Genomic DNA, 133,133 nt, shown 5'->3' with positions numbered 1-133,133 from the left:
TTAGCAGTGCACACTGGCTGAGCTGCTAGTTAACCTTTAGCGCCTGGCCTCGCACATTGCATTTTAGTTGACAATACAATATGCATTTATGATCTGCACAGGTCACAGACGGAGCAATTTTTTGGGAAATTAATTTTAGTGATAAAAAAAAAAAAATCTGGAAAATTATTCTGTTTTTGTTTTTGCGTTGGTCGGTCAGCAATAGGTTTAATAGATGATATAGGAAAAAAAAAATGTTGTTTTATAAATGACTGGTCAGCACTGAAGGGGTTATCCGGAGCTTATGTATTGATAATCTATATCCTTAAATAAGAACTTGTATATCCTCGTAGATGGGTATTATATATAGCTAGAAAGCTGACGGTGTGATGAATTCAGCGCACTGTCAGCTTTGGCGGTATATACCGCTGTGCTGGAGATATCGGTGCCACTAGTTTCGGCACTGATATCCATATGCTGTCAGAAAGGCGGGCCTTATAGCCTACCATCATAGCTGGGCTGTCAGGTACGCCCCCCCTAAGGCCCCGTTCACACAGGGGGCGGTATGGTGCATTTTGGTCCCGAGAGTGACGTGGGAAGCCACGGCTTCCGACAGTCGCGGCTTCCCCCTCCGGAGTAGACTCAAATGAATGGCGGCGGACGCCGATGAGTTGTCCTTAGGACGCCGATGAGTTGAAATTGCGACATACCTCCCGCCAACCGGGACTGTTTTGTTAGGTCTGGGCCGCGCCGCGGGGCCCCGGGCGGTTGCCCGGGTCACCCGGCCCTGGATCCGCCCCTGCATCTGAAAGTGAAGGTACAGTCCTATGAAAAAGTTTGGGTACCCCTATTAATCTTAATCATTTTTAGTTCTAAATATTTTGGTATTTGCAACAGCCATTTCAGTTTGATATATCTAATAACTGATGGACACAGTAATATTTCAGGATTGAAATGAGGTTTATTGTACTAACAGAAAATGTGCAATATGCATTAAACCAAAATTTGACCGGTGCAAAAGTATGGGCACCTCAACAGAAAAGTGACATTAATATTTAGTAGATCCTCCTTTTGCAAAGATAACAGCCTCTAGTCGCTTCCTGTAGAATTTAATCAGTTCCTGGATCCTGGATAAAGGTATTTTGGACAAACAATTCAAGTTCAGCTAAGTTAGATGGTCGCCGAGCATGGACAGCCCGCTTCAAATCATCCCACAGATGTTCAATGATATTCAGGTCTGGGGACTGGGATGGCCATTCCAGAACATTGTAATTGTTCCTCTGCATGAATGCCTGAGTCGATTTGGAGCGGTGTTTTGGATCATTGCCTTGCGGAAATATCCATCCCCGGCGTAACTTCAACTTCGTCACTGATTCTTGAACATTATTCTCAAGAATCTGCTGATACTGAGTGGAATCCATGCGACCCTCAACTTTAACAAGATTCCCGATGCCGGCATTGGCCACACAGCCCCAAAGCATGATGGAACCTCCACCAAATTTTACAGTGGGTAGCGTGTTTTTCTTGGAATGCTGTTTCTTTTTGGACGCCATGCATAACGCCTTTTTTTATAACCAAACAACTCAATTTTTGTTTCCAAAATGAAGCTTCCTTGTCCAAATGTGCTTTTTCATACCTCAGGCAACTCTATTTGTGGCGTACGTGCAGAAACGGCTTCTTTCTCATCACTCTCCCATACAGCTTCTATTTGTGCAAAGTGCGCTGTATAGTTGACCGATGCACAGTGACACCATCTGCAGCAAGATGATGCTGCAGCTCTTTGGAGGTGGTCTGTGGATTGTCCTTGACTGTTCTCACCATTCTTCTTCTCTGCCTTTCTGATATTTTTCTTGGCCTGCCACTTCTGGGCTTAACAAGAACTGTCCCTGTGGTCTTCCATTTCCTTACTATGTTCCTCACAGTGGAAACTGACAGGTTAAATCTCTGAGACAACTTTTTGTATGCTTCCCCTGAACAACTATGTTGAACAATCTTTGTTTTCAGATCATTTGAGAGTTGTTTTGAGTAGCCCATGATGCCACTCTTCAGAGGAGATTCAAATAGGAGAACAACTTGCAATTGGCCACCTTAAATACCTTTTCTTATGATTGGATACATCTGGTTATGAAGGTCAAAGCTCACTGAGGTTACAAAACCAATTTTGTGCTTCAGTAAGTCAGTAAAAAGTAGTTAGGGGAATTCAAATCAATAAAATGATAAGGGTGCCCATACTTTCGCACCAGTCAAATTTTGGTTTAATGCATATTGCACATTTTCTGTTAGTACAATAAACCTCATTTCAATCCTGAAATATTACTGTGTCCATCAGTTATTAGATATATCAAACTGAAATGGCTGTTGCAAACACCAAAATATTTAGAACAAAAAATGATTAAGATTAATAGGGGTGCCCAAACTTTTTCATAGGACTGTATATCGGAGTCAAAACTAACTGCACCAATATCTCCAGCAGTACCTACATGTCTCGCTACGGTTTGCGTCAGCTTTCTAGCAGTATATAATACCACCCATCTCTGAGGACATCAAAAGACCTCTTTACGGCTGGGGCACCATGGGTCAAAAAGGCCGCAACTTGGCCGTGGCGTAAACGCAAATGGAAAAATCGCGTCGTTATATAGTACATGCAAAGTGGATGGGATTCCTGCGAATCCTATGCCCACATTGCAGTTAAAACTGCTGCACAGACACGCTGCAATTTTGGAAATCGCAGCATGTCAATTATATGTACGGAAACGCCGGCGGCTTTCCTGTAGATATAATTGTAACAGAATGCCCATGGAGGAAAACGCCACAAACTTTCTGTTAAAAGCGCTACGGGAAGAACCGCAATGCGTTCCTGCCACGGTTGTTCCCGTAGTGTTTTATCGTGGCGTGTCCGGCTCGTAGGGCCTTAACCTAAGGCCAAGGCCTCACTGGATGTTCTGCTGTAATAAAGTGCTGTGGGAAAAACTGCGACGGCAACACAGCGCTTTAAACAGAAAGTTTGTGGCGTTTTCCTCCGCGGACTTTCTATTGCAATTATACCTATGGGGAAACTGTCTGCGTTTCCATAGGTATAATTGACATACTGCGAAACTGCGCTGGTTTTGGAAATTGCGACATGTCTGCACAGCGGTTTTTACCTCAAAGTGGGCATGGGATTTGTTAGAATCCCATCCACTTTGCCCATACTGTAAAACGCCACGAGTTTTCTGCCACGGACAAATTGCGGCGTTTCCATCCCATGGTGCCCCGGCTTAAGGTTGAGACCCCACGTTGCGGAAAATGCAGCTTTTTTTGTTGTTGCAGATTTTGCTACAGTTTTTTGAGCCAAAGCCAGGAATGGCTAAGAAAGGAATGGGGAATATATAGGAAGCTCTTATAATTCTACCTTCTGCTCAATTCACTCCTGACATTGGCTCAAAAACCTGCAGCAAAATCTGCAACAAATAAAGTTGTGTTTCCGCAACGTGGGGCCTTAGCCGAAGGCTAGATTCACATGACCGAGTTTCAGTCATGAAACTTGGTTCATGTGGTTGTTGGATTTACCAGTCTTAACTTCATACTGGGAGAGGGAATCCCAGCATGAAGTTTAGGCCAATGAATCTAGCACGCAGACATTGAAAAAAAACCCTGAATGTTAAAAAAAAAAAAAACAGCAGAAACTGTTTTTTAACATCCATTTTATAATCGTTTGTCACATTTTTTTTCTTCATTTTTTGTCTATTTTAATAATCAATTGACATCTGGTTTTAACTCGCTATTTTTTAAAAAAATGGATTTCATGGGTCTTTTTTTTTTTTTTTTTTTTTTACCCCACCCACTGATCCGTTTTGCAAATGGGGTTTCTAAGCGGTTTCTAACACTGCCACATAGATTTCAATGGTGCAGCGTTGCAGTACCTACATGTCTCGCTACGGTTTGCGTGGCGAGTGAACAGCGCGGCTCGCGGTATGTAATCAATACCGTGAAGTATCCTGTCTTGCTATCTCGGTAATTGTGGGGGCCCGGGTGTCAGGCCTCTGCAGATCTAATATTGATGACATATCCTAAGGATAGGCCTCAAATGTTAGAAACCGGATAACCTCTTTAATGGCTTCTCACTCAGATGCAAATCCATTTTGACAGGCATAAGAATTGTACCCACAGACTGGTATTGGATCAGTCCAGTCATTAAAACAACCAAAAATAGGACATGTTATTCATGGTTTGTTAAAATATTTGGAACAATTGGGACAGATTTATTACAATTGGCATTATCAACGCCTGTCTTCATAGCCCCATCACAATGGAGGACAAGCCTAATAGATGATGAGGCAAACGCCTTCTCAGCCTTGAGGGAAATATAGGCCAGCTCATAGCTAGTGGATATCTCCTGTATAATTCATGCTAGAGTTCTTGGTGTGGAAATGCAGCCTCCTTTTTTGCAGATTTTGTTGCGTTTTTTTTTTAGCCAAAGCCAAAAATGGCTACAGCAGGAATGGAGAATATATAGGAAGTCCTTATACTTCTCCCTTCTGACTCAAAAATCTGCAACAAAAGAAGCTACGTTTCTGCACCGCGGGGCCTCAGCCTTAAATGGTAATAAATCTGGTGGGGCAAATGGACTGGCCTCCTACACAACCTCAATAGAGATGGGTGAACCAAATCATAATGAGTCAGGTTTGACCTGAATATTCCAATTTTTTTTTTTTACATTAAAAACTGAATAATTTGGGATACTCATCCAGTTTTGTTACCCTTCACACTTTACATTTTGTTTCTTTCATAGCCGATATGTGATGTCATTTACTGCCTTGTCCCACTCACCTCTATGGAATGCAGTTGTAATGACATAGCGCGGCCACTATGAATCAAACGGTGTGTGACGTAAACAGTGAAGGGGTTACAGCGTTTTCACAAGAGCTTGCAGTTCCTTCAAACAGCCGATCAGCATGGGTCCCTGGTATCAGACCCCCACTTATCTTTTACTGGTGACATATCCTGAGGACAGGTCATCAATATAAAAGAAAACAACATCCCCTTTTATATGTTCATATCATATGGTTGTCTTCAAATCAGCAACTTCAGTTCACTTTTCTTTCCATATATAAAACAATCTAGCCAAGGATCTGATCACTATGTATCACAACCATGTCACCATCTCACTATGCCTCATTCACAAGACTGTGTATCTTTATTTCAGATTTACTTTTGTCTTACCATATCCAGTGCCATTGCCTTCTGACTACCAGCCAGCGCGCTCCACTCCACCGACTACTAGACTAGATTGCCTTTTCTCCCATGTCCCCTGTCTTTCTCTTAGGTGCTACTAACTTTAATTCACGGACTTAAACCACCAAACACCACTATAAACCACAAGTCTAAATCCTTTAAATCCCGCAACCATCTGCTTTCACTCTCAACAACTCAAGGATCTCTTTCGAGCAATCCCTTTCTCTTGCTTGCTTTTTGCACTAAACCAATCCTAGTAACCTCATCCAAATGTAAAATAAGATTACTCCTATACTCATTCCATATCATGTTCCTTTAACCACTTAAACACTGGATTCATTTTTGTTTTGTTTTTCTTTCCCCTTCCTTCCAAAAGACATTTTTTGTTCCCAGGATACTTTTATATTTTTATAGCTGTGGTATTTTTTGACATAGCTATAATAATTGTGTTTCTTTATTTTAAACTTTTTTATTATGTAAAATGGGAAATGGAAGGTATTTTAAACTTTGAATTCTTTTCATTTTGTTTTTTTTTGTAATGCTTTTATAATGACACTTTGGCACTTAATGTTCAAATGTTCAATCGCTTATACAATGCACTGCAATACTTTAGTATATTGTGTTGCTATTCTGAATGCAGCAGCCAGGCTCTTCTATCAGTCTAGACGTTACAGCGATGCCTCTGGTCTGTGCCAGTCGCTACATTGGCTGCCTATTCATTATAGAATACAATATAAACCCTCATCCACAAGGCTCTCCATAATGCCGCACCTCCCTACATTTCTTCCCTCATCTCTGTCTACCGTCCAACCTGTGTTCTCCGCTCACTCAATGACCTAACACTTACATCCTCTATTATCAGAACCTCCCACGCTCGTATACAAGACTTCTCCCCAGCTGCACCACTTCTCTGGAATGCTCTACCCCGGACAATCAGATTAACTCCCAATTTCTCTTGTACCGGATTCCCCATTAGTGAGCGATCCGGCGACCGCACACGTGCCAGCTTAGAGGGGTAACATTATACTGTGTGGGCACTATTAAAAGGGGCAATTTATTGTGTGGGGGACAATAAAGGGGGTATTGCACTGTTGGGGCCAGTAAAGGGGATAATATACTGTGGGGTCAGTGTTATACTACGTGTGGGCCAAATAAGGGTAGCGGAGGGTTGTGGCCTACCCTATGGGAGGTACGTCACCTCAGGCAGAAAAGAGACTAAGTTTACCCTTGGACTGGACACACAGCTACGAAAACTATGGCTGTGTGAATGGGCCCATAGAAAGGAATGGGTTTGTACTCTTATCCGTCACTGCTGACCTGCGCTCGTGTGTATGGAGCCTCAGTTTTAGTAACAGGTAGATTAGGCGCCCTTGTGTATATATCTATATGTAACCATGTATGCCAAGCTTTATAACGTCAGAAAGAAATATCATTAAGAACAGGATATTCCAGATGTTCAGGTGTCACAGGTATATTTGAAGTCAAAAGTAAATGTGTAACTATGACAGCTATTACACTATGACATCTCATCAACTTCCATAGTTACTACAAGTGTGCATGTTCGTGTACAATCATATGCAAACATCCCTGTTCCATTCCTTCATCTACAGCCTGAATTGCTGTGACATTCAACCACTTACAGATCCATTACCAGTGCACAGGGAAAAATATCATATCCCAGGAGCGGCCTGCCCTTATGTCCCTATTGCGCATGCGCACAGTTTCATTTTGCAACGTCGCGAGAGGCTACCGTGCCATTGGCGATTTTTTTGCCGTGCACACAGTTATGGGTGTTCTACTGCCCCTATCTCTGCTAATAGACACGAAGCGTGTAATCTGATTTTGGAACTATGTTAAAAGTTGTTTCTATTACTATATTGATTTATAAATATGTTTATTAATCTGGCCCTCTAAAACCATTCCAATTTCTCACGTGGCCCCATGGGAAAATTAATGGCCTACCCCTAGTTTATGGTGCCTGCGGGTTTCTGCGGTAACCAATTTTTAAGTGGATTAGGTTTCCATTCTTTGGGTCCACAAGCAAACCTGAGAAATGGAGAGCCAAATGCTAGTGTGAACCTGTTTATACACCTAGACCTGTGACAATGACAAGGGGATGTCTAGCAACATAGACAAATATTCCTTATTGTAAGAGCAGTGAGGTTATGGAACCCACTGCCATAGGATGTTGTGTTGGTGGATACATTGTAAGGGCATGGATGTCTTTATCATATGGAAAAAAATATTACAGGTGATGGGTGTTAGGTTTTTGGTAAAGACAAGTTAATTCAGGGTTTTATAGTGATTGCTGGATTTTTTTTCCCTTGTCATGGGGCTATTGGCATCAGCTTTATGGTATTTTTGCCTTAGTCTGGATCAACACTGTAGGGTTATAGGTTGGACTGGATGAACTTGTGTCTTCATCCAACCTCATCTACTATGTTACAATGTTACAAGATTTGTAGCGTGCATTATCTTTGCCCATGTTGTGGACAACACAGACCTGGAGATCATTACAGACAATTGTCTCCAGTGGCCTCTCACAGGTTTACGGACTAACTACACTTACAGAAAAAAAATGTCCATTTGTTTTGTAATATTGACCTCATAGTCTGTAAATAGCTGAGAGTATTATTTAGCCAAGCAGGCAAGACGTCAAAAGGTTTGTGTTCTATTGCACATACTGTGAAGGGGGGGAGAGGCATCTGCTGCAGCCAGTTATCTTACCAGAGGACAAAGGATACTAAGGAGGAGAAAAAAGATGATCTCTTTGAACACAGGGAGAGGACTTCTTTGTCTATGTCTAATTTTTAATAGTAATATAGGACAAGATAGGCTAGAAGGAGAAAAAGGAGGAAATATCCGTTTTGTTTTTTTAACTTTTTTTGTGAGCTATTTATATTTAGCGTTCCTTTAAATACTTCTGGCTCCGGTGGTATTATATACTGCTAGAAAGCTGACAGCACACTGTATTCAGCACACTGTCAGCCTTGCCGGTAAGCACCCAGATGCCAGAGATATCGGTGCCGTTAGTTTCAGCAATGATCTTTCTCCACTGTCAGAAAAGTGGGCTTTACAGCTTAGCATCATTGCTGGGCATGTAGGAGCGCTCCCTTCCCCTGGCTGTACCCTTTAATGGCCTTGTACTGTTATGGGGGGTGTTCCTTACTGCCCTTCTGACAGTGCAGGGATACCAGAGACGAAACTAACGGCACCAATATCTCTAGCACCTGCAAAACTGAATTGTGTGCGCTGTCAGCTTTCTAGCGTTATATAATACCGCCGGTGTCAAAGGACATGAAGGATCCTATTTGATTAAATTAATTTTCCGACTTCCTATACAAAGCTTTTATTTGCAACTGGATACTTGTTACACATTAAATGCAAACTAAGTAAAAGTAAGAACATTTTATCATGCAGAACTATAAGCTAGGCTGTAAAGAGTATGAGAAAGGCAGTAAGGCCAATGTTTGCTTGTATTGGGATCTAGTGACGTACTAAAGTGATAAGAATCCGGTGAATAAACAGCGCTGGTTCTGGAGATTATGAAGGATTAAGTGTCCAATGATTAACCTGGCTAGTGAACCATACAGTCTTGCTTCATCTGTGAGTATAGCCATATTATTCCCATGTCCTCTGCCAGTACTGTAATACAATCTGGCCCCTGGCTAGACAGCTGAGGACTATGTAGAAGCTATTTGGTTGGACACTTCTAGTTGTCTATGAATGTACATGTGTCAGGGTGGATTCACACAAACCGTAATCTTAAACCACTAAGAAATTCACTGCACAATCTGCATGTCTAAGCGCCCTTGCACATGGAGTAAACACGCGCTCATTTTGGTAAAGAATACACGTGTAAAAATCAGACTCCCATTGACTTCAATGAAATTTTTTACATGTGTAAAAAAACGCGTCAAAAAATGCGCAAAAAAAAGTGCGGGTTTTTTTTGTGCACGTTATTTGGCACGTTTGGCGCCCTAAGGCCTGTTGCAGACGACCGAGCTGCAACCAGCCTGCTGTGAATTAAAAGAATGAGTTGCACATGGGGGACATGGGGATATCCCCGTGCATGGTCTTTCATTAAATGAATAGGAGCCACAGAAGCACAGGCTGCAATATAGGAGAGGAATAGGATCCATTCTATCTGATGCGGCCCGGATTGTCAGCTGGCACACGTGACCGTGAAAATCACGATTGTGTATATGGGCCCATAGAAAAGAATGGGTCAGTGTGCTATGCGTGAAATATACCGGATAGCACTTTGATCCACACCATGGTCGTCTGCAAGGGGCCTAAGGCTGCGTTGAAGTCTTTGTACGAAACGCTGCCGCAGATTCCACTTAAAATCGGACTTTTCTCTCCAATGGTCTCAGTATAAAACCAGCTGAAACCGGGCACAACCCATTATAGTCTATGGGGTCCACTGATTTCCACTGGTAACCGCATTTTAAGTGGACAGGGTCTCCATCTTTTGGGTTACCATGTGGACCCGAACAATGGAGACCCAAACTCCAGTGTGAATATATAGTTAAATGTGATAGTTAATTCAGATTTAGACCTTATTCACATTGACATCTGTAATCTGTGCTTATCACAGACAACACACCCGCCCTATTCATTTGCGGATGTTGTGCTGTCCGTGGTTTTTGTGCTGTCCGTGGTTTTCTTATTTTTTATTTTATTTTCTATATTTTCCATGTCTCCGGTACATTAAAAAAATGAGAGATATGCTTCGCCCTGATGACCGTCTTCACCGTCAGACTTGGCTGCTGTGGAACATGTTCTATTACTCCTCAGATTTTCGTTCCCTTTTTCCCTCCTCACCCTTGTGAGCCTACCTACTTTATACATTTTTTTTTCCTGTTATCTGCTTTTCTGGTTCTCGTATAGTTTTACCTAGTGCTCTAATATTGAAGATCACTGCTTTTTCTGTTTTGCTATTACAATTTGTTATGGCTTTTGTTACCCTCACTTCTTCAGTTACCTGATTAACTGTATTGCATTGTTCATTGTAACTCTGCTGCGTCAGAGTCCGCCTCCCCCTCTCCCTGTTCCTTTTCCCTGTTCCCCTATATACTTTTTCCCTTTTTCCTTCCCATTGTTTCCCCCGACTTTTCCCTCCCTTTCCTCCCTCCCCTTCCCTTTTGTTTAACCCTTGGAAAAATCTTTAATAAAATTTAATGTTGAAAAAAAAAAAAAAAGAGATACATGGATATCATCATATTTGTCTTTTTAATTTTTTTTAACAGATCCATAGAGTTGATGTGATGCATCAGCATGAGTTAAAACAAAAAAGACGGTTGGCAAAGGACATCTACCACGTATGCGTGGCAGTCCTTTGGCTATCTGCAGTGACAGCAGGTCACAGTTGTCTGACGTCTACACTAGGTAATAACATATGAGAAGCAGATGAAATTGTAAAGTGTATGTCTCATTCATCATCTAAGTCACAGCAGGATGATTGTGACAGTGAAATATCACTATGTTTAAAAAATTTCTACTCTGATTGCTAAGCCTAATAATAGACAGACACTTGCAAATTTTGTAGGGATTTTTATTGAAGCAGTCACCTCTTTTACATCACAGACAAGACAGCCAGTATCACAATAAAAGATAACACCTCTAAAGATAATCCCCATAGTGACTCATCATTGCCTCCACTACTAATTATAGATGATATCTGTGCTATATACTGTACATCTCTCTGCATAGAACATGTTTTGAATACTCTCCCATAGACCTTAGTATGTCAGCTCCAGTCTATTGCTGCCTATGGCCATGACTATGCTGTAAAGAATATCACTAAATGCTGATAACAGAGAAGAGGCAAGATGGCCGCCTGAAGCTCAGGTAAGATAATAATAATAATTTTTTCTTAAATAAATAAATAAATATGGCAATCCATTTGGCCAAACTGTGGTCTAGTCCAGAGAAGCCTTCTCCCATCCAGCTGATATTTTAGGGTGTGCCTATGTAGACTGTGTGCCCTCATTGGGTCCCTTATTTACAGTATCATGTACGCTACATTGGGAGATGTACATGAGAACGTTGCAGTGATTGCAGTCCTGTTGTGTTTGCTGTATGGACCGTACTTGATGTGGATACAAGTCCTGTATTTTTTACCATTCCATGGACATTACCGACCTCTGATGGTCAGGAGAAGGACACAAACCTATCTAACATTGCATGATGTTGTCTGGCTCACATGGTACCGCACTATTTTTTCCTGTATCGCACTCTTGTTACTTGTTATAATGACAGGTGCATCCTGCTGCATATTCTCACTTTACACACGTGTTACTTTTGTGTGTATTTTCTTCTAGGTGTTTGCTAGGTTAGACAGTCTAGTTGTGCATCACCTTCTATAGACCCTTTTACACATAGACTGATGTCTTGGCAAACGTAGGTTTATTCTGGATCGCTGCCACGTCTATACATGCCCTGGATAACCAGACAAAAGAGCCAAGACTTATTTTTCAGCTGTTATCATTGGTTCAAGGTACAGGCAGACAGTGTGGTAACTACATGCAGCCAAAGCCCTGTCCAATAGCTGCGCGGTTTTGCAGATAAAAGTAAGGTATAATGTAGCGTTAGTCTCACCTGCAAAATCGCACAGCAATTGTATGCCAAATTTTTTGTAACTAGAATTTGCAGTTATCCGCTCACTTACAATTGTGCAGGAGCCGCATGGTGACATGGCAAACTTTAGATGTGTTTATGGACTCAGCATCAAAATTACTTTTTTCTTCTTCCCAGCCTAAAGTCCCTTGCAGATGACTAGGTCAGTGTGCTGTAGTACATGGATCAGTATACGGGCCGACCAGGGGAGTAACTACCGGCGTAGCAGCGGTAGCAGCTGCCACAGGACCCGGGACATTAGGGGGCCCGGCGGCAGCAGCTACCACTGCGGAGTAACTCCAGCTGGTAACGGGCCCTATTTACTTACCGATCCTGGCTCCTGCTCACGGCCGCTGGCGCTTCTTCTTCTGCAGAGGCTGTGAGCAGGGGCTGGGATCGGTAAGTGAGGCCACGGGCCCGCAAACCCCACAAACATTATCATTATACTTAGAGGGGTCTTTTCAGATCCCCGGAGTATAATGATCAGAGGGCTAGGAGAGGTGAGGGAACATAAAAAACACTGTTACTTACCTCTCCTGGATCCGTCAGGCTTTCAGGCCTACATGTGTGACGTCACATGGGATGGGGTCCTTATGCGTTGAAACTAGGGTTGAGCGATCGTGTTCGGAAAAAATCGGATTCTGATCGGCGATCGAGAAAAATTCACGATCGCGATCGAAACCCGAACACGATCTTTTTAGGTAGGATCGAGATCGGTGATCATTTCCCACAATGCTTTGCTAGCTAGTCTCCCATTCATTCTAATGGGAGACTAGCTAACATCTCTAGTAGCTACTTACCTGAAGAGATGGCTGGTCTGGTGCCCGGTCTTCTCGTTCTTCTTCGCCTCGCTGTTCCCTGCCTCCCAGGTTAGGAGAGTGTGGGCGGGTACATGCTCATGTAGACAGGATTGAAGGAGTTGAATAAAATTAGAAAACCATGGCTACTTTTTTCTAGTAAGAGCACCAAACTGGTCTATAGGTTGTGTGTGGTACTGCAGTTACACTCAAAGGCTCTAAGGCTCAGTTCACATCTGCGCCTGGTCTCCCTACGGGCATTCCGTTCGTCTCTCCGCATTTTTTGCCCCCAAAAAATGAACGGAAACCACACGGGTCCCATTATAGTCTATGGGGTACGTGGATTTCCTAAGGTAACCACTTTTATATGCGGATTAGGTTTCCATTCAGGAGGTCCCCAAGCGGCGCCCTCGAACGGAAACCTGAACGCAAATGTGAACTAGGCCTGAGGCAGAGTTGCAGTAGAAAGTTCATAGCAGGAATAGATGTAATATTCAGGTTTTCTTTACTTGCTCTGGCGATTTATGCAAATTCGTGGCAAAAGAACATCTGTTCTGCAAAATGCAGCCATTGTGTCTTTGTTTTACTACCATGTGTGTAGACCTATAGCAAAACAGACACGCTCACATGAAGACTATGGCTATGGCTAGATGTAAGTGGAGATTTTTCACTGTTGAATCCGTGGCAAGTTTGCACGTCCTCCACAGGTTGAGAGCGCTGTAAATTGGATAGACCGCAGCAATTTTTTTCCCACTATCCACAAGAATGTACTGTAAATTGTCCACAATTGTTCCACCATGTCTGAACACGACTCAATGTTGTGATTTAAGCTCATAAAACTCACTTGTGTAGCCAAGCCCTTAGGTAATGTTCCCATATAATGGTATTGCTGTGTGCCAACATATTTAACTATTATATTTGTTGAGAAAAGTGACAAAAACCTCTGGCAGGAAGAGAGAGGAGATACAACAAAAGTATATATATATATATACAGTATAATAAGAATAATTAACAATTAAAAATAATTTCTCCAATTCCACCCATTTCTGAATTAGTTTTTTTTCCAGCTCCCCAATATACTGTACTGAATAATATATGATAGTATTATGAAAACAATTTGTCCCACAAACATTTAGCCCTAATATGGCTCTGCAAATGGAAAAATCAAAAAGTTGTAGGGTTTGGAAAGGGGAAGGGGGATAAATCAAAAATGAAACTTGAAATCCTATGTACACCTAGCGAATCCCATACACACTGTGCGGAAAAATACACGCAGCGGACATGCTGCGATTTTCCAAACTGTTGGGGTACTCCTTTCCAATATCTGCACGTTATGTCTATAATGATGGAATTCTTCAACATCATGTTACTACTGTTGTCTACGTTGCTGCTCCTGGTGGGAAAAAAAGACAAATGGACGCTGTTGTATGAGGTTTCTAAGAACTTACAAACAGGGACAGATCCAGGGCTAGGCGAGCTGGGCAACTGCCCGGGGCCCCGCGGCAGGGCCCGGACCTAACAAAACACAGCTCGGGTCGGTCGACAGGGCAATTGCCGAGGGCCCCAGCACTATTAGTATGGGGAAAGCATATGTGTGAAGCACACTGTGTACCTGCAGCATCGGCTAATAGAGAGCAGCCAGCGCAGGGAGCTGCAGCTATGGATAGAGGATGCTCCACTCAGCGCTCTCAGGACTCTCCTCCTCACCCCCCTTCTCTGGCTGCCCTCTGTCAACCAATGAGAGGGTGAGGAGAGCCCAGGAGGCAGAGCTTATCGCTATACAGAAGATGGACCCTGCCGTCCTGCATCCTGCACACATGAGAGGGAGAAGAGGAAGATTCAGCAAAGTGAAAGTAAAGAAAGAACACACAGGTACAGGCTGGAGGGGGGAGGGGGGTTACTATACCTATTACTGTCAGGCATTTGGAGTTATTCATTTAGTTTTAGTAACTCCATGTGCCTCATATTAATAGCAACTAACCCCATCATGTCCCTCACATTAACCCCCTGTGTACTTCACCATAAGGGTTACTGATGTGTGAGATATATGGGGGTACTAATCATGAAGATACTTCATTATTACCTCCATGTCTCTCACATATCCATACCTCCCAACCGTCCCGATTTCCGTGGGACAGTCACGATTTGGGTGACATGTCCCGCGGTCCTGGTTGGAGGGAGGTATGTCCCGATTTCAACTCAGATCTGCGTCCAGAGGATGCAGATCTGAGTTGAACACATATGCGGCTGAAGCAAGGAGCTGACACAGGTCAGCTCCTCGCTTCGCCGCTGCCCGCCTCTCTCCCTGACACATGCGGCTGAAGCTGCTCGCGTGCTCGCTTCGCCGCTGCGTGTCTCTCTCGCTGACACGTGAGGCTGAAGCGAGGAGCTGACTTGTGTCAGCTCCTCGCTTCGCCGCTGCCGCCGGCTCCTGGCTTGTAGACGCGATGTACAAGCCGGGAGCCGGCGGCAGCGGCGAAGCGAGGAGCTGACACAGGTCAGCTCCTCGCTTCAGCTGCATGTGTCAGCGAGAGAGAGACGCAGCGGCGAAGCGAGCACGCGAGCAGCTTCAGCCGCATGTGTCAGGGAGAGAGGCGGGCAGCGGCGAAGCGAGGAGCTGACCTGTGTCAGCTCCTTCCTTCAGCCGCATGTGTCAGTGAGAGAGGCGGGCAGAGAGCGGCGAGGGAGCGGAGGAGAAGGTAAGTTTAATGTGGAGGTGGAACGTGAATCTGGGGGCAGATGAAGGAGAGGACGGCATGACACTGGGGGCAGAGATGGAGAGGACGGCATGACACTGGGGGCAGAGATGGAGAGAACATGAATCTGGGGGCAGAGATGTAGGACATGAATCTGGGGGCAGAGATGTGGGGACATGAATCTGGGGGCAGATATGGAGGGACATGAATCTGGGGGCAGAGATGGAGTGGACATGAAACTGGGGGCAGAGATGGGGGACATGAATCTGGGGGCAGAGATGGAGAGGACATGAATCTGAGGGCAGAGATGGCGGACATGAATCTGGGGGCAGAGATGTGGGACATGAATCTGGGGGCAGAGATGGAGAGGACATGAATCTGGGGGCAGAGATGGAGGGACATGAATCTGGGGGCAGAGATGGAGGGACATGAATCTGGGGGCAGAGATGTGGGACATGAATCTGGGGCAGAGATGTGGGACATGAATCTGGGGCAGAGATGGAGAGGACATGAATCTGGGGGCAGAGATGGAGGGACATGAATCTGGGGGCAGAGATGTGGGGACATGAATCTGGGGGCAGAGATGGAGAGGACATGAATCTGAGGGCAGAGATGGGGGGACATGAATCTGGGGGCAGAGATGGGGGACATGAATCTGGGGGCAGAGATGGAGGGACATGAATCTGAGGGCAGAGATGTGGGACATGAATCTGGGGGCAGAGATGTGGGGACATGAATCTGGGGGCAGAGATGGAGAGGACATGAATCTGGGGGCAGAGATGGAGGGACATGAATCTGGGGGCAGAGATGGAGTGGACATGAAACTGGGGGCAGAGATGGGGGACATGAATCTGGGGGCAGAGATGGAGAGGACATGAATCTGAGGGCAGAGATGGGGGACATGAATCTGGGGGAAGAGATGGGAGACATGAATCTGGGGGCAGAGATGGAGAGGACATGAATCTGGGGGCAGAGATGGAGGGACATGAATCTGGAGGCAGAGATGGAGGGGGCATGAATCTGGGGGCAGAGATGTGGGGACATGAATCTGGGGGCAGAGATGGAGAGGACATGAATCTGGGGGCAGAAATGGAGGGACATGAAACTGGGGGCAGATGAAGGGTGTATATGAAACTGGGGGAGAGATAGAGGGGGGACATATAATTTACGGGTGACTGTAGGAGGATTATACTGTGTGCGGGCACATGAAAAATTAACGAGTGGGCGGAGTCAACACAAAAGTGGGCGGGGCTAAATTTGCGCCGCACATTTTGTCCCTCTTTCGGTTCTTCAAAACTTGGGAGGTATGCATATCAGTAACTCTTATGTGAGGCACACAGGGGGTTAATGTGAAGAACATGATGGGGTTAATTGCTATTAATATGAGGCACATGGAGTATCTAAGCTGTAATGCACATGACTGTACTTTTTATCCTCAATTGTGGATAAAAGTATGGACTATTATATTTCAATGGGCTCAGTACACATGGCCATTATTTTTGCGGTTGTGTGTTAGGGCCAAATTGAAGAGCTGCAAATTATGGAGCAGGTCCTATATGTATCCTATACCTAGACCAATTATGTCCTCAAAAATGGGTGGTATTACACAGGGGCGGATCCAGAGCCGGGCAACCGCCTGGGGCCCGGACCTAACAAAATGCTCCCGGTCGGCGGGAGGTATGTCCTACGGACGCCGATGAGCTGAATACATAGGCGTCTAAAGCAGGAGCTGTCAAAGTTCAGCTCCTGCTTTAATGCTGCGCTCCGGCATTTGTAGCCGTGATGTGATAACATCACATCACGCCTACAACTATGTGTATGAGTGAGACTGCGGAGAGAGCGGCGGGAGAGCGAGGGAAGGAGAGTGTGTTTTTATTTTGTGTTAAACATTAAGATGGAACATAATATAGGGGGCCCATGAAACTGGGGGCAGATGAAGGGGGAGGGGGGAGAACGGAATGTCACTGGAGCAGATGAAGGGGGGGGAACGGTATGACACTGGGGCAGATGAAGGGGGGGGGGGGGAACGGCATGACACTGGGGCAGATGAAGGGGGGAGAACAGCATGACACTGGGGCAGATGAAGGGGGGAGAACAGCATGACACTGGGGCAGATGAAGGGGGAGAGAACAGCATGACACTGGGGCAAATGAAGGGGGGGAATGGCATGACACTGCGGCAGATGAAGGGGGGAGAACAGCATGACACTGGGGCAGATGAAGGGGGAGAGAACAGCATGACACTGGGACAAAAGAAGGGGGGGGAGAACAGCATGACACAGGGCAGATGAAGGGGGGGGGTGAATGACATGAAACTGGGCAGAAACGGGGGGAAAAGAAACTGGGGGGACATGAAACTGGGGACAGAGATGGAGGGGGGGACATGAAACTAGGGGTAGATGAAGGGTGTATATGAAACTGGGGGAGAGATGGAGGGGGGACATCTAATTTACAGGTGACTGTAGGAGGATTATACTGTGTGGGAGCACATGAAAAATGAATGAGAATGGGCGGAGTCAACATAAAAGTGGGCGGAGCCAAGTTTGCTGCGGCGCACCGCACATTTTCTAATCTTCAAAAGGGACGTATGGGTTACAAGCACAAGGCTTGGTGGAGCTAATAGTACACAAATAAAGTCAGTTTTATAAGTTGGTCAGGCACAGCTGACTAGTTAAAAAAATGCCTCAAAAATAAATTTTTTGGCCTAATGTTTTAAAAAAATCCTGGAGGGGGGGGGGGGACCCCCAGACCCCCTGTTCCCCATTTGCCATTAGCAGAAAAAAGCGAGCTGCCCTTTCTTCAGGAGGCATCTGACTCGCAGCAGCACGCTCCTGACTAGGTTCATTTGGGCCTAATCCGAAGGGGAAAGCCGTGACGGGATGCCATGCACTGCACCGGCATCTCGTCGCGGCTGCCACGTCGGAATATGCACACACGGATTTGCATATGAACTAAGCCTTAGAGCAATGGTTCTCAACCTTTCTAATGCCGTGACCCTGCAATACAGTTCCTCATGTTGCAGTGACCCCAAACCAAAAAATAATTTTATTCCTCAGTACGGCCCCCCCACACAGTATCATCTGTGCCTCAGTACCCCCACTGTATTATATGCACCTCAGTAAGCCCCCTCCAATCCCACAGTATTATATGCTCATCAATACCCCTCCACTGTATTATATGCACCTCAGTACCCACCCACTGTATTATGCTCATCAGTATCCCCCCCACTGTATTATATGCTCATCAGTACCCCATCACTGTATTATATGCTCATCAATACCCCCCCCCCCCACACACACTGTATTATATACTCCTCAGTACCACCTCCCTCACTGTAGTATATTCTCCTCAGTACGATCACACACATACTCTATAATACTTACCCATGAAGAGCTGCCGCAGCGCATCCTCCTCCTTCAGACTGCAGGAGCGATGACGTCATTGCACCTGTGTGGGGGGCAGAGGTCACTCTCTGTAGTCAGTGTAGGCCATGGTCAGGAGGCCTAAACTTACAGCGTTTAGTTGTATGTGCAAATGCACACACAACTGAAAGCAGCGATCTGCTCACTAACAGGGAATCGGATTCCCCGTTACTGAGCAATCCAGGCCACGGCGAGAGAAGAGATGAGGGCGGTGAAATAGTCTTGTTTGGCGAGGTAAGGTGCAGAGCTATATGTTTTAAGCATAAATTTGAAGTGGAGGAAATCTGCAGGTGAACGCGATTTTCTCCAGAGACGTTCGGCACACCTAAAGCACCGCTGAAGAAAACGTGTCTGTGGCGTGTACCAGGGTTGCTGCCTCCTATGTGGAACGAGTGGAGGGGGGGGGGTCACCTCATCCAATGCATTTTAAGGGTTTAATTATAGTGACTGATGGCCAGTTTGGGACAGGAGATGAGGGACAGAGAGGACTGTAGAGTATCTGAGAGGTGCTGGGTGTTAATAGTACATAAATTCCTATATGTGTGTTGGTTTTCTAGCAGCTATTTTACCATGAAGGCCGGCTGCTGTACAAAGTCTCCTCTTAGTTGTTGTAGAGATGTGTCTGCTGCTAGAACTCTGTGTGGCATTGACCTGGTCTCTAATCTGAGCTGCTGTTAACCTGCGATTTCTGAGGCTGGTGACTCGGATGAACTGATTCTCCGCAGCAGAGGTGACTCCTGGTCTTCCTTTCCTGGGGTGGTCCTCATGTGAGCCAATTTCTTTGTAGAGCTTGATGGTTTTTGCAACTGCACTTGGGGACACTTTCAAAGTTTTCCCAATTTTTCGGACGGACTGACCTTCATTTCTTAAAGTAATGATGGCCACTCATTTTTGTTTACTTAGCTGCTTTTTTTTTGCCCTGATACAAATTCTAACAGTCTATTCAGTAAGACTATCAGCTGTGTATCCACCTGACTTCTGCACAACACAACTGATGGTCCCCATTTATAAGGCAAGAAGTCCCACTTATTAAACCTGACAGGGCACACCTGTGAAGTGAAAACCATTTCTGGTGACTACCTCTTGAAGCTCATCAAGAGAATGCCAAGAGTGTGCAAAGCAGGAATCAAAGCAAAAGGTGGCTACTCTGAAGAACCGAGAATCTAAGACAGATTTTCAGTTGTTTTACACTTTTTTGTTAAGTATATAATTCCACATGTGTTACTTCATTAGCAGTGGCGGATCCAGGCTTTGCGGGGCAATTGACTTTGGTGGGGCCCTACTTACCGGGGGGTCTGGGGATTTTTTGAAAAAATTTGCCCTAAAAATGTGTTTTTCAAATGCGATTCATATTTTCTGCCATTACATTCTGCCATTACAATAAATACAATGCAGTAATACTCACAGGAGACGTCTCCACACATTTCTCGTCTCTTCCCTTTGGACCGCCATGACCACTTCTTTCAGCTGTGACTTGACTCTGTAAAGTTTAAAACGTAGATATCTTTGACTTCTCTCTTCTCCACGCACCCAACCCCTGTGTATATATACCCCACAGCGGCCCCTGCAGCTTATATTATGCCCCACAGTGGCACAATAGACTGTGGGGCATAATAGAGGTTGCAGGGGGGACGCTATGGGGCATAATAGAGATTACATTGGCTACAGTGGACCCTTCAAGCTCTATTATTATGCTCAGGGGTCTTTTCAGACCCGAGTATACTAATCGGAGCCCCAGGGAGATGAGAGAACATAATAAACACTGTTACTCACCTCTCCGGGATCCAATGTTAAAGAGGACCTTTCCTGGGTTTGGGCAAAGGCAGTTCTATATACCACTGGAAAGCCGACAGTGCACTGAATTCAGCGCACTGTCGGCTTTCCAGCGGTATATAGAACTGCCTTTATCCAAACCCATGAAAGGTCCTCTTTAATCCTAGCAGGCTTTGGGCCTATATTGTACTGCTAGCACAGGCTTTGGGCCTATAAGTTAATATACCAGACCACGTGACGTCTGGGCATTACCATATAGGCCCGAAGCCAGCTAGGATTAACATCGGATCCCGGAGATGTAACATTGTTTATTATGTTCCCTCACCTCCCCTGGGGCTCCGATTATTATACTCGGGGGTCTGAAAAGACCTCTGAGTATAATAATAGTGGCAGTGGGATCGCAGCCTGGCCCGGGCCTATTCTCTGCCAGCCTCCGTGGCCTATAGTACAAGGGGAAGCGGGGGCGGCAATGATCAGGTCCGGGGAGGTTGGTAAATAGGCCGCTACCTGCTGGAGATACTCCAGCAGGTAGCGGCCTATTATAAAACAAAAAAAATGTTATTATACTTACTGATCGCGCTGCTGCTGCTCCTGCTGCCTTCGCGATCCTTCTCTCGGCAGACATCAGACGTCTACCTATCAGCATAGGCGGCGTGATGACGCCGCCTGCGCTGATACATAGATGTCTGAACCAAGAAAAAAAGAAAAAAAAAAAAAAAATCACCCGGGCAGCCTCCCCCATTAGAGGGGCAGCGCTGGGTCCAGGCTGCGCCTCTGGCCGCCCCTGATTCATAGTTTTGATGCCTTCAGTGTGAATCTACAACGTGTTTGAGGAGGACACAGTGACAGGGCTTGTAGGGAGCCTTGGTTACATTGCCCCAGAGGTAAGAAATATTCCTGTCTCATTGATGTAGATAGGAGGCCTGACTAATATCTGATACTTATGGCCTCCGGTCTACAACATCCTACATAACCCAAAAGAATCCTTATCTAGCCCATCACTACCCTAGACCAGTCCCATAGACTCTGTATGTGATCCCCTCACCAGTATATTCCACTGATCTCCTAACTACTGAGCGGTGAAGGATACAACCATTTGGTGGACTCGTTTTCCTTTGGCGTCATCTTATATCTGATGACTGTCGGTTTTGAGCTATTCTATGGGGACGACGGCTCAGTAGAAGAATATTGTCAGCCACTGGAGGAGGATGGGCCTGAATTTCCACCTGAAACAGTTTCATAGAAGGGGTGAGTAATGTTAGACGAAGGGGCATTGTAAGAAGGGACAGAACATATGAAGTGAACATACAAATTGTTCTATAACCTATTGTAATGATATTTATCCTTAATAATACATTATATCTAATGGTTACTCTCATTTTCCAGCTTTTCTGCAAAACTCCACGTGACCGACTGTCAATAGCATCGGCCATCAGATTCCACCCATTCTTCCACCCAATAAACTGGGACGATTTGGAGTCCGGCATTTCTCCCCCACCATTCCAATTGGACTTTGTATGTATAACACCCAGTGACAGTCATAGTGTTATTAGTCAGTTATACACTCACAAGATCTACCAAGATCCGCCACTTAACAACCATGTAGATTTGAGCAGCAATAATCCAGGGATTTAATCCGCTCGCCATATTTGGGGTCAGGAAGGAATTTTTTCCCTAAACTGAAGACAAAACAAAAACTAGTTCTCAAGGGGTATTTTTCGCCTTCCTCTGGATCAACATAGCAAGAAAATATTAGGTTGAATACTAAGGATCTCTTTCAACCATTCATGCTATGTAACCATCTACACAGCTCATCTACAACTGTGGAGGAAAGGACAAAAACTACCGGACGTGACTAAAAGAAGGATGTGGCTGCTCCTTCACCTATCAGATGTGGACTGAGAGATGGATGCGTCTTGCTCCTTCTCCTACTGGCCATGGACTGCTTGAAGGTAGCGTCTTGCGTCTTCTCCTACCAGCCATGGACCAGTGGAAGGTAGCGTCTTGTGCCTTCCCTTGCCATCCATGGACCATCAGAAAGTAGCAGCTTGCTCTTTCTTGTATTGGCCATGGAAGACTGGAAGGTAGCGTCTTGCGCCTTCTCCCACCAGCCATGGACCATCAGAAGGTTGCGTCTTGCGCCTTCTTGAACTGGCCATGGAAGTCTAGAAGGTAGCGTTTTGTGCCTTCTCCCAACATCCATGGACCATCGGAAGGTAGCGTCTTGCGCCTTCTTGTACCGGCCATGGAAAACTAGAAGGTAGCGTCTTGCGCCTTCTCCCAACAGCCATGGACTTCTGGAAGGTAGCGTCTTGCGCCTTCCCCTACCAGCCATGGACCAACGGAAGGTAGCGTCTTGCGCGTTCTTGTACTGGCCATGGACTACAACAAGCATACCACTTGCTTCTTCACCTAAATAAACATATAAAAATCTATGATGTGTTGACTGAATTATTTCTATATACAGAAAATAATACTTTAGGGGACTGATACTTCCCATTTGTTGTGATTCTTTAGATGGGGGAGGGGTAACTTCTTGTTACTGAAATACCCCTTTAATGTAATTGAGCTGGCCAATTTTCCACAATAATAAAAAAATAAAGGACCAGGGGCCTTTGTGCCTTTTAAACTATTGCTGCCGGCATAACTATGTCTCCGGATGTTGCACAGACAAAATTAACTCATTATCAACACACCTAAAAATGTCTGTAAACTCATAAGAGCCAAAGGAACATTAAAATAAAGGGAGGGAGTCTATGAGGACTTAAAAATATTACAGAAAACCCCTTTAATAACATGAAAGATTTAATAGACAAATAACCTGGGGATCTGATTGAAGGTTGGGGTCTACTTTGATCATGTGCTGTCTAAGAACCAAGTCATCAATGGGTTAATCAAAGGTGCCGAGGTTCCTTTGACTTTGGCTGTACAACAAGAGGTTGTTTCAAAAAACTGTTCACACTGAGTAAACGCTAGCTTATTTTGTAGAGGAAAATTACACTTGTAAATTTTGCTATCCCATTGACTTCAATGATATTTTTTTACACGTGTAAAAATACGCCTGTAAAAATACGCCTGTAAAATGTCATTGAAGTCAATGGAAGTCTCACACTGAGTAAACGCGCGTGTATTTTTGCAAAATACACGTGTAAAAATAAGACTCCCATTGACTTCAATGACATTTTACAGGCGTATTTTTACAGGCGTATTTCTACACGTGTAAAAAAATATCATTGAAGTCAATGGGATAGTAAAATTTACAAGTGTAATTTTACTCTACAAAATAAGCTAGCGTTTACTCAGCGTGAACTTAAGTCTTAGACCAGGGTTTCCTTAGATTCTGCACACTAGACTAGCAACTGGTAATTCAAGAACAGTTTGCCACCTGCCGGACCCTGACTGGCCTCTACCTGCCCATTTGCCACCTGCCAGTTTCCTGCATGCCCACGAACTGCCAATGCGCCACCGCTGGATCTCACCTGTTTACCTCCAGTGTTTTACCACCAGTCGGGCCTACCTAGTTTGCCATCGATCAGACAGTCCGTTTTCCTGGAGAGTGTTATATCGTCCATCAGTAAGATTTCTGAGTTTCCTACCCAAATAACATGTTATATGGATTTGGTACACCGTACAAAAATATATAGTGTATAATATATATATATATATATATATATATATATATATATATAAGCAGTACTCGCGACTTCGTCCACGGAACCCTGACCCCCTGCGCGACCCACCTGTAGCGCCGCACAGGCTTCTTCCTTTACCTTGTGTCCACAGCGGCTCCCTTTTCCTCATCTCCCCCCTGGTGCCCGCCAACCCCCTTTTTTCCTACCCCGTGCCCCTTTGCCCCCCTAGCCCCGTGTCCCCTTCCCCCCCAACCCCATGCTCCCTTCCCCCGTGTTAACTACCCCGTGCCCCGTTTTCCCACCACCCTATGCCCCCTTCCCTGTCTTACCTACACAGTGACCCCTTTCCCTCACCCCCCCCCCAGACCCTGTGTCACCTTTCCCCCCCCAACCTGTGCCCACGACCTCACCTAACCCCGGGTTCCCCATGCACCGATGTTACAGGGGCGCCTATGAGGGCCCCCCTCCCATGGCATGCCATGTGCCCCCATTCCATCTGTGGGCGCTGTGGCAGCCCTGTCCCCGTCCCCTTTCCAGGGGCCCCCGGGTTTACCTGCCCAGGCTCCCCCATTCCCGCGTCCCCCACTGGACTGGCAACCTCCTCACTCCCAACACCCCACCCCTCTCCCTTCTCAAAGTCCCCTAACGTTCGCCTGTCGTGACAACCCTTCTCCTGCGGCTGAATGACACTGTAGATAGCCCTGAGCAGACATCGGCGACATCCCCGACGGACATGCAGAGTCCAGAGGCCGCAGCCACCACGGGACAGCAGGCTGAACCGGTGCTCCAGACTGTGGCGCAGGCGACCCCCTGTCCGGCCGCGGCAGAGCACTGCGGTCCTGTGGTAAGCCCACACAGGTGGGGCAGCGTACGGACTTCTTGCTGCCCCAGAGTTCGGGGGCTGGTTCAGGACGCTCTGGACCTCTGAGAGCCGCCATGTTCTTGTGGACACTGGCCGGCCGATAGCTCCGCCCACATAGAAAAGCGGCACCCATCCAGGTGAGCTGCTGATGGGGCTGGGATGACGTCATCCCAGGTCCTACAGCGTCCCAGGTCCTGCAGCGAATTCAAAAGTGAAAAGCAACGGTCACGGGAGTGAATTGCGGTGGTGTACGGGAATTCCATGTAGCCTATCGTTCAGTCCAGGACCCAAGGTATGTATGTGCGCAATTTCAGCCAAATCCGTTCGCCCGTCTAGGTGTCATTGCGTCCCCTTTCCAACCCCCCTTGCCCCCCCTTGACCCCTTAGCACCCACCCCCGCAACCCCGGCCTCGGCCTCCTCCCCTGCCTGGGGTTAGGAGCTAGGCCCGAGGGGGCAATAGGGAGTTTGTGGCTTGCTATGCTGAAAAGTGTGTGGGATTGCAGAGCTGGTGGTATGAGTTGTGGATTTGTGGGGGTCCTGGCAAAAACGTATGTCTGCGATTGTGACGAAAAGTAGCCTATCGTTCAATCCTGCCTAGGAACTAATCGATTGAGCGGTTTTTGCGTGATTGAGGAACAAACATCCAAACATCCAAACACACAAACATCCAAACATTTATAATATTAGTAGGATATATATATATATAATATATACACACACATGGTTTATATGTGTAATATACAGTATATATACAGTATATAAGTGTTTTTCTGGCCCTCTGCTGGTACAATTGAAGAACTGCACATAAGACTAATCCTGATTACTTGGCATATTATAAAAGCAGGATATAATAGAGCAGATTTCCTAATCCTGTCCAGGGACAAAGCTCTAGGGGGTACAGAGATAGAAATTGCTACGGCCCGGTAGCCTCTCTACAACATAAGAAGATGCCTGTTTATAGATAATATATGATAAATGACTCTCCCAATGGTGGCTTGAAGTTACGCCTCTGATCCTGACTACTGTTTAGACAGAGTAAACTTATATAAAGCAGTCTAAGGCTGGATTCACACTTGCAGTGGAAACTCTGCAGCAGTATCCTCTTAAAATCAGTGGAGAGAAAAGTCCTGCAAGGGGGACTTTTTTTCTTTGTTGGTTTTGGTACAAAATTGGCGAAAATCGATGAGGGCAACATGGTGGCTCAGTGGTTAGTACTGCAGCTTTGCGGCGCTGGAGTCCTGGGTTTGAATCCCACCAGAAACACCATCTGTAAGGAGTTTGTATGTTCTCCCCGTGTTTGCGTGGATTTCCTCCCATTCTACAAAGACATACTGATAGGAAAAAAAATTGTACATAGTGATCCCTATATGGGGCTCACAATCTACATTAAAAAAAAAAAAATTGTCGAAAACCAGGCATAATCCTGGCAGACCTCATTATAGGCTATGTACTTCGCCACAACCTGGCCCGGTGGGGTATGGGGCCAATGGACAGCTGGAGATGGGCGGGGTCCGGGGCCACTATGATAGAAGTTGGGGAAAGCCTGGTTCCCCGACTGCTATACATACTATACATCACCAGGCCCCTTTCCAGGCCCCAGCAGTCACATGTGGTGTGGCGGCGTAATGACATAAGTGCACCCCACGTTACCGCTGACGCCAATCACAGGCTTCAGAAGTGACATCTGAAGATGACCGAAAATACTGAAGACAGCAGGACAAAGCGAGAATCTCCAGGAAAGGTAAGCCAAGGAGAATATAATTGTTTATTATTTTTAATTACCTTCCCTGGGCCTCCAATTATAATTATTATACTGTGGGATTTGAGAAGACCGAAGAGTATAATAATAGCACCGAAGTGGAGGGGACTGTTGGGAGCATATAATACTTTATGGGGGCCACTGTGGAGCATATAATACTGAGTGGGGGCCACTGTGGAGCATATAATACTGTATGGGGGCCACTGTGGAGCACATAATACTGAGTGGGGGCCACTGTGGAGCATATAATACTGAGTGGGGGACACTGTGGAGCACATAATACTGAGTGGGGGCCACTGTGGAGCATATAATACTGTATGGGGGCCACTGTGGAGCATATAATACTGGGTGGGGGCCACTGAGGAGTATATAATACTGAGTGGACGCCACTGCGGAGCATATAATACTGGGTGGGTGTTATGGTCTTGGGATCCTTGACCACGGACTGGCCCCTGACTGATAACTTCTCAGTACAGTACAGGAAAAACACACCAAAAGAAAACAAAATCGGAAGTATGAGCAGTTTGGACTTCTAGTGTGGATCCTCCTACACCCTGCCTCGCACAACTAGAAGTAGCCGTGGGCCCGACTAACTTGCCTGAATGGGCACGAGCACAGCCGGAGAAGTAGCTAACCTACCAAGGGAAATAGAGCCCCTGTCTAGCTTCACGTTTACGAAGGAGAGGCAGATACAGAACAAGCCCCCCACGGATGTCCAGACGCGGACTAACGGTGAACATGAGAACACAAAAGCATAGGAAGAGAATAAACGTGAAACACAGAATAACTGGACTAAGCAAGGGATAGGGAAAAACAGAACTTAGGATCACACACAAAAAAACCCTACCAAAATTCCAAACAGAAAAATACCTAGGGCTCGCTGCGCCCGGAACACTATGTCTGGATACAAGCTCAATACTTAGCGAACCAGTACTGTGTGAACAGGAGCAAGAAACTGGATGGGCCAGGATGCAGATGGCAGCAACTTCAGACAACAGACATTCACTGAGAACAGGAACAGAGGTTTAAGACTGGCATCAGGTAGCATGTACAACAGCCTTATATACTGAAGAGAAGGCCTCGCCCATGGCCTGTAAAGTATTCAGCACTGCAGAGAACTTAACCCCTTCAGAGGCCAAGACACACCAGGCACTGATCCACCAGGCCACTCACCACGTGAATCACGCCTGAGTGCCAGAGCAGACACTGCATGTCTGGTGTGAACATTCCCCTGCCATGCATCAGGTGATTCACGCGTTGAATGCCGTCCGGACACTCTGCGCCTGAACCTAACAGGCCGAGACTGCTGAGACCGGGTCATAACAGTGGGGGCCACTGCGGTGTATATATTACTGTATGGGGGCCACTGTGCAGCATATAATACTGGGTGGGGGCCACTGAGGAGTATATAATACTGAGTGGGCGCCACTGCGGAGCATATAATACTGGGTGGAGCATATAATACTGGGTAGAGACCACTGTGGGAAGCATATAATACTCGGTGGGAAGCATATAATACTCGGTGGGGAGCACTGCGGAGCATATAATACTGGGTGGGGCCACTGTGTGCAGCATATTATAGTGTGTGTGCTGCCACTGTGGAGCATATAATTCTGTATGGGGGCCACTGTAGAGCATATAATACTGTGTGGGGGCCTCTGTCGAGCATATAGTACTTTATTGGGGCCACTGTGAAGCATATTACACTGTGTGGGTCCCTGTAACTGTCACTATCAAGAATTTGCTGTAGGTAGGGGGCTCTGGACAGAAGTTTGCACCAGGGTACACAAGACTTTAGTTACACCACTGTAACCCACTACTAATTTTTAGCGCTGCATATTTATGGATCACCTCTTTCTAATACTGTATACTGCAGTGGATTGTCTCTGGTGAGTCCATGTTAAATAACCCACTGTGAATAGACCCGACCTAAATATCCCTGTTAAAAGGAACCAGACACTATCCCTATATTTGATACCAAATTTTATTCCATCATTTGGTGGATTTGATCATAAAAATATCTATATACGGCTGATTTTTGCTAAATATAAACTATTCATACCTGGACCTTTCACACATGAATTGTAAGTATTACTCATTGACTGGCCAAAAAGTTGGTACACATGAGGTGAATAGATCCAGGGGTGTGTAGTAAGAAATGTGTATAGTATGCAGAGCTGAACACTTACAATTCATGAGAATATAGGCAGTGCAGCATCGCCATCTGCAGGGTAGATGAAGTACTACATACAAATGCTGCCTGAAAATTGAGCCATGTCATTTATCATTATTGTCCATGTAGTATACATTTCCCCTCGGGGGTCTGTTTTTAGAAATAAACTGAGCACAAAGTAACTTAAGCTAAAAAGTAATGGTTTTTGGTCATTCTGGGAGAAAATGATAAATATTAACCATTTCTGGGAAACCGCAGAGTTTGGAGTATGGATTTACATCAGCTATTTTGCTTTAAATTTAGTTCCTTGAGTGGCGGAGATGTGACACAGCATATAGGGGTTGTGTGAGATTAGAAAAAGCTCTGAAAACAGCGCCACTCTTATCTATAGACTGTGTGTGGTATTGCAGCTCACCCTCATTCATTTGATTGCTGTAATACCAGACACAGCCTTACTGACAGGAGAGGCGCTGTTTCTAGAAAATCAAAAGCAAACTCAACTAACCCCTCTAATGATCCCTGCTCAGTGTTAGTCACCCTGGGAAGATACAACTATATGTTTCTGCATGTGGATTTTGCTACAGTGTAGCTGGGAGTGCTTTGATGTGGTTGTGTAGTTAGATGTTTCATCAGTACTACAGTGGTTTTGTGGTCGGCCATGACTTCATACATAACACTAGACCTGAGACCAGCGATGTATAAAATGTTCTGTAATTATTCTAAATCTAAATTTGTTGGTTTCAGTAACTACAAGTACAATGGTATGGCTCAGATCTATAGTAATACACGTGTCCAGGGTTCCTGCCATTAGGTAACGTCTCCAACCTTACAATGATGGATTATTCATAAAAGTGAAGTATTACATAAGGTTAGGCTCGCTTGCTGCATTTTACATCATACTGTAGCTGATGGTCCCTGTAATCCAGAAACACCAGATATAAGACCTAAAGCACATACCCCTGGTGCTCGGTGCCAATACCACTATATCCTAATAGCTGCATACCTCCCAACCATCCTGGATTCTACAGGACAGTCCCGGCTTGTGGGTCCTGTCCCGCAGTCCTGGTCAGCGGAATGATGTCCCGGAGACGATGTAGATGAGTTAGTGAAGCAATAGTGAAGCAGGAACCATCCGTGGACACCCCTTGCTTCACCACTATTTTCCTCCCTATGCTCCGGCCCAGGAGCTGTAGGCGTCATGTGATGATGTCATTACGTTGCACCCACAGTTCCCTGAACAGTCCAGGAAAAGAGACAGAGCAACAGGGATGAAAGGAGAGGTTAGTATCAGTGATTTTAGTATGTTAAACTTTGGAGGGAACATTAGACTGGGGAGAGGTAAATGGGAACATTAAACTCGGGGCATATGGAGGTGGGGACATTAAATTGGTGGCAGATGAAGGGGGCAATTAAACTGGAGGCAGATGAAAGGGGGGCATTAAATTGGTGGTAGATGAAGGGAGGACATTAAATTGGTGGTAGATGAAGGGAAGACATTAAATTGGTGGTAGATGAAGGGAGGACATTAAACAAATGGAGGGGGGACATTAAATTGGGGACAGATGGAAAAGTAGACATTAAACTGGGGGGGCAGATGGAAGGTGACATTAAACTGGAAGCCACTGGTGGAAGACATTAAACCGTGGGGGTTACTGGTTGCTAACATGTCTGCCTGTAGTTGCTCCCAGTTTAATGTCCCCCTCTATTTGTTCGCAGTTTAAACCGGGGCACGAGGAGAAGGACTTCATACTGTGGTACAATTGGAGGGGAACATTATAATGTGGGACCACATTGTCGTAATTATGCTGTGAGATCGCTCCAAACCCCATAGTATAATAGGAGGAGGCCCAGGGGAGATGAAAAAAATAAAAAAAACTGTTATACTCACCTTCCCTCACCTCTTTTGGGCCTCGTCATGGTGTATGGCAATCTCCTGGTGATGTCATGTGCCCAGAGTCAACGGTGAGGCCTGAAACTCATGATGCTCCGCTTGCCCATGTAAGGCCTGTGATTGGGCCTAAGCGTTGACCCCGGTGGGATGACGTCACCAAAAAGACAGACAGAGAACACCTGACGATCGAAGCTCCAAAAGTGTTGAGGGAAGGTGAGGATCACTTTGCCTGAGCCCCAGATGATTTGAATCTTCAGATGTTCAGCCAGTTCTAGTAATAACCCTTTATACTTGTGCTACTCTGCATGGAAACTTTTCTGGGCTTGTTTACGAGAGGTTTCTCCTCTACCTCACTGGACCTCTAGGTGACTCCTTAATAAGAGTTTTTCTTCCCCAGCTCCAGTCATGAATACCACTGCAAATGTCAGATCCCTGAACACCCTGAGCAATAAACCATTGTCTACTACAAGGAAAACAAAACATCTCCATCCTATAAAGAACAAAGTGTCAAAAACCATAACTAAGGACTATCTCCCGATGGTACTGCTACCTCCACCGGAAACCGAATCTATGCAAAAATATGCCATTTCTCTAACTGGGCATGGAAGGAGGGGTGAATCCAATGACCCTGTGAAAGAGATGAAGCAGATCTGCCATAGACTTGATGAGGTGGGTGAATTATTTTGCTGACAATGGTATAAATTTGAACATACACTGAATGGCCACTTTATTAGAGACGCCTTCCCTTCACAACTGGGGCTTCACTGCACATTAGACATATGACTCCAGTTTGTTGTATAAAATCATATGTCAAATTTTCTGTGCATCAGTTCAGTGTTAGAATGGGAAAATCAAGCGATCTGAGTAACTGAGATGAGGCCTGGTCATTGGCCCTAGACTTGTCAGAGTCAAAATGTTATAAACTAACAACCTTTGGTGGTTGATTTGCTCATGCAATGGTGTCGATAGTATAATGAGAATAATGTGATCAAGGAAACACATCCGGAGAGATGGCATGTAAAAGAGGGCTTCTGTGGATGTAAAAAATTCCCCAACAAAAGGGATCAGATGTCCAATGTCCCATCAAACAAATACAAGCTGAACACAACACCGGGGGCTCCAACCAACATGTCCAAATGCTCATCTCACCATTCCTTAACCAGTTGTGGTGCCATTACTATTTAAAGATAGGCAAAACTCCAGTGGGAAAAAGAGCCAAAAATTACTGAGCAGTGGAAAAACATCAACTGGTCTGATGAATCTGGATTTCTATTGCACCATCCTGAGGTAAGGGGCAAAACTCGCCAAAGCCAGCACGAACCAATGAATCATGGAAGTGGAATAATGGTGTGAGGACCACATCCTAGTTATCTGATACCTATGGGTGAATGTTTGGACAAAACAACTTAACTAAGCATTTTTCCTGACCAATTCATTCATGGCAGCTGTTTGCTTTATGGTAGAAGGACACATCAGAAGAACAATACACCATGGCATGAGGGTCATATATAGAAATGGGCAAATTGGTTTGTAACAAGCCAGGTGCATCCTGAATACTCCAAACTTTTTGGCTTTTAACGAAACAGAAGAAATGGCAATTCATTTCAGACAAACAAAAATGAGTGTTCCACACTATATTTAATAGATAGCTGTCCTGATAGTGTTCTACATTATGTTTTATAGATGGGTTCCTAGGAGCCCTGACAGTGTTCTACACTATGTTTTATAGATAGGTTCCTAGGAGCCCTGACAGTATTCTACACTATGTTTTATAGATAGGTTCCTAGGAGCCCTGACAGTGTTCTACACTATGTTTTATAGATAGGTTCCTAGGAGTCCTGACAGTGTTATACACTATGTTTTATAGATAGGTTCCTAGGGGCCCTGACAGTGTTCTACACTATGTTTTATAGATAGGTTCCTAGGAGCCCTGACAGTATTATACACTATGTTTTATTTGAGAATTATATTGTATTTTGTTGGTCGGGTGCGTCCCCCTCGTCCGTTCACATTGATCAGGGCCTGCGCGCCTTACTTTCAGATTTCCATGTTTGTTCTGTTCTTAAATTACAAAACCTTCAATAAAAACCGATTACACATACACTATGTTTTATTGATAGGCTCCTTAGAGTCCTAAGAGTGTTCTACACAATGTTTTAATCCACTTTAAAGTATGGTTCATACCGAACTTTTTCATCCCCAAAACGAACCGAAGACCTGGGCCACCGAACCTGAACACAAAACGAATCTTGAATGGTTTGCCCATCTCTAGTCATATAGTCAGGAATTGGTTCCAAGAACAGGAATAGATGTTGGCCAGGATTTTTTTTTATTGGCCTATCCTGCGGCACTGATGAGCTGGTTGGAGGTTTATCTGGTCTTTGTACTATACCTTGGCTTTGTGCCCTGTATAGTGGCCAGGTGCCATAACTGCAACTTAGCTTGTATTGAAGTTGATAGGCCATAAATAACCATAAATAGAAAATTCCTGGCCAACCCTCTTTATCTTATAAAGCACCTCTGGCACTCGGTACATCCATGTAGCTCGCTGCAACTGTGAGAATCTATCCTTTCAGATAGGCCAAAATTGCTTCAGTTATAAAGGCTGAATGAAGGGTGTCTCTAATAACGTGGCCATTCAGTCTAAATGGAGAGAGATTTTATAGGATGCAGCGTTAAATAACTGAGTTGTCAGACATGTATGTTCAGTTGCCCATATGGGAAGTTTTGTATCTAATCCACAATCTTTTATGATCACGGGAGATTGAAGTTTAACCCCTTCCTGCTTTGTGCCGAACTATTACGTTGCGCTGTGTCCGCTATTGATTTTTTTTTTTTCAGTTCACTAAAGATTTGGAAAGTGTGTACGGAAATAGGAGCAGTGAAGCGGTGGCAGAATCCTACCGCATGGTAAGAATAAAATCTACTGGAATTCTCAATGTATCTATGTAGAAGTGGATGCTACAAGTACATTTGGCACTGGGGTCATGATCCAAAGTTACTTAATGGAAATCCCTTCTTATGTTGGGATAATGGAGTGGCTCCAAATAGTGGCCCAAAATATCCATATTATATTTTGATTTCCTGACTTCTGTTCTTTGTGGAAACTGAATTTAATACAGTATACGTCAACCCAAAATCTATACTTATGCACTAACTATCTGCAGTCTCTCATGTGATTGTTCTTCATTTATCTACCCTCCAAGAAGAAGTGGTCAGCCATGTTAACTCTCATAAGGTTTACTTTGTTTGCTTCAACCCAAAACTGGGAGTTCATCACCCATGAATCAGAAGAGAAATGATTATACTTTGGGGTCTGTTCATACCATGGAGTATAGTATGTGGAGGTGCCAACATGAAGTGCTCTCTTGGGGTGCTCTTCCAGTCTCCTGGGTGACATAACCTGTCCCAGGGTCATCCAAATGGTCAGAATAGGCCAGAATAGGACCCTATGGGAGTGTCCGACACTGCAAGGATGCCTAGGAGTGGTGAGGCCGGGTGAATAGAACTTTTGGTTATGTTTCTACACTTTCCTTCTGCTTCCAGTTATACTCTGGGGTCCAGTAGCGTAACTAAAGGCTTGTGGGCCCCGGTGCAATCTTTTGTCCAGGGCCCCCTACCTCTTCCCTATAGCGAATTCTTGATACTAATGGTTACGGGGGCTAAGGAGTTTAATCCACCTTAGTGTGGTTAGGGTAATCTGGGGGTCTCCTTGGTTTACGGGCCAGATGGAAGCTGCAATCTCAATACTGATACCAGTGCTTATGGCCCCAGGGGTGAACCTGCCCCTCTCGCCGCCCGAAGCGAACGACAGAAAGCCGCCCCCCCCCCGGGAGGGGTGGGGCTTCACGGAGGGGGCGGGGCTTAGCATCATTTGCAGGCAGAGAGCAGGCCTGCTCTCTGCATGAGTGTGAGGGGAGGCCTGAGTGTGAGGGGGCGGGGCTTAGCGCCGTTCGCAGGCAGAGAGCAGGCTGCCGGAGCAGCGCTGCTTCAGCGGCCTCCCCAATCCACCTCTCCGTGCTAAGCCAGTCCAGGACAGCTTGTCCTGGACTGGCTTAGGTTAGCAAAAATGCCGCCCTCCCTGAGGCCCTGCCATAGCACCGCCTGAAGCGCTCGCTTCAGGTCGCCTCATGGGAGGTGCGGCGCTGTATGGCCCCCTAAGGCTCCAGGGCCCTGGTGTGACAGCACCCTCTGCACCACCTCAAGTTACAGCCCTTCTGGGGCTTGAAGAGACCACAAAATATAATAATTTCATTTCTGGTTCATGAAAAAACAAATCTTTAGGCCAAATCACATAAACCCAAAATGAAACAAATTTTGTTTCGTCAATATCTATCGTTGACCAGAGCATCTTTGGAAAACTTTCCCATTGGCCTCAATGAGTCGGTCCCTGATTATTGCTGCCTATGGTCATCAGCCTACTATAATGCATATCAGTAAATGCTGTTATAACAGTGCCATACCTCCCAACCGTCCCGATTTCCGCGGGACAGTCACGATTTGGGTGACATGTCCCGCGGTCCCGGTTGGAGGGAGGTATGTCCCGATTTCAACCCAGAGGACGCAGATCTGAGTTGAACACATATGCGGCTGAAGCAAGGAGCTGACACAGGTCAGTTCCTCGCTTCGCCGCTGCCCGCCTCTCTACCTGACATATGCGGCTGAAGCTGCTCGCGTGCTCGCTTCACCGCTGCGTCTCTCTCTCGCTGACACATGCGGCTGAAGCGAGGAGCTGACACAGGTCAGCTCCTCGCTTCAGCCGCATGTGTCAGTGAGAGAGGCAGGCAGAGAGCGGCGAGGGAGCGGAGGAGAAGGTAAGTTTAATGTGGAGGTGGAACGTGAATCTGGGGGCAGATGAAGGAGAGGACGGTATGACACTGGGGGCAGAGATGGAGAGGACATGAATCTGGGGGCAGAGATGTGGGACATGAATCTGGGGGCAGAGATGTGGGGACATGAATCTGGGGGCAGAGATGGAGGGACATGAATCTGGGGGCAGAGATGGAAGAGGGACATGAATCTGGGGGCAGAGATGGAGGGACATGAATCTGGGGGCAGAGATGGAGGGACATGAATCTGGGGGCAGAGATGGAAGAGGGACATGAACTGGGGGCAGATGAAGGGTGTATATGAAACTGGGGGAGAGATAGAGGGGGGACATATAATTTACGGGTGACTATAGAAGGATTATACTGTGTGCGGGCACATGAAAAATTAACGAGTGGGCGGAGTCAACACAAAAGTGGGCGGGGCTAAATTTGCAGCACATTTTGTCCCTCTTTCGGTTCTTCAAAAGTTGGGAGGTATGCAGTGCAGGGAAGCTCCGACAAGATGGCCGCCGTCATGATCATGTACAGAAAATAGAAGTTAAAAAAATCTGATTAAAAACAAGTGATAGATTTCACTGCAGTGTAAGTGTGCATCAAGTCACAGATCCAGTAAAAGTATAATACAACTTTTCCCCTATCAGGAGCGGCTATTTAGCTCTTTCCTGTCTACTTGTGATTTCGCCACTAGGGAGCTGGACACGACAATCAATGCAGAAAATAAAGTAAGAAAAATACTTTTTTGCAACATTTTCTGCCACTTTTTGCTTCTTGTGATGATACGATATTATTATATGTCTGTAACCTTGTAATTCCATTTCATTTCATCCTCAGATCTTGGAGTCTTTGTATCAGGTCTGTATCATCGTCCTACATTGCGAATATTGGAGTATATGTCCTGGAATATTTACTATCTTCTGCTTTATGTTACAGGGTTATGAGAAGGAGACGCAGCTTTTAGAACAGGTGATTGTATTCCATTATTTTTACCATCCCTCACCCCTCGTTCACATCTGTGTTGATATTCCGTTCGGGGGACTCCGCATGGGGACTAATACCAAACGCATTGCCAAGCGGTGTGCAGTGAAAGCACACGGACCCCATAGACTATAATGGGGTCTGTGTGTTTGCTGCAAGATTTCTGCAGCAAACATGCGGAGAGGAAAGTACTTCAAGATCTACTTTCCTGTCCGCATCACTCGTGCAAAGATCTCGCGACAAGTACACGTACCCCATTATAGTCTGTGGGGTCCGTGTGCTTTTATTGCATAGCACTCACAAATGCGTTCGGGAGGTTCCCATGCGGACTCCCCGTACGGATTACAAACGCAGATGTGAATGAGGAGTCAGAAACTTTCCGAATACTTACCCTTACAATGCAGTTTGTGCATTGTAAATATATTCCTCCTGCCCTCTGGTACATTGGAGTGAGAATATTTATGATACACAGCCTTCCACTGTCAGAAAGGAGAAAATGATCCTTTTCACGATAAAATAGCAGTTTTTTAGCAGCACATAATCAAGGAGGGAGTCTGTGGAGAAGGCTTTGGTACTAAAGGGGGAATTATTACTATATAGGGGCACCGACAGTGAATGGGGGGTGATGGGGAGTTGGTGTACACAGACATATAGTGAGCAAGTCATCCCCTGAAAGATGCCAATCTCTGAAGATCATCTTCAGAGACAGTCTTCCTTCATTCCACACGCAGCGCTCTATTCTATATATACTCTTCTTATATAACGGCAACAATTCCATAGCGCTGTACAGAAATTGTCACCCGTTCATATCAGTGCGTTTCCCTGTCTAGGACAAAAAGGCATTAGGATCGATTTCATTGAAAGCCTGTTTACTTATCAATCCATAAAAAGATAGGGAGAACATACAAACGTTTAGCAATTGTTCCCTATTCTCTTACTAGAATCCAGGACAACATTTGTTGACTCTATAGGGGGCCCTATTGCTCAAAGAGCCATTGACAGATACCCATTCACATTTTGGTTACATGTTTGATGGCTATCATCAAAGGCATAACTAGACACTCAGGGTCCCCAGTGCTGAATCTGTAATGGGACCCCTACCTACTTTGCACCATTTGGAATAGTTGTATTTGTTGGTAGAGGGACCTTTGGGGTCCCTTCAGGTTCCAGGGCTACCGTTGCGCTCCCTAGTTATACCACTGGATGCTATGGTCTTAATCCTCGGGGTTGTTGGAAGGTGGGTTCCCATAATAATATTGTCTGCTGGGCCCAATAAACCTCAGCCCAACCCTGTTCAGGCCCTTATGGTCTTTGAGGATCACTCATGGTAACCCATGCTGTATTTATCCATATAATTGCTGTGGGAAATAAATATGGCCGCCATTACTAGTAGTCCTCATGCATTACCATCTACTACTACATTACTACTTACGTGAAGCTTGTCCCGGTTACTTACATTTGCCATATTCCAGCTCGGAGAAGAAGATATCACAGCAGACAATGAGATTCCAGTGTATGATAACAAAGTCACAGCGCTCATTTCTAAACTGATGGAAGTCCTGAAGAACTTGAAGGGAATAAAACATTTATTTTACGATCTTCCCAAAACACATCCCCAGGAACATCTACTTGTGTCACCTCCAGCTAAAATGTAAGTAGTTGTGTATAGGACGATTCTTATTGCCGTTTTTAACACAATCCTCCTTCTTTTGTTGTCACATCTTTGATAAATATAAATAATTTCCTGTCATTTTGAAAGAAATGAGATAGAACTGACACAAAAGGGCAGGTAATATCTGTCAATGCCAACTTGCTGACAGTTTCCCGGCAGCAAAGATTTATCACTGTACTTTTATATAGATGGAGCTTCACTTTAACTTAGTTTAGAAGGGAATTGATGCTTCAGATTAATGGTATCATATGTATAATGTATGTGATATAGCTTATAAAACATAATGTATAACACTGTCAGAGCTCCTAGGAACCTATCTATAAAACATAGTGTATAACACTGTCAGGGCTCCTAGGAACCTATCTATAAAACATAGTGTAGAATACTGTCAGGACTCCTAGGAACCTATCTATAAAACATAGTGTAGAACACTGTCAGGGCTCCTAGTAACCTATCTATAAAACATAGTGTAGAATACTGTCAGGACTCCTAGGAACCTATCTATAAAACATAGTGTAGATCACTGTCAGGGCTCCTAGGAACCTATCTATAAAACATAGTGTATAACACTGTCAGGGCTCCTAGTAACCTATCTATAAAACATAGTGTATAACACTGTCAGGGCTCCTAGTAACCTATCTATAAAACATAGTGTATAACACTGTCAGGGCTCCTAGGAACCTATCTATAAAACATAGTGTATAACACTGCCAGGGCTCCTAGGAACCTATCTATAAAACATAATGTAGAACACTGTCAGGACTCCTAGGAACCTATCTATAAAACATAGTGTAGAACACTGTCAGGGCTCCTAGGAACCTATCTATAAAACATAGTATATAATACTGTCAGGGCCCATAGGAACCTATCTATAAAACATAGTGTAGAACACTGTCAGGGCTCCTAGGAACCTATCTATAAAACATAGTGTATAACACTGTCAGGGCTCTTAGGAACCTATCTATAAAACATAGTGTATAACACTGTCAGGGCTCTTAGGAACCTATCTATAAAACATAGTGTAGAACACTGTCAGGGCTCCTAGGAACCTATCTATAAAACATAGTGTAGAACACTGTCAGGGCTCCAGGGAACCTATCTATAAAACATAGTGTAGAACACTGTCAGGGCTCCTAGGAACCTATCTATAAAACATAGTGTAGAACACTGTCAGGGCTCCTAGGAACCTATCTATAAAACATAGTGTATAACACTGTCAGGTCTCCTAGGAACCTATCTATAAAACATAGTGTAGAACACTGTCAGGACTCCTAGGAACCTATCTATAAAACATAGTGTATAACACTGTCAGGGCTCTTAGGAACCTATCTATAAAACATAGTGTAGAACACTGTCAGGGCTCATAGGAACCTATCTATAAAACATAGTGTAGAACACTGTCAGGGCTCCTAGGAACCTATCTATAAAACATAGTGTAGAACACTGTCAGGGCTCCTAGGAACCTATCTATAAAACATAGTGTAGAACACTGTCAGGGCTCCAGGGAACCTATCTATAAAACATAGTGTATGACACTGTCAGGGCTCCTAGGAACCTATCTATAAAACATAGTGTAGAACACTGTCAGGGCTCTTAGGAACCTATCTATAAAACATAGTGTAGAACACTGTCAGGGCTCCTAGGAACCTATCTATAAAACATAGTGTATAACACTGTCAGGTCTCCTAGGAACCTATCTATAAAACATAGTGTAGAACACTGTCAGGGCTCCTAGGAACCTATCTATAAAACATAGTGTAGAACACTGTCAGGGCTCCTAGGAACCTATCTATAAAACATAGTGTATGACACTGTCAGGGCTCCTAGGGACCTATCTATAAAACATAGTGTAGAACACTGTCAGGGCTCCTAGGAACCTATCTATAAAACATAGTGTAGAACACTGTCAGGACTCCTGTAAAAATAATAACATACTCACCTTCTATTACTTCGTTTAGGCCTCCTAGTGGCGCTGTCTCTCCATCTCTTCTGTAACGTCTGGCACTCTCCTGTGAACTCATATGCCTGGGGTCACTCTTGAGGTTTGTGATTGGGCGTTAATGATGATATGGGTATGCCAAATGTCATGATCATGTGACCGCTGGTGGCCCAATCATAGGCATCTGCAGTGATCCTGGGCGCATGACATCACAGGAGAGCACGAGATGCGGCAAGGAGGGCCAAAAGAGGTTAAGGTCAATATGAATGTTTTCTTCATTTCTGTCACCTCCCCTGGTCCTCCATTTATTATACTCTGGGGTCTGATGAGTATAATGTAGCGACAGTTTTTATTTGCCCGAGACAAATCTGCTATTGTTTGTTTTTCGTAAAAACAACAAATAATTTGGAATATTTGGGTCATACCGGGCTTGGTACGAGTCAGTTCACCCATCTGTACTAGCAGCCAGTGCCAGGCAGCTGCTGCCAAGGCAAATATCATAATGGGATGCATCAAAAGCTGCATAAGGGCACATGACGTGTCCATAGTCTATAGTTTATGGGGTTCGTGGGTTTTCCAGGTAACTGCTGTTTAATGTGCATAGGTTTCCATTTGGGGGATCTCCTCGAACGGAAACCCGAACGCAGTTGTTGCAAATCTGAAATTTGTTTGCTTTGAAGTTTTCACAAAAGTTGCTTTATATCTTTGATAGGGGGAAGGAAACAACAGGAGCTCAGATCCATGGACCAGATATAAAGTCTAGATGGGACGGTAAGATATTTTGGATGGACCTAGTAAGTGACTTGTTACTTTCATTTGTCCAGTCACTTCCATTATAGTCGTTTTTTTTTTTTATGCTATACTACTTTTGCACTATATAAGTAGCACCATATTGTGATAGCACTTTTTTTTTTCTCCATCATTGGAGCTGGGTGAGGGCTTGTTTTTTCTGGGAACTTTTATTGTTTTTCTTGGTACCATTTTGGGTTATATGTGAATTTTGGATCATTTTATGGAGGCAATGTGACCAAAAAGCAGCAGTCTTGTTTTTATAGTAATTTTAATTCATTGTAATTTTTTAGTGTTCGGCATGAGGTGTAAATAAGGTTTTATTTTTAAAGTATGGGTTGTTAGGGATACTTCAAGATATATAGATATTTGTTTCATAGTTTGTGACATTTATAAAAAATTTTTTTTACATTTACACTTCATTCTATACGGGACTTGAACACTAGGTGGCGTGATTCATACAATAGTACAATGATGTTCTTATGCATGTCAATGTACCATTATATGGAGATGAAAGTACAACTAATACTATAAGTGTTTACACCAGGCAAAGGCTTATAGCTATAGTGAGGAGGGTGTTGTAGAGTCCTTGATTGGGCCTCTCACAACACATCAATACCTGTGATCGCATTGCAGGGGTCCTGATGGCTGAGTTAGACACAAAGAGACCACTTTAGATGCCGCCATCATTATTGATGGTGGCATACAATGGGTTAAAGGGCTGTGAACTATGTTTTTACTGCTTGCAGCTGCTACAGGAACCTATCAGCTGTGTGTCGCAGTTGACATCCCCTCCCGATGACACCAGCTCAGGTTTTGAGTTGGTGCCATTATCATGAGATGCTATTATGTAAATTCATGGGAATAGGTTCCTGCCACTGACATAATAGTACGTCATAGGGCGGGGACCTGTGTAATAGCAGCTTAGTTAAATTGCCGCAAGCAGTGTTTTCACTGCTCACAGCGGCTACAGGAACATGACAGCTGTGTGTCACAGTGGACATCCCCTCCTGATGACATGTTTCAGCTCCTTATATACTATTACATCAGTTCACAGGAAAGGGACGTGGAGCGGGAACCCTTTAAAGGGGTATTCCCATGTCCCTTGCTCACTAGTCTTCACTGCTGCAAAGACTTCTTTCTTCCTGGTTTTCGACGTCAATTGGTGGGCGGGGTTTCATATGCAAAGCCATGCTGTCCGACTACCTCCAGTTTAGCTCCGACCCAAATTAGCGTGTAGCTCCGCCCACCACATAGCGTGATCCTATGGGACAACTGAAGGGCCTGTGATGTCATTAAAGGTCCTATAACACTTGGATTTAGCTTGTTCTATATAGAATTGGCTAAATCCTTGTGGGCTAAGGGACCAGGTCCTTCTTCCCACTAGCTTTTAGCCTGCTCTATATAAGAAAGCTAAATCCTAGTGAGCAGAGGGACCAGGTCCTTTAGCCCACTAGGATTTAGACTGTTTTATATAAGAAAGCAGCACTCATTTCCCCCCTCCTTTATCTGAGAGCAGGAAGCTAGGTCACATGTGTGGTGCAGACACAGGAACAGCTACAGATACAGGCTCGCTCCTGTGCACTTAGCCCCTCCTCCCTCCCCCCTGAGAGCAGACAGCTACATCACTTGACATTTGAGCAGATAATCCCAAGGGCCATAGAAACGCAGTGTCAACAATGAAGTGAATAAATTAAGATAATGGACAAACAAAGCAGTTTTGCTGAAGCAGTGTATTTAGGAAAAGTCTTAAATCCACATTAACAAGCATTATGGATAGGATCCTTGTGATGGGACAACCCCTTTAAGGTCCTTGAGGAAGTAAACCTGGTAAAAGGTGACACTTATCCCATATCTACAGATGTTCTGAATAGTTTTCTGGTGATCCCTTATCTACAGATGCCCGGAATACGGGTCCTGTATCATTCTGCTTGAACAACAGGCACACACTTCCATTTTGGCCCATTCAAGCCTATGGGATTAGGGAAGGCAGCCAAGAGATATAACTTTTGGGTTCATTGTATAAATGATGAACCCAGTCTATCTGGGCAGGGTTGATATGATTGGTTCTGATGACAGACTCCTTTTAAACTATAAGGGTTGTATCACTTTTTTGCTATTGTGTGGGGTTTTTTTTTTTGGTGAATATTTTTGTAATATTATTTATTAACCTATTTTACTTGTTATTACTAGAAACAAACAGGCTCTAAAGTTCTTCCTAGCAATTTCTTTGGCTGTTCATTGTCATTCAGTCAGTCCCTAAACCCTGTGTACTGCTAGTGTTTATGGGTGTAGCAAGTGCCATAGGGGGGCGAGTCACTTGAAATACTTTTTAGCGTTATAGAACAGTGTTTCTCGTTTTATATAAAAGCTGAGAACGTTTCTTGAACTGCTGCATTTAAAATCACATTACCAGCTGTATCTTTAACTGTGTTTTTATACTAGAATAGCAATCTTGGTGGCATATGAAAGCTGGGACTGCTGAACTTTTGCTGTAGGTGGTATAAAACTGGAGTATATGAAGCCACTTCTGGTTCTGTACCTACTGGCAATACACAGAGTGTACAGAATAGATTCTCTCTTGTCTTGCTTGGGACAACTTTAGAGCCTTTTTTTCTATTAAAGGGAAGTAAAATAGACTTGCAAAGTATATTACAAAAATGTTCACCCAACCCCCACACAAATATTAAATATAGAGTAAAATAACACTTTAAATCTATGTCTATGTAGATGATTTGTATCTAACACTATAAAGATGAGGTATAACATCGTTCCTCACCACATATATATCCTGTAAATGATGACACTACCTATACTGTTATAGACCACAGTCAAAAGACAGAACGTGTGGTTAGAGCGTTACAAGAACTTCTGACCAATACAGATATCCGTAAGTATTTTTCTGCTATTTTATAAGACAATGAATACATTTGGTGGATTTGTCTCCCTTTAGATGAAACTTTTGACAATTTCACCATTAGGGAGCTCCAGAATATTTCTCCCTTTCCTACTTTGCTTTTTCCTGGATGAGATTGATTGACGGCTCCAATTCCCATACTGACTCTATGATGATGCAAACTCAGGACCCAGGATTTGTGGCTGTAATATGGTCCATATCATATGGAAATCTTGTGAATTTAGTCTTTGGCTTTACAGTGGTTAATGCTGGATGAGAAATCTGTTGCATCCTTAGACTGTTTAGTCTTCTTGGTTATCCTACTTTGCACCAGATTTTTGGAACATTTTGGTGCATCTTCAACCTTATCTCATATTGGTACAACACACCCCTTTTCTGCATCAGCTCCACCCTTTAGCCAAAAGAGTTCCAAAAACACATAATAAAAGTGGAATAGAGTCAGGTTGGCTTAATAAATCTGACGCCTCATTTCTGTAGACTTTTGGGGTCTTGCTTGATTTAACCTTGGCAATAACCAGATTAAGGCTCTTTTCACACCTGCATCAGGAGCCCATGTTAGAGGTCACTTCTGATAGTAAGAATATTGTAGCATGCAGAATTATTCTTATGCCAAAGCAATGAAAATCTCACTGCAACATTGAATAAAGTCATAAAGGTGCATAGATCTTTATTCTGACAGATGAACCACAGCTGGATGTCTTCCATTATAAACAGAAGCCATGACGCCAGTGTGAACAGAGCCCAATAGAGATGTTCAAGAGAAATTTGCTTTTATGGCCAAGGCCCCATATAGTGGACCTCAGCAAAAAAAGGGCTGTGAGAAAAACCATGGCGGCAACACAGCATGGTTTTTTCTGCAACGCTTTTCACAGAAAACCTATAGAAAAAACGCCAGTGTTTCTATAGATATAATTGACATGCCGCACTGCTCACTTGCTGTACTAACTATAGCTAAGAATGTACCGTATATACTCGAGTATAAGCCGAATTTTTGAGCACATTTTTTGTACTGAACCACTTACCCCCCCTCGGCTTATACTGCAGTCAGCAAAAAAAAAATATATATTATTTTTTAGGAGGGTCTGTGACCAGCTGCAATATTATGTATAGAATCTCCCATAAAATAGTGGGAAAAGAAAAAAGAAGCTTTAAAAAAAAAAAAAAAAAAAAAAAAATAGATAAAAGTTGTAAATCCCTCCTTTCCCTGGAATACATATAAAAGTAGAAAATGACTGTGATACACATACACATTAGGTATCCCTGTGTCTGACAGTGCCCGGTCTACTGAATATAGGGGATCTGCAGTGCTCCTGTTCCGTCGGGAAGGGGTTAATAGGAGCACTGCAGATCCCTGCACTGCAGAATATAGATTCAGCCAGGCTGAATTCCAAGTGGGGGAAAAAAAGCCCAGTCCTCAAGCTCAGGGAAGGGGCAGACAGACAACCAAAACACCCCCTCCCCTTCCCCATCACCCAGCAACCACTGCACCCAAAAACGCCGACCATTTTAATTTTTGAAATTTTTCCAGTAGCTGCTGCAATTCCCCCCTCGGCTTATACTCGAGTCAATAAGTTTTCCCAGTCTTTTGCTAAACTCGTGGCTACGGTTTGTACGGTGAGTGAGCAGCATGGCTTTCCTACACTGTCATGATACAGGTGATCTGTGAGGGTCCCGTGTGTCGGACCCCCAGAGAAGTAATATTGATAGGCCATCAGTGTTAGAAACTGAATAACCCCTTTAAGGTTTGTTAGATACAATTATTGTATTTTTTATATATTTCTTATTTTTTTTTAATCTACTTATATATTTTTTTTTAGATTTTTCTAGTGCACAGCTATAATAATAATAATAATAATAATAATAATAATACATGTTATTTATATAGCGCCAACATATTCCGCAGCACTGTACAATTTGTAGGGGTCAAGTACAGACAACAAGATACGTTACAAAGAAATTGTCACTTCACACAATGGAACTGAGGGCCCTGCTTGCAAGAGCTTACAATCTATGAGGTAGAGCGGGTGACACAAGAGGTAGCAGGGGCGGCATCGGAGGTAGCATTGCTTATACAGAGGTCAGACAACTAAAATGTAGATTATTTGGGAATTGAGATTGCAGGGCACTAAACACTTAGCCACCATGAGTTCTACTCCATCTACCTGCCTATGTATCATTTTTGTAAATTTTTTAGCCGTAATACAAAAAAAAATCTCTGATTCTACGTTACAGGTTCTAAAGAAGTATTAGAAAGGATTATTCAAGATATTGGCCAACTGTTTGATAGCCAAGCCGTAGAATTTCTGAAGTAAGTAGATAGAGTTGCAAACAATGTAAGATCTCTATGATCCCGGATTCTGTATCATTTGTAGTTGCATGGTGTAAAATCAGCATCAACACACCAAACAATAGTATGTGATCAGTCCTGGGGGTCCTAGCAATATGCCATCCCTTTATTGGATAGGAATACTCCTTTAAGTAGCAAGTGGTACATACTTTGTCATATATAGGTAATATGGATTTGTTAACTGTCCTTTGCGTAAATTCAGTATGTAAGGACTCAGGTTCCTATGGTCAACATGACAAAAATGATAAATCCAGTTGGATATACTGTATAGTTGCACTATGTTTTTGTTCCGCACATTCGGTATTATTTTCTTTAGTCTGCCATTTTCTCTTATCCTAGGCTTGAAAAGGACCAAGAAGAAACTGAAAATGTAAGACCCAAATGTCACGATATATGTGGATATACCATTAGAGATGAGCGAGTATTGTTCAGATCAGCCGATCCGAACAGCACGCTCACATAGAAATGAATGGACATAGCCGGCACGCGGGGGGGTTAAGCGGCCGGCCGCCGTCAAAGCGGAAGTACCAGGTGCATCCATTCATTTCTATGGAGCGTGCTGTTTGGATCGGCTGATCCCAACAGTACTCGCTCATCTCTATATACCATATTTATTTTCTTTATCTATATTTTCATATTGGGGACAATAATATAACGATCATAGATATTTAAAAGGTTGCTAACTTTTTAACACACTTTGTATAAATCAAGAAAATTTGTAATATATCTTATCAGAGAAAAGTGCTTTTTTCCCCCCTCTTATCAGAGTCCTTTCCGCTTACCCTTCCTCTCCTAAATAAACATTCAATTTAAAATCTCTGCTGGATCTGTGAAGTATCCAATTACTTGTGCCCATAGAAGTATATGGAGAAGGGAGGGGGAGGAGGGAGCAGGAGAGAGAAGAAAAGAGATACAGAAACATGGGGCTTCATCTAATAATAAATTTAGTGTCTTATCCCAAGTGCTTTATAGACTCCATTATTGATGTAAGCACTGCTGAGTGAAAGTTAAGGAGCAGAATCTCCTGTTTCTTTATGTGCCAACTATTGGAGACATCATAGCATCTAGTCTCCATCCACTAGCTCAGGGACAACTGACAATTAGAGATGGAGCCTCCAGAGAGAAATCAAGACAAGTACTACATCACCGATACATTACCGTACATGTAATGCAGCTCCTCAGGGGCGGTACTGGAATACCAAACCCCCAAATAAATAGCACCGCCCACGAGGAATGTTCCATTTTCTATATTGGTGACATTCTATTCATTGTAATTTACATTTACTTATATTTGCTAATTCTCTAGAAATACATCACAGTACAAAGAAACTACCGAGCCCTCCTGCAGGAAAAAAGGGTTTTAGAAATTGAGCTAAAGAAACTACTTGCTGGGAAGGTGAGACATTAACCTGTTCAAATGCCGCAGCGCATGTTGTTATTTGTGACTCTATCTATCTATCTATCTATCTATCTATCTATCTATCTATCTATCTATATTTCTGTCTTTAAGTCTATCTATTTCTCTACAGTGAAGATTCTCTATTACACTATTATATCTAACACTACTAGCTATTTGGCAAATCAGTTTGGCGCCTCAGGTTCCGGTTCAAAATATGGGTAGCTGCGACTGGATGCCGGTGTAGCGGCATCCAGTTGCGCACTCCGCTCTGGATTAGGCCCAAATGAATGGGCCTAGTCGGGAGGGAGTGTCTTCAGGTGGATGTTGTGATGCGAATCCGCCTGAAAGAATGAGCATGTCGCTTATTTTTCCGGGAGCTGGAACAAACGGCTCCCAGAAAAGAGAACTGACCGGCTCCCATTGATTTCAATGGGAGCCGTCTTTTTGTTCAGGATTTTAAGGCCAGATACGGCCTCAAAATCCTGACCAAAATCCCAGTGTGAACTTACCTCTACTAAAATTTACAAATTTTTTCACATTCTTTTCCCATTTTATTTTGTCATCATTCAGACAAGCCAGAAATCTTCCCCTACGCTGCCACTGATTCAAGAAGAAAGATTAGAAAAAGTTACAGAACCAATTCCATCTATTCTGACAGAAAGTAACCGAACACCTGGGTAAGTGTTTGTGTCTCCTCCGGAAGTGTTACCTATATCTATATAATATCCACAGCAGAAGAGTTCCCTGGGGGCGGTTTCATATACAATGGATCTTGTTTACAAATAGCTAGCCAATGGGGAGGCAGTCAGATTTTTGTGACATTTAAGCCATGCCCCTTTTCCATATGAAGTCACGCCCCGTTCCAATGAAGGGGCACACCCATTTGTCAAGCTAGTCAGAAAAATGTATCTTACACTGGATTGGCTAAAATGTGCCAAGATGTGTTTCTTTAGATCACATTTTACACCAGGATTGAAACACAATAGCATTGTCCGAAACAATAGGACACAAGGGCCCCACACTCTCATGATCAGTGGGGCTCCACCATCAATCGGAAGGTTGTCTCCTACCAGTGTAACTATTTTTGGCAGATTCTCTTAGGTCAGGGGCCCTCAAACTACGGCCCGTGGGCCATTTGCGGCCCGCCGTAGACATTTATCCGGCCCACCGCATGTGGCCGTCGCGCCGTCGCCTGGATCGCTCACTAATGGGGAGCATATAATACTGGGGGGTTGGGGGGGCGTAACTGAGGTGCATATAATACTGTGGGGTGGGGGTGTACTGAGGAGCTTATGACACAGTTGGGTGGGGGGGCGTACTGAGGATCATATAATACAGTGGGGTGGGGGGTACTGAGGCACAAATGATATATTGTGTGTGTGTGGGGGCGTACTGAGGAGTATGAAATACTGGTGAGGGGCGCTACTGTGGAGCATATAATCTTATTTTTTTTTAAACTATATTTCGGCCCTCCAGTGTTTTGAGGGACAGTGAACTGGCCCCCTGTTTTGAAAAGTTTGAGGACCCCTGTCTTAGGTAATGAAATTTGCTCAGTATGAGAATGAGATCATCCAGGAAACAAATCCATATTAGAATAGTGCAGGATATGTGTAAAATCATGGAAAACGGGGGGCCACACGGTGGCTCAGTGGTTAGCACTGCAGCCTTGCAGCACTGGAGTCCTGGTGTTCAAATCCCACCAAGGGCATAAAACCATCTGCAAGGAGTTTGTATGTTCTCCCCGTGTTTGCATGGATTTCCAACCCATATTCCAAAAAACATACTGATAGGGAAAAATGTACATTGTGAGCTCTATGTGGGGCTCACAATCTACATTTAAAAAAGAAAAAAAAAATAAATCATAGAAAACGCATCCCCTAAACCATGGAATTACTCCGGTCTGGTGAGTATTGCACAACCGGCCACAATATTAATGGTTTGTTTTCACTTACAGATCCAAAAGGGAAGTCGTTTTTAGCCGCAGATCAGAAGAAGGAATTGAAAAAGTTGCAAAACTATCCAAAAGTCGAGACAAAGAAGAACTACAGGTAGGCATCTCCAGAATTGCAGTGTCCTTAGTTTTAGGCTGTATAGACACAACTGTGTTCTGTCCATGAAATATGGCTCACATGCGGACCCTGCATACAGCTGGCTAAAGATTGTCAAGATGTCAAGCTTGAAAATTATTCCTTCAGGGGCACTTGATGTAAGATGGGAAAATAAAGATCTTAGGGTGAGTTCACACTGCTATTATTTAATGTCTGTTGCTGTCATCCGCCATATTAAATGACAGATGGAAATGAAGCCTGAAACATGATGCAAGCAAGCATTTGTCATGTATTTTATTTACATTAGAGTCAATAGGAACAGAAACAGATGGAGAGGCCTCTGAATGTGTCTGTTACTCTGCCACCATTAATACCCGTTGCTGTCACACAGATGACAGCAACGGACATTGATAACAGTAGTGTGAATGTAGTATTATTTTATATGATGGCTGACATCATGGCCTGCTTTATGAAGTTGAATGGACGGGGTTAGAACTGCCCATGTGGATGTCTGTTTGTTCGCTGTTACTGTGGGTGTGGTGATGTAGGCCCAGATAAAGACTACCATAGGCCCTAGTCTGAAGATTGTGGACACCGACCAGGATAAATATTTCAGGATCTTTTGAATGGGTTCAATGTTCATTCTGCACTGCACGCAGTATGATGCTGCCCCCTTGCTTCTGGGAAGACTAATTGCAACTATTTACAAGTACATGTTAAATTTACTGACACTCTACTTTTAACTGGCATACACTTGTTAAAGTTGGCATGAGATTTGGCTGGCCATGGGCCCCAGGGAGACTCCGGCCCCAGATGGACCCCCCAAAACTCCATATTGTAATCCACTACTGCCAAACCTTTGCTAATAGGACACTAGTTTGGCATAGGTTTAAAGTCCAGGTGTCCCTTTGTATACGCTGAACGTACATGACAAATGTGATGAATAAGCCTTGCGTGCAAGATGGAGCTGCTGGTTTTTGATGAGGGAAAGGAAGTGGTTGAGGGTTCTGATAAAAATACACAGCTATATTATATTTTCATCAGCTGGTGCATTTTCTTGCTGGATAAGGCCTTGCATTCACTGAGGTCGCTTACTCCCACACACAAGTGAAGAATGAATACTCCTCTTGTGTCAGGAATTCCAATAGCAATTAGTAAAGGACTAATGGAAGGGGCTTGACTGGCAGCAGTGTAGTCAGCGACGTATATGGGATAGGAGACGGCTGTCATTGTTACGGCCAAAATCACCATGTAGCCCCATCCTTATAGTGAGACTTTGGTACGGCTGCTATGTCACTTGGTCATAGTGATGCTGTCTAACATTGTAACCTGGTAGGACATCGCAACACAAACCTGCATGCGTTATACTACATGTGATTATTGCAAAAAGTTCAAGGCACATGCATGCCTGGCTAACATGTATGTTATACTTCTGCTGACCTGTGCCCTGAGGTTGCCTTCCATATTGTTATCATTCTAGTTACTACTATACTGGACTACTTTTATTGCTTTAATACATTTTCATCATTCATCTAGGAAAAAGCAGCGCCCCCTGCAGATTCTCTTATATCTACTCGTCCCAAAAAACCTAAAATGCCGAAAAAAGGGGATTCGGATACAAAGATCCCATACACATCTGGTCTGGATCAGGGGTAATAATTTATATTAGCATATTGGATTGTTTTGATTGATGCAGTTTTTAATTGACCCAAAAACATTCTTTAACCTTTCACCACTTGCACCTTGTCTAACTCTTTGCCTCCTCTTTGCCGCTTCACTGATTCTGCTGCAGATGGAAAAAATTTTCTGGCCCCCACCATTCCTGAGCAATCATCTCTGATAGTTGCAACAGCCAATATGCTAGTTAGGCTCTCTACTGGCATGTGAGCGGTGCCAGACTATCTGCCCCGGCTCAGGATTGCCCACTTGACAGAAGCGAGCCTAATTAGCTTACTGGGAGCTAAAACAACAGAATCAATTGCTCAGGAATGGTGGGGGCTACAGAAAAAAATTCCAAATGCTCCAGAATCAGGGCAGAGGAGCCTATTGAAGGATGCAAAGTAGAAGGGGTAAAATCAGTATGACCCTTGGGGTTGTATATATGGGTAAATGTAACAGTAGTGATGTGAAGACCTTGCCTACTGATAACCTGAAGATGTTCCTACATGGGTTAGTCGTCTGTCTGATTGTTTGATGCTCTTCTAAAATCCAGCATTATTCATTTTTTTTTGCCCAAAAAATTTTAGGGGGAATTTTATCAAGCATTGTATGCATGGTTCAGGCGTACAGGACATGAAAAGTCATGATCAAAATATTGTGACTTTTTTTCTCTTTTATGCAACCCTTGCCACTTTCTGAAAGGGGTCATGATATATCATATGGCATATGGATGGGGCCATCAGCCCTGTCAGCCCATTCACACATTGCAGAAAAAATATATCTTGCCAATTTTCTCCATAGACTTGTATGAGGGGATGCCAAAGTGCGAAACATAACGGAACTGGATTAAAAAACTCAAGCATGTGTGGCCTTAGTCTTACAAGTTATTGTGGATGCTGATGTGGGTAATGTCTTTGGATTTTGTTTAATCTGCCCGTTCCTTGCAGGGATAAGGATATGTCCACTTCTGTAGAACGTGATGATCCTGATATGGTTAAACCCAAGGTACGAAGGTCCAACCCCACTTCACTATAGAAAATATTAATGACTTGTGCAAAAATCTTGAGATGCATCGTCTACTGATCCATTTATGAGATACACAACTGAATTATTTGTTACATATTTGTTGCTATTTGTACATACTTATACACTATGTGATCAAAAGTATCCAGACACCCCCCAAAACATACGTTTTTCATATTAGCTGCATTGTGCTGCCACCTACTGCCAGGTACTCCATATCAGCGACCTCAGTAGACATTAAGGCCAGTTCACACAGAGTTAATGCACTCGCATTCTGGCATGTATACATGTGTCAGAATGTGAGCGCTCAAAACAGATCACATTCATTTCGATGGGTCGTTACGGGCGTATAATGCACGTAATTTTGCGGCCGCAAAATTACGCGCATTATACGCCCGTAACGACCCATCGAAATGAATGTGATCTGTTTTGAGCGCTCACATTCTGACACATGTATACATGCCAGAATGCAAGTGCGTTAACTACATGTGAACTGGCCCTTAGACATCGTGAGAGAGCAGAATGGGGCGCTCCGCGGAACTCACGGACTTCGAACGTGGTCAGATGATTGGGTGCCACACATCACGCAGGTCAATGCCAAACGACGCCTTGTTTGGTGTAAGGAGCGTAAACATTGGACGATTGAACAGTGGAAAATCGTTGTGTGGAGTGACGATTCACGGTACACAATGTGGCGATCCGATGGCAGGGTGTGGGTATGGCCAATGCCCAGTGAACGTCATCTGCCAGCGTGTGTAGTGCCAACAGTAAAATTCGGAGGCGGTGGTGTTATGGTGTGGTTGTGTTTTTCATGGAGGGAGCTTGCACCCCTTGTTATTTTGCATGGCACTATCACAGCACAGGCCTACATTGATGTTTTAAACACCTTCTTGCTTCCCATTGTTGAAAAGCAATTCGGGGATGGCGATTGCATCTTACAACACGATCGAGCACCTGTTCATTCTGCACGGCCTGTGGCGGAGTGGTTACACCACAATAACATCTCTGTAATGGACTAGCCTGCACAAACTCCTGACTTGAATCCTATAGAACGCTTTGGGATGTTTTGGAACGCCGACTTCGTGCCAGGCCTCACCGACCTACATCGATACCTCTCCTCAGTGCAGCACTCCGTGAAGAATGGGCTGCCATTCCCTAAGAAACCTTCCAGCACCTGATTGAACGTATGCCTGTGAGAGTGGAAGCCGTCATCAAGGCTAAGGGTGGGCCAACACCATATTGAATTCCAGCGTTACCGATGGAGGGCGCCACCAACTTGTAAGTCATTTTCAGCCAGGTGTCTGGATACTTTTGATCACATAGTGGTATACTTATGGTCCATACATATGACTGTGTGCGCATCTGAGTTGGGGGCCATTTTTTTTATGTTTTTGTCCAAAAAGCCCTCTAACTTTTGAGTATAAAAAGCAACCCAACAGCATATTGTAATAAAAGACCCCAAAGCAATGATCCTGTCAGTAAGTTTATTTTTCCTTATCTAGGACAATGTGGGGCCAGAAAGTAAAGGTGCGCTGCCTCCACTAAATGTAAAGGAATTTACAAGGAAAAATGACCATAAAGTAAAAACGAAAAAGCAAAAAGGAAAGTCTCTGAAGAGCAAAGGAAGAAAATCCAGCACAGCTTTAAATAAGACAAAGTTGGCCAAAGAAGCTGGTAAAAAATCTAGCAAGACAACAGTTACTTCAAGTGAGAATCCAGAAGATCAATCTGACAAAAAACAACAAGATCCAAAAATGCTCAACAATGTCACCAGGCAAAGTAAAACTGTGGTAAAGTTATCTAGAACCGTGTCATCTATAAGGAAAGGAAAAGCCAACTCTACTGAAGATGCAATAATGATCCCTGAGCCTAGTGTTCAGTCTCTTAGGGTTAAGGAGTCTGCCCCTTATGGCCAGCAGGTGACATCTGGTGGACCAGAGCCCTCAAAGTCTGAAGGAGAACAGCAAGGCAGACTTAATCCAAAATCAAGGCTCCCGTTTTCAGCGACAGAAGAACAATTAGAACATGATAAAGAGATACATCAAGATTCTACTGCAAAGTTACAGGTTAGTCCAAGTAAAATCCAGATTCTAGAGATCTTAGGTTTCCACCCCTGTGCACAGACCCTGTATTGTAGTACATCATTTGTACCCTGTATTGTAGAATCTCAACAGATATTATAGGGACCTATATGTATATCCAACATCCTGATTTTTTCTTCCCTTGGAATTTGCTATCCTGAGTAAGTTGGAATAACCTAATACCAATTAAAAGGTTGACCTGACCCAGGGGTCAGGGCCTGGAACATTAGGAGGCCCAGTGCGCTCCTGATGCTTTTTTTAAATTTTTTATTAGGCTGTTACCTGCTGGAGTCACCGCATGTAACGGGCCCCATTTACTTACTGATCCTCGCTCCTGCTCAAGGCCCCCGAAGCTTCCCCTTCTGCAGAGGCGACTGTGATCAGGCGAGGGGATCGGTAAGTGAGGCTACGGGTCCGCGAACCCCACAAACATCACTATCATTATACTCAGGGGGTCTTTTCAGACCTCAGAATATAGTAATCGGAGGCCCAGGGGAGGTGAGGGAACATAAACACAGTTACTTACCTCTCCTGGGCTCTGGAAGGCTTCAGGCCTATATGGTGACATCGTAGATGTGGGCGGACCCGGGTCGTTATGCGTTGCAACGCAAGCCGGGCTCACGTGACGTCTGATCCATCATGGAAGATGGACGATATCAGCGGGGAGTGCACTGGAGCCCAGAGGAGGTAAGTAACATTATTTTTTATGTTTGTATTCTCCCCTGGATCTCCGATGTTCGTGTAGTCTGTTACCATGGAGACACTGAAAGTTTTTTTACTTTTTCATTTGAACAGATAATGAAAGTTATTCCAGAAGATCAGCATGAGAAACAGGTTGCAAACAGAAAGGTCCGTGGTGATAGGTAAATAGCTGCGGTGTCTCTAACCTTATTCATACACCTAGTAATGTTATCCTATTCATCTGACATGTCCTGCATACTGCCTACCCATGTAGCAAACTAGTGGTGGTCAACCAAGCACACTATGGAGACCTCAGATATGACCTCAGATATGGCCTCAGACTGAAACTTTAGGTGCCAAACACATAAGACCAAAGGTGGCCAAGCCCACCATATCATTTGACTTATGTTGACTCTCCATGCCCGATTCTGAAGTAATGATAAGATCATATTATATAATACGCTGAGAATAATATAATATTATAAAATGTTTTCTTCTTATTCTCTTAATCTAGTTTCCCAGAACCACCTCTTGTTAGCATGGAGGGGAACAGAGACTTTTTCCTTGGACATGGTCTCTCCAAGACACCAGGTCTGGACCAAAAAAGTTTTTTGAAAGACTTATTAGAGCGTGACGGAAAAGATAAACATGTGAGGTCAGATACTGAAGAAACTCATGTTATTGAGTGGGTTTCTGGAGTCATGGACTCAGCTGAGATGGGACAAGTCCAGGAGGACACTTTGCCTCCTTATCACGTCTCAAAGAAGACATATCTCTCCAGCACTTCTGCAGTTAGCCAGACTGATCCATCAAGTACCTATGAAGAGGTTTTAGGTACCCAAGACTCTTGGGTTATGGACTCAAATGCAATGGAACAAGCTGTGGCAGATACATCACGTTATGTTGACACAAAAAAGACATTTCTCTCCCCTATGTCTGAAATGATCCAAATTGGTCCCTCAAGTACTTCTGAAGAAGTTTTAGGTGCAGAAGGCTTATGGGTTATGGACTCATGTGCAATGGAAGAAGCTGAGGTGGATGTCTCACATTATGATGACACAAAGAAAACATTTCTCTCCTCCATGTCTGAACTTACCCAAGCTGATCCCTCAAGTACCTCTGAGCAGGTTTTAGGTGCACAAGACTTATGGTTTATGGACTCATGTGCAATGGACCAAGCTGTGGCAGATACATCACGTTCTGATGACATAAGGAAGACCTTTCTCTCCTCCATGCCTGAATTTAACCGAACGGACCTCTTGGGTACTCTTAATAAAATTCTTTATACAAGAGGAAAGTTGGACATTAAAGAGCAAAGTGTTATGCGGCATCTTTCCAGTGATAAAGCCAGACACCATGCCCAACTGGAATACCCAACTACTACAGCTGTCACTACATACCCACCAACTCATCCTAACTTCCAGATGCGAGATCCTGATGACATTGATGGCGCGTGTTCAAGATTTATTTTCTCCGATAAGGTAGAAGGAAAGAAAATAACATTATCAGAAATAGATTCATGTATTATGATGTGAACGAGTGCAGGTCTCTAATGGCTTTATGGAAGTTCAGCAAAGTGACAGTGACCTTTTAGGGGTTAGCTATTTTATGGCCATCTTAGTGGCAATGAAGTGGTTAATTGTTATTAATGCAGTGGTCCTCCAGTTACAATGGCCTAAACATACAATGGAGAAGATTTATTAGTCCTTGCATGGCAATTTTCAAAAAAATTGCAACTTTTTGTTTTTTTTGTGCCACTTTTAGACTGTTCCAGAAAAGGGGGCTTGGTGAGGGCATTGGCCCTAACAGATTTATTATAATTTATACCAAAAATCTAGATATCCCTCCAGACACATGGCCTTGTAGAGGGTGCGCCTCACTTAGGAGGGGCACCAACTGCTGGCAATGGGGCTATGTTGATCATACCGGTCTTTATAAATTTCCCCAAATATTTTCAACATTCCATGGACTTTTCTGGATCTTTGCACCTTGACAACAGACTTAAAGACCTTTCATGACTAGAGATGAGCGAACACTAAAATGTCCGAGGTTCGAAATCCGATTCGAACAGCCACACACTGTTCGACTGTTCGAACGGATTTCGAACCCCCATTACAGTCTATGGGGGAAAATGCTCGTTTCAGGGGTATGCAAAATTCGATAAAATTATACTTACCAAGTCCACGAGTAAAGGTCGGGCTGGATTCTCCTTGAAGTCTTCTCCCGGCTCAACGCCCCCGTGTCTTCTTCCGGCTGGAATTCACTCTGCCTAGGCATCGGGGCCTAGGCAGAGCCGACTGCGCATGCGAGGGCAAGCTGTAGGTTATAATGTGGTTCCCTGTATAGCCATCCTTTACTATCATTTAGACTTACATTACATATGACGATTCTCTTTTATTCCTATCACAGAAGCATATCACTTGGAAAGAGACACAACAGTCTCAAGAAAAGTCCAAGGTACATTCATTATTTCTATTAGATTTGACCAGTTCTCCAAATGACCTATTAGGATGAGAACATGGAATGATACGATCTGTAATATCTGCTTTAATCCCGCTAAATATAATAATAATTTGATGTTACTCATCTGACTATCCCGACCCAGAGAAAAACCAGCTGTGGAATCCGTGGCAGAAATCCAAGACCGACACTCGGATTTCTGCCACTGGTTTGCGGTGGGATAATGAACATGGCAATCCTTTATTTTTGGCAACAAGGAACAAACCATAGTCATATGTACAGGACCAGATTCCCATGATAAACAATAGGATCTAGATGACTTGCTGAAATTCTGCATGAACAATCCGCATTATGAACATATCTATATTCTGTGACCATTCTGAACCTTCCCCCCATCGCTTGCAGAAATCACATTGGTGTTTAGAAGAAGCTACTGGTCCTTATTAGCTTCTATTTAGATACAGTTCTATGAAAAAGTTTGGGCACCCCTATTAATCTTAATCATTTTTAGTTCTAAATATTTTGGTGTTTATAACAGCCATTTCAGTTTGATATATCTAATAACTGATGGACACAGTAATATTTCAGGATTGAAATGAGGTTTATTGTACTAACAGAAAATGTGCAATATGCATTAAACCAAAATTTGACCGGTGCAAAAGTATGGGCACCTCAACAGAAAAGTGACATTAATATTTAGTACATCCTCCTTTTGCAAAGATAACAGCCTCTAGTCGCTTCCTGTAGCTTTTAATCAGTTCCTGGATCCTGGATAAAGGTATTTTGGACAAACAATTCAAGTTTAGTTAAGTTAGATGGTCGCCGAGCATGGACAGCCCACTTCAAATCATCCCACAGATGTTCAATGATATTCAGGTCTGGGGACTGGGATGGCCATTCCAGAACATTGTAATTGTTCCTCTGCATGAATGCCTGAGGATTTGGAGCGGTGTTTTGGATCATTGTCTTGCTGAAATATCCATCCCCGGCGTAACTTCAACTTCGTCACTGATTCTTGAACATTATTCTCAAGAATCTGCTGATACTGAGTGGAATCCATGCGACCCTCAACTTTAACAAGATTCCCGATGCCGGCATTGGCCACACAGCCCCAAAGCATGATGGAACCTCCACCAAATTTTACAGTAGGTAGCAAGTGTTTTTCTTGGAATGCTGTTTCTTTTTGGACGCCATGCATAACGCCTTTTTTTATAACCAAACAACTCAATTTTTGTTTCCAAAATGAAGCTGCCTTGTCCAAATGTGCTTTTTCATACCTCAGGCAACTCTATTTGTGGCGTACGTGCAGAAACGGCTTCTTTCTCATCACTCTCCCATACAGCTTCTATTTGTGCAAAGTGCGCTGTATAGTTGACCGATGCACAGTGACACCATCTGCAGCAAGATGATGCTGCAGCTCTTTGGAGGTGGTCTGTGGATTGTCCTTGACTGTTCTCACCATTCTTCTTCTCTGCCTTCTGATATTTTTCTTGGCCTGCCACTTCTGGGCTTAACAAGAACTGTCCCTGTGGTCTTCCATTTCCTTACTATGTTCCTCACAGTGGAAACTGACAGGTTAAATCTCTGAGACAACTTTCTGTATCCTTCCCCTGAACAACTATGTTGAACAATCTTTGTTTTCAGATCATTTGAGAGCGGGCTGTCCATGTTCGGCGACCATCAAACTTAACTGAACTTGAATTGTTTTGTAAAGAGGAATGGTCCAAAATACCTTCATCCAGGATCCAGGAACTGATTAAAAGCTACAGGAAGCGACTAGAGGCTGTTATCTTTGCAAAAGGAGGATGTACTAAATATTAATGTCACTTTTCTGTTGAGGTGCCCATATTTTTGCACCGGTCAAATTTTGGTTTAATGCATATTGCGCATTTTCTGTTAGTACAATAAACCTCATTTCAATCCTGAAATATTACTGTGTCCATCAGTTATTAGATATATCAAACTGAAATGGCTGTTGCAAACACCAAAATATTTAGAACTAAAAATGATTAAGATTAATAGGGGTGCCCAAACTTTTTCATAGGACTGTATATAATAAATAGAGATGAGCGAACAGTAAAATGTTCGATATTCGATATTCGTTTCTAGTAGCCCCGCAATATTCGACTACTCAAATCGAATATCGAACCCTATTATAGTCTATGGGGGAAAAATGCTCGTTTTAGGGGTAGGCAACATTCGATCAAATTATACTTACCAAGTCCACAAGTGAGGGTCGGGCTGGATTCTCTGAGAAGTCTTCTCCGTGCAGCTTCCCCGCGGCGTCTTCCAGCTCTGAATTCACTTTGCCAGGCATCGGGCCTGGGCAGAGCCGACTGTGCATGTCCACACTACAAGAAAATGGCCGCTTACAGTCAAAGCGGCCATTTTCTTGTAGCGCAGGCATGCGCAGTCGGCTCTGCCCAGGCCCGATGCCTGGCAGAGTGAATGAAGAGCCAGAAGACGCCACGGGGAAGCTGCACGGAGAAGACTTCTAAAGGTAGGAGAAGAACCAGCGTTGATTGGCCAACTATATAGCATTCGGCCAATCAACGCTGGTTCTGCATCGAATTTTTCCATTCAAATAGCGAGTGGTACTCGATCGAGTACGAGTATTTCGAATACCGTAGTATTCGATTGAATACTACTCGCTCATCTCTAATAATAAAGTCATTCTGAGCATTTTGAGTACTACTGAGCTATCTTTCTTCTTTGGACTCCTTTAACCGAGCGTAGGATTTCGGTATTTGTTTTGCTGGCTCTTTTCTTTAGAGATACTTTTTCTTTTCTAAACGCTGACCACATATTTCCTGTGTAAATTTCAGATACCGGACAAAGCAGACAAGGAAATGGCACAAAGTGGAAATGAGCGAGAGCCAGCAGCGATGGTACTGTACACCAGGAACAATGCATATTTGTAGTAAAGGCTTCCTTTCTCGGGGGGTTCTCTGCCACTCCTTTGTTTCAACTCTTAGGAATTAAAATAAAAACTTGCACTCATGAACTTGTTCTCAGCCGTCCATCCCATATCCAGAAACAAGGGGTTTAATGGTTTCATACTGATGACCTATCTCTGTATTGATCAGCTGTTGCGGCAGCCTCCAGGTGTCTGAAGTTACAGAAGTGGATTGGAGCACGTGCAGGCTGTTCCCCCAAACCACCACTATACAGTGGATGGGACTACTGCACCGCTCCTATGTGGGATGTCCCATGGGGCCTTAGCCTAAGGGCTCCTTCACACGGCGTAAGCACTCGGCTCATTCCGAGCCGTACACGCGAGCGCTTCTAAACACTTCCCATTCACTTCAATGGGAGCGCTTGTAAAGCCAGCTTTACGAGCGCTCCCATTGAAGTGAATGGGAAGTGTTTAGAAGCGCTCGCGTGTACGGCTCGAAATGAGCCGAGCGCTTACGCCGTGTGAAGGGGCCCTAAAAAAGTTTCCTCGCAGAAATATTGCTATTCTCTACTTATAATAGCACCCCCTGGTGTTCAAAATGGATAGATCTGTATATGTTATTCTAGTGAGGCTCTGTGAGTCTTCAGAATACAGTACAGCTTCTGCTGTCTCCCCAGTGAAAGAGGTAAGGGATCTATTTTTATTTATTTCTCCTATTTGTATAGCGTCAACATATTCTGTAGCACATTACAGACATTGTCAGTCCCTGTCCCATATAGAGCTAATAATCTAAGTTTCCTATCAGTATGTCTTTGGAATGTAAGAGGAAACAGGAGTACCCAGAGGAAACCCATCTTCCTTGAACAGGTAGGACAGGGGACGGAAACTTGGCAGTCAGTGTCCGGCCGTGAGTGCCCGTGAGCGTCTTCTGGTCTCTGTGGCGAAACCGTTTTTTTTAACCGGATACAAAGTCCTGCATGTCCAACTTTGTGTCTGCTTAAAAAAAAATGATTTTGCCGTGGAGAGGCAGAAGACGCTCACGGGCGGACACTTTGCAAACCCATTCAAATGAATGGGTTTGAAAACTGACCGCCGGTTTCCATCTCCTGTCCAGTTTCTCGGGCAGAAGATGGAAACCTGCAAAGTGGAGCCTGGGCGCACGTGTGAACCTGCCCTGATTCAGATTTTTTTTTTAGTAACAATACTCTAAGGGTTAGTTCACACAGGGAGTGTTCAGGTGGATTTTGGCATTGAGAGTGACGTGGGGAGCCGCGCCACTCTCTGGTGAAAACCCGCCTACCACAACTGTCGCAGCTTTCGACAGTCGTGGCTTCCCTCTTCAGAGCAGGCTCAAATGAATCAGTCGATCCCGGAGGAGAAGAAAGGGCAGGTTGCTTCTTTTTTCCGAGTGGCATGTTGCCAAAAAGTAGCCTGGTGGTCTCCATAGACCTCTATTGTGAGGGGGCAGATTATGACGTGGATTATGTGCCATAATCCGCCCCCTCTATGCCCGTGTGAACTAGCCCTTAGTATACAGTCGACTTATTGCCATTTGTATCGATAGTCCATCCCCTTAATCTCCATTTCAACTCAACTGTTATGGGACATCTCTGGAAAAATTACAGCTTTATATTGACAATATTGAATATGATGACATATCCCTAATCCTAAAAGGAAAAACTTACACTTTAAGATTATGGTATAAATACATAGTTCAACTTGCAACCTCCATGCATGGAAATATAGAAAGTCTCCATATTGGTATTCACCTAGTTTGCTCAAAAGGCTACAAGGCTCAGTTCAAGAAGGTATATTTGCTAGTGATTTTATCTTAGAAGATGCTTTTCAGAAAAAAAAATACAACTTTACGTTTTTCACTTCCAGACTCATCTCCATTTTGATGTGCACCCTGGTAAATATCAGTTTCCCACTTTGGAGTGCAGACAACAGCAGGTATATTCATAGATCCCGTACCATGTGCCTCTATCTATCTATCTATCTATCTATCTATCTATCTATCTATCTATCTCCTATCTATCTATCTATCTATCTATCTCCTATCTATCTATCTATCTATCTATCTATCTATCTATCTATCTATCATCTATCTATCTATCTATCTATCTATCAATCAATCAATCATCTATCTATCTATCTATCTATCTATCTATTTATCTATCTATCTATCTATCTATCTATCTATCTATCTATCTCCTATCTATCTATCTATCTATCTATCTCCTATCTATCTATCTATCTATCTATCTATCTATCTATCTATCTATCTCCTATCTATCTATCTATCTATCTATCTATCTATCTATCTATCATCTATCTATCTATCTATCTATCTATCTATCTATCTACCTATCTATCTCCCATTTTCCGCACACTCCATGATAGCTTAAACACATAGCTTTTCCCTTCTCTTACTGTTACTCTTTACATCCCATAATCTTTCGTCTTATCTTGAGTCTTCTTTGTAGCAGTTTGGTGAGGATCCCCCCATGCACAGCGGACATTCTCCTCGGAGACCTGAAGCCACTAACCTGGTAAACTGGATGGATACAAGTTATTTTAGAGATAATATCATGTTTGACTCTATTATATTTGACCTAATGTAATGTTCTTTAAAGGCCATAACAAACTGTTTTCTCGTGTTCTCTGTTTTGTGTGTGTTTTCCCCATTTCCTCCACACAATAGGGGGAAGGTGAAGTTCACTTCCATTGAGGTGCTAGATGAATATGTCAGATGTAAATCACAGGATGGACATAGTGTCTGACATGTACGCCAGGGCCTTTAGTATACAAGCACTGCTATATTGTATCATACATGTTTATCACTATTGGAAGTCTTTGGTTTTTATTATATATAATTGTCCCATATGGACGAGTGCCCGCTCCTGATGTAGACCCCTGTATCTGGTTGGCAGTATTACAATATAGAGGAAATAAACAGAATAAATATAAATCCTGTTGTTCTGCAGCCTCTTCTGGGGCAAAGTTTTGGACCACAGACGGAGACCTTACACTTCCATCAACCTATGACACCATCACGACGACACCAAGTGGTAAGTGCGCTTAGAAGACAAGTAGACTATATAATAGAAGTAGGGGAATCAATAATAATTGTAATATATATATACAGTCCTATGAAAAAGTTTGGGCACCCCTATTAATCTTAATCATTTTTAGTTCTAAATATTTTGGTATTTGCAGCAGCCATTTCAGTTTGATATATCTAATAACTGATGGACACAGTAATATTTCAGGATTGAAATGAGGTTTATTGTACTAACAGAAAATGCGCAATATGCATTAAACCAAAATTTGACCGGTGCAAAAGTATGGGCACCTCAACAGAAAAGTGACATTAATATTTAGTACATCCTCCTTTTGCAAAGATAACAGCCTCTAGTCGCTTCCTGTAGCTTTTAATCAGTTCCTGGATCCTGGATGAAGGTATTTTGGACAAACAATTCAAGTTCAGTTAAGTTAGATGGTCGCCGAGCATGGACAGCCCGCTTCAAATCATCCCACAGATGTTCAATGATATTCAGGTCTGGGGACTGGGATGGCCATTCCAGAACATTGTAATTGTTCCTCTGCATGAATGCCTGAGGATTTGGAGCGGTGTTTTGGATCATTGTCTTGCTGAAATATCCATCCCCGGCGTAACTTCAACTTCGTCACTGATTCTTGAACATTATTCTCAAAAATCTGCTGATACTGAGTGGAATCCATGCGACCCTCAACTTTAACAAGATTCCCGATGCCGGCATTGGCCACACAGCCCCAAAGCATGATGGAACCTCCACCAAATTTTACAGTGGGTAGCATGTGTTTTTCTTGGAATGCTGTTTCTTTTTGGACGCCATGCATAACGCCTTTTTTTATAACCAAACAACTCAATTTTTGTTTCCAAAATGAAGCTTCCTTGTCCAAATGTGCTTTTTCATACCTCAGGCAACTCTATTTGTGGCGTACGTGCAGAAACGGCTTCTTTCTCATCACTCTCCCATACAGCTTCTATTTGTGCAAAGTGCGCTGTATAGTTGACCGACGCACAGTGACACCATCTGCAGCAAGATGATGCTGCAGCTCTTTGGAGGTGGTCTGTGGATTGTCCTTGACTGTTCTCACCATTCTTCTTCTCTGCCTTTCTGATATTTTTCTTGGCCTGCCACTTCTGGGCTTAACAAGAACTGTCCCTGTGCTCTTCCATTTCCTTACTATGTTCCTCACAGTGGAAACTGACAGGTTAAATCTCTGAGACAACTTTCTGTATCCTTCCCCTGAACAACTATGTTGAACAATCTTTGTTTTCAGATCATTTGAGAGCGGGCTGTCCATGTTCGGCGACCATCAAACTTAACTGAATTGAATTGTTTTGTAGAAAGAAATGGTCCAAAATCCCTTCATCCAGGATCCAGGAACTGATTAAAAGCTACAGGAAGCGACTAAAGGCTGTTATCTTTGCAAAAGGAGGATCTACTAAATATTAATGTCACTTTTCTGTTGAGGTGCCCATATTTTTGCACCGGTCAAATTTTGGTTTAATGCATATTGCGCATTTTCTGTTAGTACAATAAACCTCATTTCAATCCTGAAATATTACTGTGTCCATCAGTTATTAGATATATCAAACTGAAATGGCTGTTGCAAACACCAAAATATTTAGAACTAAAAATGATTAAGATTAATAGGGGTGCCCAAACTTTTTCATAGGACTGTATATGACTAGCTTTTACCCGTGACTTCATCCGTGGAACCCTGACCCCCTGCGGGACCCACCTGGAGCGGTGCGCAGGCTTGTTCCTTTGCCTTGTGTCCGCAGCGGGCCCTTCCTACACCTGTGGGTCCATGGACCCTCAGGGCCTACCCTGCGGCCCACTGGAACTGTTTACCTCCTCTCCCTACTGGCACCCGCCACCCCCCCTTTCTCCCTACCCGCTTCCCCATGTGGTCACTCCTTCCTTCTACCCCGTGCCCCTTTGCCCCCCAGGAACGTGCCCCTTCCCCCCTAACCCCATGCCCCCTTCTCCCGTGTTACCTACTCCGTGCCCCCTTTTTCCCCCTACCCCATGCTCTCTTCTCCCGTTTAACCTACCCCGTGCCCCCCCACCCTGCGGCCCGCTGGAACTCTTTACCTCCTCTCCCTCCTGGCGCCCGCCACCCCCCTTTGTCCCAACCCGCTTCCCCATGTGGTCACTCCTTCCTCCTACTCCGTGCCCCCATTTCCCCCACCAGACCCTGCCGACTGTGTGTCCCCTTTCCCCCTACCAACCTGTGGCCCCGGCCTCACCACACTCTGGGCTTCCCGTGCTCCGATGTTCCGACTTGTAGTGTTCAGAGACGGCAGATGCTGAGGGACAGCTGGCTGAACTGGCATTCCAGAGCGCGGCGCAGGCGACCCCCTGTCCGGCCGCGGCAAAGTACTGCAGTTCCTTGGTGAGGCCACACAGGTGGGGCAGCGTATGGACTTGTCGCTGCCCCAGAATAGAGGCCCTTGTGCAGGACGCTCCGGACCTCTCAGAGATGCCATGTTGGTGTGGACGGCGTCCGGACGATAACTCCGCTCACATAGAGAAGCGGCACCCAATCAGGTGAGCTGCTGAAGGGGCTGGGATGACGTCATCCCAGGTCCTACAGCGTGCCAGGTCCTGCAGCGAATTGAACTGCGAGAAGCATCTGGCACAGGAGTGAATTGTGGTGGTCTACGGGAATTCCATGTAGCCTACCATTCAATCCGGGACCCAAGGTATGTATGTGCGCATTTTCAGACAAATCCGTTCGCCCGTGTAGGTGTGATTGAGGAACAAACATCCAAACACACATACTTTCACCTTTATAATATTAGTAAGATTATATTTCAGGTGCCTCTGTTGCCTAGATATCGTTGTCAATATGCAAATGAAATCTTTGGAGAAAGCTGTATATAGATGAGTTTCTCTTCATTATGGAGATATGTCTGGTTTGGCTGATATGACAGAGGTTTCTTCCATTTGAAGGAGAGCTACTTTTCATACTTGATTGACCCAAGGAACAAATACTAGGATCCGTATCTCCTGAGTGAATAATCCAGCGTCTTTGTACTTTTCAGAGGAAGTCTCAGGCTGGTCAGTTTCGTTCACATGATAATACCTTCCCACAGATCTTTGGAACAGGACTGTACATCCAAGGTAACGACAACCATATCGTGTTAAACAATAGGTTTTCTCCAAAGGGGCGTCTCCATCCATATGTGATGAAGCTAGAATGGTGTAAGTTGGGATACCAGGCACAGCTGCTGATATGTATGGTTTATCGGAAACATATGTCCTTCTGTGCTCCTGGTTCTGGCACTGCAAAGAAGGAAGTCCTAAGAGAGGTGAGTATTGACAAGTATACTCACTAGAGATGAGCGAACACTAAAATGTTCGAGGTTCGAAATTCGATTCGAACAGCCGCTCACTGTTCGTGTGTTCGAACGGGTTTCGAACCCCATTATAGTCTATGGGGAACATATACTCGTTAAGGGGGAAACCCAAATCCGTGTCTGGAGGGTCACCAAGTCCACTATGACACCCCAGGAAATGATACCAACACCCTGGAATGACACTGGGACAGCAGGGGAAGCATGTCTGGGGGCATATAAGTCACTTTATTTCATGGAAATCACTGTCAGCTTGCGATTTTCGCAAGCTAACTTTTCCCCATAGGAATGCATTGGAAAGTGCTGATTGGCCAGAGTACGGAATTCGACCAATCAGCGCTGGCTCTGCTGGAGGAGGTGGAGTCTAAGATCGCTCCACACCAGTCTCCATTCAGGTCCGACCTTAGACTCCGCCTCCTCCGGCAGAGCCAGCGCTGATTGGCCGAAGGCTGGCCAATGCATTCCTATGGGTATGCAGAGACTTAGCAGTGCTGAGCCAGTTCTGCTCAACTACACCGTGTGCCGGTCAGCCCATCTGATATAGCAGAGCCGAGTGTGCACAAGAACCCCTGTACAAACTCAGCTCACGCTAATAGAATGCATTGGCCAGCGCTGATTGGCCAATGCATTCTATTAGCCCGATGAAGTAGAGCTGAATGTGTGTGCTTTGCTCAACTACTCCACCGGCGTAGTTGAGCTAAGCACACACATTCAGCTCTACTTCATCGGGCTAATAGAATGCATTGGCCAGAGTACGGAATTCGACCAATCAGCGCTGGCTCTGCTGGAGGAGGCGGAGTCTAAGATCACTCCACACCAGTCTCCATTCAGGTCCGACCTTAGACTCCGCCTCCTCCGGCAGAGCCAGCGCTGATTGGCCGAAGGCTGGCCAATGCATTCCTATGGGAATGCAGAGACTTAGCAGTGCTGAGCCAGTTCTGCTCAACTACACCGTGTGCCGGTCAGCCCATCAGATGTAGCAGAGCCGAGTGTGCATAAGGGTTCTAGTGCACCCTCGGCTCTGCTACATCTGATGTAGCAGAGCCGAGTGTGCATAAGGGTTCCAGTGCACCCTCGACTCTGCTACATCTGATGTAGCAGAGCCGAGTGTGCACACTCGGCTCTGCTATATCAGATGGGCTGACCAGCACACGGTGTAGTTGAGCAGAACTGGCTCAGCACTGCTAAGTCTCTGCATACCCATAGGAATGCATTGGCCAGCCTTCGGCCAATCAGCGCTGGCTCTGCCGGAGGAGGCGGAGTCTAAGGTCGGACCTGAATGGAGACTGGTGTTGAGCGATCTTAGACTCCGCCTCCTCCAGCAGAGCCAGCGCTGATTGGTCGAATTCCGTACTCTGGCCAATAAGCGCTGTCCAATGCATTCCTATGGGAAAAAGTTTATGTCACAAAAATCACAATTACACACCCGATAGAGCCCCAAAAAGTTATTTTTAATAACATTCCCACATAAATAAAGGTTATCCCTAGCTATCCCTGCCTCTACAGCTATCCCTATCTCTTAGTCACAAAGTTCACATTCTCATATGACCCGGATTTGAAATCCACTATTCGTCTAAAATGGAGGTCACCTGATTTCGGCAGCCAATGACTTTTTCCGATTTTTTTCAATGCCCCCGTTGTCATAGTTCCTGTCCCACCTCCCCTACGCTGTTATTGGTGCAAAAAAAGCGCCAGGGAAGGTGGGAGGGGAATCAAATTTTTTTGGAGTTTGCCACGTGATGTTCGATTCGAATCGAGCACATCGAACAGCCTGATATCCGATCGAACATGTGTTCGATAGAACACTGTTCGCTCATCTCTAATACTCACCACTCACTCTTATCCCTGTGTGAGGGCTGGTGGCAATACACAGTGTGGGGGTCCCAAGGCAGCATTATACGGAGCATGAGAGCTCTATAGGATACAATATACTGTGTGGGGGCCACTGAGGGGACAATATACAGTGTAGAGACACTAAGAGGATGCATCTATCCACAAGGAAAGTTTTTTCTAATAATTATTATTATTACTTACCATTGAAAAGGTTGAAATCAATAGGTAAAACTCACAGCAATAAATGACATGCCGCGGACAAAAAAAATATGATTTCTTCTCCAATTTTCTGGCCATTACTTTCTCCATATAAGTCTACCAAGAGGAAAGGGGGGCTAGAAAAGACACACTAATAATTGCTGCTCTGATAATCTGTTATTCCTTGCTTTTTATCACTACTAGTTTGTAGATAAGAAGCTGTGAGAGCACAGAATGAAGCAATATATCAATTAACCAGATGGCAGGAGAATCCTACTCAACCCCTCCCTGCTCCATAGAGTTGTATGTGTGATATAACATGGATATAAGATGAAGAGAAGTAGCAGGAGAGCCGCTTAATAAGTGAGAAAGGAAAGAGATCTCCTTAATAAGATTTATTACAAAGTTTATTATTAGAGATGAGCGAACGCTGTTCGGATCAGCCGATCCAAACAGCACGCTCCCATAGAAATGAATGGAAGCACCTGTGACGCCGGCCGGCTGCCGGCAAAGTCAGCGTCACAGGTGCTTCCATTCATTTCTATGGGTGCGTGCTGTTCGGATCGGCTGATCCGAATAGTGTTCGCTCATCTCTATTTATTATACTTACCTGTACTGTTCATTTATGAGAAGATGTTTACAACTGGAGGTTCCCTTTAAATCCCATACACTTTGCTGCAATTGCCTCAGTGACAATTAACCCATGGCGATCTGCCCCGGTTTTATGGCAGAAGTATATGGGGGTAATTGTTTGTATTACATTGACACTTATGGTAAACTCTAATCTGTGTGCAGTCTGGTAAGTACTGAGCGTGCAGAAGAAAACTGGCAAAGTTGAAGATCTATAATGTAATAACCAACGTTACATCTCTACTCAGGAGCCTGCTGACTGCTAGCGGTGTATAGAAGAAGGTGAAGGGGGTTAAACACTGATCTATACTCCCAGCTAAGCTGCAGTACAATGTGATATATGAATACCCATTTTGGCAGGGACAGCCGGTTACTCAGTGCAATGTTTAGACTGCTGCGAAAGTCATTGTTCCCTTGTTACAAAATGTACCATAGAGCCATAAACACAGAGATTTGTCCTAGAATAACAGTATCCCTAGTATATACCGTATTCCTGCTCTCCACGCTCTGAATGTCTATCTCCAGCTAATGTAGAATACTATGAAGCTGTATAAACAGTTGTAAGTCATTCCCTTGTGTATTAGTATTAGTGGAATTGCTTCACCGCCAGCAGAAGAGACCCAAAGCTACACAAGGATAGGAGGGGAAAAGTACATTCTTGTGGTTGCCCCATAGGCAATATGAATACTGCAAAGAAGGCACAGATTACCAATTGTCATTAAAGGGAGTCTCCACCAACCATTTTGGGGTGGATCGCCTAGCTTAGGAGTGCGATCTGGGACCACCCATCCATTCCTATGACAACTGGAAGCCTATTGAAGGCTGCGGAGGCTTGTCATTCATTTGCTCTAGACAGCCTGTAATAGAAGCATCAGTATTTTCCAGTACACTGCAATGCATTAGCATTGCAATGTATTGAATTAATGATAAGACGCCCATTTTTTTTTTTTGCTATTTTTGCTTAATAAATAAACAATCAAAACATCAGACATTCCCCAAAATGGTATAAAAAAATGTATATATGGCCCCTGCAAAAACTGATGCCCTTATGTAGTCCCATAAATGGAAATATAAAAAAGTTACAGGTCAGAATATAGCGACTCCAAGAAACTTTTTTTTTTTTTTTTTTTGCAACATTGTGGATTATTTTAAGGAGTTAAAATGTATAAATTTGGTGTCGTTGTAACGGTACCGACCCATAGAATACAAGTGACATTTCCTTTTAGGCTGCACAATGAACACCATAAAAACAAAGCCCAGAAGAAAGCGGCACAAATGCAGTTTTTCCCCAATTCTACCCCATTCTGAATTTTTTTCCAGCTTTCCAGTACATTGTACAGGTGTGCAGATATCTGGAGGAGTTGGACAGTGTGAAGCTACTTCATGTACTAGATTTACAGTGAATCAGGTCATTACAGCGAGTCCGGCTTCTCTGACACCATGGGAACACTGGAAATTAAGTTATTTTTGGTGGGGGAGGATTCTTTATATTTTATAATTTTCTATACTAGTGTCATTATTATAATTTTTATTATTATTTTAGGGCACCATCTTTCATTCACGCATCGTTTATCTGCAAGGAAGGATTCATCCAGAATACATTCCCCAATGTACCCCAAACACAGAGCAGGTGAGCACAAACATCTATCCTACATCTCTACAAAGAGGGCTGTTACACTACATTGTAACACAGCTTGTAAGGTTTGAGAAAGGCGCGTCCATCCAGTTCAGCCCTGCAAAATCTGTAAAAGGACCCTACTTGCCTTGTGCCATTCAGAATAGCAGTATGTGTATATATATATATATATATATATATATATATATATATATATGTATATATATGTATAGATAGATAGATAGATAGACAGTATATTTTTTATTGTAATTTTTATTTTGACTTGCCCCCAGACCCAGTGATCACTATCAAGGCACCCTAGGTGTTAATCTGCCGGAGTCTGAGTATTTTCTGTCTCTGTTGGCTATTCCCAGTGTGTAAGACAGCCTGAAGTAATCCCTGCGGGCACAGGAACTGAGTGTTAACTATACGCTTAGCACTACATGAAAGGGTTAAACAGCAACCCCCCATCTATGTAAGCCTCCCGAAAGTGCCCCCATCAGTAGACACTCAACAAGGGTTTCCAATGATGGTTGATCTATTTCTTATAAACTACTGTATATACACCAAGGAGCTATAAGGAACGCCCGTCTGACAGTGGGGAGAGATCAGTGCCAAAACTAACGGTGATACAAGACATTCACAGAGGCACCTTAGAGTATATAGTTTATGAGTAATAGATTAACCGTCATTGGAAACCCTACTGATGGGGGCGCTCTCGGGAGGCTTACATAATACATCATCTGAGTTTATAGCTTTCAACTAGAGATTAAAGGAGGGATCGATTTCCCGTCACTCGGAGTTCATACATTATACATGGTTTCTAAACAAAGTTAGCACTTTGGAGAATCTGAAAGGTTTACATCGTGCGGCCCTATACATTATTATGGCCTTGCTGTTTTACTGAATGCAAATTTAGAGAGGGAAACTCAGTAACACTGGCCTTTTTTTAATCTAGATATAGTTCATACAGTATAATATTTAAAGGGGATCTCTCACCATCTCCACCAACTCTTTGCACAATTGGTGCTGTTTCTGACACAGCTAGATTTATTTCTGTAGCCCCCATGTTATCCATAGTACCCACGGGTTAGTCCAAGCTGATACAACTGGTGGCTGGGTCAGGGGAACGCAACACCCATTGAAGTCTCATTCATCTAGTCAGATCCTACAAAAGGCTATTGTAGTACAAGTATCTGAAAATGTTCCTCACATCATCTAGTGTCCTTTTGGAAAATGGACAATATGGTTTACATTCATTTCTGAAAGAAATATAAATGAATGAACTTTGCGAAACTTTCAGAATAATTCTAGTTCTGACTCATTTTATCATAGCAGTAAGTGATTCCTTCCCAAGCTATTGAATATATTCATTTCTATATATCTTTAAAAGAAATCGGATGGACCTCTCATCCGCACAGCTCCACCCAACCATTCAAGAGACCGTTCAACACCAAGACGCAACTCTTCAGTTTCCTTCCATTGGATGAAGCAAGTAAGTTCATTCTCACATCTGAAACCTAATCCTGATATACGCCTTTGATAAATTTGCCCACCCCTAGGTTGGGTTCATGGGCAGAGTTATTGTGTCACATGACCAATAACCAAAAGGGTTTCGTCACAAAGTGCTGTGGTGTCTCATAGAGAGATGTCCCAAGAGCCTTCCTCTTGAATGTCCCTACGATGTAATAGGAGTTATGGAAATGGGTTGTCTGTAAGTTGAAGGTTGGACTGGCCACCAGTGTAGCAGAAGATCCTCTGGTGGGCCCTGGCACTAACAAAAATAATGGTCCAGCAGAAGACTCCATAATTTGATGTATAGTATGTTCTATTTCCAAGGAGTTGTTGGAGAGTGGGCCCAAGAGACCCAAGTCCAATATTCCAATATTGGTAGTACATTAATTTTTTTGGCTCAATTTATTTATTTTTCTGTCTGAATGTTACATTTGTGTAGTAAGATGACCAAGGGTCATCAGTTTTGGGTAGTCTGCCTTCACCTTTATAAAAATATATTGTATAACTTCTACATGGAATAAGTCTCGATGTGTAATAATTTGACCTCCAGAAAGAAGAACACAACTGCTCCACGGAAAAAGAGAGAACAGGAACATACCAGCAGAATATTCTATTTCTCCGACGTGGACTGTGAAGGACATTGAAAAAGGTAAATTATTTCCATAGGACGAAAGATCCCTACAGATCTGTCTGTCCTTTGTGGTTTGCTCAACATGTCTCAAGCTGTATGGCACAAGAAGACCAGCTTTAAAAGAAAACATGATTTCGTGATATTCTACCACAAAATGTCTGTTATGTCTATGCAGCCTGTCTTGATACAATGTTAGGATATTGTGTGGTTTCCAATGTAAGCCAGCTGAAGCTATAGTCCTTCTCTTCCGGGTGTACAGGACATGAGGCACACACGCGCAGAACAGCACACATCACACTTTGGAGACAAGATGAGTCAGTTATAGAGCAGATTCTCCTATACTTACTGTGTGCAGTGTATTGCAGCTATTCTACACCCACCAGCTCAGAGAGAACTGCAACTTACGCATAAATCATGCAGTATTTTCCTCTTGCTTGATCTAGGTCTGACTTCCACAAGCTATCCATCAGGAAAATGGGTAAGCAAATGCTTTATTAATGTTCATTATGGACTTGGGAATGGAGATCGTGAGCCCTGTATTGGACAGTAACGGACCACGTCTGCAGAATTTGATGGCGCTATATATATATATATATATATATATATATATATATATATACATATATATATATACATATATATATATATATATATATACACACACACACACACACACACACACGCGGGAGAAATATCTCGCTATACACACACACTGCACAGCCAACCTGAAGATCTATGCTAAACTTTATTTTTAGTTAGTAAAGTCCCCACCCATGATCTATAGTTTATATTTAGTAAGTGGTGACCTCATGTCTTCCAAATGTATTTAAGGTCTGGTGAGGTCACTTGTGTTACATGAAACCCACAGAAATCCTCCATATGTAATGTATCACGGCCATTGCAGAACTTTGGTAAAGGTTTTATTTCTTCATTGCGTTTTTGGAGTTTCTGCCCTTATACCTATATAGAAAATGCCAAGCTAGGATTTTCAAAAACACAAACAGCTTTACCCCTGCAGATTTTTTTTTTCCTGCAATGTGTGAATGGAATCAGCCAGAATCCCATTCACTTTAAAATGCAGCTTTTTCGCATCACAGGACTGAAGCCTTACTCTAGGTTCACATTTGCTCTTAGGTTTCCGTTCTTTGGAATCCAAAAAAAGTAAACCCAATCTGCTTAAAAAGTGGTTACCTGTGGAAACTCCATAGATTATAATGGGATCCTCCTGAAAAATGCAGAGAGAAAAGCCTGCTTGTGTTTTAATGCAGAATGGGGAACGGAAACCCCATGTGCATTCTCCTGTGGGAGATCAGTGGCCCCAGGTCACCTTTGAGGCCTGCGATTAGGCCTCATCAGCCACTAGGGGGTGTCATGATGCAGAGTCAAAGTGTCACAAAGTGGACGCCCCCAAGTGACTACTGAGACCCAGTCACGGTCTTCTGTGATGGTCCAGGTGAAAAGCGCTGGGGTTGCCTGGGGAAGGGAGAGTATGAATCTTATCCTGCACCTTCCCTGGGCCCCCAATTATTATACTCACGTCTCGTCAGATCCCAGAGTATAATAATAGTTCATACCAAGATCAAGCTTGCAAGCAAACCTAACAAATATTCACAACGCGAATCTGTGGCATATAAAAAGTGCAGGCAGCATGTTATAGAGCAGGAGGAGCCGAGCAGATACATTGGAACTTTTCTTAAGAGTCCAGTGGGCGGTCCTAGACAGTGACTAGGAGCTCTCTCTATGCAGGAATGTTTGCCAATGACTAGAACCACCCATTTATCAACCTGCTCAGCTCCTCCTGCTGTATAAGATGCTGCTTGCAGGTTGCTCTGCATTTTCAACATGGCAGACATATTAAGATGACTGCAGTGACAGCAAATTACCTTGTTCTTCCAGAATTCCCGCATGTTTAAGGAACATGGACCTTGGAAACCTTGTGCTCAGCAAATACCAGGAAAGAGGAGGACAGCTTTATAATCACAGGATTCTCCAAGAAGAAAGACCCGAGCGTGTGCCAACATATCCAGAATAACGAATGAATGTAATAAGAATAAAACAAACAGGGCAGATTAAGGCAGTGGTCACTGTGACGGCTAAACTTAGACCTCGTTCACATCTGCGTTGGTAATCTATTTGGGGGAATCCGCATGAGGAACCCCCCCGAACGCATTGGCAAGTGGAGTGCAGTGAAAGCACACGGACCCCATAGACTATAATGGGGTCCGTGTGCTTTCCTCACAGAACATGTGGACAGAAAAGTAGTTCACAATCTACAGGGTGGCCATAATATAACCTCAGGTGTTTGGAGTCGTGTGCAGGCTGACCCAATGGACGGAATTGCCTGAAAATTTGTATGTGTGCTAATCAAGGCATGGGGAAATGGACGGCATGAAAAAAAAAAAAAAATTTATACAAAAACTACCCACCAGGGGATAATGTGGCGCTGTACAGCGAGTGCAAATCCCATCTGTCGATACTTGGGGATGTCCCATTTGGACCACCAATTAGCATGACTGTTCAATGTGGCGCCATCATGCATGGTGAGCATGGTCATCCTAGGCAGAACGTGCTTGACGATTGCGTGTAACGTCTCTGGTGAGATGCTGCGCACTTCCAACGTGATGCGGTGTTTGAGGTCAGGCAGGGTTTTGACACTCCCCCGATAAACACACTCCTTCAAGTGTCCCCACAACCAGAAATCACTAGGAGTGAGATCCGGAGAGCGCGGTGGCCACACTGTAGGGAATGAGTGACGCAAAATCCTGTCATCGGGAAAATGTGCTTGAAGAGCGTTCTTCACAGGATTTGCGATGTGAGGAGGGGCGCCATCCTGCATGAAGGTGATCGTTTGCAGACACTGCCGCTGTTGGAGTTGAGGAGCGACCACTGTTTCCAGCATTGTCCGGTACCTCGCTGCTGTGACGGAACAGGTGGCAACTCCAGTTGGGCCCAAATCTTTGAAAAAGAACGGTCCGATCATGAACGATCAGGTGAACCCCACGCCAAAGGGTCACCTTGGGCGAATGCAGCGGAACCCCCTCGAGCGCATGCGGGTTTTCGGTGGCCCATATGCGACAGTTCTGTGTGTTGACCGTTTCATTCAGGTAAAAATGCGCTTCGTCGCTCCACAGGATATTCCATGGCCAATTGGTATCCACTTCCACTCTGGCCAGAAACATTAATGCAAATGTCATGCGGGTGTTATTGTCACGAGGAAGCAGTTGGTGATGATTTTTAGGTTTTTTTTTTTTTTCATGCCGTCCGTTTCCCCATGCCTTGATTAGCACACATACAAATTTTCAGGCAGTTCTGTCCATTGGGTCAGCCTGCACATGACTCCAAACATCTGAGGTTATTATGGCCACCCTGTGCTTTCCTGTCCACATGACTCTTGCAGAGACCGTGTGGAAAGCACATGGATCCCATTATAGTCTATGGGGTCCGTGTGCCTTCACTGCTCACCGCTTGCCAATGCGTTCGGTAGTCTGTTCAGGGGGAAGGTGTGTCCCCATGCGGACTCCCCAAATGGATTACAGACGCAGATGTGAACGAGGCCTAGTATAACCCAATCTGTATCAGTCAGACAACTGAGAATTATGCTGAAATTAATATTTGGCACAGTACACGTATAACCTATTAATTTACTGAATTGGGCCATGGAAGCAGGGTTGGGGCACGAGTGGTACATGGACGACATCTGTGGGCTGTTCATTCCCAGCTGGCAGAAAGAACAGGTCGTGTTCTGAAGAACAGGTCACACATCTTTTCTGTTGGCACAGAATTTGGCTATTACACTGGCTACCTGGTCAGCAGGGTCAGATTTGCCTACGGACAGCTGTGACACAGGCAAGGGTTGAACATGTTTATTGCACAGTCCTACAAGTGCACGACTATAGATACATGACAAGAATCACCGCACGAGCCCCGTTTTAGGTCATTTTATTTAATAAATAAGTTCAGTTAACAGTACTGTAAAAAGTGAACAACTGCTAAAATAAAAAGGCACTTAAAAACAAGAAATGTGACAAACACGAACAGAGGCAAAGCAAACGGTCCGAGGGGTAATATACAATGTATCTGTATGGCACAAATTTAGAACAAACCATAATGTAACAAAGGCAGATTACAATTAAATGGTCACAGGGTCACAAGAGTCAGGCGAAATCCTGAGGATATCAAGACAGACTGAACAGCAAGAGAAGGAAGCACCAGATTTAGAAATAAAAGGGATTGACCATTTGGGAAAAAAAAGGTCTGCTTTTGTTAGAAAAACAGCGCCCCCTCTGACCAGAGGTAGCATCTGATATTGCAACTCCGTTCTAATAACCCATTTGGACATATCGGTCACATTACTGCCTCCTCCTCCTGAGCTGGGGCATTGCCATAGCACAGGTAGCTAGTGGTGAAAACGGGAGTGGGAGGGGGCGGAGTAACCCAAATCCAAATCGTGTGACCTCGGGGTTGGAACTGGCATGAAAACCCCCCCAAAGTAAAATGAAACTCCCTGGAAACCCTTTAAACGGAGTAGAGATGCAATACCAGTCACTGCCATCGACAATAGGGGGCGCAGTTTCTTAAAGAACAAAAAGCAAGCCTTTTTTATTATTTCTGCTCATCTCCTTTAACACATTAAAGAAAAAGCACGCTCATGACAAAAATTTAAGGCCTTTAAAGAAATAATGCACTGTGATTTTTTTTTTTTTTGGCTAGGTAAAGTTAGGCAGCTATTGGTGCAGAGCTGGAATTTACCGAGGACCCTCTGGGACGTTATTCCATCCGATAGATTTAGCATTTCCCTTTCGGTTCACTTTCACTGACATTCGCTCGCAATACACATAACAAACCCAATCTGGCCGCACCTTCCGAACCCGCTGACGCCTGAGGTACGCGTTACGTCCGTAAATTCCAGCCCTGCCGATCCCTGTGAAGCAGACCCAGAATCATCATAATACTCTCATCAGAAAGGCCTTCAGTGATTAACCCTTCATCCCCAAAGCTATCCGCTTACGCAAAGGCACAAGGTGACCTTCAATGACTTAAAGGCTGCGCGGTCAGCGAGGTTTCTACAGTCCAATGGCACCGATTGCTTTTATCTTGCAAACCAGGTTTTGCAAAAAAATTTTTTTTTACATAATCTGTACAAGTGAAAATCTGAACATCAAACACTGTTATGCTTTAGTAAATCATTGCAGTACTGCCCATCTGATCCCAGCGGGTGGGTAGGAAAACAAAAACAAAATAATAAAATTTTTTTTTTGCTACTTTGCATACACAGTGTAGTAAAATGTACACAAAATAAAAAAAATGTTCATTTTCCCTCATATTTCGGATTCACCACCGTTGTCACTGCACTTTTGTAGATGGGATTTTCACCCTAAAATTGGGAGAAAAGCAAAAAAGTTGGAAAAAAAAAAAATTCTGACTATTGACATCGGTGAGGAAATAACGTGAAGGATATCAAAGCATTCCTGCTGAATACACACATGGACACCGTGCACTCAGGGTCGGACTGGGGTGTGTAGGGCCCACCAGTGGAATTGTTTCTAGGGGCCCACCACCAGGAACCTGCAGACCAGCGATACCAAGACAGGGCAGCTAAAGGTAATACCATCTCGGGAGCCATGCTGCTCACCCGCCATACAATGTGCAACATACTACCTAAACCTACTGCTACACTCTGTATGGAAAGTGATCAGCGTGGCTCCTAGAAATGTTACCATTATCTGTAGCTCCACTGTCCTGGAAGAACTGATCTGCAGAGGTCCTGGATGTTGTATCATCACAGATGTAATACTGATGGCCTATCCTAAGGACAGACCATCAACATTATAAAGATGGATAAATGCTTTAAAGATTTGTCCAGGTATTGGATCAACCCATGTGCCTGATGGAAGGTGTAAAATAAAAAAAATAAATAAAAAGCGCCTTCACCTGTCCCCATTGCTCCATTGTCCGCCGCCAGTGTCCATTTAGTCTTGTGTCGGCACCTCCTTGCTGGGAGTCCTGCACCTCATGGGACCACTGAAACCAATTAGATCCAGGATTTCCAGAAATGAGGCCATGAGACCGAACAGACAGGCAGGAGGATAACGGGGTGCTGGGGACAAAAGCTCAATGAAAACCACTGCGTCTCACGTCTGCGCCTAATCTTTAAAGAGGACCTTTCACCATTTGGGGCACATGTGGATTAATACACTGCTAGAAAGGCGTTTATGTCAGTCAGTAACGCCCTTCCTCACAGTAGCGTCTATTGCGCTGTACTGGTTGAGGGGGCTTTGCTTACCGCCTAGTGATGACGCTGAGCGGTGAGGAACGCTTCCGATCTCACAGTACAGTGCAATAGATGCTGCTGGGAAGAAGAACGTTCCTGACTGACTGTCAGAAATGCCCTTCTGACAGTGAAGAGCTACGGTACCGGCACCGATAGCTCTTTACTGGGGGCACAGAACAGGAAAGCTGCACTGAATTCAGCGCTTTCTAGCGGTATATAAAACCGCATGTGCCTCAGGAGGTGAAAGGTCCTCTGTAACATCTCAATATACTGTACATCACACTAAAAGGATAAGACCTAACAGCGTCCCACAGCCAAAAAGCGCTGCAGGAAAACCCCCGGCGGCAACACATTAGTTTTTCCTGCAGCGCTTTTTTCAGAAACTCCACAGAGGTTTGCTCTGAGGACTTTCTGTTTCCATTATACCTATACTGCAACACTACACACTCATACATATACATTCATATATACTCACACACATATATATATATATATATAATTAGCATATACACATTTATGTACATTCATATACCATATATACTATATACAGTATACTCCCCTATATACATACACTCACACATTATAGCATACTGTATATACACACACATACCTGTATACAAACATACAGTCCTCACACAGTATACAAGTTACATACTTTAACCCTTAAGTACTATCATGGTGTCTATCATAATGATATGTGTGTGATAGTGGTGCATGATAGACACCATGATAGGACTTAATGGTTAAACAAATGTACACATATACATATTAAACATTACATTTTACTAAAAAAAAAAGGAAAAAATATACTCACATTTGTGGATCATTGCAGCAGCAGCAGACTCCTCTGTCTCCACACGGGCCGATGTAAGCGATGACTCACTGCTGGGAGGGGGAGGGGAAGGAAGTTCGGGCTGCTGAGAGATCGCTTCTAAAGATTGCAGGGATAGCAGCTGCCCCTGGTGTGCTCTGTCCTCGGGATGTATACTTTCCTTATATTAATAGGGAAAGTATAGCATCGGCAGGAGGCCCCTCTGTGTAAGTGTCGGGGCCCTGGGAAACTGGCAGCCGGCCATCTTTAGTAATTACAGCGCTGCCGGCAGCCTGGGGCCCGAGCTTACCGATCGGGCCCCTGCCACTAGCAGTGCTCAGTTTATCAATGCAAATGCACTGGACAGGGGCCTGAACCAGCCCCTGACATCCCGATCGGGCCCCTGACCAGTGCTTCTGCATTGACGAAATGAGCACTGTCAGTCCAGGCTGGGGCCTATCGGGGGATTCCCCGGTACCCCGGCGGGCCAGTCCGACCCTGCGTGCACTCACTATAGGAGGATCCCGCACAAACACGGTTAGCAAAATCGTCCACACACGGAAAAGAAATCATTTGCAGATTTTTTTCCTCCAAGGATTTGCAGCAACTCACAGCAAAATACATTTAGAAACAGATTATGTTGCAGATTTCACCCCACTACATTAAAGGTAAATGCACACCTTGTATATTCGCTGCGGATTTTCTTTGCTAAGATGATGCAAGTCTAAAAGTCGTATCTACACGAAAATCTGCAGCAAGACCAAGCTCAGGATTTCATCCTTTGTGTTGCATATGGCAAGTGCATGTCAAAATCTGCTTACAAATCCACACAAACACAGGCAGGTTTGTTCCAGTGTTCACGTAGCTGGTTTGTAGCGCTGTTTAGTCTGCACCGTGGGGCAACCTCTGCACAATTTTGTACCCGCTGCAAGAAGATAAACCATGAAAACCTGATGGACCTACTGTCATAGAGTTACTGGGACATGGACCTGACCGTGTGCATGTAGCCAGGCTGTGGTTAAGGTAAGTGAGCATAGGCTGCATAATGGACGGGAATGAGGACTGTCCCGAGTTCAGCCCCAGTTCACGGAAATGTGGAACTGCACAACCATGCGTATGGGGCCATAAAAATGAATGGGTCATTGTGTTAACCGTGAAAAACACAGCTATATAGCACATGGACAATGCACATGGTCATGTGCATGAGGCCTTAGGCCCAGTCCATATCTACGTTCGGTAATCCATTCGGGGAGTCTGCATGGGGACCCCCCAAATGGACTATTGAACGCAATGACAAGTGGTGAGCAGTGAAAGCATACGGACCCCATAGACTATAATGGGGCCCGTGTGCTTTCCGCACGGTCTCCGCACCAGTCATGTGGACAGGAAAGTAGATCATGAAGTACTTTTCCGTGCACGTTCCATGCGGACACCGCAGACCCCATTATAGTCCATGGGGTCCATGTGCTTTCATAAGTTCACCACTTGCCAATGCCTTTGGTATTCCGCTTGGGGGGGGGGGGGGTTTCCAATGTGGACTCCCCGAATGGCTTACCAAATGCTGATGTGAACCAGGCTTTAGTCTGCAAATATGTCCTGTATAGAGTAAAATCTTGATGCCAGTAAAGCTTAGCTGTCAATTTGCATATCCATAACACATGAGACTGTTAGAATCATATCTTCTATCTCGTATTTGTCATCCATTTTTCTCTAGCAAAGATATGTAGTCTTGTCTCAAAAGGAATTGGTTAGACTAATTAACATGGAGATGCTATGGGCTACCAGGAAATGGAATGCTAATGAATCCTTATCTAGCTGATTGACTTCAGAGTTGCACCTTTGTGTCAAGAGTGTGTAACTCAGGATGTCTATAGAACCCTGAAAGTTAGATCCAAGAAGTGACACCAGGCCTTTGATCTCTAATTATCTCCGGAGCCTTGAGATACACATATACAATGAGTGGGGTGGGGGTTAGCTTCCTGGTGGAATGTAATGCTTTAGCCAATGGATAGAGGCTACCATTCCACATCCAATCCTGGTATGTTATGTTATGTCATAAGTCCAACCTGCTTTTGTCTGTATAAATATTGACTCTCTGTAACAATAAATCAGAACTCACTTGATACACTATCAGCTGCGTGTGTGTGTGGCTTCTCCAGGCCCAATGGGTGGTAGCCCATCTAGGCCTGTTAATTATTTAATTTGGAACCCTGCAATTTAATGTCCCCAACAAATTGGCGCCCAACGTGGGGCTTGAGAAATAAGGAGACGGTTTACTGATCCCCCGGACGACCAGTGATTACAGAAGTTCCTGGGACCACAGATCCAACAAAAGTCAGCGCTGCAGGTAAGAACTTTTTTCTTACCAATCCGATCTGTGTTTCTAAGGACTTTGTTTTCCTGTCCGAGTGTGAGGTAAACACATATGTTCCTTATATAGATATCTCAAGTTTTTCTTTGCAAAGAACCTAAAAGCAGTATGTTGTATGGGTGTTGCTAGACAGAAACTTGAGCTGATCTGTTGTGGTTGTGCATTCATTGTATTCATTTGTGTTCTGTAGAAAGTAAGTAGTCACGTGACAAAGGGACATAGTTAGAGATGAGCGAACACTAAAATGTTCGAGGTTCGAAATTCGATTCGAACAGCCGCTCAATGTTCGTGTGTTCGAACGGGTTTCGAACCCCATTATAGTCTATGGGGAACAGATACTCGTTAAGGGGGAAACCCAAATCCGTGTCTGGAGGGTCACCAAGTCCACTATGACACCCCAGGAAATGATGCCAACACCTCTGGAATGACACTGGGACAGCAGGGGAAGCATGTCTGGGGGCATCTAACACACCAAAGACCCTCTATTACCCCAACATCACAGCCTAACAACTACACACTTTACACACTCAATACCACCTCTCTGACAGTAGGAAAACACCTTGAAACATGTGTATTTGGCACTTGCAGTGAGGAGAGCTTGTCACCAGCAGTGAATTTGGCCCTTGTAGTAAGTTGAGGTTGGCACCAACATTTGTTTTGAAAATCAGGGTGGATTGAGCCTCTAACCAGTAGAGTTTGGGCAAATTCATGGTGGAGGGAGCCTCTAAAAACCCCAGTTTGGACCAATTCATGGTGGAGGGAGCCTCTAAAAACCCCAGTTTGGACCAATTCATGATGGAGGGAGCCTCTAAACAGCCCAGTTTGGGCAAATTCATGGTGGAGGGAGCCTCTAAAAACCCCCAGTTTGGACCAATTCATGGTGGAGGGAGCCTCTAAAAACCCCAGTTTGGACCAATTCATGGTGGAGGGAGCCTCTAAACAGCCCAGTTTGGGCAAATTCATGGTGGAGGGAGCCTCTAAAAACCCCAGTTTGGACCAATTCATGGTGGAGGGAGCCTCTAAAAACCCCAGTTTGGACCAATTCATGGTGGAGGGAGCCTCTAAAAACCCCAGTTTGGACCAATTCATGATGGAGGGAGCCTCTAAACAGCCCAGTTTGGGCAAATTCATGGTGGAGGGAGCCTCTAAAAACCCCCAGTTTGGACCAATTCATGGTGGAGGGAGCCTCTAAAAACCCCAGTTTGGACCAATTCATGGTGGAGGGAGCCTCTAAAAACCCCAGTTTGGACCAATTCATGGTGGAGGGAGCCTCTAAAAACCCCAGTTTGGACCAATTAATGGTGGAGGGAGCCTCTAAACAGCCCAGTTTGGGCAAATTCATGGTGGAGGGAGCCTCTAAACAGCCCAGTTTGTCCCATGCATCCGGGACCGCGCGGCGCGTTTAGTTCATGATTCCCCCCTCCATAGCGGGCGCTTTTCGCGAGTTCTTTAATGATTTGTATAATTTGAAGGGTCATTATGCCGACCTGGACCCGGAGACTGCTCTGACTAAGATAAGGGAATATGTGGCGTTTACTGCCCTCCCTACTTTGGATGCGGATGATAGGTCTGCCCTCGACTCTCCCTTTACCGAGGAGGAGCTGACGGAGGCTATTCAGTCGTCCCCTTTGGGCAAATCCCCGGGCCCGGACGGTTTTACCCCTCGTTTCTTTAAAACTTGCAAGGCTCAGGTTGTCCCCCTCCTCCTTCGTGTGTTTAATAGTCTGGATGCGGATACTCCTTTCGCGAGTCAGTCTCTTTCTGCTTCGATTGTGGTTCTTCCTAAACCGGGTAAGGACCCCCATTGTTGCGCGAGTTATCGCCCTATCTCTCTCCTCAATATTGACATAAAACTTTACGCGAAGCTTCTGGCGAATCGTCTTTCCTCTCTGATGCCTCGCTTGGTCCACACTGATCAGGTGGGGTTCATCCCAGGTCGGGAAGCCAGGGACAACATCTGTAAGACTCTCTTAGTTACGGGTGCCGCGCGCTCCAGGGGTACTCCCTTGTGCCTCTTGTCTATCGACGCCGAGAAGGCGTTCGACCGCGTTCATTGGGACTTTCTGCGCGCCACCCTGGAACAAGTGAATGTTGGCTCCGGTTTCTTGCGTAAGGTTCTGTCCCTATACGGCGACGCCTCAGCGCGGGTCCGGGTTAATGGCCTATTGTCTGATCCCTTTTCTGTGCGTAATGGTACTAGACAGGGCTGCCCCTTATCTCCTTTACGCCTTTGTAATGGAACACCTGGCGGTCGCGCTTCGATCTCGCACAGATGTCTCGGGTCTTCCGCTGGCCCAGTCTCAGGTTCGCCTAGCTCTTTATGCTGACGACTTATTGCTTTATGTTGCTCGGCCGCATGACTCCTTTCCTGCGATCCTTGACGAATTCTGACGATATAGTAATGCCTCTAATTTTAAAGTCAATCTTTCCAAGAGCGAGGCCCTTAACATTTCCCTCGCACAGTCGGAGGTTTTGCAATTGGCTGCTAGTTACCCCTTTAAGTGGCAGCCCTGCTCTATTAAGTATCTGGGTGTTCGGATTCCTGCCGACCCCTCTGCCTTGGTTGAGTTGAATTACCTCCCTCTGCTCGAGAGAACTGCTGTCGATCTGCGGGCGTACAGGTCTCTGGGGTTGTCTTGGTTCGGCCGCATTAATGCTTTAAAAATGGACGTCGTGCCCAGGTTCCTTTACCTTTTCCAAGCCCTTCCGATCCCTGTGTCTAGGCGTTACTTTAAGTCTCTTCAGTCGATGTTTGGTAGATTTGTCTGGGGCTCCTCACGTAGCAGGATTAAATTCCGGACCCTTGCTCGTCGCAAGACTAATGGGGGGGCGGGGCTTCCTGACCCTTTCTTATATTACCGCTCGGCGATCCTGCTCCGCCTCTTCGACTGGCGTTTTCGGGCTCTGGATAAACAATGGGTCTCCATTGAAGCGGAGCTTCTCTCTGCCCATCTTGCCTCTCTTCCGTGGATCCCCTCTCATTTTCGGCCGGCCTTAACTCGCGTCTCTCTTCTTTCTTCCCACTTTCTGTCCACTTGGGATTCCGTCTGCTCCTCTCTTTCCCTTGCCAAGGTCCCGGGTCGCCTGACGCCTCTGTTTCGGAATGGTATGTTCCCCCCCGGCCGCACCGCTCATCATTTCCTTTGTTGGTCCATTTTTGACGATGTCCGTCTGGGGTCCGTTGCTGGGTCCTCTGCTCTGTCTCCTCTTAGCCTGTTACAGGCTTCTTCCCCTGACTTTACATTGTCTTGGCTAGAATACAACCAACTTGCTTCTTTTCTTCGTCGGTTCTCTTTGCAGCCCATCCTCTCTGCTGCCCCGACCGCCTTGGAGTCCGAATTCCTCCGTTCCGGGGTACCGACTAGGGTTCTTTCCACTCTTTATGACATTCTCCTTACGGCATCTGCCCCCGGTCTTCCCCCCTTTACCAAAGCTTGGGACTCTGATTTGGGCCCCCGTTTGTCTGCTGCTGATTGGGAACGTTCCTTCCTGTTGACTCACAAGCTGCCTTTGCCCTGTAGTGCGCAGGAGAAGAACTATAAAATCTTGTCCCGTTGGTACCGTTGTCCGACCCTCTTGCATCGCATTTTCCCCTCTGTGTCGGACGAGTGTTGGCGCTGTGGTTCAGCTGTGGGCTCCTTCCTCCATATCTGGTGGGACTGCGGAAAGATTCAGGAGTTTTGGTCTTCTGTCTTTTCCCTGTACTCTAAGGTCAGTGGTCGCTCTGTGTCCCCATCCCCTCAACTGGCCCTCCTCTCTCTTATTCCTGGTAAGATTTCTAGGGTCAAAGGTGACTTACTACGTCATTTTCTGACGGCCGCCAGGATGGTCATTCCACGTCATTGGCGTAGCTCGGTGGTTCCCTCCCTGTTGGAGTAGCTCCAGGAATTCCTCCTCATTAGAAGGATGGAGGCTATTGTAGCGGAGGACCTTGTGGATTCGTCTAAATTCGAGACCCTCTGGCGGCCGTGGATTGTGTTTCAAGATTCGACTGAGTTCTCCGCTTTTTCCTTAACCCTTTTTTCCGGTGGTTCTCCTTTTGGGGTCTTTAAGTGTCTTTCGTTCCACTTTTCTTCTTCTGTCTCGCTCTGTTCCTCTTTTCTGAGTTAGATGTTGTTCTCCTTCCCCCCCTTTCGTTTCCTGTCCTTGTGGTGTCTTGTCTTCCCCTAGTTCTGTGTTGTTCTGGTGCTGCTCCTGGGGCTGTGTTGTGTCTCCAGTTTTTCTCTTTGATTTGTTTTGATTTGTGCTCTGCTGGCACTTATGCCTCTCGTTTAGCCCATTTAGGGCACTGTTTTGCCGTTTTTCTGTTATTGCACTTGCTTTTGGTTAGTCTTCTTTTTGTTATTTTGTGATATACTGTGTTTGTTTCTTTATTTTGAAAATTTCAATAAAATTCAGTTTACACCTAAACAGCCCAGTTTGGACCAATTCATGGTGGAGGGAGCCTCTAACCAGCAGAGTTGGTGGAAATCAGGGTGGAGGGAGCCTCTAACCAGCCCAGTTTGGACCAATTCATGGTGGAGGGAGCCTCTAAAAACCCCAGTTTGGACCAATTCATGGTGGAGGGAGCCTCTAAACAGCTCAGTTTGGGCAAATTCATGGTGGAGGGAGCCTCTAAACAGCCCAGTTTGGGCAAATTCATGGTGGAGGGAGCCTCTAAAACCCCCAGTTTGGACCAATTCATGGTGGAGGGAGCCTCTAAAAACCCCAGTTTGGACCAATTCATGGTGGAGGGAGCCTCTAAACAGCCCAGTTTGGACCAATTCATGGTGGAGGGAGCCTCTAACCAGCAGAGTTGGTGGAAAGCAGGGTGGAGGGAGCCTCTAACCAGCAGAGTTGGTGGAAATCAGGGTGGAGGGAGCCTCTAACCAGCAGAGTTGTGGGAAAGCAGGGTGGAGGGAGCCTCTAACCAGCAGAGTTGTGGGAAATCAGGGTGGAGGGAGCCTCTAACCAGCAGAGTTGTGGGAAAGCAGGGTGGAGGGAGCCTAGTATTAGCAGAATTGTGCAACGCTTATGGTGGATGAGTATGAGGATGCGGAGGAATTGGAGAGGTTGAGTACAGACATGGAGTTTCATGTTGGGGTGCTTTACACAGGTGGGCACAAAAATGAAGGCTCTATCCAGTGGTGGTTCATTTTTATCAAAGTGAGCCGGTCGGCACTCTCAGCTGACAGACGGGTGCGCTTGTCAGTGATGATGCCACCGGCTGCACTGAACACCCTCTCAGATAGGACGCTGGCGGCAGGACAGGACAGCACCTCCAAGGCATATAGGGCAAGTTCAAGCCACAGGTCCAACTTTGACACCCAATACGTGTAGGGCGCAGAGGGGTCGGAGAGGACAGGGCTGTGGTTGGAATGGTATTCCCGCAACATGCGCCTATACTTCTCACGCCTGGTGACACTAGGACCCTCCGTGGCGGCACTTTGGCGAGGGGGTGCCATCAAGGTGTCCCAGACCTTAGACAGTGTGCCCCTCGTTTGTGTGGACCGGGGAGAACTTGGTTGCCTACTGGAGGAACTGCCCTCCCTGCCGCCAACGTCACATGCTGGAAACATCTCCATCATATTCTGCACCAATTGCCTGTGGCAAGCATTGATGCGATTGGCCCTCCCCTCTACCGGAATAAAAGACGAGATGTTGTTTTTATACCGGGGGTCAAGGATAGCAAAGATCCAGTACTGGTTGTCCTCCATGATTTTGACAATACGCTTGTCGGTTGTAAAGCACCCCAACATGAACTCAGCCATGTCTGCCACAGTGTTAGTTGGCATGACTCCTCTGGCCCCACCGGAAAGTTCAATCTCCATTTCCTCCTCATCCTCCATGTCTACCCATCCGCGCTGCAACAATGGGACGATTCGAAGTTGCCCGGAAGCCTTCTGTATCACCATCACATCATCGGACAACTCTTCTTCCTCCTCCTCCTCCTCCATTAAACGCAGTGAAGCGGACAGATGTGTGGACCTACTCTCCAGCTGTGACGGATCGGATGCTATCCCTAACTCCTCTGTGTGATCTGAGTTATACCTGATGTCAATCAGGGATTCTCTCAGAACACACGAGCGGGATTGTAAGGCTCACCATCGCATCCTCAGAGCTCACCTTCCTTGTGGACTCCTCAAAGACCCGTAGGATGTCACAAAGGTCTCATCCATGGCCACTCATGGATGAGAAACTGAGGCAGCTGACTTTGTGGCACCCTAGGGTTTTGTAGCTGGTATTCCATCAAAGGTCTCTGCTGCTCAACCACTCTATTCAACATCTGAAATGTTGAGTTCCAGCGTGTGGGGACGTCGCACAAAAGCCGGTGTTGTGGCACATGCAGGCGTTGCTGGAGAGATTTTAAGCTAGTAGCGGCTACTGTCGACTTGCGAAAGTGGGCGCACATGCGCCGCACTTTCACCAGTAGCTCTGGAACATTGGGGTAGCTCTTTAGGAAACGTTGCACCACTAGGTTGAAGACGTGGGCCAGGCATGGAACATGTTGGAGTCCGGCAAGCTCCAGAGCTGCTACCAGGTTCCGGCCGTTATCACAAACGACCATGCCTGGGCCCAGGTGCAGCGGCTCAAACCATATTGCCGTCTCATCGAGGAGGGCATCCCTCACCTCGGAGGCAGTGTGCTGTCTGTCCCCCAAGCTGATCAGCTTCAGCACAGCCTGCTGACGTCTACCAACGCCAGTGCTGCAACGTTTCCAACTCGTAGCTGGGGTCAATCTAACAGCGGAGGAGGAGGCGGAGGAGGAGGCGGTAGCAGAGGAGGAGGCGGTAGCAGAGGAGGAGGCGGTAGCAGAGGAGGAGGCGGTAGCAGAGGAGGAGGCGGTAGCGGAGGAGGAGGCGGTAGCGGAGGAGGAGGAGGGGGGTGTTCTTCTCGTGTCCCTGCCAGGAATGTTAGGCGGGGAGACTAGGTACACCGGGCCAGTTTGGGAAGCAGTCCCAGCCTCAACTACATTCACCCAGTGTGCCGTCAGTGAAATGTAGCGTCCCTGTCCGCATGCACTTGTCCACGCGTCGGTGGTCAAGTGGACCTTTGTGCAAAGCGCGGAACTAAGGGCCCGCCTGATGTTGAGTGACACGTGCTGGTGCAAGGCGGGGACGGCACACCGGGAGAAGTAGTGACGGCTAGGGACGGCATAGCGAGGTGCCGCAGTTGCCATCAGGTCCAGGAAGGCGGGAGTTTCAACAAGCCGGCAGTTTAGCGATGTTGGCGTTCAAAGTTTGCGCGTGTGGGTGGTTGGCAGTGTATTTCTGCCGCCGCTCCAATGTCTGAGAGATGGTGGGTTGTTGTAAAGAAGCGCCTGATGGTGCCTTTGATGGTGCAGGAGAAGGAGATAAGACAGGAACAGGGGAGGATGAGGGAGAAGTCAACAAAGTGGCGGAGGCAGATGAAGTGGTGTCCTGGCTCGTCCTCTGGAGTGCATCGCCAGCACAGTCAGCAGTGGCAGTGGCAGAGGCAGAGGCAGAGGCAGTGGCAGTGGCGTGAACGGCAGGCGGCCTTTGTCCTGCCGTTGCTGCCTGCCACTGATTCCAGTGCTTGGATTCCAAATGACGGCGTATTGAAGTGGTGGACAGGTTGCTCTTCTCAGAGCCCCTAATCAATTTCGAGAGGCAAATTGTGCAGACAACACTATATCTGTCCTCGGCGCATTCCTTGAAAAAACTCCACACCTTCGAGAAACGTGCCCTCGAGGTGGGAGTTTTTCGGGGCTGGGTACGAACTGGAACATCTTGGGAGATTCCGGGTGTGGCCTGGCTTCGCCTAAGCTGCTGACCTCTGCCTCTGCCTCTAGCTACCCTTTTTGGTGCTGCACCTGCCTCAACATCCACACTACTTTCCCCGCTTGACATCCCCCCTGTCCAGGTCGGGTCAGTGTCCTCATCATCCACCACTTCCTCTTCCAACTCCTGTCTCATCTCCTCCCGCACAATGCGCCGGTCAACTGGATGCCCTGACGGCAACTGCGTCACATCATCGTCGATGAGGGTGGGTTGCTGGTCATCCACCACCAAATCGAACGGAGATGGAGGAGACTCTAGTGTTTGAGCATCTGGACACAGATGCTCCTCTGTTAGGTTCGTGGAATCGTGACGTGGAGAGGCAGGTTGAGGGACAATGAAAGGAGCGGAGAACAGCTCTGGGGAGCAGGGACAGTTGGGGTTATTGTTCTGTGAAGCTTGGGAATTTTGGGAGGAAGGAGGACAAGACTGTTGGGTAATAGGAGGAGAGGAGGCAGAGTCTGACTGGCTGCTGGACAATGTGCTGTAAGCGTTCTCTGACAGCCATTGCAAGACCTGTTCCTGGTTCTCGGGCCTACTAAAGTTTGTACCCTGCAGTTTAGTTAATGTGGCAAGCAACCCTGGCACTGTGGAGTGGCGCAATGCTTGCTGCCCCACAGGAGTAGGCACGGGACGCCCTGTGGCTTCACTGCTACCTTGCTCCCCAGAACCATTCCCCCGACCTCACCCACGGCCTCGTCCACGTCCCTTTCCGGGAGCCTTGCGCATTTTGAATTCCCAGTTAGAAATTGGCACTATATACCAGTAGCAAAAATTGTGGGTGCACGTAACCCCAATATATTCTTTGAATTCCCAGTCAGACAATGGCACTATATACCAGTAGCAAGAAATGAGGGTATTTATAACCCCAATATATTCTTTGAATTCCCAGTCAGACAATGGCACTATATACCAGTAGCAAGAAATGAGGGTATTTATAACCCCAATATATTCTTTGAATTCCCAGTCAGACAATGGCACTATATACCAGTAGCAAGAAATGAGGGTATTTATAACCCCAATATATTCTTTGAATTCCCAGTCAGACAATGGCACTATATACCAGTAGCAAAAATTGTGGGTGCATGTAACCCCAATATACTCTTTGAATTACCAGTCAGAAACTGGCACTATATGGCAGTAGCAAGAAATGAGGGTATTTATAACCCCAATATATTCTTTGAATTACCAGTCAGACAATGGCACTATATACCAGTAGCAAGAAATGAGGGTATTTGTAACCCCAATATATTCTTTGAATTCCCAGTCAGACAATGGCACTATATACCAGTAGCAAGAAATGAGGGTATTTGTAACCCCAATATATTCTTTGAATTCCCAGTCAGACAATGGCACTATATACCAGTAGCAAAAATTGTGGGTGCACGTAACCCCAATATATTCTTTGAATTACCAGTCAGAAACTGGCACTATATGGCAGTAGCAAGAAATGAGGGTATTTGTAACCCCAATATATTCTTTGAATTCCCAGTCAGACAATGGCACTATATACCAGTAGCAAGAAATGAGGGTATTTGTAACCCCAATATATTCTTTGAATTCCCAGTCAGACAATGGCACTATATACCAGTAGCAAAAATTGTGGGTGCACGTAACCCCAATATATTCTTTGAATTCCCAGTCAGACAATGGCACTATATACCAGTAGCAAAAATTGTGGGTGCACGTAACCCCAATATATTCTTTGAATTCCCAGTCAGACAATGGCACTATATACCAGTAGCAAGAAATGAGGGTATTTATAACCCCAATATATTCTTTGAATTCCCAGTCAGACAATGGCACTATATACCAGTAGCAAGAAATGAGGGTATTTATAACCCCAATATATTCTTTGAATTCCCAGTCAGACAATGGCACTATATACCAGTAGCAAGAAATGAGGGTATTTATAACCCCAATATATTCTTTGAATTCCCAGTCAGACAATGGCACTATATACCAGTAGCAAGAAATGAGGGTATTTGTAACCCCAATATATTCTTTGAATTCCCAGTCAGACAATGGCACTATATACCAGTAGCAAGAAATGAGGGTATTTGTAACCCCAATATATTCTTTGAATTCCCAGTCAGACAATGGCACTATATACCAGTAGCAAAAATTGTGGGTGCACGTAACCCCAATATATTCTTTGAATTACCAGTCAGAAACTGGCACTATATGGCAGTAGCAAGAAATGAGGGTATTTGTAACCCCAATATATTCTTTGAATTCCCAGTCAGACAATGGCACTATATACCAGTAGCAAGAAATGAGGGTATTTGTAACCCCAATATATTCTTTGAATTCCCAGTCAGACAATGGCACTATATACCAGTAGCAAGAAATGAGGGTATTTGTAACCCCAATATATTCTTTGAATTCCCAGTCAGACAATGGCACTATATACCAGTAGCAAAAATTGTGGGTGCACGTAACCCCAATATATTCTTTGAATTACCAGTCAGAAACTGGCACTATATGGCAGTAGCAAGAAATGAGGGTATTTGTAACCCCAATATATTCTTTGAATTCCCAGTCAGACAATGGCACTATATACCAGTAGCAAGAAATGAGGGTATTTATAACCCCAATATATTCTTTGAATTACCAGTCAGAAACTGGCACTATATGGCAGTAGCAAGAAATGAGGGTATTTGTAACCCCAATATATTCTTTGAATTCCCAGTCAGACAATGGCACTATATACCAGTAGCAAAAATTGTGGGTGCACGTAACCCCAATATATTCTTTGAATTCCCAGTCAGACAATGGCACTATATACCAGTAGCAAGAAATGAGGGTATTTATAACCCCAATATATTCTTTGAATTCCCAGTCAGACAATGGCACTATATACCAGTAGCAAGAAATGAGGGTATTTATAACCCCAATATATTCTTTGAATTACCAGTCAGAAACTGGCACTATATGGCAGTAGCAAGAAATGAGGGTATTTGTAACCCCAATATATTCTTTGAATTCCCAGTCAGACAATGGCACTATATACCAGTAGCAAGAAATGAGGGTATTTATAACCCCAATATATTCTTTGAATTACCAGTCAGAAACTGGCACTATATGGCAGTAGCAAGAAATGAGGGTATTTGTAACCCCAATATATTCTTTTGAATTCCCAGTCAGACAATGGCACTATATACCAGTAGCAAGAAATGAGGGTATTTGTAACCCCAATATATTCTTTGAATTCCCAGTCAGACAATGGCACTATATACCAGTAGCAAAAATTGTGGGTGCACGTAACCCCAATATATTCTTTGAATTACCAGTCAGAAACTGGCACTATATGGCAGTAGCAAGAAATGAGGGTATTTGTAACCCCAATATATTCTTTGAATTCCCAGTCAGACAATGGCACTATATACCAGTAGCAAAAATTGTGGGTGCACATAACCCCAATATATTCTTTGAATTCCCAGTGAGACAATGGCACTGTATACCAGTAGCAAAAATTGTGGGTGCACGTAACCCCAATATATTCTTTGAATTCCCAGTCAGACAATGGCACTATATACCAGTAGCAAAAATAGTGGGTGTATATAGCCCCAATTCTATTGCTAGGGGACTTGCAGGGTATTTCTGAGGTGAAGGTGGGGGGGGCACACCGTTGGAACGGGGATTTGGGGTGTATATATGGGGTATACGGGAATACACTGTCAGTGTGTTCCATTCAGGATCCTGGGAAAGCTGGGTTGCGGCGATTGAGCCCGTCAGTGCCACGTTACACTGACAAGCTTCTCCCTGGAATTGAAGTTATATGTAAGCCCAATATATTCTTTGAATTCCCAGTGAGACAATGGCACTATATGGCAGTAGCAAAAATAGTGGGTGTATATAGCCCCAATTCTATTGCTAGGGGACTTGCAGGGTATTTCTGGGGTGAAGGTGGGGAGGCACACCGTTGGAACGGGTATCGGGGGTATATATCGGGTATACGGGAATACACTGTCAGTGTATTCCATTCAGGATCCGCGGAAAGCTGGGTTGCGGCGATTGAGCCCGTCAGTGCCACGTTACACTGACAAGCTTCTCCCTGGAATTTAGCTCTTATAAGAGCTGTTGGTTGTCTTCTCCTTCCTATCCTAGCCTGTCCCTGCCTACCCAGAATCTAACCCCTAGCTAACTGGACGGAAACCTCCGTCCCCGGTGAATTGCAAGCTCAGAATGACGCGAAGCTGGGCGGCGCTGTTCTTTTAAATTAGAGGTCACATGTTTTCGGCAGCCAATGGGTTTTGCCTACTTTTTTCAACGTCACCGGTGTCGTAGTTCCTGTCCCACCTACCCTGCGCTGTTATTGGAGCAAAAAAGGCGCCAGGGAAGGTGAGAGGGGAATCGAGTAATGGCGCACTTTACCACGCGGTGTTCGATTCGATTCGAACATGCCGAACAGCCTAATATCCGATCGAACATGAGTTCGATAGAACACTGTTCGCTCATCTCTAGACATAGTGATCCCTGATCTGACCTTGAAAGTCACTTTCGACTTAGATACTATATATATATATATATATATATATATATATATATATATATATATATATATAGTGTGCAGTATCTTGTGAAAGAAAGGGCAAGAAAAAGGCAGAAATCCTCTAAACTGATCTTGAAAGTCTCCATTGAATAGGAATTTGGGGCAGGAAGAGACAGTGTGTAGTAGGAAAGCACGCAGAACAGAATGGGAGAAGTGCAGAGTCAGCCAGTATGGAAAACAGCTCAAGAGATAGTTAGAGAAAGAGCAGGGAAGAGAGCAGTTGGAAGAGGATGCAATAAACTGTTGAAGAAAGCAAAATGTAGTGCAAATGGAGTGTTAAACAGCAGCCATTGGGAAGGATTTGCCTCTCAATACAGAGGCTGGGTTCAGGATCACAAGCTAGGTGAGATATTGGATAATTGGACGCAGGTAAGCAGGGAAATAGAAAGGGAGGGGTATAGAAATAAGGAACATAAGGGAGTCATGTATTATGCTCCCCCTGAGAAAAACCCACCTCCCTATGGGCAAAACTCTGCACCATCTGCTCCAGGTAATCCTGATGGGTGGACATGTGCTAGATGTGGTCAGAAAAATCCTGATTGGCGTGAGGATTGTTTTAATTGTGGAACACCCCGTCCTAAGCCACAAAAAGGCTTATACCCTGTTATAACTAGAACTGTGTATGTCCCAATGGAGGTAGTGCCACAACAGGAGGAGGCAGATTTGTCTACAGAACAAGCCGACTCCACTGAGACAACCCCTTCTCTTTTTCCCAGGCTTCAAAGTACTAGAAGGACTGAAGTCCGACCCAAAATTGTTGTTGATTATAAACCCTGGTCTCCTTCTGAACAAACTAGCCTTATCTCCCAATTGCCTGACCCTGTCACTAGACCAATGCCTTTTTACCGACATATGGTACAGATTCAGGCCACATATAGTGCCACTTGGAGTGATCTTGCCCCCCTTATAGCTCTTAAAGCTGGGGAAGCAATGGGTAAAATTATAATGAATGCTGTTACAAGCACTGAAGCTGAACCTTCTGCAACCATGATGAAAAATGTTACTTCTGGAAAAGACCTCTGTAGAGGACTTGGGCGATGGGCACTGGATAAATTAAAAGAAACATCCATAGCGCTCAATGATGTGACCCAAGAAAAAGGGGAGTCTGTGGAGCAGTATTTTGCTAGATTGCAGCAAAGGTGGAGTGATCTAGGCTATGATGATATGGGTGGAATGGGAGACTCGCTCATGGCTAGTGCCTTTGTTGAAGGTCTTAAACAACCTTTACAATCAAGGTTGTAAGCCTGTAAACCAGAATGACTGCATAGTGAAGCCCCTGCCTTATTACAAGCTGCCAAGGGCCTTGAGTTAGATCACAGGTCTGAGAAGGAGAAAAAGGTATTGCTTGCCATCAATAATAAAAACTCTGGCCAGAGAACTCACAACAGACAAGGAGGCAAACAAAAACACAATTACAAGTGTCATCACTGTAGGAAGCCAGGCCATTTTATAAAAGACTGTAGGTCTTTAAAAGCTGGAAACCCCCCAGCTCAGGGCACTGACCAATGTGCCAACATCCCTCAATGAGGAGTTGGCAACCCTGTACCAGTCCTCCCTGCAAAAACAGAAGAAGGTGTAGCAATAATACATAAAAGGGGAGGTATTGGGGGAAGAAATCCCCTTCTTAGTGGATACAGGGGCTGCCATTTCTGTTGTTAAAGGATGCCACATACCTTATGAGCTGAGGACTGATGAATCTCAATCTTGTGTTGGATTAGGAGGAAAAAGAATCATTTTAAAAGAAACAGTGCCACTCAATCTGAAGTTTAGAGGGAAAAATGTTGTCACCAAATTGCTTGTTAGTGACGATGTGCCAACATCTCTTATTGGTACTGAGGTGTTAACGGTGCTTGGTGCAAATATAAAATTTGATCCTAGTGGGGAGGTACAAGTGGAAACATCAGCTATTACCACTGATGAATTTTGTATGCTGGCTGTCTCATTGTCTGAGTCATTTCCTGTTTCTGTACTAACTAAGGAGGAATCCACCCAGCTTTCCCAGGTACCAGATAAATTCACAATGAGTGTCAGGCCCCTTCCCCACCTCCTATTGTCCTCTGTATATCCACAGCAGAGGTATCATGGTATGCAGGTTTGGTAGAAGTCAGCAAGAAGGGGGAGAGGAAGGGGAGACAGCAGGTGGCTAAGTTGTCAGCTATAAGTGAAATTGTAACATTGTAACACCACTGGTATAATGTATGGACAATTAGGAATATATGGTTTAATAATTTATAACTTTATAGTGTAAGCTGTTTTCAGTCAATGCCAGTATTTGATTTTGTGTAAGATTATTGTGATGTTACAGTGGTAACAACTTTGATTGGAATCTTGTAAAGGAAAGTGGTAATTAGATGAGTGGGGTTTGCCATGGAAATATTCAAAGACTGCACAGAAATATTAATATGTAATGTTGGTATCAGTATTGGCTGTTTAAATCATATTTAATGTCTTTAGAATTGGATTAATGTCATAAATTTTAGATAATCATTATTATGTTTATTTTCCAGTGATATACACATTGATGAGAAGACGAAGCAATCTAATGACATGTTTTGTTTATTTTTCTTCAATATTCAGCTGTGCAGGAATTATAACTAACCCTGTGATTATTTGTAGGAAAAGAAGAAGATGATATCACTGTACAAAATATATGAAAACTTGACAAGTTCTTTATGACTTAATGGATGTGTGTTGTCTGGAGCTCCAGTGTGAAGTTTGCATGTATGTATGGAAATGAATGGGCCCATATGTGTTACATGTATTTGCTATATGTACATGCTCTGTTTGTTCATGTTTATATTGCTACATTTTCAGTCTCCACAGGGAGCAGATGAAGAAATTGAATGCTGATAACCCCACAGAGGGTGGTTATAAGTAGATATGAAAAGGAGACATAAATTCTTTCCATTGTTGAATATATATATATATATATATATATATATATATATATATATATGTCTTCTGGTGAATATGAGATGTACTTGATATACCATGTACATGTACTAGGTACTCAGTGTTTATTGGTTATGAGTTTATACTATAAACCCATGAATGTTAACAATCGGGAATTATTTTGTGAAAAAGTTGTATCTAATACTTGGACAATGTTATTGGTCATTTCTATTCAGATTGATCCTTCTGATATGGGATTAGGCACCATAAAGGGGTAGGCAATGCATGTGAGCTATCTTAATATGTACACACAGGTAAAGATAAATCGTAGTTTTGCAAAACAAAAAGTGGTATTTCTGCGGCATTGTTTGCTACAAGGTGATAGACATCTGACTAAGTAGATCAGAAGTCACTCGGATATCTGCTCTGTAATGTGTTTTTGTGTATAAACTCTTGTTATGACAGGGGAGGGGGAAGATAGATTGATCCCTTAAAGTTTTTGCCTTCTCTGCTGATATATTTTGAGCATTTAATGAATTAGTTATAATTCTGGAATAATTAGAAGTTGTAGAGAATTGAATTTACTTAGGATTGTATAAATAAGTCTGAATACAGGTTTGGCAAGTTTTAGCCAGCCAGCGACTTACAATGGCTGGACCCTCATACTACAGTGTCTTAATTAGTGTCTTAATTAGGTCTCAAAAGTCCTATTGTATAACGGCTAAAGGGGAAATAGAGTATTGTATTGCCCTGTATAGCTTAAAAGTGAGACACTGGAAATCTAATTAGAAGTGTCTGGTATCACCTTAACTAAAAGAAGTGATAGCAAAAACCACCAGTGTATGAAAAAGATTAGACAAATGTTTTATGGGAAATTAAGTGAATATTATTGTGATATGTTGATAATTTTAATTTTTATTCTTTGTGCCACAGATAGACAGACATGAACCTGATGTGTTTTCCTCTATCAGAACGGTGGTAAGGCAATCCTCACACAGATAGACAGATGTCATATTTCTTTGGCAAGATAGAGCAACATGGAATTTGCTCTACAATCCTCCTCAAAACATCTCATTTCAGCATTATTTGACTTTTGAATCCTGCAACTCTTTTACCAGTAGTTCATGATTCAAACGGGGGGAGTAGATAATGAGATATTTAGTAGATGAGATATTTTTAAACTCCCTCTCAGAAGAGGCGGCTTCAGTCATGTCACTGATGCCCCATTGGAGAATCCTGGCTATGAGATGTTTGTGGACGGTTCCAGGTACCTAACAGAAAAAGGCAAATTTGAATACAGGGTATGCTGTAGTCATCATACATGACACCATAGTATAAGAAGCCCTTCCACCACACATGTCAGTATAAGAGGCTGACCTTATAGAAGCCTGATAGCACAGCAAACATTTACACTGACTCCAGGTATGCGTATGGCATTGCACATGGTTATGGTCCAATATGGAGGTCCAGGAACTTCCTGATGGCACAGGGCAAGCCAATTAAGAATGGAAACTTAGTAAGTCAGTTGAGATATGGCCATATTGCTCCCTAAGCAGTTGGCAATTGTAAAAGTCAGAGCTCACACAGAGGGAAGAGACCCTGAGAGTATTGGAAATAAAATGGCTGATTAAGCAGCGGCACTACTGCCATGGAAGGGTCTCAACCAGGTGAGACATTGACCTAGCAGACCCCAAGGGGCTGTACTCTAAGGTGACTGGTGCCAGAGAATGTGAAGAAATGTGAAAATGGGGGATAAATCAGTGTACCCCCAAATGGCTGGTTTGGCCCACGGTAAGGTGCATGCCTCTTGAAATGCCATGGAGTCATTAGTGGGTAAACTATAGTTTGCCTCAGCTTTTGTAAGGGCTGCAGGGAATCACGTAAAAGCATGTCAAATAGGTGCTCTACACAATCCAGGGCAGGTAGTTAAGACACATCGCATGCACACCAAAATCCCTGTATCCATTACATACAATTGCCTGAATCTGAACGTACAAATATGTGTTGGTCTGTGTGTATTTTGTTCTCAGGTTGGATCAGCTGAGCAACGACACAGGTAACTGCCAAGAAATTGATATCTGAGCTTCTGTGTAGATTGGGGATACCTGAGATGATAGAGTCTGATAGAGGGACACATTTCACAGGTGAAATAATGAATAAAATAATGTATATATTTCGGATTGAGCAGAGTTCAGGAAAAGTGAAACGTTTCTATGAGTAGAAGTAGCCATGTGTGACCCGGTGAGCGGAGGATGGGTGGCTGCAGGATTTAGTATCACTACTGACAGATATATGTGAGCCTGCATGGCATATTGTAAATGAAAAGTGTCTTTGAGCCATGCCCAGAGCCCTTGTACCTGCTCCAGGGATTGCAGGATAACTATATGCTATAACTATAACTTTAGTAACTACTAAAGATGAGACGGTATAAGTACGTGCTTGTGTGTATAGTGATTTCTCTTCAGGATGGCCTGGGGCATATCTGGTGAAGAAAGCCATCACAAGTGGGCTGCAGATAAACGGCTATTGAAAGATGTAGTGTGTCACTTGTATTTGTATTTTCTATAAGGTACCCTCCTGACAGAAGAATTGGTTTTAGCCCATATCAAACTATCTTCAGGTCAGCCCGTAGGTTAAGGTTATATTATGGTGTACTGACTGACTATGTGATGTCTTGGCAAAAACATCTGACTAATGTATAGTTTTGAGTTTTCTCCTCCCTCTCAGATTTTAAGTTAGTGGACGGGACCTATTCATTTGAGCCAAGAGATTGATGACACGTGAGAAATCCTCTTGATCCAAGATTTGATGATTCTCTCCAAGTGCTGCTAACTACTAATACTTCTATGAAACTTGAAGGACAGAGTAACTGTATCCATGCTTCACATTGCAAAGAAGTCTCTACACAAACAGCGATGAAGATTCACCCGATGTTACTGTCAGATTATTCTGGCGATAAGCCTGCATAGAACATTTGACAATGAGTGGGACAATAAGTTTTTTCTTTAAAACATCATATGATCTTGATCTGAATGTGTCAGACTGTAGGATATGTACTCATAGCCCCATATTAGCCTCAGTCATGTTATATAGCTGTTTTCATAACACAACAGGAAGTAATGATACATAGTATAAGCAAGTGAATGTATAATCAGACTGAAAATAACAGGCCAGAACTATGATTGAGATTAATTTGGAATACAGGAATATATATAAGGGGAATCTGGGAAGGTCCAGCAGTAGACGTTAAGTCACTGAAGTACCTAAATATGAATTTCTGTATCCAATTATCTCAAAATGGGGGAATTGTTAGAATCATATCTTCTATCTCGTATTTGTCATCCATTTTTCTCTAGCAAAGATATGTAGTCTTGTCTCAAAAGGAATTGGTTAGACTAATTAACATGGAGATGCTATGGGCTACCAGGAAATGGAATGCTAATGAATCCTTATCTAGCTGATTGACTTCAGAGTTGCACCTTTGTGTCAAGAGTGTGTAACTCAGGATGTCTATAGAACCCTGAAAGTTAGATCCAAGAAGTGACACCAGGCCTTTGATCTCTAATTATCTCTGGAGCCTTGAGATACACATATACAATGACTGGGGTGGGGGTTAGCTTCCTGGTGGAATGTAATGCTTTAGCCAATGGATAGAGGCTACCATTCCACATCCAATCCTGGTATGTTATGTTATGTCATAAGTCCAACCTGCTTTTGTCTGTATAAATATTGACTCTCTGTAACAATAAATCAGAACTCACTTGATACACTATCAGCTGCGTGTGTGTGTGTGGCTTCTCCAGGCTCAATGGGTGGTAGCCCATCTAGGCCTGTTAATTATTTAATTTGGAACCCTGCAACATACTCTTATGAGGACAATTTAATGTCCCCAACAAGACACATGTCTGTTTTGGAGGGGGGAGCAACGACGTGAGTACAAGTGCCCCATTGCTGCCCCACAAGTCAGTGTATGTCCGTTTCTGCTGGAGTTGATGGAGTAGAGTACCCCTCTAACAGGCATGTCATATACGTGGTATGGGATCACTATATCCTTTTGTAGATTCCCTTGTCAAGTATTTTGCTGCACAATCTAGCCGGGGAGCGATAACTTACATTGATGTCCTCATGGAAAAACCAACCACTATCCTCAATGGGCCGGGGAGTAAGTCAGCAACTCAACCAAAAGTTCAAGTCGTGAAGTCATGTAACTTCAGTAAAGGAAATGTATGAGTAATAGCGACGCCTCCCATAAAGGACAGAGGTGGTTTCCAACGAGACGGCAATATAACAAACAGAGGGAACCAGGGCAAAAAGGTTGTAGGACACTAAAAACGCATCTTCTAGGAGAAGAGCAAGCGACAGCTGAACATGGAGCTTGTGACATGAAGCTGAAGGATCCTTGTAAGGAGGATACAGAATGCTGCACCTCAGGCCAGCAGTCTATGGGATACATTGTTGGGTATACAAGGAGGTCCTCTAAAGGGGGTCATGGCCACTATGCATGACATATAGGGAAACTAAATCAGATGCATGTACAGGTGCCCTTCAATCCTTTAACATGGGGCAAAGCATTGTTAATATCATCGTTCACCCTGAACATCTTGCAGCATACAGTATTTACACGGGACAATGACCAGGAACAAACTATACGCCCGATCACTGGTCCATGTAAATGCCCTTCTATCCTTATGCTTGCTATGTATTCTCACAGCAACATCACTACTTAGGATATGTTCACGTTCAGACAGCCTCACGCTGCAAAAAAACAGACTGCTGAGGGTTTCCAGCAGTGGGACCACCCATCACCACCTCACATTTTGGCAGCTGCAAATTAAAAGGGGGATACCCAGATGGAACCATCCCTTTAATTTATTAAGAAAAGTCTGCCAAAAAAAACTCAAATTATATGGCATGTGCTCCCCGCAGAAGCTGTACTGTACTTAGGCAGTCTTGGAAGTCTTCCCAAAGTCAATTCCACACTGCGCGTTCAGTAGGGTTATAGGATGCAAAAATCTACCAAAAAGCCTTATAAAACTCAAGCCACTTGCAAACCAGTTTTACCATAAATCCAGCAACCCGTCACCAGTAAGCAGACGCTGGTTCACACAGGGTTAATGTAAGAATGAGCGGTGAGCACGAGCATGCAAGAAAACGGCACAAAGAAAAAGAGAGAAGATACAAACTGAGGCTTAGAGAGCGGCTTTACGTCCGTAATTGGGATTCTTGAAATTATTTATAGGACTCTTGTAAATGGGATTCTCTTGCTGGAGAAAGGAACCCACAGAGAGAGAGGATCACAGTGACACAACAGGAAAGAGACATTGTAAAAAAAGAAATCAAAGACACATCTAATAGGCGAGGCGCTGGCTGCGCACCACGAGTACTCCGGATCTTCGGAGACTACTTCTATAGACCCGCCACAATAACCACTCTGTATCACTGCGCTGTTTGTTAGATGGCTACACTTGTGACTATACAGGCAGACGGTCTTTATGTAATAACTATAGGATCGCTGAAGGCATCCAGGACAGCGCACACATAGCAAAGACCCTGCACAGCATGTATGCAACATGTGAGAGCCCCGCTCATGTGTCAGTTATAATACCGGTATCTTATGGTAGAGGGGCCCATGTTATACCCCTAGTTATACCTCTGACTACCCCATGATAAATCATTTAACGCCTATTTATTATTTAAGGGGTCAGATGCCTTTACAGGTCTCGCATGACTTGAAGTTATGAGACTTCCTAACATCCAGTTTTATTAAATGGGTTGCACAGGATTAGAAAACATGGCTACTTTCTCCCAAAAAACGATAACGCACATCTCCACGGGTTGTGAACATATAGCAGCCCAGTCTCATCTGTAGAGACCACCTAAAGACGCAAGTGGCACAGGTTTTTGCACGAAGTGGCAATGTTTTTCCAATCCTGTACAATGCCTTTAAATTTTTTATTCCCCTGCATGACATATAACATGCACTGTGTGATGGGGGTGCGTGTAAACATAGATTGTAAGCCCTCGCGGGCAGGGCCCTCTACCCCACTGTGCCAGCCGATCACTGTTAGTATGATATGTACCTGTATATTTTGCGTATTGTATGTAACCCCCAAATGTAAAGCACCATGGAATTAACGGTGCTATTTAAATAAACAATAATAATAATAATAATAATAATAATAATAATAATAAACACCCCCTCAGCTAATGTCCTCAGACAATCTGAGCTTGTATTTTTGGGGAAGTAACTTTACGGTCAGGCCTCCTTTTTACTACTGTGTTGGGGGAAGAAGTTAAAAAAAAGCTTCCCATTTCAGAGAGAATGCAGTATGATATATGCTATTATTACATTCTGCATAGTGTGTGGGTTGTGAAGGGGCTTTCCTGTCCAGAAAAAGGACCATTGGGGAAGTGGAGCCCTCACCTCTCGTCCAGACAGCAATTACAAAGTCTCTGGCTCTGGAGGACCTGCATTACACTGATATGAATAGGGATGGTGTAATTCTTCCTTTAGCCTGCAGAGGTGCTGCAGAAGCCATTATTGGGTTATTTCACTGGCATCCTGTCATAAGACAGGCTTGCACATTCCAGTGAGCGCCCTCTATTGGTTTGCAATACTGAGGCAGCAACTGTCTTCCTAATTACATCATGGAAGGCAGATTTGCATATTCTTCCCATAGTTCCTTGCAAAGTGGAGTGCTAAAGGCTTAACAAGTCTCCACACACCTATATGGTGGTCTCTCCCTAAGGAGTGACAATATCCCCCGAGGTGCTGCAGAGAAACTGAACAGTTTCTACCACATTTCTTCAGATTACAGCTAAGTGACAGCTTTCTATCTAGCACAGGTTGTGCATACTTTTATATGGAAAGCAATGTCAGTAATACATAGACACTAACTAATCCTACTATAAAATAACCACAGTAAGCATATAGCCATCATGGAGAACTTTACAGGGAGGATCACATAAAAGAAACCAAAAAAGGGTTAACAAGAAAGATAAATTAGAAATATGGAGAAGGGTTAAAAGACTTACTGAAAATATGTATGAAACAGATATGGAAGGAGACAAGAGTTAATGCCTAACTATCAGAATAATGTTCAATACGTAGGTCTGATCCAAGTCACTATTCTTAAAGGGGTTGTCCAAGACTAGATACTGATGACCTATTCTTACAGTGTACAGAGTCGTCTTCTCCTGGCTTCGTACCCTGCAGCTGACAGATGGGCCGTACCCCTCACCAATTTGATCCTATCTTAAGGATAGGTCATCATATTTAGTATTGGACAACCCCTTTAATCATCAATTACATCTCTACACACAATGGGTGCATCAAGGCAAATGGACAAGGGAACTAGCGCCCGGAATAAGTTCCCATTTTCTAAGCCACTACCCCAAAACTTCCACAACAATTACAGACATTACTGGAGCACCAAAGTTACCGCCATACCAGCGAGCCACCAATCACAGAACAGCTTATACATTTTTCCAGGGCACTGTAAGAACTAAGCGCTACACAATGGCGGCTTGCTATGGGTAACAAGGCTAATTTTTTGCTATTGGAGAACTGTGGCTTGTATAATCACATTTTCAATAGACAATTCCCATTGAATACTTACAGCGTCCCACTTGGCATTCATTTTTTCTTTCTCGAATTTAGCAAACTCCCTTCTGTCGTGGATGATCATAAGAAGCTTCCATATAAGCAGCAGTGCCAGGCCGATGAGAACAATACCAGCGACTACACCGGCCACAATTGGGATTATGTCAGGGCCGCTGGGACATTCTACAAATTATATAGAAAATCTATATTATATACACATATATAATGAATGAAGTCAGCTGCAAGTGACCCAATAGCTGGGGGCTTACCTGGATCCTTCACCACGTGTACATGAACCTCGGAGTTGGCATTGACGGAGTAGGTAAAGTAGAACCAGCAGTCATCGGCGTCCTTCTCTTTGCAGTGTGTGAGCGCGTCCGCCTGTCCAGGCTGAGGTAACTTATCTCGGCTATCCACCATGGTATAGTTGAAATGGAGGCACTGACTATTACATACGTCTTGCTTTTCTCCTTTTTGGAAGGCTCTGCATTGAACGCATTCCCTATGGACAAATAATTTATGTCAGCAGCTGACAATACAGTCCCTGCTCGCTGCCCATACACGTCATCTACTCCGCTATACTGTCCTATAGAGGCTCTGGTCCTTCCCCAAAAAGCATTATATGTTATACTAACCGTGCAAGAGAGACCCTTGTAATACTCACTTGTGCTCAGTGCACACCCCCGCACAGGTCTGACACATCTCACAGGTTTGTCCCTGGAACTTGAGGTCTGTACATTTACACCTCCCACATTCACAAGTGCCTCTCCCGTTGCAGAGCTGACCATTCGACGCCATACATGTCGACTTATCCTCCGAGCAATCACATGCGGTTCCAGAGAAGTTGGGGAAACACTCGCATTCTCTGCATTTGCAAATTCCATTACCTGGAAGAGATAAGAGACATGTTATGGCCTGATGCTAATGAGAAAACAAAACTGGGAAAGAGGATCGCGCATATGCTTACCGCCACAGGTCTGTCCATTAGATCGGTCACAGTTGAAGTTGTCACAGTCACAGTATTTGCCGGAATAGACTTCATTGGGGTTGTCCCTCTTCTTGCACACACATTGGCCGCAGATACAATCACCGTTGTTGCTGCAGATCTCGGAGCTGTTCTCCTTCCTGCACTGAGCGTCCATATCCTCATTGCTGACCTGCTCTGTACTGCACTCGCAATGTTTCCCGATACGGCCCTCATTACATCTGGACAAAACGAGAAGACAAATTGGTACAGGGTTATCCATGGACAGATGTAGCAGTTCGTAAAGGGGCTATACAGTTTTCTAATACCAATGTCCTATCTATAGCCCATGTGACACTATAATGCTTTCTCACGTCACCACTGCTATACTGCCTGCAACTAACAGGACACAAAGCTAGTTTTATTATTGCACTATGGGTGCAATATGGCTATAACTATGGGACTAAAGATACTGTACAGACTAGATCTACAGGAGATAACCAGAGCATAAGACAGTACGGGCACAATGCCATGAATGTACCTGCAGGCTCCACACTCGAATGTGCCATTTCCATTGTGGCATTCTGGGCTATCTGGTAGTCCGCTTTGTTGGCAATCACATTCACAGATAAATTTCAGAAGGATCTCCACTTCTTCGGTAAAACCCAAAGGTTTGATCTTAATAGATTCAGTCTGATCCTTCTTGGGGCACTTGTGTGCGGTTACGCTGATCTCAAACTGGACCTAAAACAAAAAAAAATATCACTTAGTATAAAAACCCATTGAACAAAAAGCCAACCAATGAGCTATCACGCGTTTCAAAAAGTTTCAAGAAACACGTGACTTGCAACAGATAATATTCAAATACAACTAGCGCTCTGATGCAAAATAAAACTTAACATTTAATAAATATATTTAAAATGTGTTGACAGACATGTAACACTAATAACCTGTATAAGGAATGACAAAATAGACAATTAATGTATGCTCGTGTGTCCCACTCAGCTACATAACATCAATATATTGGAGAAATATCCATCATGGCTTCTTATGCCTCTAGGTGAACAGAGAAAGCATAGTGACCATAAACAAATGCACTTACAGTCTGCCCAATAGGATATAATAGTAATGAAACGGTCTTACCATAGGCTGTAGATAGGGAGCCAAAGTCAATGCTGGGCGTACCACAGGAGGATAATACATCCCTGTTCTTAACCTGCCGATACACCCTAGCTCCCCATAAACTCCCGCCCTAACAAGGGCAGTCCCAAGCTGTCCCTCAAGGTAAGACCCTATATGTCCCTTTGTCCCTACGCGTTTCCCAGTGCAGTGGCGCACCGCTCATCAGGGGATCTTATGCTATGCTGAATTCTAACAGCAGACTCCTTCCTTCTATCCCATAGAGAAGAGATGCCCACAGTGGTAGGACAAGCTCTGGATAGGGAAGTTCTTTCTCCTAGTGCTGACTACAGTCTGATAGAGCTTTTGTACAAAAGAGGTATACTCCTTCTTTCAATACGGCATTTAAAGATCTTACGGCAGTTTTTAAAGAGCAAATAGTCTCGTGGTGGGAGATCCAAAGTTTGGAAAACTACATACAAAACGGTATAGTGCCTAGGGGCTTGAGAGTAGGACTTCTTCCCGCCAGTCGTATTAGGAATGCCAATTTGCTAGCCAAGTGGGAAAAAGAGGCCACAGGCTTTTCACTTAGGTTGCTTCAGTTACTTCTGGAGGAGGAGAAAAATCATCTAGAGGTCTTAGAAAATCAGCTTAAGGAACATCTTGATATTATAAAAAAAGTTTCAGGGGGAATCTGAATTTGCATCGAAAGAAATTCAGCTTCAAAACACACTTGAGAAATTTCAATATCATTTGAAGGAACGGAAACACAAACAGTTCTCCAGAGACTTACAAGACTTCAGGGAGAATAAAGTATACAGCACAATAGGAGATAGATCTACATTTAGAGGGGGAGAAACAGATATCTCCTCAACTGATACAGAAAGATCAAACTCTGAGACCCGCAGTAAATCTAACAGGGGGAGAGCAAAGGGGAGAGGGAGAGGACGTGACAGGGGAGCCAAGACCCAAATGGGAGGTTTTTTAGAACAGTCGTACCTCCTAAGGAACAGGAATCCATCTCAAGCTCTACTGAGCTCCAAGTGATTAATGTATCGTCCTTTACCATTACTGAAACTCAAATGTGTGTTTTAAGTAGGGGCCTTTCCTTTGTTCCCAGCTCTGATTTTGACATCTTCAACTGGGTGAAGGATTTACACCTTTTCGCCAGAAAACTCAGATGGAGAAAGTTTTTCTGTAAACAGGATGAAAGGTTGAGTGCAGAGTTGGGAATTCCGGTAGATCTATTACCAGATGTCAGATTGCTAGCGGACCTAGGGGAAGAAGGGAGTGAAACTACTGGTCAAGGTCCTTTTTCTAACCTTCAGGTTAAGAGTACGAAACTTCCTCCTATTGGTGAATTATCCTGTATTGATGTATTTATCAACAAGGTGGTATCTGACTTTGAAAAAATTAAGCGCACACATTGCCCCCTTAATCTAAGCAGGGCTGAAATGGAAGCCCTGCAGAGCCTGGAAGCCAATAAACAGCTGGTTATAAAGCCGGCAGATAAGGGGGGCAATGTGGTGCTTATGGATGTCTCCCAATATATAGGGATGTGTGAGTCCCTGCTCCTCCAGAGAGATAACTACGCTATATTGCGAAGCAACCCAACAGTGGAATTCAGTAGCGCTTTACGTACTATATTATTGGAGGCCAAAACCTCTAAATTGATTTCGGACAAGGAATTTGAATTTTTGATGCCTTTGTACCCTGTGGAGGCGACGTTTTACTGCCTGCCGAAAGTCCACAAAGGCCTGTCCCCCTTAAAGGGGCGACCAATAGTGTCAGGTGTTAATAGCTTATGCCAGAATGTGGGAGTGTATCTGGATAGGATTCTCAGACCTTATGTGACCTCTCTCCCATCATTCATACAGGATACCTCTGATCTGCTACGGAAGTTGGAGGGAGTATGCTTGGATGATGAGGTTATTTTGTGCTCCATTGATGTGGAGGCCCTATACTCATCTATACCGCATCAGTGGGGCCTCAAAGCGGTAGGCCATTACCTGCGTTCACGTAGAAATCAGTACCGTGCCCACAGTCAATTTATCCTCAACCTTTTAGAATTTTCCCTCACTCACAACTTCTTCGTCTTTAATGGCCAACACTTCCACCAGCTCAGGGGCACCGCCATGGGGAATCCATGTGCGCCCACATACGCGAACTTGCTCCTGGGCTGGTGGGAGGAGACGATGGTCTTTGGGGAGGAACATGAGGAATTTACAAACAAGATTGAACTGTGGGCATGGTATATTGATGACGTGTTGGTCTTGTGGAGGGGCACTCCAGAGTCCTTTCAGAGATTTGTTGAACATCTGAATGTGAATATGATAGGCCTGTCATTCACATGTGAAATTGGTGGTTCATCGCTCCCTTTCTTGGATGTTTTAATTTCAAAGGGAATTAATGGCACACTGGAGACAAAAGTGTTTAGAAAAGCTACAGCCACTAATTCCCTCCTCCGATGGGATAGCAGTCATCCATACCCGTTGAGGAGGGGAATACCTCGTGGCCAATACCTGAGATTGAGAAGGAATTGCTCTGGTGGGCAGGCCTTTGTGGACCAAGCGGCAGACTTGAGATCCCGGTTTTTAAAACGGGGATATCCGGACCATATTTTGAGGGATGCGTTTAAATCATCTCTGGCTTGTGATCGTACCCAACTGTTGAGGGCCAAGGAGAAAACAATGGACTCGGACAGTATGGTCCGAATGATTGGAACATATGACAATGGAGCATCAGAGGTGCGTCAAATATTGCAGCGTCATTGGGATATCCTAACCTTGGATCCTGACAAAGGCAGTAGTAGGTGATAGACCGCAGATCACGTTCCGCAGGGGAAGATCCCTGAGGGATCGTTTAGTGCATAGTCACTTAAACGTTCAAAAAAATTCTACTTGGTTGTCTCCACCAAAAGGCTGTTTTAAATGTAGTGGGTGTTCAGCTTGTTCTCATTTGGAGACAGGCAAGCAATTTTTTTCGGAAAACCTAAAAAAAGTGTTTGAGATCAGACACTTTATTTCATGTAGATCGAAAGGTGTGATTTACAAAATTACATGCCAGTGTAAAATGGAGTATATAGGAAAATCAAATAGGGAATTTAGAAAAAGGATTGGTGAACACCTAGGGGACATACGTAACCACAGGGACACCCCTATAGCGAGACATGTAAACTCCACTCATGGGGGGGATCTAAACTGCCTACGATTTATGGGGATTGATTTGGTTAAGCCACACCCAAGGGGAGGGGATTGGTTCAAAATGACGCTGCAGTGTGAAGCCAAATGGATCTTCAAACTAAAAACGGAGGCTCCTCGGGGTCTAAATGAGCAACTGAATTTCTGTTGCTTCATTTGATATAGAAAGTGGACCTGGGTCCGGACAGTATCCGGGCCAGATTTGTCAATATATGGGTATATCTCATTTTCTCTTTCCTTGTTCACAAATGTTCGTTTTACTAAGTCCTTATCTATGTCATTTTGTTGAGTGTCCATGTTAACCAGAAATGATAGAATCCAGCATTAATAAATGTTCCTAGGAGCTAGGTAAAAAGGTAGAGACGAGGGAACATCCTGCAGATACTTACCTCCTGAACGATTCAGGGGGAGGGTAAATATTTGACTGTGGGATGTGAATACAATGGAGAATGGGAGGGTTCGAGATGACTCTCAATGCATATGTAACGTAGGAGAGGTTTCTATTTACCATTAACTCCTTGACTTGTCTTCTACATGCCGATTAGGCATTTAAGCGGCACTGCGCAAGCGCGGGGTCCGGGACGGGACTCCGTGCGATACCTACGTGTTGAGGACATCAGCGCATGCGCGGGATCGGATCTGCAATCTCGCGGGATCCGGCCAGTAAACTGATAACGCGGCCGAACTGGCGGACGTCATCAGGAGGCGCAGGATGGCGCCAGTATCCAACAGGACGCCGTTCACTGACTTCATACTAAACAGGTGAGGGGCGGAGCGCCGGTAAATGAATGGGTTAAATAGCCTCAGGAGGAGGCAAAATGTGCTGCCAGTGTCATTATCTGTAGTCAGCACTAGGAGAAAGAACTTCCCTATCCAGAGCTTGTCCTACCACTGTGGGCATCTCTTCTCTATGGGATAGAAGGAAGGAGTCTGCTGTTAGAATTCAGCATAGCATAAGATCCCCTGATGAGCGGTGCGCCACTGCACTGGGAAACGCGTAGGGACAAAGGGACATATAGGGTCTTACCTTGAGGGACAGCTTGGGACTGCCCTTGTTAGGGCGGGAGTTTATGGGGAGCTAGGGTGTATCGGCAGGTTAAGAACAGGGATGTATTATCCTCCTGTGGTACGCCCAGCATTGACTTTGGCTCCCTATCTACAGCCTATGGTAAGACCGTTTCATTACTATTATATCCTATTGGGCAGACTAAGTGCATTTGTTTATGGTCACTATGCTTTCTCTGTTCACCTAGAGGCATAAGAAGCCATGATGGATATTTCTCCAATATATTGATGTTATGTAGCTGAGTGGGACACACGAGCATACATTAATTGTCTATTTTGTCATTCCTTATACAGGTTATTAGTGTTACATGTCTGTCAACACATTTTAAATATATTTATTAAATGTTAAGTTTTATTTTGCATCAGAGCGCTAGGTGTATAAAAACCCATTGCTCTCTGCATATAAGGCATGCCAGTGGTACAATACACACACCAGGAGGCGGGCAGGGTGCTCCAGGTCACCACTTACCTGATCTCCCAGGGAGATGTTGGAGCACTTCCTTCCATTCTCGCCTGTACCAATAACTCCGTTCTTGCAGAATGACTTATAGCTGATAGTTACGCCTTCAGGTAACTTGCTGTTTTCCAAGATTAGCTCGGAGGATAGCGACTGGAAAGAGTAAAAAAGAGATTATTTACTAATCGTCCATTATGTGGCATTAAACAGAGGTTTCCTATGTAATATACTCACATTATAGGAGTCAATGATCAGCTGAATGACGTTACTTGAGTTGGAGGACAGCGTGCCGACGGCTGACTTGGGGATCAGGTTCTTCAATTCCTATTGAGACGACACCGGGACAGATTTGGATTAACCTCTGGTATTCCAGATTTATATACTGAAAGCTTAGACCAGGAGGAAGAGTATGTACCTTGTAAACTGGCTGGAAATCCTCAGTCACAGCAAAGATGGTCTGGATGTTATTCTCACTAAGTTTCTGTACTATGTGAGCAATGGATGGATAGTCCTGTGAAAGACGATATAATAAGATTAGTATACATGTGACAGGAGTCTTGAAATTAGAAATATCAAGCCTCTCAATGATGCCAAGAATGATTAAGATCTGCGGGTTTCTCAGACCCCGTCCCCCATTCAAGAGTTTGCAAAATTTCAGCTTCTGACATCAGGCCACACTTATAGCCTATAGTGGAGCTTAAAGGGGTTCTCTTGCCAGATTGGAAATCACCAGCATATTGTTTTTATCCAAGCACGATCCCACCAACACAAACAAGTATGTGACAAGGAGAGATGCTGGATGGATCAGACGGGTCACTGCACCTTGCACATGACCTTATGCATGTAACGTAAGTGTAATATACTATGTACTGCCCCCTGCAGGAAGGTTAAGCATAGAAAACTAGATATCAGGTCATTAGACAGTCATGTAGAGAAGCTCTAACTGTAGACTCACATAATAGTGGCTCATTGTGTACATATTATCGTGCATGTGACATTTCCCATCGTTCGGCAGCACGATTCCTCCTAATCTTCCATCCCCAGCAAAATGGAAGCCGGCATCCGTGGAGAAGACCAACAAGCGCGTGACATTCCTCCAACCAATTTGCTCCTGAAATAAAAGGCTGCAGCATGAAGGACATATTTTCGTGACACAGGCATGCAAGACTGATCCGCTTAGCTTCCAGGCAAATCACTATTATAGTAGTAAGTAACATGGAAGATCTTGCTGACTACACAGGCTATTCCAGAATCTGGAACCATTCCAGTCTAAGTATCTACGGATGTCTGACGAATATTTCCTGACAAAGTGGTATGACTAGTGCGTACATATTTAGCTTGTTTACAACTGCTTTGGTGGATTACTAGTGAAAATGCAATTAAAGGGGTTTACTGGAAGTCAGATACTGGCGGCTTAGCCCTAGGATAGGCAAAGGGGCTTTCCAGACTGGAAATAATGATCTCAAGGATTGATCAACCATATCAGATTGGTGTGTGTCTGACATCCGGCATCCCCATGAATGATCTGTTCTCACTAGACGATACACAGAGAATGGAGCAGGAAGCAGACAGCTCCGTTCTGTTGGTATATACATATATGCAACAGATATAGACTTATTGTATTATACTATTGTTGGAGGAACTTACAGCTTCCGGACACTAGATGGCGATGTTATTATTGTTATGTGCTGAATACATGTAATGATAAGCTATGGAGACTTGTCTGTATCTCAAAATTGCTGCATATCTATGGTTAAACTCCTTTCCAGTGTATTCCTTGTTATATTGCTGTATAGACATGCTGATGCTGATGTTACCTCATGTACTGATAAGTAAACTGAAGATTATCCCATATAATCTACTCTGAAGCTTTCTTCTGCGACTGCACTCTGCAACAGGTTATGGGCCCAGGCAGCCAGACAACCCAGGCACAGGCACAGTACCCAGGCATCCAGACAGAGCCAGGCACCCAGACACCCCAGCAACCAGGCAGAGAAGACAAGAGGACTCTGTGAATGCAAAAGAATTCTCCAGAACAAGTCTCTACAACCAAGTAAGATAAGTTAAAGATGAGCAGCAGCTCAGACTTACAGTAGCTAAGCTGAACAATGAGAACTATCAGTTATGGAAGTTCAAAGTGGAGATGTTGTTGTCTAAGGATGATTTATGGGAGGTAATCACCACAGATAGACCCAATGAGAATGATCAGACATGGGAGAAGAAAAACAGACAAGCTAGAGCTACAATCAGCTTATTAGTGGAGGATGATCAGCTCATTCACATAAGAAATGAGAATACAGCAATGGGAATGTGGCAAGCTTTGAGGAAGTTACATGAAAGATCCAGTTTAAATCACAAGCTATTTCTGCTAAGGAAACTTTACAAGATGAGATTAAGTGCAGAGAAAGACATGCATGAGCACATATACGCCATGATGGAAGTGATAACACAGCTGAGATCTATTGGTGAAGATATTCAGGAAAGTCATATAGCAGCGATATTATGCAGCTTACCAGATTCGTATACTGCTCTGATAAACGCTCTAGAAACAAGACCTGAAGCAGAGATCACACTAGAGTATGTAAAGACCAGACTCATAGATGAATACCAGAGAAGGAAAGAGCAAACCAAAGAATCCACAGAAGAGGTTAGTGGGAATGCTCTTAAAGTTACAGAAAAAAAAGCGCCACAAGACAGAAACAAGAGAGTGTTTCAAATGTAAGAAAAAGGGTCATTTAAAGAAAGATTGTTCTATATGGAAAGCAGAACAACAAAAATTACAACAGAGAGACAGTAAACAGAAAGTGAAAAGCTCCATTTCTAACTCACATGCAGATCACTGCAATGGTACGTTTAAAGCAGCTGATAAAAAGTCATCATCATCATCAAGTTGGTTTATTGACTCATGAGCAACAAGTCACATGACAAGTAATAGAAGTTTCTTTACTGAGCTTGATTTAGATAAGAAGGAAGCCATTTATCTTGCAGATGGGAGCAGAATAACAGCAGAAGGTATTGGACAAGGAATGTTGATCTGTTCTGATAAATCTGGAAATAATGTAAAAGTCCTAGTAAAGGATGTATTGTATGTTCCAGGACTAGAAGGAGGGTTGTTATCCGTAAAACGTCTAACAGCTAAAGGACTTACTGTAAAATTCAAAGATGATAAGTGTACAATCCTAGCAGGAGACAAGGTTATAGTCAGTGTAAATGCAGGAGAACAATTATATCATCTAGACACAGTACAGGAACAGGTGAAGTTATGTACACATGATAAACACAAGAATTGTATTCATGTATGGCATAGACGTCTAGGACACAGACATCCTGAAAGTATAATGGCATTACAGAAGAAACATCTGACAAAAGATCTATTAATATCTAATTGCTCAATGACCATGAAGTGTGAATGTTGTATAAAATCAAAAGCTACAAGAGTGTCAATGTCCAAAGAAAGTGAAACAAGAAGCAAAAGACCACTTGACTTGGTACATACTGACGTATGTGGACCCATGAAAGTGACTACATCAGGAGGTAATAGATACATGGTGACTTTCATAGATGACTATTCAAGATACACAGTCACGTACTTGATAAAGAGCAAAAGCGAAGTTTTCAGTAAATTACAAGACTATGTGACAAAGTCAAGTAACAAGTTTCGAAGGAAGCCAATCATCATTAGAAGTGATAATGGAGGTGAATTTACAGGACACCAAATAGAAAACTACTTAAAACAGAATGGAATAGAGCATCAAAAGACTGTTCCAAACACACCCGAGCAGAATGGGGTAGCAGAAAGAAAAAACAGAACTTTGACTGAAATGATAAGATGTATGCTGACAGATTCCAAACTACCAGAGAAATATTGGGGTGAAGCAGCAATGACGGCCACTTATCTGCAAAACAGACTTTTTTCAAGGAAACTGAAAAAGACCCCATATGAGCTATGGCAAGGTAATAAACCAAGTGTGAAGCATTTAAGAGTTTTTGGTTGTAAAGCCTTTGTGTTTATTCCAGAAGAGAAACGATCCAAACTTCAAAACAGATCCGTAGAAGGAATATTTGTTGGATACTGTGAAAACTGCAAAGGATACAGAATCCTAGATCCGAAGACAGACAGAGTTACAGTGAGTAACAGTGTAACATTCATTGAGGATCTAAATGATGACATAATGACATCACTGGAAATGAGAAATGATGAAAGCAGTGATATCAATGCAGGAATATCTGATGAGAAAGAAGTGGAAATTGCCAAAAATCAAAACACTGAAACTAAAGAGATACAAGAACAGGCAAACAATGAACCAAGACGTTCAATAAGAGAGAACAAGGGAAAACCACCTGTACGTCTTTCATACAAGGCGAGTACAAACAAGATATATGAACCTACATCTTGGGAAGACATATCAAAACTCTCAGAAGAAGAAGCTAACAAATGGATAAAAGCAACAGAAACCGAAATGAAATCCATGCACGATAAGGCCTGGACACTGACAGAATTACCAGAAAGAAGAAAAACTATAGGATGCAAATGGGTTTTTAAGGTAAAATATCAAACGGATGGCACAGCTGAACGATATCGAGCGAGACTCGTAGCTAAAGGTTATACTCAGAAATATGGAGAAGACTATGATGAAGTTTTTGCACCAGTCAAACATACTACAATTAGAACCTTGTTTGCAGTTGCAGCAACAAAACAAATGCAATTGAGACATCTGGATGTAAAGACAGCGTTCCTAAATGGAGATTTAACAGAAGATATCTACATGGAACAACCTCCAGGATACAAAGATAAAAGAAAACCAAACATGGTTTGTAAGCTACAGAAAAGTATCTATGGTTTAAAGCAAGCCGCTAAAGCCTGGAATAATAAAGTCACAGAAGTGCTCACAAATGAACATTTTCAAAGAAGTAAAGCAGATCCGTGTCTATACACAAAGAAACTGGGAGACAGATGGATCTATGTACTGATATATGTGGACGATATTTTAGTTTGTTTTGAAAAAGAAAGGGATGTAACAGAAATACTGAAAATTCTTGATCAACACTTTGAGATCAAAGATTTGGGAAATGTGAAACAGTACCTAGGGATACAAATAGAAAGAAGAAGACGGGAGTTATCTTCTTAACCAAAGTCACATGATTCAAGACATTATTGAAACATTTGGATTGAAAGATGCGAAACCAATAAAGTCTCCAATGGAGATCAACTATCTGAAGGAGATGAACAGTGAACAAAATATGTTGCCAGACAACGAACAGTACAGAAAGGCAATGGGAAAATTACCGTATCTTGCAACTGTTACAAGACCAGACATTGCAGCAGCAGTAGGAATTTTGAGCAGAAAGGTGTCAAAACCAAATAAAATGGACTGGAATGCCGTAAAGAGAGTAATACGTTACTTGAAAGGAACTATCGATGTTAAACTAAAACTACCTGCAAGTAACAAATGCATTTTAACTGGATATGTGGATGCAGACTGGGCTGGAGATACACTTGACAGAAAATCTACCAGTGGTTATGTTTTCTTACTCTCAGGTGGACCAATTAGTTGGGCTAGTAAAAAACAATCAATAGTGACACTGTCGACAACAGAAGCAGAGTATGTTGCCGCAGCACAAGCAGCTCAAGAAGTCTTATGGTTGAGACAACTACTGACAGACTTAGGAGAACAACTGTTGGAACCAACAAAGTTGTATGAAGACAATCAAGGTTGTATTGTTCTTGCTCAGATGGAAAGAGTTAATCCAAGAACAAAACACATTGATATAAAGTTTCATTTTTTGAGGAATTACCAGGAGCAAGGAATGCTGAAGTTAGAATATTGTCCAACTGAAGATATGACAGCCGATATTCTTACTAAGGCATTGAATGCTGAAAGACATCAGAAACTGATGAAGAAATTAAGTTTGACTGAATAAGTCTTTATTGTTGAGAAAGGGTGTTGGTATATACATATATGCAACAGATATAGACTTATTGTATTATACTATTGTTGGAGGAACTTACAGCTTCCGGACACTAGATGGCGATGTTATTATTGTTATGTGCTGAATACATGTAATGATAAGCTATGGAGACTTGTCTGTATCTCAAAATTGCTGCATATCTATGGTTAAACTCCTTTCCAGTGTATTCCTTGTTATATTGCTGTATAGACATGCTGATGCTGATGTTACCTCATGTTCTGATAAGTAAACTGAAGATTATCCCATATAATCTACTCTGAAGCTTTCTTCTGCGACTGCACTCTGCAACACGTTCAATGTCTAGTGGTCAGCCCAGGTACTGCAGATCAGCTCCTCGTCACATGAACTGGAGCGAGGTACAGTGACTGCATAAAAATTAGGGTGATCCCCTTACAAGTCTTTACCAAACCATTCCCTAGGGGAAGACAACCCAGTGTTAAGTCTGGTTGCTGACACCCCATCCCTGCTATGAAAAGTTGCTGGTGGCTACAAATGACCCCTGCACCAGCAACTAAAGGGTAACTGTAGGATTACATAGCATCCACTTAAATGAATAGGTGACCATGTAATACACGACTGTGCAAAGTTCACCACTGCAATCCACCCTTTGCAGCTCTGCGCACCATAGGTCCTAAATGGCAGTATGGACAAGTCCAGTTGCTACAAGTGTCTAGGATGTATTAGACTGCACTTACCCCACACACAGCAACTTGCATAATCGCGTCAAAGCCACCTTCTGGGGAATCCAGGTTACCGGAGATCTGCTGCTTGCCTACCAGATCATTGAACAATTTGCCGTCGCTTGTAAGATTGAGGACATTCTTGAAGCTGAAGGGACTAGTACAGTTCTGCTTGGTGGTGCAGGGATTGAGGAGTTTAGCTGGGGTAGTACTAATGTATGGCATCACTGTTTTCTCCACAAAAGAGCCAAAACCTAAGATGAAGCAAAAGGTAGAACGTTAATAATACTTGCAAAACAAGTAACATACTATATAGTTGTACAGGCAAGAAAATTGATTGCTTATCATTGGTTGGACCCGAGTCCTCCTGCTCTAGTGGAATTGATATCTAGAGTTAATAATACTATTAGGCTGGAGAGGGGAGTATATATACAGAGAAAGGCCCAAACTAAATTTGAAAAAATTTGGGGAGCATGGTTGGACACACCTGGCCTTCCCTCCCCGTCTCTGATTAGGAACAGATCTCTCACTTCAACTTTCTCTGTTTCCTTGATCCCCTGAATACTATTCTTTACATGGAAATCAAAGGAGGTTCGGGAGATTTAGCAGGGGGTCCTAATGGACTCCTCCCCACCCTCTTTATGTGTCGGATTGTGTCTCCATATTTACTTTGAATTGTTATTGTGTTGCTGTTGTTTTGTCGATTGTTTGATTTTGTGTTAAGAAAGATTTGTTAATAAAAATTATCTGATTTAAAAAAACATACTATATAGTTATAGGGAAAGCTATCAAGTGTTATTAACACACAACCCCCCCCCCTACAAAAAAAAAAAAAATGCCTGAAGTCCCGCAGTTTCTGACCATTAAGCCTCATAATAGGCTGAGACTTCCCGTTCTATAGAGATCACTTCTCAGCCATATCATCATCACAGGCTATGTATAGTGAACATGTGATGTCACAGCTCACCTCCTCCCCCTCTCTACAGTATGATCTCATCACCGAGCATGCCCACAACACACTTCCATAGACAGCAATGAGTTATCCCCAGACTACAGATTTCTATAGTCCATGTGGCTGCTGTAAAGCATCTCTGTAAATGCTGTTACTGGCAGCTCCATAACCATTTGCAGAAAAATAAAAATACCCACCTGAGAATAAACCAGATTAGAGAAATAGAAAGTGTGTCAGTATCTGGTTATAACTAGAGGGTCACTTAAGGGTAACTGTTCTGAAACCAAGCGAAAGGAAATGTAAACACACGTAGGAAAGCCAAAATTTTTTTTTCTTTGTCGAAAAAACCCACGATAATATATTAAAGCTTAAATGAAGAAGAGGAAGTGCAGAGAGGCCGCCCACAACCAAGCAAGGAACCTCTATCTGTACAGCAACTGCAAGATCTCAAGCCTAAATTTACTTCCAGCCCATGACATAACACCGACATATTGCACAGTGCTGTACAGAGATGTATTCAGCTGTAGACCCCCAAACACATAATAGGACCAAGTTCATATGCAATGTGGGAGGAAAAAAAAAATGCAGTACCTGGGGAAAATCCATGCAAACACAAGGAGAACATACAAACTACATGAACATGTTAGATTCAAACCCAGGGCTGTAAGCAACAATGATGACCGCTTCAGGAAAGGGCTCTTAAAATACTGAGGCCTTAAGAGGCTACCAATATCAGATCAGTGGGGGTCTGATACCCAGCACCCCTATCAGCAGTTTTTAGCAAATGATGCAGAGAATGGAGCAGAAAGCAGCTGGCGCTGTTCTATGTGCAGTGGTGGAAAGGAGGCACTGCAGCTTAGGTCTCATTGATGATCTGCAGTGCCTGATCTGTCCACTACACTGAGAACGGAGCTGTCTTCTCTCTGTAATATTCTCAAGCCTACCAGCTGTACGGATTGCATATCAGTAACAAGGCCTATTCCTATGATAGTTCAGCAATATTTTTAACCCAGAAAACCCCTTTAAAATATTTAGACAAAGCTTACTGAACCCTGACATGACTGTACACAACCATATACTGACACTGTGTTCGTTCTCATTTATTTATTTTTTTTATCCTATCAGTATGTCTTTGCAGAATGGGAGGAAATCCACACAAACACGGGGAGAACATAAACTCCCTACAGATGTTGTTCCTGGTGGGATTTGAACCCAGGACTCCAGCACTGCAAGGCTGCAGTGCTAACCACTGAGCCACTGTGTTGCCCCGGATGTTTGTTCTTATCTTTCAGCCCTTACCTATCCTGAAATCTGATGTAATCTGCTCCATCTCTCTCATCAGTGCTGTGCCGAGGCTTTTCACATTTTTCAAATCGTCCTCCATGGAGTACGACAGGTCCATAAGATAGTACAGATCGATAGGATAGTCTTCTGCTCTTCTAAAAGTTAAGTTAAACGTCTGGGGTTCACCTATATAAAAACGTAAAGAAAAAAAAATAAAATTAAAATCAGGGATTAAACTGAAGATAAACCCTAGACAGTTTACAAAGCACAGCGTCACACTACCTACCGGATCTCAGCTCAAACCTCAGCTGCTGAGGGCGGATCTGGGTGATGTTGGCAGGATCCATACGTTCTCCTTTGGCTTTATTAGTTATGGCATTATCTTTTAGCTTTTCTTTGCTGCCCCGGGGGTTCTGGATACTATCTTCAGGGCATCCTTTGCTTTTCAATGCAGTCAGGTCGTCACAACGTGCAGAGGTCGGCTCACCTTCTTGCAAAAAGTCCTAAAACAAGGAAAGGTTAACCATACACAGCCCGCACGCCCTGGTGGTGGGCTGCAGTGCTGGTAGTGAGTCTGACGCCATGTGCTGTTTCAGCCGTCTTTATATAGATCCTATTCTGGTCCTAGTCCCCGCCCTCTCACTGCCCAACCCACAGCTCCGGCCCGTCAGATAATCCTGGTCGGTTACGTCATAGTGGGAGTAGCTCATGGGGCGTGACCGTAAAGAACACAATCGTCACATGACTCAAGGAGGACAACAAAGCCCATATGGCAGGTAAATAGATTGTAAAGAGGCAATCCTCACTGCAATCACAGTATGCAGCGATCATGACACGGCAAGTTCCGCCATAGAATCCTGATCTTGCTATCACACTTGAGATAGTTAATCTCATATTATAACCTGTGAGTCCGATCTCTTCCTATGGTGTATATATTATACTCAGATCGATTACAATGTACCTCATGACAAATCCACTGAGTGCCAGTTGTAGTGAGCTGTACCTTATTGTACATCTTTGCCTAACACATCCAATCGCCAAGAAATATGCTCACATTAATAAACTGTTAGGAGCCAAAATGGCCCACAGTCTGCATGTATTCCTCATAGTTGCTACAAAAATTATGTTGTTAGGCTTCATCATTATTATATACGTTTTTATGTGTACTCTGTTGATTGTCATGCCCAGTATACACCATTGATAGTACCATATGTAATGAATTGGACTGACCCTACAGCACCTGGTATTCCCAGGCGGTCTCTCATCCAAGTACTAACCAGGCCCGACCCTGCTTAGCTTCCGAGATCAGGCATGTTCAGGGTGGTGTGGCCGTAGCCAGATATGACCAGCTTCATCTCTTGTATACACCATAGACTCCTATGTGGTAATTGTTGCTATATGGCAGGACTACCGTTTCTTAATCCGGATAGCTAAGTGTCTTTAAATATTTCAGAGGAAGGGAAGGAAGGATATGGAATCATTCATACCCATTGGTTTAATGCAATTGAACCTAAAGATCCATTGGGTTTCTTTTTGCAATAACACATTCTCCCAATCACCCCTCCTCGCTGTTTTTTTAACACACTCCATCCCTTGGAATTTTAGGCTGAAAACATCACCCCCATGTTTTTCACGTATGTGGTTTGCTACTGGCGTATCCGTACCTCTCAAAACATCGCCCACATGTTCTAAAATCCGTCGGCGAAATTGCCTTTTTGTCTTGCCGACATAATTCATTTTACATGGGCATGATATTACGTACACTACACCTTCTGTCCGACATGTGATAAATTCATTGGTCATATATTTTTTACCCGTGGAATGAGCCAGCACCTCACGGCCCTTTTGTATGTAGCCACAGGCTCTGCACGAGCCACACTTATGAGTGCCCACGGGTGGAACAGAATTTAACCAGGTAGTTCTCATTTCTGGTTCTAAATGGCTCTGCATGAGTCTATCGCCTATGTTGCGTCCCCGTCTATAGGTCACAGATGGTGTCGGGGAGATGACCCTTTTGATATCTGGGTCTTGCTGTAATATTCCCCAGTAAGTATCCAATATGTGGCGGACCTCGGGTTCATGCTGATCAAATGTACTGATGAGTCTTATCATTCCATCATTTTGTTTTTTTGGCTTAGGTGTCAGTAATACCTCTCTCGGGGTGTCTCTAGCCTGTTTTCTAGCCTGTTCTAAAGGAGATTTTGGATATCCCCTGCTGACAAATCGTGACGTTAACGACTCACATTGTCTGTCATATTCAGCCAATGAGGAACAGTTTCTCCGAATTCTGAGATACTGTCCCTTTGGGATACCTCTCTTTAGAGGTTGTGGATGGTTGCTGTCATACCGTAATAATGCATTGGTCGCTGTCTCTTTCCGATACAGCGTAGTTGTTAAATTCCCTGATGTCAGTTTCATAGGAACAGAATCTGATTTCCACTCCAAACCAGGATCTGTCTCATTTAAAAAATCTGATTGCTGGTCACATGACAGTGATAAGGACCAGAAGGAAGTGGCTAACTCACAGATTAGACACCGGTAGGATTAAGAATACCTTCATTACAATACACAGGTACTAGTCTAACAAACGAGAGGTCATCATGCTTTTGGACTAATAAAACACGCTTGCATTGCAGGTGGGACTGTTGAAAAAACCTTCCGGATATAGGTGTTTATTCTGCAAGTAAAGCTCGGCATATCCCCCAGTGTGACACGAGTCTAGCGTTACACAGTCTTCTGCTTCTCTTCTAGATTTCTGCCTCCAGACACAAGCTGTTGTGTGGGATGGACGGGAAATAAAAAAACCACCTGTTCCATATAAAAAGGGATGAGGCTCCTGTATATTGTGCAGCCCGGCTATGGTAATCACATGCTATGTGCCGTAATTGCCGGTTTATACAGAAACTCGCCATAGAGTAACTTGCTAGTACAGGTGCAGTCTGGAAATGACAATAATTCACATGTGATTCCTGCGGCTGGGCTGTGTATGGAGACCCTTACCGATGTTAACCCCCTTATAAGTGGAAAGGGTAGCACATGGATACAACCCATTCTATTGGGGACATTATAGCACAGTAACCGGCCATGGTGCTTCCAAGTAAAGCTCGTCTCTACTTACCACTTTGGTGCACCAGCCACAGTTTGGTCCGGCTTGTATACACTCTCCGCAGGATTTGGCGTTTGCTTTTAAACATTCAGTTCCACCTTAATGGAAACAAAAGCAATGAGGCTTAAACAAGGCCCAAGAAACTTTGAGAAACAAGAGTGCGTGCGCAAGGGGTTAACGTGCTGGTCGGCTGGAGCTATGAAGACTGGCGCGGCATATGCTAATCTTCAGAAATATTTCACCGTGTTACTCATCCAACACAGTAAATGCCATCCTATTAATATTATAAATGTGAAAGTTTGTGAGTTTGGATGTTTGTGGGTTTGTGTGTTCGGATGTTTGTTAGTCAATCACGCAAAACCCGCTCGACCGATTTGGCTGAAATTTTCCACAAACATAGTTAATACACCCCATTGCGCAATAGGCTACTTTTCGTCACAATAGCGCACATACGTTTTTCCCAGGACCCCCACAAACCCCAAACTCACATCATCATCTCTGCAATCTCACACACTTTGGACCATAGCAAGCCACAAAATTCATATTGCCCTCTACAGCCTCGCCCCTAACCCCACACAATCACATATACATATACTTTACCACTTTGCCCCTCACCTTACCGATACTCCAGGAGGCTCTCTTTAACGCTCCGGAGCAGCCATGTTTGCCAACCCCCACCGCTCTGACAATCCACGACACCGCCCACCCATGTCAATACCCCTAGGAGGTCTAATAAATGCAAAAAATTTTTTTTAAAAAAGTAAAAAAAAATATTAAAAACAAAAAAAAAGGATTAAAAATTCAAATCACCCCCCTTTCCCTAGAACACATATAAAAATAGTTAAAAACTGTGAAACACATACATGTTAGGTATCCCCGCGTCCAAAATCGCCCGCTCTACAAAGCTATACAAATATTTTTCCTGTTCGGTAAACGCCGTAGCGGGAAAAGTGGTCAAAAGTGCCAAACCGCCGTTTTTTCACTGTTTTGTTTCTGATAAAAATTTGAATAAAAAGTGATCAAAGCAATAACATTTCCCGAAAATGGTAGAACTACAAAGTGCACCCGGTCCCGCAAAAAAAAGATGCCCTATACATCCCCGTACATGCACGTATAAAAAAGTTACGGCTCTTGGAATATGGCGACTTTTCAAAAAAAAATTTTTTAACAGTTTTGGACTTGTTTTTAAGGGGTCAAAATGTAACTAAAACCATATAAATTTGGTATCCCCGGAATCGTAACGAAACACAGAATACAGGGGACATGTCAATTTGGTTGCACAGTGAATGCCGTAAAACCAAAGCCCGTAAGAAAGTCGCAGAAATGCATTTTTTCTTGAAATCCACCCCATTTTGAATTTTTTCCCTGCTTCCCAGTACATTATATAGAATAATTAATGGTGGCATCATGAAGCAAAATTTGTCCCGCAAAAATTAAGACCTCATATGGCTCTGGGAGCGGAGAAGTAAAAAAGTTATGGGGTTTAGAAGGAGGGGAGTCAAAAACGAAAATCAAAACATGCCATCGGCGGGAAAGGGTTAACTTCAAATACCTCTGTCCCAAAGTCACTATGTAAAGTTTCTCACAACACCGTATATATAGCAGCTCAAATACAAAGTAACTTCAACACAAAAGTCTCACGTATTCTCTGAATTACAGCAAAAACAAGATACAAAGTTACATTTCATATCCCATACCTTATACACAGTACGAAAACCTTACCCACGCCTGTATATACCCACTTCTACAATCACCGCAGACAAAGTCGCGGGTACCAGCTAGTTACCAATATGCCTGAAGTGCTATAGGTTCTAGGAATAAAATCACTCCTTAAGGAGAGATCACCTTTGCAGGTGTAGGGAGACTTACAAAGCCATTTATGCTCCACTGGGGGATTATGGGAAATATGCAAATCTGTTTTCCATTGTAATAAGGAAAACGGTGCCTCTGCTTGCTGCCCTCTAGGGACAGGAACTGAATTGCTATATTCAGTCCCTTACCTGTTTCTTATGGACCACCTAACTTTCGCAGATACAGACACAATCCACACGGTTGTCTATTACTGCCGCGGATTCTGCACATTTTCAAAAAAGACAACACTTCGGGCTGAACTGCTTTTGCAGAACAAGATTTAGGCCTGCAGGAACTTTAAATGGAATTTTCCAGAAAGTAAAGCAGGGTCCTTAAAAACAGACCAACTTCCTCAAGTGTTTGGCTCAAGGACGGAGCAAAGTAGATTTTATGTCCAAGACAAACAGCAGACTTACCTTGTTGTGCACTGATGTATGACAGGGAATACACACACAGCCCCACAATGATAAGGAGACGCGCCATCTACAAGACAAAGAAGACACACGCCATTACAGATCTGTACTTAGGATTAGTGCTTTACTTTGTGGCACAAGACTATCCTCAACAAGGACATTTAACATGGCCAAACCCGCTGTCACATAAAAGTAGTTTCATTGTAGTAACTGTACAGAAAAATCTCTATCAAATCGACTTCATGAATGTATACCTACTATATAAGTAACAGGTACAGTATGTGCAGACCTGGAGATATGACAGATAACATAGGTATGGGGTGAGGGGTGTCAGTTTACTAGACTTCCTGTCGCTGATCTCATAGATGAGTGACTGATAACAGGGAACAACAGTATGTGATATGTGAGGTGTCATCTCCATCAACACACTATAATAAAGCTATCTTACCAAGGAAGCCCTACAGCACCATACAGTGACACATAGCGGGCCCATGAGACACGTCATAACTGCGGGGGCTCCGTACACCTACATACTACTCCGCATGAGGCCTTCTATCCTGGACAACTCTAAGGGAGCCCTCACACGATGTAACTCTGCGCTCATTCTGATTGTAAAAACATGTTCAGAATGAGCGCGTAAAAAGCAGCTCCCATTGACTTGAGTGGGAGCCGTCATACGTGCGCTCCCCATTGAAATCAATGGGAGGCTTTTTTCCCTATGCTTTCAATTTCGTTATTACGTGCAGTTACACATCAGTTACACCAAGCCGCTATACAATGTAGCGCAGTCCCTTTAAATTAGGTTGTCAGAAACTCAAGGGTAGTCCACATGATACGTCATCAGTACAAGATTGGTAGAGGTGCTATAACCAGACCCTGCAACGTCAGAAGCCATATATAAGAGGTATATAGCTGGAAGCAGCTCTGCCCCACTGCTACAGTGCACTGATCTCCGTACAGTATACAGCGTCCGGCTCCATACACTGTAGCAGTGGAACCAGGGGTCTTTAGTGCCGCTCCCACTCGCATGAATAGGAGTAGGGCCGCTTCTGGAGGGATATCTTGTATATGACTCCAAATCAGATCATCGGCGTGGGGTCCAGGTGTTGGACTCCTTGATCTGTTATAGAGGTCCTATCCTCATAGGCCATCAGTATCCTTTACACCAGGGTCTTGGAGTTGGTCTTGGCTGAATGGTGAGGATATTGTTCTGATATTGATGACCTTATCTAAAGATCAGTCTAAAGAAATATTTCCTCAAAACCCCTTTAGAGAAGTCCCATCACCTCTCCAGACATGTCGGTAGAGTAATTGTATTTCCATCAAATAATTCCAGAACGTTCCACTGATACCCGCTGGAAGATTTAGAAATAAATAGAGAACTGGGTGTTACCACTAGGAGGCGCATCCTATCAGTCTGACAGCAGTATATAGTGTGTAAGGACACCTCTTTGACAAGGTGGATAGCAAAACCCAATTATCAGGAGGAATAACAGAGGAACACGACAATGCAGAGTAATAAGAAGCAGTGTTCCAGAGCGGTTATATCAGTGGGGACAGCGTTATATACTGTAACATATCAGGAGGGGAGTCAGGTCTAGTTTATGTGCACAGACAAGAAAATAAAACGGACCACAAACAAAAAAATCTTCCGCTTCTGCGACTTCCACATGGCACCATTACACCATTATACTGCAGCTCCGGGTGACCCAGCACAAGGCTTGTTAGCAGGTCCCCATTTTTGGTAATCCTAAAAGCAGATGTGAGGCAGACTTGTGACAAGCAGCACTCCCTGAGTAACACACTCATCTATGAGGAGGAAGCCGGGCAGATTCCTGCACTGAATCCTATCCTATCCTATCCTATTAATATTATAAATGTGAAAGTTTGTGGGTTTGTGAGTTTGGATGTTCGGATGTTTGTTCCTCAATCACGCAAAACCCGCTCGACCGATTTGGCTGAAATTTTCCACAAACATAGTTAATACACCCGATTAAACAATAGGCTACTTTTCGTCACAATAGCGCACATACGTTTGTGCCAGGACCCTCACAAAACCCAAACTCGCACCACCATCTCTGCAATCTCACACACTTTGGACCATAGCAAGCCCCAAAATTCATATTGCCCTCTGCAGCCTCGCCCCTAACCACACACAATCTCATATACATATACTTTACCACTTTGCCCCTCACCTTAACGATACTCCAGGAGGCTCTCTTTAACGCTCCGGAGCAGCCATGTTTGCCGACCCCCACCGCTCTGACAATCCGCGACACTGCCCACCCATGTCAATACCCCTAGGAGGTCTAATAAATGCAAAAAAAAAGTTTTAAAAAAGTAAAAAAAAAAAAAAAAAAAAAATATATATATATATATATATATATATATATAAAAAAAAGGATTAATAATTCAAATCACCCCCCTTTCCCTAGAACACATATAAAAGTAGTTAAAAACTGTGAAACACATACATAATAGGTATCCCCGCGTCCAAAATCGCCCGCTCTACAAAGCTATACAAATATTTTTCCTGTTCGGTAAACGCCGTAGCGGGAAAAATGGTCAAAAGTGCCAAACCGCTGTTTTTTCACTGTTTTGATTCTGATAAAAATTTGAATAAAAAGTTATCAAAGCAATAACATTTCCCGAAAATGGTAGAACTACAAAGTACACCCGGTCACGCAAAAAAAAAAAGCCCTATACATCCCCGTACACGGACGTATAAAAAAGTTACGGCTGTCGGAATATGGCGACTTTTCAAAAAAAAATTTTTTAACACAGTTTTGGATTTTTTTTACGGGGTCAAAATGTTAAACCATATAAATTTGGTCTCCCGGAATCATAACGAAACACAGAATACAGGGGACAGGTCATTTTGGTTGCACAGTGAACGCTGTAAAATTAAAGCCCGTAAGAAAGTCGCAGAAATGCATTTTTTCTTCAAATCTACCCCATTCGGAATTTTTTCCCTGCTTCCCAGTACATTGTATAGAATAAATAATGGTGGCATCATAAAGAAAAATTTGTCCCGGAAAAATTAAGACCTCATATGGCTCTGGGAGCGGAGAAATAAAAAAGTTATGGGGTTTAGAGGGAGGGGAGTCAAAAACGAAAATCAAAACATGCCATCGGCGGGAAAGGGTTAACTTCAAATACTTCTGTCCCAAAGACACTATGTAAAGTTTATACCAACACCGTATATATAGCAGCTCAAATACAAAGTAACTTCAACACAAAAGGCTCATGTATTCTCAGAATTACAGCGAAAACAAGATACAAAGTTACATTTCATATCCCATACCTTATACACAGTACGAAAACCTTACCCACGCCTGTATATACCCACTGCTACAATCACCACAGACGAAGTCGCGGGTCCCAGCTATACTCCATATAACCTGGAGAATTTGCTATCCACTCCACTTTTTCAAGTACGCAAACATTTAACAAATCTGTATCCACCCAATTCTCGAATCACCGCTGACGAAGTCGCGGGTAACAGCTAGTGTTCCCATATATGGGCCGAGCACTGGACAGCAAACACTGCGAGGGGCGGCATTGTAGTCAGCACCGGCTCTGCTACGTTGTGTTATTCTCATCGCAGACAGTAGGAAAACTAAGTCAGCCATGAGAGAAAGGTCACATATTACACTTTATATTGGAATAATGGCCGCTACATTCACTATTCCTGCAGGGCCGATTGTTTACATGGATTTCCTACAGAGAATGCGAAAAATGTCGTGGAGTCCAGGCATAGAAAGTTTCCAGCGATGTTCACACAAAAAGCAGCTGACACATCATCCGAGCTGTGGACAGGATATAAAATGTTACTTTTAATAATATACTTGTAAGACGGGGATAGGAACAGCCGAATATAAAAATATACCATGCCGAAGCCAAGAAAGACACGTAATGGAGAGCAAATCAAAAGCCAACGAGTCAGAGCTACTGAGGGGGCGCGGACCCCAAAATAACAGCACCGAGGCAGAAATGGGATCATAACCCGCATGGTCTTACTGTAATGTGTGGTAGATGGGGTATGTATAGGATGCCAGTGACAAGGAAACATCCTCTATGTCCAGGCTAGTGACAAGGGGACATCCTCTATGCCAGGGGTCTCAAACTCGCAGCCCCCGAACAATTTTGTGCGGCCCGCACAAGCCTAGGGACGCCGGATACGAGTTGAATACATTGCGAGATGATTATATCCACTAGCCGCTACGTTCTGGCTAGTGGACATATAGACGCGATGTGATGACTTCACATCATCACATCGCGCCTACAGGTCTATTAGTGAAACTGCAGAGCGCGGCGGGGGAGCGTTGGATGGTGAGTATAAGTGTTTTTTTGTGTGTTAAAGAGGACCTTTCACCATTTTGCCCACATGCAGTTCTATATACTGCCGGAAAGCTGACAGTGCGCTGAGTTCAGCACACTGTCCGCTTTCCCGATGTGGGCCCAGTGTGAAGAGCTTACGGTCCGGTACCGTAGCTCTTCTATGGTCAGAAGGGCGTTTCTGACAGTCAGTCAGAGACGTCCTTCTTCACAGCACAACCTATCGCGCTGTACTGTGAGAGCCGGGAGGAACGCCCCCTCCCTCCCTGATAATGCTTGTCTATGGACGAGTACTGCGAGCAGAGGGAGGGGGCGTTCCTTCCGGCTCTCACAGCACAGCGCGATTGGCTGTGCTGTGAAGAAGGACGTCTCTGACTTACTGTCAGAAACGCCCTTCTGACCATAGAAGAGCTACGGTACCGGACCGTAAGCTCTTCACACTGGGCACAGATCGGGAAAGCCGACAGTGCGCTGAACTCAACGCACTGTCAGCTTTCCGGCAGTATATAGAACTGTCTGTGGGCAAAATGGTGAAAGGTCCTCTTTAAACATTGAGGTGGAATGAAGGGGCTCATGACACTGGAGGCAGACGAAGGGAGGGGGGAGAACAGCATGACACTGGGGCAGAAATGGGGGGACATGAATCTGGGGGAAGAGATGGGGGGACATGAATCTGGTGGCAGAGATGGAGGGGACATGAATCTGGGGGCAGAGATGGAGGGGACATGAATCTGGGGGCAGAGATGGAGGGGACATGAATCTGGGGGCAGAGATGGAGGGGACATGAATCTGGGGGCAGAGATGGAGGGACATGAATCTGGGGGCAGAGATGGAGGGGACATGAATCTGGGGGCAGAGATGGAGGGGACATGAATCTGGGGGCAGAGATGGAGGGGACATGAATCTGGGGGCAGAGATGGAGGGGACATGAATCTGGGGGCAGAGATGGAGGGGACATGAATCTGGGGGCAGAGATGGAGGGACATGAATCTGGGGGCAGAGATGGAGGGACATGAATCTGGGGGCAGAGATGGAGGGGACATGAATCTGGGGGCAGAGATGGAGGGGACATGAATCTGGGGGCAGAGATGGAGGGGATATGAATCTGGGGGCAGAGATGGAGGGGACATGAATCTGGAGGCAGAGATGGAGGGGACATGAATCTGGGGGCAGAGATGGGGGGACATGAATCTGGGGGCAGAGATGGAGGGACATGAATCTGGGGGCAGAGATGGGGGGACATGAATCTGGGGGCAGAGATGGAGGGACATGAATCTGGGGCAGATGAAGGGTGGATATGTAACTGGGGGAAAGATGGAGGGAGGACATATAGTTTACGGCTGACTGTAGGAGGATTATACAGTGTGGGGGCACATGAAAAATGAATGGGCGGAGTCAACATAAAAGTGGGTGGAGCTAAATTTGCCACGGTGCGGCCCGCCGACTGGCTGGGATCTTGCTCTGTGGCCCACATGCTGAGTTGAGTTTGAGACCCCTGCTCTATGCCTAGACCAGTGACAAGGGGACATCCTATATGTCCAGGCTGGTGACAGTGACAAGGGGACATCCTCTATGTCCAGGCCGGTGACAGTGACAAGGAGACCTCCTCTATGCCCAGACCGGTGACAGTGACAAGGAGACATCATCTATGCCTGGAGGGGAGAAAGTTTCACCAACAACATAGAAGGAGATTCTTTGAGGCAAAGCTATGGAAGCCACTGCCCCAGGATGCGGTTATGGGGGATTCATTGTTCAGGTTCAAAGAGAGCCTGGATGTCGTCCTCTAACAGAAAAAAATTATAAGTTATGGGTTTTAGATTTTAGTAAGAATCCAAACTTGATCCAGGATTTTATATTGATTGCCAGATTGGAGTCAAGAAGATGTTTTTTCTCCTGACGTGGGGCAATTGGCATCAACCTCATGGTTTTTGTTTTTTGCCTTTCTCTGGATCAACACCCTAGGGAATTGTAGGGTTATAGGTTGGACTTGATACATATGTGTCTTCATCCAACCTCATCTAGTATATGGTAACAGGTTGAGGCTCCGGTCAGCATAGGACCACAGCTCCAAAGTTAGGAATG

The 133,133-nt window shown here is 44.1% G+C and overlaps 1 protein-coding gene and 1 pseudogene across 2 annotated transcripts; both read right to left on the bottom strand.

The window, feature by feature from the left end:
• Window positions 1–77,300: 77,300 nt before the first annotated feature.
• Window positions 77,301–130,216, bottom strand: LOC142200907 (integrin beta-1-A-like). Of its 2 annotated transcripts, XM_075271609.1 has the most exons (17): window positions 130,018–130,216; window positions 126,717–126,783; window positions 124,462–124,547; window positions 121,630–121,846; window positions 121,359–121,529; window positions 119,123–119,361; window positions 113,413–113,568; window positions 112,873–112,968; window positions 112,692–112,781; window positions 112,470–112,610; window positions 107,158–107,360; window positions 106,620–106,858; window positions 106,317–106,539; window positions 105,922–106,154; window positions 105,669–105,835; window positions 103,233–103,313; window positions 77,301–78,745 (listed from the first exon to the last, which is right to left on the bottom strand). In XM_075271609.1, the coding sequence occupies exons 2-16, from the start codon at window positions 126,781–126,783 to the stop codon at window positions 103,239–103,241; spliced, it is 2,403 nt and encodes an 800-aa protein (XP_075127710.1). In that variant the 5' UTR covers window positions 130,018–130,216; the 3' UTR covers window positions 77,301–78,745; window positions 103,233–103,238. The 2 variants fall into 2 exon arrangements, with proteins under 2 accessions (XP_075127710.1, XP_075127711.1); XM_075271610.1 differs by lacking the exons at window positions 103,233–103,313; window positions 130,018–130,216 and having other exon boundaries at window positions 126,717–126,792.
• On the bottom strand, window positions 122,572–122,680 carry LOC142201604 (5S ribosomal RNA; annotated as a pseudogene).
• Window positions 130,217–133,133: the final 2,917 nt, after the last annotated feature.

Source organism: Leptodactylus fuscus, chromosome 4 (assembly GCF_031893055.1).
Source record: "Leptodactylus fuscus isolate aLepFus1 chromosome 4, aLepFus1.hap2, whole genome shotgun sequence".
NCBI lineage: Eukaryota > Metazoa > Chordata > Amphibia > Anura > Leptodactylidae > Leptodactylus > Leptodactylus fuscus.
The sequence above is the reverse complement of the archived record's forward strand: the minus strand, read 5'-3'. Positions and strand labels throughout refer to the sequence as shown.

Coding starts and splice junctions, on each gene's coding strand:
- LOC142200907 (XM_075271609.1), bottom strand. CDS start 126,783: ATGGCGCGTCTCCTTATCATTGTGGGGCTGTGTGTGTATTCCCTGTCA. Junction 112,611..112,691: donor TGATCATTGACTCCTATAAT/GTGAGTATATTA, acceptor TACTCTTTCCAG/TCGCTATCCTCCGAGCTAAT. Junction 106,540..106,619: donor TAATGGACAGACCTGTGGCG/GTAAGCATATGC, acceptor TATCTCTTCCAG/GTAATGGAATTTGCAAATGC.